This window comes from Nelumbo lutea, chromosome 3, assembly GCF_056320005.1.
Source record: "Nelumbo lutea isolate HS-2025 chromosome 3, American lotus-T2T, whole genome shotgun sequence".
Lineage (NCBI taxonomy): Eukaryota > Viridiplantae > Streptophyta > Magnoliopsida > Proteales > Nelumbonaceae > Nelumbo > Nelumbo lutea.
The window spans coordinates 103,625,896-103,745,301 of NC_142686.1; the positions used below are offsets into that span (position 1 = coordinate 103,625,896).

The 119,406-nt window shown below is 40.4% G+C and overlaps 5 protein-coding genes across 12 annotated transcripts; 4 read left to right on the forward strand and 1 right to left on the reverse strand.

Moving 5' to 3' along the window:
• The first annotated feature begins 42,579 nt into the window (after window positions 1–42,579).
• LOC148867304 (histone H2AX) lies at window positions 42,580–43,308 on the forward strand. The gene is made up of 2 exons (XM_088979127.1): window positions 42,580–42,865; window positions 42,966–43,308. The coding sequence occupies exons 1-2, from the start codon at window positions 42,668–42,670 to the stop codon at window positions 43,185–43,187; spliced, it is 420 nt and encodes a 139-aa protein (XP_088835253.1). The 5' UTR covers window positions 42,580–42,667; the 3' UTR covers window positions 43,188–43,308.
• Window positions 43,309–43,560: 252 nt separating this feature from the next.
• LOC148867305 (uncharacterized) lies at window positions 43,561–62,559 on the reverse strand. 3 transcript variants are annotated; one of them, XM_088979125.1, is made up of 8 exons: window positions 62,442–62,559; window positions 54,959–55,335; window positions 54,107–54,235; window positions 53,515–53,592; window positions 51,342–51,482; window positions 47,394–47,420; window positions 44,089–44,184; window positions 43,561–44,011 (listed from the first exon to the last, which is right to left on the reverse strand). In XM_088979125.1, the coding sequence occupies exons 2-8, from the start codon at window positions 55,274–55,276 to the stop codon at window positions 43,811–43,813; spliced, it is 990 nt and encodes a 329-aa protein (XP_088835251.1). In that variant the 5' UTR covers window positions 55,277–55,335; window positions 62,442–62,559; the 3' UTR covers window positions 43,561–43,810. The 3 variants fall into 3 exon arrangements, with proteins under 3 accessions (XP_088835251.1, XP_088835250.1, XP_088835252.1); XM_088979124.1 differs by lacking the exon at window positions 62,442–62,559 and having other exon boundaries at window positions 54,959–55,485; XM_088979126.1 differs by lacking the exons at window positions 51,342–51,482; window positions 62,442–62,559 and having other exon boundaries at window positions 54,959–55,400.
• Window positions 62,560–75,313: 12,754 nt separating this feature from the next.
• LOC148867306 (SWI/SNF complex component SNF12 homolog) lies at window positions 75,314–78,049 on the forward strand. 2 transcript variants are annotated; one of them, XM_088980130.1, is made up of 3 exons: window positions 75,317–75,500; window positions 75,622–77,388; window positions 77,721–78,049. In XM_088980130.1, exons 2-3 carry the CDS (start codon window positions 75,815–75,817, stop codon window positions 77,791–77,793), a joined length of 1,647 nt encoding a protein of 548 aa, XP_088836256.1. In that variant the 5' UTR covers window positions 75,317–75,500; window positions 75,622–75,814; the 3' UTR covers window positions 77,794–78,049. The 2 variants fall into 2 exon arrangements, with proteins under 2 accessions (XP_088836255.1, XP_088836256.1); XM_088980129.1 differs by having other exon boundaries at window positions 75,314–77,388.
• An 11,981-nt stretch (window positions 78,050–90,030) lies between these two features.
• Window positions 90,031–90,828, forward strand: LOC148867307 (histone H2AX-like). Its single transcript, XM_088981543.1, has 2 exons — window positions 90,031–90,318; window positions 90,426–90,828. The coding sequence occupies exons 1-2, from the start codon at window positions 90,121–90,123 to the stop codon at window positions 90,645–90,647; spliced, it is 420 nt and encodes a 139-aa protein (XP_088837669.1). The 5' UTR covers window positions 90,031–90,120; the 3' UTR covers window positions 90,648–90,828.
• A 267-nt stretch (window positions 90,829–91,095) lies between these two features.
• LOC148867308 (stress regulated protein) lies at window positions 91,096–100,538 on the forward strand. Of its 5 annotated transcripts, none has more exons than XM_088981549.1 (8): window positions 91,117–92,409; window positions 92,687–92,905; window positions 95,112–95,173; window positions 95,947–96,033; window positions 96,688–96,834; window positions 99,064–99,090; window positions 99,545–99,640; window positions 100,036–100,538. In XM_088981549.1, exons 2-8 carry the CDS (start codon window positions 92,827–92,829, stop codon window positions 100,234–100,236), a joined length of 699 nt encoding a protein of 232 aa, XP_088837675.1. In that variant the 5' UTR covers window positions 91,117–92,409; window positions 92,687–92,826; the 3' UTR covers window positions 100,237–100,538. The 5 variants fall into 5 exon arrangements, with proteins under 5 accessions (XP_088837670.1, XP_088837675.1, XP_088837674.1 ...); XM_088981548.1 differs by having other exon boundaries at window positions 91,117–91,358; XM_088981544.1 differs by lacking the exon at window positions 95,112–95,173 and having other exon boundaries at window positions 91,096–91,358.
• Window positions 100,539–119,406: the final 18,868 nt, after the last annotated feature.

The window sequence follows — 119,406 nt, forward strand, 5'->3', positions numbered from 1 at the left end:
CTATCTCACTAGCGAAGAAGCTTTGTTACACTGTCACTGAAAAAGGGGGGAAAACTCTAGCGAGCTTATACAACAATAAAACTTAACGCACTCGGGTTGGGCTCAGTATGGGACTATGGGTCGAGTTTGACCCCGATGAACCCCATCCAGTTTGGGCTGGTTTTGGTTTAGTACCTAGTAGCGATAGGTCAATTTCAATTCCTGATCTTTTGTCCTGATTATTATCGATTCAAAAACCTATACTACCCAGTCTCGAACCAATTCATGCCTGACCCGATTGTATGAGAATCGATCAATTCAGTTTTAGGTCTAAAATTATAAGCCTTATAAGCTCTGGTTCAGTTTTGGTTAATATTTCTTGTTGAGTTGATTATGGTTTTACCCAAACCTGACCCGTTGATAGCCCTAAGGCTTGAGCTTAAGGCAGGCTCATGTTGGTCAATTAGCCCATACTAAAAACTGATAATTTGTATGTGTGTGTGTATGATACACACACAAAACCGAGTTTGGACTTCATAAGGGATAGGCCCGAGCCCAACTCGAAAAATTTTGGACCCGGGTCAATCCAAAGACCAAGAATCTAAACCTAACCCATATAAAATTGCAAATTGGGCCAGTCTAAACTTATGCTGAATACACCCACCTCCATCACTTATCGCCATAAAAAAAGAAAAAAAAAAACTAAAAGATATTATGGGTTCTAATATTAGAGAATAAATCAACAAAATAGTTATGATTTATCTTCATATTCCCTAGTTAAGATTGAAGGCTTTAAAGAAGAGAAACAAAAATTACAAATAAAAACATGGATCAAGAGTAATTTGGCAATTTAAAAACTTTAATAAGACGAATAAAAATCTTTTTCAAGGTTAAGTTGAAGAAACCTATGAAAGGGGTATTTGTCATGGCCCCCCAATAATTTACACAAAATGCAAATAAATCCATGTCTAAATCATCAAATAAAGAGTCAAGTGCACGTTCCTACTAGTCACTAGTCATTACATGTCAAGATAGTAACAATGTAGGTATCATAGACCTTTATTATATTAAACAATAGGAATTGTGATGAGATGCACATGGTATGGTTGATAAAGCCAGCCGGCCAACCTCACCCACTATCCAACGCTAATATCTTAATGGCGTACTTGTGGTCACCACACGCCTCTTGTATATTTTTTTCCCAAACTAGCTTTATTGCCACCCACCTTCAATGCTTCTATGCCTCTTGTATACTATATGATGTCAATGCTTGTATTGGCTTAATATGAGACTAACATGTGAATAATAATAATAATAATAATAATAGATAAATCTATGACCAATCACACCTTCTTATGAATTTGATGAAAACCTATCTGATTGGTTAATACTTTCATGTTGTTGGTTGACTGGTTGTAAGGGTCTGTTAGGTTTGCAGTCGGAATAGGAATTGAAATCCTTTAGAATTGAAACTGGAATGGTCTATTTGCATGGTTTGTTTGGTTCAGATAGGAATGGAAATTGAAATCAATAGGAATGAGATTTCATTCCCAAGGGAGGGACAAGGAACTCAAATGGGGGAATAATGTCCTATTCCACCCAATCAAATAGTTCAAATCAAAATAGCTCATTCCAATTTCAATTCCATACCCCTATTCCTGCAAACCAATTTGGGACCTAATTTCTTTCTATATCATGTCTTTTTGGCATCATAGTTGAACCCATAATAATAATAATAATAATAATAATAATAATAATAATAATAATAATGTTCCCAATTTATTTTTCACTTTTAGGCTCAGTTTGAAAAGAACACAAATACAAAAATGTGGAGTGCAAAACCTTGTATTTTGTATTATTTCATATGTATTTGCACTTTACATATTTGTATTTATATCCTTTCCGAAGCGAGCCTTACACTCTATTCATTTCTTAGTTGGTTGATTTTTACTACCGTGGATCCCTCCACCCATAGAAGGGCCATGTTAATGTCTTACTTTTTCTGTTATTTATTTTGAGGTTTTAAACTTTAGTTGTTGATTAAGTATTACATTTTTCCAATTCATGGGTTTTTTTTTTTAATTTAGCACTCCATACCCCCGACTTTTTTAAGGATGTAAATGAATATCTATTTGGTGATTGAAATTTCAAACGATAAGTGATTATGGCCATAGTTCGCAATATTGATATGGATGTACATATTGCATTTTTGGTATTGTCATTATGGCTCAATTTGGAAGGAGTACAAATACAAATATATATGTACATTGCAAATACATATAAACTAATACGAAATACAAGGTTATACATTCTATATATTTGTATTTGATAGGCTCAGTTTGGAAGGATTACAAATGCAAATATATAGAGTTCAAAACATTATAACTTGTATTATTTTGTATGTATTTGTACCATACATATTTGCATTTGTACTCTTTCCAAACTGAGCCTATGGTGCAAATACATACAAAATAATACAAAATATAAGGTTTCACTCTACATACTTGTATTTGTACTCCTTCCAAGTTGAACCTATATTTCTTGTGTTTTTTGTTTCTTTAATTTCCATTTTGATAGATTGAGAATTCACTTTTGTAGTTGCATTCATTTTTTTTCCCATTTGAAATATATTAAGGCCTTGTTTGGTTCGCGGGAATAGGGGTCTGGAATCAGAATCGGAATGGGCTATTCCAATTCCAACTGTTTGGTTGGGCGGAATCAGAATCCTATTCCCATTCCTGCTGGAATGGCATTCCTCCATTTAAGAGAATGGCCATTCCCTGCATCTCCCTTGGGAATGAGATCCCATTCCTACTGATTTTAATTCTCATTCCCTCTTCTGTTTGAACCAAACAAACTATGGGAATGGACCATTCTGATTCCGATTATGAAGAATTTCGGCTCCAATTCCAAATCTAATTCTAACTGCAAACCGAATGGATCCTAACTTGCAAATGAAATTATCCAAATAATGAACCAATCACTTAATCACCAAATCCCCATTGTTTCTTTTGTGGAGAAGATTTTTAAGATTGTATAGTCATTTAATAAAATAACAAGAAAAAATACAATTATTTTAAAAAACAAAACTCTAAATGTATAACATATCAATTAAATCCAAAATATCAATAACAAATCAATATATATTTGAGATATTATGAACAAAAAAAAGGTTCCTAAATAATTTTGTATTTCCAATAGAAAAAATCAAAATTTTCAAAGAAATTTCACCAAATATCATCAATATTATGGACCATGAATATAACCAATCAAGAGAGTCATGCGTTCATATCTAATTATGTAATAGTGTTTTGTGTTCAACATAAGTGTTACATTCAACAACTCATGGACATATATTTTGGTTTGGTTGTTGCAAATAAACTACAACTAGGGTGAGCAAATGGGTGGGTTTTACCCATAATTGAATGGAACCGACCTTGAATTAACCCTACCCAATCTATTATTGGGTAGGATCCAGTTCCAAATTCTTGGAATCAACCCGCACATAGGCTAGCTCCAAGTACAAGTGGAAACAAACAAGCTTTTTAAGAACAATTTGAGCTTGGCTCATGAAAAGTTTGATCGACTTGGTTTAAACCAAGCTTCAAGCTGAACTTGAACCCAATATATAGGCTTGTTTGCTAAACGAGTCGTGCTTGAGCCCAATGAAGCTCTGTTCATGAGGCTTGTGAGCCTAATATATACCTACATATATAATAAAGATTTTTTTATTATATGTGTTCTTTTTATTTTTATGTATATAATAAATAATTTTTGTAATTCTTAATTTTTTGTATGTAAGATAAAAAATTGTTTCTATAATTTTTATTTTTATAGGAAGCTTGGCTCATAGTCGAGCTCGAACAAACGAGCTTTTGAACCGAGTTGGATCCAAGCTTAAGTCTCTAGCTTAAATCAGGCTCAAGCTTGAGCCTAACATTATTTTGGCAAACTGAGTTCGAATCGCCAGATATTCAGGCTCAACTCGAATCCACCCCTAGCTCCATGGTCTTGGTTGACCTTAGTGGAACTCACTTTGGAACCAAAGTTGCCTTCAAATAAATCACAAAATACTTTGAAGATGTTAAGATTTGAACCCATGCACTCAAGGTTACAAAAAGGCCATGGTCTCACTTAACAATTGAATGACTTAAGTGATTTGATATTTTTTCTTCAATTTAATATTTGAATATCTATAATGACCAATCCAATAGGTAATGTTTATGGAATGTAAATTACAAATGATAAGTTTTGAACCATATTGTTCTTGTTGTTGTTATTGTTTAAAATCAAGTTTTTTAAAGAACACTAGTAAGTGCACGTGTGCTTTGTGCATGACAATTTTTTATGATGATGATGCTAATATTAAAAAATATGTTTCCAATTTTTTATATTTCTATGTCCATTAAAAAATATGTGCTTAAATGTTTTATTCTTTTTTCTATTTTTATATCTTTTTTTTTTGTATTTTCAGCTTTTATTTTTTTTATTTAATTATGGCATCAATGATTGACGCATTTGACCAAGAAGGTTGAATTGTTAACTTGCCACCAAATAGGAAAACAACTATATTCTTGGGTTGGTTTTAACTTTGTATTTTATTTCTATCATCAATAAAGCAACTATTCTATATCACACATTCTTTAATGTGATTAATTAATGTAAAATACTACAAGTATGTCCAAATGATTTCCATATACTTTATATATCCTTTTGTATATTTTATGTGTTTTTTATTTTTAGTATTTAATTATGACTTTACAGGTTGATACATTTGTCTTAGATAATTAAATTGTTGATTTACCACTAAACAAGAAAACAATTTTATTTTTGCGCTAGTTTTTTATTTTATATTTTATTTCTAATATTATGAATAAAAACAACTATGGTTATCACACTTATTTTTTATTATGATTAATAAAAAATATTAAATAAGTGCCTAAATGTTTTTCACATTTTTATCAATAAATGTTTTTTTACAAATTTTTTGGATTATTAAATAATATTTTTGTGCTTTTATCTTCTTTTCTTTTATTTGTTTCTAATATCAAGGGCTAACACGTTTGACTCAAAATATTGAATTGTTGACCCACCACCGCAATAATAAGTTTTATTTTTTGGGTTGGTTTTAGATTTATAATTTATTACAACATCGATAAGAATAATTATCATTTATCATACTTATTTTTATTTAATATGATTAATATAAAACATAAGAAATGTGCCCAATTTTCTATGTTTTTATTTAATTACAACATTATGGACTAACCCATTTGACCCAAATGGTTGAATTGCTTACCACCAAGATGGAAGAATGGTTCCATTTTTTGTTTAATTTTAGATATCATGTATTTTATACATTTAAAAGTATTGAAAATAAATTTAATTGATATAATTTATTGGTGAGCAAAATAACTTAAATATAGGATTCAATGAGAGAATAGAAGTTAATACCATAAATATAAAGACTTGATGAGAGGGAATTGAATGCTGAGAAAAATGTAGTAGTCCAAATTACATTTTGTGCCCTCACAAATAAACTTGGACCAAATTCAAAGAAAGGATTTAATGAATGCTAATGGGAATTAATACCTTAGATACAAAACTTATTGAGAGGGAATTAGAGGAAGAGAAAAGTGGTTTTTTAAATTATACTTTTGTCCTTACAATTAAAGATTGACCAAATTCAAAAAACTGGGGTGTGTTAGTGAAACAAAAGTTTCGCATTTTTAATAGTAGTAAGGATGTTCCGTTTTTTTTGGGGGTGTAAAGAAATAACATGTCCCACATGTAGACCTTGGAACTACTAAGGTCAAAACCGAACCTAAAACCAATCTTGGCAATTTAGGTTATTATTCCAAAAACCATGGAACCAACCTTTATATAGGTTCAGAGTTATGCCTTGTAACCAAACAGACCCATTCTCTCCCTAACTATTACAATTGTTGATTACGTATTTCATGTTTGGCATACCACGAATCACATACCTTGGTTTAATTTTATGTCACCATTTTGACATAATTAGTCAACCATCATTCATGCCAAGTGTTGCAATTGTTGGAAATTGTGTCTGCTATTCTTTCCATATAAATCCAGTAAGATCTATCATATGCTTTCCAATATCACTTGGTTTAACATAAATCTTTACTAAATGCTTGCTATCTACCCTCTACTACATTGAAGTCGAGTTTTGAGAATAACATTTGTCTATTATACATTGTAGATAGAAAAGGAACAATAAATCGTTCTTTCTTCACTTTTACTAAGTGAAAAACCTTTAGGTTCAGTTTGGAAAGAGTACAAATACACAAATATGCAGAGTATAAAACCTTATATTTTGTATTATTTTTCATGTGTTTGCATTGTGTATATTTGTATTTCTACTATTTCTAGAATAAGCTTTGAGAATAGTACAAATATAAAATTGTATGGTGCAAAAACTTAAATACAAAATACAAGGTTTTGTTCTCTACACATTTGTTGTTGGAATATATGAATACAAAACAAAACATACAAAGAACAAGAGACTTTGATGCACCCAAGATACATCATGCTGGAGTTATCAAGGAAGTTTCGATATAAATACTTGTACCATCGCAGCAGTCGAACCTTGTGGAATGAATGAGTTACCCTATCAACTGGTGTGGTTTTCCTCAATTAAATCCTTCTTTACTTTAGGTTTTCTTTTGACTCTCTATTTCTGATGGGGAGAAATAGGGGGCGGTTGAATGATTTAACATCTTGGGAACCATAACCTAGGAGTCCTTATATTTTGACCTAATAGGATCCCATTAAGCCTATATGGTCAAAATGTGGTATCCGCTCATTAAACCCCATACTTTCTTATTAAAGTATATGGGCCTTACATAATTGAATCACTTAATTAAGCCCACTTATAAAATAGCCCATCAATGCAATTGTTTCACTGAATATGTAAGCCCACAAAATAGAGATTAAAACCTAACATTTGCATCTATACTCCTTCCAAACTAAGCCTAAATGTTTATTTAAATATTTATCTTTTCGTTTACCTTCACCAATTGTTACACATATAGGTGTCTCTTTGTCTCTTTGGTTGTTGCTATTATTGGATTTTCTTTGTTGCTTTGAGTGAAGTTTTTTCCATTTGTATCAAGCGAAGTCTTATTGCCCAAAAAAATACTACACTTTTAAGATTGCTTACGCTTTTGATTTTTGTCATTTATATTTGGGTCTTGTCTAAATTAGACCCAAATAGTCCAACTAGCTACTACATACTTGTAGGATCTACTCCAAGACTGAGTATGCATATTTTCTTATAAGCCCAAGAGAGGGTACACCATGTTTCGTATTAGACTTGACCCATTGACAACTCAATACAAACATTGTGAATGGTATAATCCAATGTTCAAAGTATCAATATGATACATCCAATGCGTGTTGCATTATATGAATATGAATTCGATCATATTTTTGTCGAATTCAAATAGCTCTCTATCATACTTTTTTATTGGATACTCGGATTCAATTGAAAATCATAATATATATATATATATATATATATATATATATATATATATATATATATATATGTATGTATGTATGTATGTATGCATGTATGTTTGTATGTATATTTATAAGCACATATACTTATAAAAAGATATGTATATATTAATATATTTATTTGTAAATATGTTTATATTGCACTTTTTGTATTTTTTTTATAAAAAGACATGTATGTGATGAAAAATAATTGAAAATTACTTACATTTTTCCTTTATATAAACCTTTATATTTTTTAATAAATTATTAATTTTTTCATAATTCAAAATGGACCATATCAAACTCAAACTCAAATCACCATTTGCGAGATCCAATCAGATCTTGGATTCTGCTATAGGATCATATTCAGATGTACCTGATTCAAATATGTTCTATTCGTTTGCATTCCTAATTTCCACACTATCCAGTGGGACCCATCGTGGCAAGTTTTTCTTTTTATTAAAAAAATAGATTTTGGGATTTTACAACCTATACAAGTAGGGTTAGGGTATGATGTTTGGCTGAACCTAACCCACACCAACTCGTATATTGAATTTATTGAAATAACATAATGATTATAATTAAAATACCAATATACCAAGGGATGCATACACATTTTAAATTGGAAACCTTAAGCCTTCCACACCCAATAATCGGCAACCTTCGCTCATTACCCAATATCCCATTTCATGACCTTAGCAACTAGCAGTTTGAACTTATGCATTATATGCCTCGGATTTTATGCAATATGATCTTAAGCATTACTTAGTGGATGTTGACTTTTTTGCCTTCAAACATGTGGACTTATGTATTATGTATTGAATTTAGTATTTTTTTGAATCTTATGTGAAAGATAATTGTTAGTTTATATGCTTTCTATATGTTTCAATCAAATAATTGGAAACTTTGATGTTTTATGTTATTTTGCATGTCCTTTGATTATATAACATGAAATTAGATGTGGGTTTTAGACCCAACCAACTCCACCTTTTCAATTGTGGGGAGGGTTTTACATTTTTCATGTGAAGGGTTTGGTTTGATAATGAAAACCCAACATACAACATGTTTTAGGGAGGGTAAGGGTTGGGAAGTGCATAGGATTTACAATTTAAAAACCCTCTTTAAACCTACCTCATTGTCATCCCTAAGTATAACTTTATAGGTTGTCAACTATCAATGAGGTGCAATTACTTCAAATGCACAAAGATAGATAACCTTTAGAGGCAAATCACATTCCAAAATAAATTAAAGCTCATTTGCGTGGAAATAATCCATGAAATGAAAAAGAAGGACAAGGTGGTGAAAGAAAAAGTATACGCGTATAGATTTTGTTGATTCAAATGCATATAGATCTTTAAATTACATGCATAAAAAAGGTACATAATATGCTTATTAGTTATTTTAATTTGTAAAATGGAGCAAAATGAAGCCAGAAATAAAAGAACAAGTATGGAATATAATAACTAGTTAAGTTACAATATGTATGCATGATTTTTTGGTAATCATTTATATGTGTGCAAAAAAATGCATATATATACATGCATTATGAATTAGTGTTTTGCGATGAGGAAAGGTTCTCACCTTTCAACAGTGCGATCAACCTTTCTCTATCATCGGCTTCTAGTTTGGTAGATATGTACAATGGCCTCTTTTCTTCTCCCTCCATGGCCATGCTGATCTCTTCCAAAGGTTCTTCCACCATATCGATGGAACCGGTCATACACTTGAGAGGTGCTTGGATTTCATCACAATATTCTAGGGTTCCCCTCTTTTGTTCTTGTTATTGGGGGTAGTATTTAGTGTTTTTTTTCGGTTTCGTTATTAATTGCGAATACACTGTGTTCATGGTCGTACCTCTAGTGATTGTGATACCTTTTCGGGTTGCAATACATCTTTCTACGATGAGACTACAACAACGTCCCCCCGCGAGAATGGCTTAGTAAAATAGTTTTGGTTGAAGCATTACTCATAGTTTTATTAGGAGTAATCTTACGATAGTCTTGCTTATAATATCTTCATGGTATACACACGTTTAAAGAAGAAAAGTATATGCAAATTGCATATTGATGGAGCGTGATCCGGCTGGTCTTAGCTGTCCGCTGCCTTGCTTCTGAATTCGGAGTAGCAGGGGACCTGAAACGAAAGAGATGGGAAAGCTCCGGGGGGAACCCGGTGTAGAGGCTCCGAAGCTCAAGTTAGAATCCTTCAAAAGCAAGGTAATACCAGATAGCGCAAAGTTTGTATACCTCCGTTGTCGGGGGGCAGGGGGCTCTTATAGTCACTTCGTGTACTCATCCCGAGGCCCTTGTCAGATCGGGTATGATTACCCTTGCGCTTGTCAACTCGGCCGTCGTCCCTTCTGTTGAGACAGAACCGTCTAACTGGAGATGGCGGCGTCAGTGGCGGTGGCAGGTGACCGTTTAGAGTGCTGCTGCCAAACGTCAGATCCCAAGTCAGTCAGGCGTGGCATCCTTGGGCACGGACTTCCCTGGTGTCAGGCATGGTACGACTTGTTTGGCTTTGGCGCCTAGAAGATGATGCGAAGTGCTGAGCGAGGCGGTCTTGTATCCCGGACTGTTAAAAGGTGGGTCAGTTCGGCAAAGTGTCTCGAGCTGTTACAAGGTGGGTCAATTCGGCGAAGTGTCCCGAGCTGTTACAAGGTCAGTTCGGTGAAGTGTCCCGAGCTGTTACAAGGTGGGTCAGTTCGGCGAAGTGTCCCGAGCTGTTACAAGGGTCAGTTCGGTGAAGTCTATCCCGAGCTGTTACAAGGTCAATTCGGCGAAGTCTATCCCGAGCTGTTACAAGGTGGGTCAGTTCGGCGGTGTGTCCCCTTGTCCCCGCCTAGGCTTGGCCCCTTCTGCCGAGCTGTCGTTTCTACCACGTGTCACATAATGAAGAGGTCGGGCCAAATCTTCCTTCATCAATTGCCCCCCACTCCTTGCGCCGAGGGTCTTGCCATGGTGCGGAGAGTTTTCACGAGGTAGTTGGTGGATTTGTCTCGTCCTTCAAACCTTTACTGTACGAGACGCTTTTGCTAGGGTTTTTTCGGTTTCCGAGGAGGCTGGGAACGTGCTTACTCAAGAACGCTGGTGGTTGTGACCGCACGTTTTAAATTTCAAACCAACTCGCGCAGCTGGGGCGTGACAACGGGTCATTTCAAAAAGGCACGCCACTGCTGTACGTGCGCCGTCGACTGTTAGGGAGACGTGCGGCTCGTCAGCTTCGAAAAGATGTGTGTCAAAGCGACGTCGGTTTCAAAAAGGACGTGCTGACATTTCGCTTTTTTCGGAAAGACGTGCGCCAATCACGTCTCAACTTTAAGGGTTGTGCGGTCGGTAAGAACGTGGGCCGTCGGATCATCTTCAGTCTCCACGGTCGATTCTTGGTTACTGTAGCTATAAATAGTGGGGGACCCCGGTTGGTTTGTCACTTCTGCGGTTTGTCTACTGAGTTCGCGTCCAACCTTTTAGCTCGCGTCCAAATCTTTTCCAGCTCGCGTCAAGGCTGGTTATAGTCTTCACGGTTCTTTGGCTTGTTCTTCAAACTTTCCGGTGAGTACTTTTTTGAATCTATCTTTCCCCCAATGTCTAGCTTTGATAGCTCAGACGATTCTTCGAGTAGGGCCGACGTAGGTTCCACCAACAGAGCCGTGTCCCCAGACTGCCTCAGTGATCCTGAGGTGGAGCTTGAAGACTATGAACCAGTGGGCCGAGTTGCTTCGGGCAGTTTGGCGTCTACCTCCCGCCGAGGTCGGATGCTAGACAGGTTTGGTCCTTCGACCATGACGCCTGAGGGGATTCAATCCATACTTCTGTCCTACAATCTTCCTGGGGGTACACATATTTCATTCCTTCGGGTAGCTTTCCTTAGGAACACGGTCCCGACGAGATCGTGATTTTTCGAGAGCAGCTCGCTGCAGGGTTGCGACTTCCTTTCCATCCCCTTTTCGTCGAAGTCATAAACCACTTCGGTGTCACCATTGGCCAGCTTCATCCGAACTCTATTCGGAACCTAGTAGGGACAATATCCCTTTTTTGCGAGCAGAACTTCCCCTTGGACTTAGAGATATTCTCCTCTACCTTGATGCTCAAGAGACAGGCAGGTCCTCTTCCTGGGGGGAGGCGGGCGTATTACCTTACTCCTCGCCAGGGTTTTAAGCTTCTGCACGATCTTCCTAACAAGGTCCCGGCGTGGAAGCGGGACTACTTCGGTGTGCGAAGTGCACAAGGATGGCCCTTTCAGACCGAGTGGGGTGAGGCCGCTCCCGACTTGGGCATAACTCTTGATAAAGAGACGATGAAGGGTCTCCGGCAGTGGGCACGGCAAGGCTTAAAGTGCCACCACTACTTAATGGAGGCTAAGCTTTTTGCAGCCGGCCTGAGTTCGGGTAGGTTTCTGGCTATGCGGCTTTTTTTTTTTTTTTGATGTTGAACTCGTTTCTGTAGGTGTGATGGATGCGGAGAGAACTCGCGGCGGGTTTTTGTTCCAAGGTATGAGGAGGAAGCGGGTCGCCAAGCGAACTCGTAACGAGCTGCCCCTGGATGAGGAGCCCCAAGCCCCAGACCATACGACAGAGGATCTGCCCAGAGAGCCCGAAGTGACTCCACCGGTGCACAAGACTGCCGGGGCGCCGTTCGCTAAAACCACTCATACGGGCGCTCCTGCGTACTCAAGTGCTCCTCACTCCGGGTCTGCTCATACGTGGGCTGGGCCCTCAAGCTCGGGAGCTCAAGGGGAGTTTAGGAGCATGTTGATGCCGAACTACGCTCTTCAGAAGAGTAGGGACGCTACTTTCCCCGAGGAGGTCGCGGCGTGGATCAATCTTCCCTTGAATCAGGTCGCTTGCCGCGCCGTAACACATGCCATGGTGGTAAGTAAGATTCTGTCTTATTTAATTCCGTTGCTTCTGTTGTCTTTTTGCTCACTTGTTTCTTTTGGTAGGTGAATTCTTTGATTCATGCCTTGGCGGCCCAAGTGGAGAGGAGCTCGCGAAAGGTGCGAGCTGCTGAGGCTGCTGCTCATGCTGCTGAAGAAGCCTTCCGTGCTGCAGAGACAAATACCCAGGCTGCTGAGGCGGCTGCTTATGCTGCTGAAAAGGCTGCTCGTGTCGTGATGGCCAGACAGGCGAGGTCTCAGCGTGACGCCGAGGCCATGGGGGTAGTTGTCAAGCACATGGCGGACTTGAAGTTGGATTTGCAGCATCAAGTCGAGTATCTTCAGGAGGACATTAGAGAGAGAACACTGATTTTTTTCTCAAGGCATTGAAGACGCCAAAAAGAAGGCAGTTGAAGACTACATTGCCTCCCCGCGTTTTGACGATCTGATGGTGGACTCTTACAAGAGGGGGTTCAAGTTGAGCCGGTGGATGATCCGGAATACATACCCCGACCTCGATGTAAGTGCCATAACCACTTCGCGCATAACTCAGGAGATGGCCAATGCTGCCGATGGCGAGCCGGACTCTGAAGGAGAGGCAGGGCCTTCGGGTGTTGTTGAAGTGCCTTTCGATGGCGAAGAAGTGGCTCCGGGCATGTAATTTTTTTTTTGCCAGTGTACTGTTCCTTGCAATGGAGTCTTTTTCCCCTTGCTCATCTTCCCCGAGTTGTTTCTTTGCCGGGTTTTTAAATTTTTGTGGCCTTTTATGCCGCGAACTGATTTTTGCCGAGCTGATAATGTGCTGAAGTTCCTCGGCTTGCCTTGTGGCACATGGCCTGATTTCGTCCACTTCGCTAGGTGGTTTATAGGTAGTATCGCCTCAAGTTCACAATGTTCCACGTTCGGGGTACTCGTTTGCCTTCCAAGGTTTCGAGTTTGTATGCGCCCCCGAGCGCTGTTTTTACTTTATAGGACCCTTCCCAATTAGGTCCAAGCTTGGCGACGCCGGGTTCGGGTACCATAATCTTCCGGAGGACCAGGTCGCCGACTCGGAAGCTTCGTCGCTTTACTCCGCTATTGTTGTAGCGAGCTACCTGCTGCTGGTATGCCGCTGTTCGGATGTGCGAGAGGTCCCTTACCTCGTCCAGTAGGTCGAGGCTGGTGCGTAACTCGTCTCCGTTCATCCGATCGTCGTATGTTTCTAATCGCAACGTTGGTATTTCGATTTCCGTCGGGATCACCGCTTCAGTGCCGTAGGTGAGGTTGAAGGGGGTTTCTCCCGTGGCTGCTTTTTCGGTCGTTCGGTGAGCACATAAGACACTTGGTAGCTCTTCGGCCCACAATCCCTTGGCTCGATCCAGACGTGCTTTCAGTCCGCGCAGGATGGCTCTGTTCATTACTTCCGTCTGACCGTTTGCCTGTGGGTGCGCGACTGACGTGAAATTTTGCCGAATCCCCATGTCCTGGCACCACTCTTGGAACTTGATATCCTCGAACTATTTGCCATTGTCGAAAATTAGAACCTGAGGTAATCCGAACTGACATACTATGTTCTTCCAAAAGAAGTTCTGTATGTTTCGGGCCATAACAGTTGCCAGAGGTTCGGCTTCTATCCACTTCGTAAAATAATCTACCGCAACAACTAAGAATTTTCTTCCGCCTGTTGCTGGTGGGAATGGCCCAAGGAGGTCGATGCCCCATTGTGCAAAGGGCCACGGGTTGGCGAGGTATTTGAGGTCGGAGGCAGGTTGATGGTGGATGTTAGCGTGCTTCTGACACTTGTCGCATTTTCTGATGAGCTCGACAACTTCTGCCTTCATCGTTGGCCAGTAGTATCCTTGTCGAAGTGCCTTTTGGGTGAGTGCTCTGCCCCTAAGTGTCCGCCGCACAGGCCTTCATGAGTGTCGCGGAGTACAAACTCGGCTTCGGTAGGTCGCAGGCACGGCAAATAGGGGAGCGTGTACGACCGTCGGTATAACCGTTCGTCTATTATGACGTATTTGGCCGCCTGGCGCTGCACCCTCTTGGCGGCATTGCGTTCTACAGGGAGGATTCTGTCTATCAGGAAGCTCGCGAGTGGATCAATCCAGCTCGGCTTTGCTTCTAAGATGGGAGCGACCTCCTCTGTCCCCCCGAGAATACTAGGCCGAGGTAAGTCCTCTATGTACACAGTTCTCATATTGTTGTGACTCGTGCTGGCTAACCGGGACAGGGCATCGGCCTCAGTGTTTTCGGACCTCGGGATTTGCCTGATGATGTGTGACCGGAAGTTGAGCAGGGCTTCTTCTACTTTGGCCAAATATGCGATCATGGAGAGATCGCGTGCTTCGTATTCGCCGGTAACTTGGTTTACCACGAGCTGAGAATCGCTGCAGATGACCAAGTGTTTTGCCTTAACCTTTCGCGCTAGGTCCAGCCCGGTGATTAGCGCTTCGTACTCTGCCTCGTTGTTGGATGCCGCGAACTCAAAGCGTAGCGCGTACTCTACTTTTGTGCCGCTCGGGCCGCACAAGACTATTCCAGCTCCGCTGCCTTGCCAGTTCGAGGAACCATCCACATGAAGGATCCAGGGCTCCTTATCCCAATTCGCTCTTCGCCTGATCAGGAGAGAGGCCACACTAGGTGCTACTTCACGGGGTTCAAACTCTATGGGCTCAGGAGCTCCGGGTTCGCCGCAAATGGGGACCTCGGGCTCGACCTGTGGAGCTTCGTGGCTGAAAGTGCACTCGGCGATAAAATCTGCTAAAGCTTGGGCCTTGATAGCGGTTCTCGGTTTGTACTGGAGGTCGTACTTGCTGAGTTCGATGGCCCATTTCGTCAGTCGACCGGAGACTTCGGGTTTGAGTAAAACTTGTCGAAGAGGTTTGTCAGTTAGGATGATGACGGTGTGAGCCTGGAAGTACGGGCGGAGTTTCCGAGCTGCTATTACTAGGGCGTATGCTAGTTTTCTATCTCCGGGTACCTTGCCTCTGCTCCCTGCAAAATTTAACTGACATAATATATGGGTCATTGGACCCGGTCTGTTTCCTTTATTAGTACCGAACTGACTGCCTCGTCGCTCGCCGAGAGGTACAGTTGTAAGACCTCGCCCACCTCGGGCCGGGCTAAGGTTGGTATACTTGCGAGGTAACCTTTTAGTTCGTCGAACGTGAACTGGCAGTCCTGGGTCCATTCGAACCCTTTGCCTTTGACTGCCTTGAAGAAGGGTAGGCAGCGGTCTGCTGACTTAGATAAGAAGCGGCCGTTTAGCCTCTGAACCTCTTTTACTTTCCGAGGTGGTTTCATATCTAGAATGGCTTTTATTTTGTCCGGGTTGGCCTCAATACCGCGCCGATTGACAATGTAGCCTAGGAACTTGCCCGAGGAGACGCCGATGACACACTTGTTGGGATTCAACTTCATGCTAAAGTGACGCAGGATTTGGAAAACAGAATCCAAGTCTTGTATTAACTCTTGTGAAAACTGAGTCTTGACGACCATGTCGTCTACATAGCATTCTATCTTCGTACCAATCAGGGGCCGAAATAGCTTATTTACAAGTCTTTGGAAAGTTGCCTTGGCATTTTTTAGTCCGAAGGGCATGACTTTGTAGCAATACAGGCCGAACTCGGTTATGAAGCTGGTTTTTTCCTCATCGGATGGGTCCATCCTAACTTGGTTGTAGCCCGACTAGGTGTCCAGGAAGCTTAGCAACTCATTTCCCGAGGTCGCATCCACTAGGCGGTCAATTCTGGGGAGGGGGAAGCAATCTTTCGGGCAGGCTCGGTTCAGGTCGGTATAGTCGACGCACATGCGCCACTTGCCGCTTGCCTTTTTTACCAACACCGGGTTGGCCACCCAGCTCGGGTAGTGGACTTCCCTTATGAAGTTTTCTGCGAGGAGCTTCTCAACCTCCTCGTCGACCGCTCTCCAGCGTTCTGGGGCTAAGTTGCGTTTCTTCTGTCTAACGGGTCTGACTACAGGATCAGTATTAAGTTTGTGAGTTATCAGTCCGGGGCTAATGCCGGGCATGTCGGCCGCGGACCATGCAAAAATATCTAAATTTTGAAGTAAAAAACATACCAGTTTGGCTCGTAGGGGGTATTCGATGGAAGCTCCGATGCTTAGTGTGCGAGCTGGGTCCGTAGCTGAAGTCTGGATTGCGACTGTTTCCTCCGTTGGCGAAGCTCGCTCCTCACCTTGCTCCGCCGGCCGCTCCAACTCGAGGTCGTCGGCCGCCTTGGTTTTTCCCTTTAGGGCGGCAACGTAGCATTTGTGGGACTCGAGCTGGTGCCCCGCGCTACACCTATACCGAAGTCCATAGGGAACTTCATGGTCAAATAGTAGGTGGAGACCGCCGCCCGTAGGACATGCGTGATCGGCCGCCCTATTATGGCATTGTATGGGGAGGGGGTCGTGACTACCAGGAAATCATGGTTGAGTCTGACCGCACAAGGCCATGTGCCGACTTCCACAGGGACAATTATTTTCCCGAGGGGCCTAACTTCCTCTCCGCTGAAACCTACCAAGGGAGTGTTCGCGGGCTTCAGCTCGCTCCTCTTTAACTACAGCTGGTCAAATGCCGATTTGAAGAGGATGTCTGCTGAGCTGCCTGAATCTACGAGTACGCGCCTGACCTCGAAATCGCTGATCCTTAGCTTAATGACAAGCGCGTCATCATGGGGGTAGTGGACTCCTCGCGCGTCGTCCTCCGTGAAAAAGATTGGCTCTTCGGTCTTTGGCCTCTTTGGGGGGTTCCTTTCTTCGAGGGCCGCTTCACGAACTGAAGTCCGGGCTGCTGCCGAGGTACACCCCGCTACCACCGATCGTCCCACTATTACATGGATGGTTCCCCGAACTGGTCTCTCTTCCGGAGGCTGCTTCTGCAATGGTTCGGCAGGTCTGTTGCTAGACTCGAGTGCTTCCTTTTCTTGCTCCCCTTGCCGACCTGCTTTATTGTTATTGTTGTGTTGTACAAAATTTCTCAAGTATCCGCGACGGATGAGTCCCTTTATCTCGTCTCGGAGGTTATTACACTGTTCGGTGCTATGACCATGGTCTCTATGGAAACTACAATACAAACTCTTGTTTCTATCATTCGGATTTCCCTTCAGGCGAGGTGGCCACTTAACATACGGAGCGTCTTTGATCGTCATTAAGATCTCTGTCCGCCTCATGTTCAACGGCGTGTAGTCCGTCCGAACTGCTAGGGGGGCCCGGAAGGACTGGTTCGGCTTCAGCTCCCGGGTCGGGTTTTTTCTACTCACCGGGTTGGAGGGCTCGCCTTCTCTCTTTCTTTTCTCGTTCCCACCTTCGGTTCGTTGGTTGATCTCTTCCTCTATCCTCATGAACTTATCCGCGAGTTTGAGGAATTCGGCAACGGTCGCGGGCTGGTTGGCCACCATGTGCCATTTGAATTCTTTGTGCGTCACCCCTCTTTTGGCCGTCGCGAGCTGCACTGCAGGGTCCAACCACGTTATTTGCAAGCATGCCTCGTTGAACCGCTTGATGTAGCCCCGAATAGATTCTCCTTCTCTTTGGACCACTCCGAAGATGCTTTCCTCTATTCTGGGGCACCGTCGGCTGGTGACGAAGTTTGTGGTGAAGACTTGCACGAACTGGGCCCAGCACTTTATCGACCCGGGGGCCAGGTTCCTGTACCAAGTGCGGGCTACCCCCCTAAGGGTGGTGGTAAAGGCCACGCACATGCACGATTCGCTAGCCCTGGCGAGGTGCATTTGCGACTGAAAGGCGTCGACGTGGTCGTTGGGGTCGAAGGACCCATCGTACTTGTCCAGAGGTGGGAGTTTGAAGTCTCTGGGTAAGGGGACCACCAGAAGTTCCGATGCGAGGGGGGAAGGAACGGAGAGAGCCGGGGTAGCCCCTACCTCGTCCGAGCTCGTGGCTTTGCCTCTGAGTTCCGACAAGGCGCGGGTGGCGGTTTGGCGACTTCGCCGGCACCTTCGCCGTTGAGCGGGCCTTGTGCTGGCGCTGCTGGCCTCCGTGTTACCGAGCTCGAAGGGCCCAGAATGCTGGTAGTCCGCCGCCAGGGCGCTGAATCGATTTTCGGTGAGCAGGAGCTCGGGCTTGGAGCGCCGGGGTGCCGACCTCGCGGGCGAGGTTCCCGACCCAGCCGCAGGTTGTGAGGCAGGGATGACATTTTTCTCTCTTCGGCCTGGGGATGAGGCCTGGCTGTTGGGGTGGTTTTGGGGCCGGGAGGCCTTCGCCTGGCGGGGGTGCCCATCCTACGGGGAGGCCTTGACCGGCCTCGGAGCGGGGTGGCGAGGTGGAAGTAGTGGTTGGTTCAGTGGCAGTTGGGGGAACTGCTGTTGATAGTGATACTGGGAGATGTTGTGCAGCACTTGGTGCTGGTGAAGCTGGTGTTGCTGGAACTGTTGCATTTGGGCTTGCATTGCCCGCATGCACTACATCAGGTCCTCCAATCGGTCTTGGCTAGCTGCCAGGGGGATGGCAGTTGGTTCAGTGAAAGTTGTCTCAATGGGGAGGGGAAAGGGGACGTTTGTGGTAGGTCAATTCGGCGAAGTGTCCCGAGTTGTTACAAGGTCAGTTCGGTGAAGTGTCCCGAGCTGTTACAAGGTCAGTTCGGCGAAGTGTCCCGAGCTGTTACAAGGTGGGTCAGTTCGGCGAAGTGTCCCGAGCTGTTACAAGGGTCAGTTCGGCGAAGTCTATCCCGAGCTGTTACAAGGTCAATTCGGCGAAGTCTATCCCGAGCTGTTACAAGGTGGGTCAGTTCGGCGGTGTGTCCCCTTGTCCCCGCCTAGGCTTGGCCCCTTCTGCCGAGCTGTCATTTCTGCCACGTGTCACATAATGAAGAGGTCGGGCCAAATCTTCCTTCATCAATTGCCCCCCACTCCTTGCGCCGAGGGTCTTGCCATGGTGCGGAGAGTTTTCGCGAGGTAGTTGGTGGATTTGTCTCGTCCTTCAAACCTTTACTGTACGAGACGCTTTTGCTAGGGTTCTTTCGGTTTCCGAGGAGGCTGGGAACGTGCTTACTCAAGAACGCTGGTGGTTGTGACCGCACGTTTTAAATTTCAAACCAACTGCGTAGGCCTTGTTTCTACAAACTGTCCAGGCATCAGTTGGGACTGGGTTGTGGCGCTCCTAACTGTGCATGTTGTTCTTTCTGTGCACTGCCACAGTTGGCTGAACGCCTCCACTTCGAAATTCTCGACACCTATTCTATAGGCAACTTGCATTCATTGGATACATTTTTCGGCCAACCCTTTTTCCGTGGCATGTTCGTCGAAAACTGAGTGGGTCAACTTTTGACACCTCATGACATACGCCAAGAGGTCCTTTCTTGGATGTTGTTCCGTGTTCCTTAGGATGGCCATAGTTAGTTTCCTCTCCAGGGTAAACCATTTGGACAAAAACCTTTTGGTCAATTCATCCCACGAGTCTATGCTTCCGACGGTAAGGTTGATTAACCATGTATATGCTGGCCCCATTAAAGATTTCGAGAACTGATGAACTTTCAAGTCACCATCAAGGGCAAACAACCATAGAGCATCTTCGAATTTACTAATGTGCTCTTGCGGGCTTCCCCTCTGTCCATCGTATTGGGGCCACTATTGGGGAGGGGTGTATCCAACCGGATAGGGCTTGTATAGGATTCTATGAGAGTAGGGTTTTTCTAGGACGATTGAATCTTGGGCTTGATTGCGACTCTCCACTACTAGCCCCTCGACATACTCTCTTAGCTCATCCCGACTGAGTGGAGCCTCTGTCACTGGGTCAGTTTGGGGAGAGATTCTGGGTTGGCCAAGGGAGTGTTGCCCTGTCTACATGGACGCAGGGTTGGCCTTGCTGGGTTGTTTTGGTGTAGGAGGTATTGGATTGGAGGCATGATGGTTGGCGGGGATGTCGATGGAAGCAGCGGTCGGAGTGAAGGGAGACTGTTCGGCTTGAGATGATCGCTGGAGGAGGACCTGGAGGGCATTCCTTGTTTCTTCTTGCATCCAGTCAAGCTTTTCGAATCAGCCTCAGAGAGGGCCTCGAACTCGTATACCTTATTTGAGAGTATTTCGATATCAATTTTATTGGTTGCCTTTGCTTCTAATTGATTCTCCATCCTTGGGTTGGTATTCTTAGGGATGTTGTCATGCTCCTCAGTGATTGGTGTAAGGTTGATCCTACAAGAATGGTTCCATTTTTTGGTTAGTTAGAAAAAAAACTATATTTTAAATCTTTAAAGGTATTGTATGTATATCTAATTGATATAATTTATTGGTGAAAACCATGTCTTAAATATAGAATTCAATGAGAGAATGGGAGTTAATCCACCGCTATACTATATTTCCATCAGTTGTCTTCGTTGCATATGTTTTGATAAATGAACTAAAATCATCATTATCATCGTCATCTGAAATTTCCACACGCATGTGCACATTTACTAGTCAAAAAATGCACATTATTCAAATTGTTAAGGTGGTGACTAAGGATTCAATCAATGTTAACCTAAGCCCAATTCATTCACAAGCCAGGGTTGAGCACAGAAAATTAGGTTGGGCTTAGCTCAAATTACAAATATAGGGCTCAATCAATGTTGCAAATGTGCAAATTTGGTGAGCACATTGCTTACTCACCACCACATGCATGTGCACATTCACAAGCCAAGATTCAATCAACGTTGCAAATGTTGGGCTCAACTCCAATTGCAAATATAGGACTCAAGGAGACCACAACTAATTGATTGATGACAATAAGATTGACATCGTTTTAGCATGTTTGTAAGCCTACAACAATTTGATTTTATTATATGAATTTTGATGGTGGGAAAAAGAGTCCTTCCAAACTCTATATAAAAAATCAATTAATTTCCAAATTAACTGGCAAGGAGCCAGCGTGCAACTTGAAAGATTCCAACCCAATTGTTGTTGGGGGAACAACTTTGTAGGCCTGGGCCTATTTAATCAGGATCATACTGCTAGCACCCAATTTTTGCTTGGTCCATTTACCCTACCTCTTTATACCCCCCACTTGGACCCCCAAAACTTAGAAACATAACTAGATCAACTTGAAACTTTTCAAAACCCAAAATGCCCTCATTTAACACAATCCACAAGACAAAAACAACATTGAGATTAACATCAACATCCGATCAAACATCATTCCTACACTCAGAAAACTACAACTTAGTTGCACATCAATTTTCATGACTAAACTCCAAAGATCCACTATTCATCATGCCAACTTCCTTTATAATGGCCCTGATCTATGTGATATTTAAATTCCAACTCCTCCAAAATCAAATCCAACATTTCCACCACCCCAAGATCACTAGGAAATAATTAACTAGCAAATCCCACCACAAATCTATGATGATCAACTACAAAAATATAAAGATCACATTGTAATGGCCTTGAATGCTTACCAAGATCAACCATATATTTCTCATATCATAATCATCCACTTGACTCCTCACCCTAATCCATGTTTACTTACCAAATTATAGCTCAAAATTGCCTCGTCTGACCTCCCATCAAGCTTATATCATATTTTAACAAATCTCATTAATTAGAGCTTACCATCCATTATCCCAACTTTATATGACCAATCAAACCTCATCACTATGTTCAGAGACCTAAAAAACCCTACCATGTCAAATTGCACGACCAAACACCTCCATTTGACCGTTAAAAAAGCAAGATTCCATTTTAGGCACTCTCGTTGATTGAAAAACCATAAGCTAAGACCATGATCTAAACTTAAACACTCAATCTACACCTTTGATCAAATATTCATTGCTTCCATTAGATTCAAGATGTTCAAAAGTGCCAATCCACCAAATTTCATCACAAAATTCTCCCGTTTGACTCTTCATCAAACAAAGATTTTATCTCAGCAAATCTTGTTAATCCAAACTTGTCAGCCATGGATCACAATCATCTCGGCCCTATTTGTCCGATCAGACCTCACCACTATGTTTAGAGATCCGAAAAACCCCAGCACGCCAAATTTCATGACCAGATTCATCTGTTCGACCATTAAACTAGAAAGATATCATTTTGATGCATCAAATTGAACTGCCACATCAGTTGTCCAACCTATAATCTTAAGAGGGTGGGGAATAACATCATCTCCTTATTTGACCCCATTAAAACACCTGAACCAATGAATTTAAGCCTAATAGGCTTAAAAAGCTCAAAAATACCAAATAGACCCTACTTAAAGATAAGAAAAGGCAAAACCACTTTAAAAAGTTCATCAAATTTTCGTTTTTTGCCATTGTCAGCTCCAAATACGTGGCTACAGTGTCCGAAACGCCCTAAGCTCTCATTGGATGCACAAACCCCATAAAAACCACTCCCAAATCAAAGAAAATGTTTCACTAAACAATAAAGCTTGACCAGACACCTATTTCTTTGAAGAATCTTTATCTATTTGTAAGAAAAATCTCTGTGAATTCTCAAGCACTATAGCTAAACGAATTCAGACTTAACTCCCCTCCCATTCTCTATAAATACTAAAAGAATGGGGGACTAAAGGGAGGAAACCTAAGAGAGGTCCATAAAGAAAGAAAGAGATAAGGAGGAAGGCATTTTTCCCAACTTCTGTGATACACCCATCTTACTTGAAATCCTGAAATCTCTGAAACCAAGCTCAAGCCTCATCCCCTGTTTCCCAGAGTTAACACTATAAATACTTAGCCAGCTCCTTTTAGTTGTTGGAAAGTTTATTTCAAGGTCATAAGAGAGGAAAGCCTTTCATCCCACAATTTATTTGTTTTTAGCTTAATCTCAAATTGCTTAAAGCCCTAGAATCCTAGGGAACTTGCACTCCCTACTTCCTCCAGATTTAGAAAAAGAGGTAGAGAGGCGAGGGTCTTAGGGAAACCAATACCTAGGATCCGATAACATCACCTCAAATCAATTTTGGATGAAGTTGGGAACGTTTATGCCAGATTTCAAGAGCTTTGAGCAATCCCATTAATTGGTTTTTTTCCAGAATTTTAGTTTAGACTTCTCCCGTTTTGGGCTGCTATAGCAGTTTGGAGAGAAGGGTGCCTAATACCTTCCCTTTTCCAATCATTGGAACCTAAAATCTTTCGATTGTATGCCTTTCCCATGGAGTTTTTTAAATCTGAAAATGATGGCCCATCTCCTCTAAAAAATAGGTGGCAACTCCATCTCTTTGAACTGGCCATGAGCTTCTCGGATCTCAAACATACCCAAACCTAGTTCAAGTTGGGCTTTTGTTAATTTTTTTAGGTAAGCTAACCCTTGATTTGCCCAAATCTAAACCCATACTAATTTTTTATATATCTACATAATATGTACTGGTTTGGCTTGTTACAAATTTTCTATATTCTATAATTATATATGCATACATGTTTATATGTCATACCAACTAAGGGGAAGCCCAATTGGTACGTTGGATGAATTGTCCCAGCAGTGGTGCGGTTTTAAGTCCTACTATTATTTTCTTTGTAAGAAAAGAATTGTGTGATTACTCAAGTTATTGCTGTGATGTTGTACCGTTCATTTAAAAATTAGGGTGTGTCAAGTGTTTCTTATTACCAAAAAAAATGTTTATATGTGATGATATACATACTCTGTGTGATATTTATCCCTAGCATGTCTACAAGTATATATACAATATATATATAAGCATATAAATGATTTTTCATTCTTATGTTATTTAAATTCAAATTTGATGATTGTGTGGCCTAAAAATAGTAAACCCGATGTGATAATAAAGCACTCAAATTGAATAACTCCAAGCTCAACTTGAGTTATTTTAGAGAACACAATTTACCTCAGACTTGGTTGGTCTTTTTTATGAGACCAAAGTCTTTTGGACTAGGTTTTATTTATTTCTAAAACCATCCAAGTTACATTCCTCTAAATAGTAATTTTGTTGCCAAATAAATGTATAAATAATACATTGTAATAGTGTGCTAAAAAAAGGTCACTTAGACCAATAAAACATCCAATGCCCGTTTGAGAGTGCTGAGGATTTTGTTGAGCTATTTTCTCTAAGCTGATTAGTAAAAGCTCGTAAAAGAAGTTGTAGTGGAAAGCCATATTTTGCGATTTCTTGGGTTTTCATCAAACATGGCTTATGGGCTATTAAGATGGAATCCATCTTGCAAAGCCATGAGCTACTAAATGAAAGCTCTCTAGTCCAAACAAGCACTTGGTGCTTGCTAGTGAGAGTTTTTGAGTCTGGATCACCTTCAACAAAACACATTCCAAGCCTAGCTACCAACATAATCTCACACCTTGCATCTCATACATGGAGGGTCCAACTTTTGTGGTGGGTTCCAGTCTCATAGTGAGATATGTGGTGTTAGATAAAGTTGGTAGAGGGTTGGAACGTGTTTCATTGGTAGAAGACCGCAACTCAAAGTTTTAATATTGCGGATTTTAGCTTTGGGTGGCAAGTCCTATTTGGAAAGCTTGTAAGTAAGGGTGGATTTGAGTCGAGATGAATTGAATATCTAGCTATTCGAGCTCGACTCGCTTATAAACTATCAAGTTTGAGTTTGAGCTCAACTTAGCTCAAGTCAAAAGCTCAGAAGTTTGAGTTAGGATGCCTTTGGTTGTAGGTTTCCTTCAGCAATTGAGGTGTCAAGCCGAGGTCTCCCTCAATAGTTGAGGTGTTGAGTCGAGGCCTCCCTCAATTGCCTAGGTGCCTAGTCGAGGTCTCCCTCACCTGCCAAGGTGCCTAGCTGTGGCCTCCCTCAACTGCCTATGTGCCGAGCCAAGCCGAGTTCTCCCTCATATGGTGAGGTTTTAAGCTAAGGTCTCCCTCAACAACCAAGGTGACACCCTATGTACATGTATACATTAAGGCTTGTGAGCCTCATGAGCCAAGTATGGCTACCTGACCCAGAGGGAGGACAGTTGTGGAGTGGAGAGGATGGAGTTACCACTTAAATTATTGGGAAATGGGAATTTAAGAAAACTCGGGAATTTTCAAGAAAAACATTTTGATTTCTTGGTTACTCGTTGCTTAATGGGTATGAGGCACTTTTGGTTTATAAACGAAGGTACGATGCGGGAAGGTGTAAGGCACCCCGCACGTGCCTAGTTAAATCATACTCTACTTTACCAATGCTTCATGATTTTAACAATTTTGGGCTTGAATTATTTACCAAAATTAACACTCTCCCACTAAACATGATAAATATAGGACAAATACAAGATTAAACACAAATGAACAATAATATAACATAAAAAAAAAAACCCTAGAGAATTAATATACTAAGTGATGAACTGAACTACAACAAAAGGAGTCAAGATTCTAACTATACAAATTAACTACTGAACATCCAGCATTCTTTTTAATGAACTAGATGACTAAAATGAACCATTCCATTAATGCACCAAGAACTCAAAAAACATTAAAACAAAAACTGAAGTAGATATTTATGAAAAAAGTGTAAGTTAATGGAGACTATAAGTTGGATTGATACATCTAAAATAACATGAGAGTGTTAACGGAGGATTTGAGTAGCACCCTAGTTTCTAATGCAAGGAAATGAAGATAAAATACTTATTCGAATGTCTAATGAGAACTTGGAACGAAACTAGTAAAACATACAAAACAATCCTGATAAAGATGGTCGAAATGTTGAGCAACGAAGCACGTTACCCAGAGGCTCGGACTTAGGAGATTTGTAAATCTCATTTCTATTCCTCTTGAATGAAACATGTAATACATGTTTATGTAAATGTAGCATGAATCAAGTGGGAACAGTTTGTCTTACTTATCTAATCAAAAAAAAAAAAAATCGAGGGATTGAATCTAATGATTTAACTAAGGACTGATATGCGATTCATGCTAATGCTAAACAAAGGAAATTGGTAAACTACATGAATTAAATCGGATTGAAAGAATGGCATACACTATTCTAAAATTTAAAGCAGGAAGGGTGAAATGGGATTTTGGTTAAGGCATATTCAATGCTACTACAGTAGAAGAGAGTGAATGTAAATGCTGAATGGGACAATGCTGATGCCAAGTGTAGATATGTCAAAATTCTTAATTGGATTAAATGATTAAATAAAATGAATGCATGGACACAAAACCATTTAATTTGAAATTTGATAAATAGCTATAAGGCAAAGCATAACCTAAAAGTTGATTCATGGGATTTTAAATTCTTGAAAGAAAAGGAAAAAAAAAACAAAAAAAAACAAAAAGTGTGAGGGAAATGATCAAATGTGTGCAAGAGATGTTCATCTTTGGATGATTAGTAGGCTGATCATACTAAACTACTTTTAAAATGAAAATTGAGAAATCATCTAAAAAACAACTAATGTAACAAAGGACAGAAGAAGAACTCGATGCCCATTGCTTAGTCCAACAGCTTTGATCCTTAACGTGCATTAGCTTATACCTTCAATCAAGCATGCTTCGGCTTCCTTCCTTGATAGTTTGTGAAACTTGGGTGTTTTTTGGACTAATTCGAATATAGGTGGAGGTAAGATCAAGATTTCCAAAGATGTTTGCTACAGTATTCTCTACTCAGTCGGCGAAACCAAAAATGGTGTAGTGGAGGCATTTAAACAATCAAAAACGAATGAGTGGCAGAGAGAGAATGAAAGGGAATAATGAGTGAGAGAGAGAGAGAGAGAAAGAGGAGGGAAGTTAGAGAAAGAGGGGATGCATTCGATGCATTCCATTATGCACAGGAGGAGAAAAAGAAAAAGAAGAAAAATGAGGAAGAAGTGGAGGAAAGAATAATGAGAGAGAAAGGGGGCTAGAAGTGGGGTCGCACTCTGTTTGGTGTTGCCATGGGAAAGATGATGAACGGTGAAAGCTTGGGGTCCTTTATGTGTTTTTTTACTCTTATGCATGAACTATAACCCCAAAAATATATCTTTAGATACCTTTTATAACCGGAAAATCGAGTGTTTTAGAGATGAGAAACCTGGCCGTTGAATATTAATCGTGGAGAATAACGTAAGGCGGATAGATCTGTGTGCAATTACTCGAATTGGGGTCATAGTCCATGCATCTAGGATGAACATCTGGGTCGTGAATCCAACTACATTTTGGGCTTCTATAGCCTGCAATCTTTGCTGATGGAGTGCAATCTAGATACTCCTAACTGGACAATGATTTGAATTCCAATTGTGCGGTGAGTTGGACCAAGCTGCAAAATAATAGATCAAAGAACCCGGAGGGGGGGGGTAATCCAATGAGGTCGCTCCGATCCTGAAGTCAGTTATCTACTATGTATGCGAGCTGAATACTTGAATTCTTGAGTGCTAGTGAGTAAATAATCACGCGTACCTTCGCCTTGGGGTTTGATGTCCTTATATAGCGGAGTAGTCGTGGACCTTACCAAAGGCTGTGCGGATTAGATCTGTTCCAATTTTGAAAGAGAGCAATGTGTTAGTTGATAATGTTTATCGCTTTCCTTCGATTCAAGTGGAGCTAGGATGAGTCTCGTCGTGATCCCGAGAAATTCGGGGTCTGTTGGAGAGGGCTTTGGAGTAGATTACGTGGTGTTTCGGCTCTTTACCTCCAAACTGGTACTTCGGTTCTTTAGTCTCGAACTGGATTGGGTGTCCAGATGTCTCTATGCCGATGTGGTTTTTGGGCCGAGTTGACCAAATACCGAAGCTCTGATTGTTGCGGACTGGGTTCCTTTGTGTGAGTTGTCACCTCTCGAGCAGATAACGTCTACATGACCCCTTTTAATTAAGTCGTGCCAAATCACCTTTCATCAATTGCCCTCCACTCTTCGTGCCAGGTGTCCTGACCCGGTGCGGGGAGTGCATATCGAGTCCAAGTGGATTTGGCAAGAAGTCTATGCGACTTAGAGGGCAGACCGTTCGTCGGACCCGTTCAATCATCTAGCTTGACCATGAAATGACCCAGATCGAGTCTCGATCACGTGCGGACATCACATTGTTTATAAATTCTATGGACGCCAAAGGGCACGCTCAATCGGTTTTGTCCTTGGGTAGCGTGCCACCGGTTTTCATGGGAGCCATCAGATCGCACAGATCTCAACCGTCGATTGTCGGATGTGGTGGACTATAAATAGGGGCCAAAGGGCCCACTATCCTCACCATAAATCGTGTAACTGAGCTTTCTTGAGATTGCGTTGGAGTCCTTTAGCCCGCCATTCTCTCCCTTGTGTCTGAGGTCATCATCACCTTCTTTAGTGAGTTCGTCTTCTTTCACTAGCTGTTCCCTTTTCCTTTTCCTGTCCAATATGTCTAGTGCTAGCATAGATAGGTTACTTAGTGATTTTAGCAAGCTCGGGGTGCCAAGGTGTGGCCCTCAGCTCCCGTCGTTGAGACCAACCCTTTGCTAGAGAGCTCCTCTTTAAACCTTTTAGGAGAAATGCTTGACATTGGGCCATCTCGGCTTGAGGGACCCAAACCTCAGGTAGAACGGCTGACCTCCAGAGAGGAGGTCTCGTCTTCTACTCGAGGTTGGGATTCGGACAACTTCGGCCCTTCCACGATGACCTCGGACAGGTTGTTGCCATTGATAGCTCGTTATTGTATCCCCGACACTCTTGTCTTCAACATTCCTTTAGGTCAGTACCCATGGGTCCACGACCATTATGAGCTCGTGGCCTTTAAGGAGCAGCTCGTAGCTGGGCTACGCTTCTCGCTCCATCCCTTCATCATAGAAATCATTAAGTTTTTTAACGTCACTATTGATCAGCTACACCCAAACTCCATCTGTACTATTGTTGGTAGGATCTCACTCTTCCAAGGTTATAACCGACCTCTCACCCTAGACATCTTTAGCTCAATTTGTTCCATTAAGAAAAAATCTTCTTGCCTACACGGGGACACCCGACAGAGCTACTATATCTCACCTCATCCCAGGTTCAAGGTCTTGTTCGATAACCCAAACAAGGTATCGACCTAAAAGAGAAGGTACATCTTTGTCCGGAACCCTAAAGGATGGCCATTCCCGAATCACTGACGAGTGGCCATTAAGGACCCCGGGGTGAGGCTGGATGCAGAGACCAGGGTGGTCACCCATTCTTGGAGGGACCTCGGCCTTGAGATGGAAGATTTCCTGGCCGAGGAGAAGCTTGTACGAGCTGGGTTGAGTACTCCTGGTAGGCCTCTACCTCGCACACACATTACTTCTTTTTTCTTCTTGCACTTACTTCAATTCGCAACTAACTCTTTTTTCTTCTCTTTTGCATAAGCTATGACGAGTGCGATGCCACTAACCTCTTAAAGAGTGCCCAGAAGGGGAAGAAGAGAAAGGCCTTAAAGAGGTCTCATTGAGAGGAGGCCACCTCTTCGGTTCCTTCCGAACCCGAGGTCGCAGCGCCAGAGCCACCCTCTGCCGAGCTCCCAAGGGAGGAGGTTTGCCCCCAACCTCTGGTTGTTGACCTGGACGAGGATCAGGATGAGGAAACCCCACCTTGTGAGCCTAAAGGTACTTCGGTGCCTGAGCCTCACCCCCCCTCAGCGAAGGAGAGCATAATGACTCTAAGGCTTGGGCTTCTTAAGAGCAAAGATGTCATGTTTCTTGTGGAGGTCGCAGAGTGGGCTGACATGCCAACAAGTCAGCTCAGAGTGAGAGCAGCTAGTTAATGTATGGTGGTAAGTAACCTGTCCCTTCGTTTACTTTTCTTATTCTTTTGTCAATGATACTTACGCTTGATTTCTGTTTTTAGATGAACTCCACTATCCACTCGTTAGTCTATCAATCTGAGATCCGCTTGAAGCGAACTCAGGAGGCCGAAGAGAATGCTTGGAAGCTTTACCGCTAGTTGGACTTAGCTCGGAGTTAAATTCTTAGAGCCAAGAAGGGAGCTCGAAGCTAAGAGGAGCTGATCCTAGTGGTGACGGAGGAAAAGAAGAAGCTCAAGGGGGAGAAGGAAGCTCTCCTCCGGGAGAATGAAAACCTTGAGGCAATGATCAAGGAGCGCACTGAAATCTTTGATACCGCCATACAAGAGGCGAGGATTCAGGAGAGAGATCGTGCCATCAAGGAGTTCAAAGAGTCCTCAGAGTTTCACAACCTCTAGGTCGAGTATGGTTCTAGTTCGTACCAATTGGGCTTCAAGCTCTGCAAGTGGTTGATGCGGCAGAAGTTCCCCGAGCTCGATCTTAGATCCATCTCCATGTCTACCATTACTCCGGAGATGGAGAGGGAGGCTGATGAGGAACCTAACTCCTCCGAAGGAGAAAGCGATGATGAACTTCTCGAGGTGAGACCGACAAGGGAGGCAAGTCGAGATGTCATGGAGGAGGACCACATGGAGACCAACCAACCTGCTGGAGGAGATTCTGGGAGATCTTATGTTTAAACATGCCTATTTTCTTGGACCCCCCCCCCCATATAGTGTATGTCTCGAGCCTCTGACCCCGATTATAGTAACCATGTACTTGGTACTTTTTTGTTAATGAAGTATAATGATTCAAAAAGTCTTATGTGTGCAGAAATCTTGTGCAAAAATCTTTCTAAGTAAAAATTATTCTAAGTTGTAGGTAATCCCGAAGTGTTAGACTAGCGAGCTAGGCTCCTGGTGGGAATAACCTTGTGTTGTTGTATGCCGAGGTGGATGGACACTATAGTGTATATACCTGACCTGTCTATGCACGGACTACTTACTTGCCGAAGAAGCGATTGGTTATCCCAAAGTGCCAGACTAGCGAACTGGACTCCAAGTAGGGATAACCTTGTATTGTTGTATGCCGAGGTGGATAGACACTGTAAGGTATATACCCGACCTGTCTATGCACGGGCTACTTACTTGCCCAAGCCGAAGAGGCGATTGGGAATCGCTATGCCTATGCCGAGGAGGTGACTAACACTTATCTGCCTGTGCCGGAGAGGCGACTAGGACTTATTGTAGTGCCGAGGTCTTTTTGTCAGCTCGACACCGTAGCCCTTAGGATTCTAGGAGTGACTCATAGTCCTCTCTCTAGTCGGTCGTCTTTTTTGACCAGTTTGGTGGTCACGTAGACTTAGATAAATTTTGCCTTGGAATCACTGGCTCATAAGTAGTACCTTCTTAGGTTATCGACGTTGCATGCTCGAGGTACCTGCTTCCCTTCCAAAGTCTCAAACTCATATGTGCCTTCCCCGAACACCCGCTTTACACGGTACGGACCTTTCCAATTTGGTCCGACCTTACCCACGCCGGGCTCAGGTACCATAACTTTCTAAAGAATTAGGTCTCCGGTACAGAACTGCCATTTTTGACCCGGATGTTATAATACCGAGCTACTCTTTACTGGTAGGCCGCGATCCGAATGTAGGTCAGGTCTCGCACCTCCTCTACTATGTCTAGGTTGGTATGAAGCTCCTCTAATCGTAATGTGGGTACTTAGATCTTTGCCAGGATCACCGCCACTGTATCATACGTGAGTTTGAAGGGGGTCTCACCTGTCCCGGTCTTAATAGTAATTCGATAGGCCCAAAGGACAATAGGCAGTTCGCCCACCCATAGTCCCTTGGCTCGAGCTAAGTGAGCTTTCAATCCACAAATTATCGCCCTGTTAGTTACTTTTGTTTGTCCATTCAGTTGGGGTTGTGCAATTGAGGTAAAGTTTTGTTGAATCTCCATCTCGCCATACTAGTTTTGAAACTTCGAATTGCTTCCCATTATCGAATATCAGCACCCGAAGTAGTTTGAAATGCCATACTATGTTTTTCCAAAAAAAATCTGTATGTTACAAGCTGTGATTGTTACCAAGGGTTCGACTTTCACCCATTTCATAAAATATACTGCTACAAACAAGAACCTCCTTTGCCCTGTTGCTAGCGGGAAAGGACCAAGGATGTCGATTCCCCATTGCATACGAAGGAACACGGACTCGAGTGCATATGCCTTCATTGTGGGATAATAATAGCCTTCCCTTAACACTTTCTATGTGAGGGCTCTGCCCCCTAAGTGTCCACCACACAAGCCTTCATGGTGTCGCGAAATACGTGCTTAGCTTCTGAGGGTCGCTTGCAGTGCAAATAAGGGAGTGCAAAGGATTTTTTGTACAATTGTCCGTCTATGAGGACGTACTTGGCTGACTTATGCTCTACCCTCCGAGTTGTATTGCATTCTATAGGTAGGGACCCGTGGAGCAGATGGGTTCCGCTTGCGACATGGGAGTGACCTCTTCTACCTCCCCCCCGTGAGAATGTTGGGCTGAGGTAAGTCCTCTATGTACATAGTTCGCTTAGTGTTGTTGCTTGTGCTCACTAAATGTGACAAGACATCGGCTTCAACGTTCTCGGGCCTCAAAATTTGCCTGACAAAATAGGAGGTGAAGCTATGCAGGATCTCCGTGACTTTGGCCAAGTAAGCCACCATAGTTAGGTCACGGGCTTCATACTCGCCAGTAACTTGGTTGACCACTAGTTGTGAGTCACTGCATACAATTAGGTGCTTTGCTTTCATTTCCGTTGCTAAGGTTAACCCGATGATCAATGCTTCATATTCTCCCTCGTTATTCAATGCTTCAAATCCGAACCGAAGAACATACTTCAGCTTCACCCCGCTTGGGCCGTACAGTATCAGTCCTATACTGCTTTCCTACTAGTTGGATGAGCCGTCGATGTGGAGGATCTAGGGCTCCTCGTCCTAGGTCGGTACCACTCTAACTGGGGCTGGTGTCGTACTGGTTGATGCTCCTAACGTGTGAGTGAGCTCAATCAAAGTCATTGCACCGAACATGCACTCTACTATGAAGTCTACCAAGACCCGAACTTTGACTGCTGGTCGTGGCTCATACCGGATGTCATATTCACTCAGCTCGATGGACCACTTCGTTAATCTTCCAGATACCTTGGGCTTGATTGAATCTGCCTCAGGGGTTTGTTGGTGATAACAACGATAGTGTGGGCTTGGAAGTATGGGCGAAGTTTCCGAGCTGCTACGTCCAATGCGTATGCTAGTCTTTCAATCTCCGGATACCTAGTCTTTGCATCCTACAAATTTTTACTAACATAGTAGATGGGTTGTTGAGCCCGATCTACTTCTTTGATCAGTACCGAACTAACCAATTCATCGTTTGTAGAGAGGTATAGCTTTAACACGTTCCCTTCTTAAGTACATTTTCAGCTCATGGAAAGCGAGTTGGCACTCTTCAATCCATTTGAAGTTCTTACTCTTTTTTATAGCTTTAAAAAAGGGTAGGCACCGATCTGACGATTTAGACATAGAGCAGCTCAGGGCGGCTATCCGGCCTGTCAGCCTCTGGACTTATTTTTGAAAGAATGGTAGGATCCATCTAATGGACGCCATGAAGGGTGCGGAATGGGTGGGCAAATTTCAAAAATTTTCCTACCTACTTTCAACTGGGAATCATATTCCCTAAATTTAGAATACAATATTCAGGGATTCTACTTGAACCATAATCAAACCAGATCTGAACCAAAAGGAAACAAGAATGATTATACCTGATCCGGAGAAACAATATCTCCCAAAGTTGGTGTTCACACCCAAAAAAGAAACCAAGATCCGCTCCTGCTGAAGATGACACTGTTGTGGATGGAACGGAACCAGCAGGGTGCGTCCTACACACTAGATCCTTCGCAAGAATCCTCTGGAAACTTTGAACACCGAATCTTTTTGGTCTTTCTTGCAAGACTGTTGTCAAGAACTGATTTCTTGACTTCCTATTGCTGCAAAGATCCAATCTTGCAACAGGGAATGGCAGCTGCTGGAGGAGAAATCCAGGGACGAAGAGGGTTGAACTGTGTCTCTTCTCTCTAGCGTTTGTGTGAAATCAAATCTCAATTCGCATGAGGTATCTCTTGCATACCAACCCTAGTTCAAAATCTGATATTTCTGTTAGAGTTTCTCCTCTTTCTTCTTGATTAAGAAAACTCCTAAATTTTGGGAGTTATCCTAATCAAAATCAGTATTTGGATAGGGGATAATCTTAATCCTATCTACAGATTAAGTTAGCTGACTCCTGATCTTATCAGGAGGTTACTAGATTCAAATATAATTTGAATTTGTTCTCTTAGAGTGGATAAGGTTAAGGATCCAATCCTTTTACTAACATTAATCTCAGATTCGCACCATGAATAGGTGATCATATCAGCCCAGTTCGAAATGGGCTTTTGGCCCATTAAGTGTTTAATGTTTAACTAGTTTCCAATCTGCTACCTAGTTGGGCTTCTTTATATGGTGTGGGACCCAAGCACTGATCTACACACCAACTACATGGGTTCGGCCCAACCTTTATGACAAGGCCCAGCCAAATTCATTGAAAAACTCAGTGACCCCCTTGAGCCCATCACATGGACCCTATGGGCCCAACACTTACATTAAGTGGTCCCTGGGCCAAGCCATCTTATAAAAACCCAGTGACTGTGGGCAGGTGCAAGATTACCCCATCATGTATTATCCTAAATGGTCTTACACTTAACCTCTCAGCCCTTAATGATCAAGCACTGCCCGACAAGAGAAGACCTCTCCCTCGGCTGCAAGGAACAGTGCCGCACTCTCTACTCACATGGATCCCGGGAATTAAAACCTTTTGCAAATATTTTGAAACCGTACATATATATATATATATTAATTTTGCAAAACAAAATTCCAACGATTGAAATCAACTGCCGGCAGTTTGGTTTCCATCAGAGAGAGTGCATTCTCGATCATTACCATTATCCGACAAAGGGGTTGATCCTGTCACTATGATCACTCACTCAGAAGAATTCTCAGACTGCCCCAACATGTCCAGGTTTTGACCCCCACTAAGGATCTCACTAATTGACATATCAAAGACTGCCCGATCTGATACGTAGTGATGTGTCATAATCGAGTTCAGGGGTTAGGTGTAACTTTCCAGTTTTGCCCATCTATCTCCAAGGTCTATGGCAATACTGGAAATCTGGTCCAGTTCAAGGGTTCAAGCAATCCCATACTGCATGTGCCTTGGGTCTTACCCTGATGACTGAAACAAGCCATCCCAACACTTGGTGGCACATCAGTATCAGCCTTGATAGAATAAATCTCCCCAGACTTATCCAATGGCTGTGAACATTTAAAACTAACACAAGTTACACAGAACTATACCAAACGACATGAATCAAACATGTACTTTATTAATTTACACTAAATGTCAAAAGTATATAAAAATGGATTGAAGTTAAGGGCATACAAAACTATCTAACAAATTTATTTTTCGGGGTGGTCTCATATCTAGGATCACATTTATTTTGTTTGGGTTGGCCTTCATGCCACGTCGGTTGACTATATAGCCTATGAATTTACCCAAAGTGACTCCAAAGATGCATTTTTTCGTATTTAATTTCATGTTATATCTTCTTAAAATTTGAAAAATGTCTTTTAAATCATCGAATAAAAAATTTGAAAACTATGTCTTCATGACCATGTCATCAACATAACAATCTACTTTACTGTCGATCAATGGCTCTTAATATTTGTTTACAAAGCGCTGGAATGTTGCCCCAGCATTTTTCAATCCGAATGGCATGACCTTGTAACAATATAACCCGAGCTCAATTATGAAAGCAGACTTGTCTTCATCAACGGGATCCATCCTAATCCGATTGTAACCGGAATAGGCATCCCGGAAGCTCAGCAACTCTGGCCCTGAGGTCGCATCCACTCGGCAGTCGATCTTGGGCAGCAGAAAGCAGTCTTTTCGGGCAAGCTATGTTTAGGTCAGTGTAGTTGACGCACATGCGCTACTTACCATTGGCCTTCTTCACCAGAACCAGGTTGGCCACCCATCTCGGGTAATGGACTTCCTTGATGAAGTCTGCCGCGAGGAGCTTCCCGACCTCCTCATTGACTACCCTCTAACATTCCGGGGCGAGGTTGCGTTTTTTTTGTCTTACTGGCTTGACTAAAGGGTCGGTATTAAGTTTGTGAGTTATAATTTTTGGACCAATCCCGGGCATCTTTGCCGCGGACCAAGCAAAAATACCTAAATTTTCAAGTAAGAAACTTATTAGCTGGGTTCCAAGTGGTTCACTGATCGAGGCACCGATATGAAGATTTTTGGCTGATTTAGCGGCATAGACTGGTATGTGAACTATTTCCTCTTTTGAGGTAGCTCGCTCGTCAATATACTCCATCGGTTGCTTAAGTTCAACATCCTTTACCAGTTTTGCTTTTCCTTTTAAGACAGCCATGTAGCACTTGCGGGATTCGAGCTGGTCACCTCGCACGACTTCCACTCCGTAGTCAGTTGGGAATTTCATTGCTAAGTAGTAAGTAGACTCTATCGCACGTTAAACATGTGTAATAGGCCGACCTACTATCATGTTGTAGGGGGAGGGGGTCATGACTACCAAGAACGTATGCTCAAATCGCACAATGTTTGGCCACGTGTCGGCTTCCACAGCTACTATGATTCGACCAAGAGGTCTGACCTCATCGTCACTGAACACTATCAAAGGCGTATCTACCGGTTTTAGGTCACTCTGTTGTAGTTGTAATTTGTCAAAGGTCTCCTTGAAGAGTATCTTTGCTAAGCTGCTTGAGTCTACTAAGATGTGTTTCACCTTGAAGTCGTTGATCCTTAGCTTCACTACTAAAGCATCATTGTGCGGGTACTGGATACCACGTGCATCATCCTCTGTGAAGTAGATCTGTTCTTCGAGTCGAGGTCACTTTGTCGGGTTTTTGCCTTCGTTCTCCAATTCGTGGACTGAGGTCCTCCCAGCTGTTGATGTACATTCAGTAATGATGGACCCGCCAGTGATCATATTGATCATCCTACGGACTGGTTTTTCTTTCGGTAGTTGTTGAGGTGGTTGTTCATTCTATCTGCTGGCCTCGGTTACATTCCTCCTCTAGTCCCCCTATCGATCTGCCTATCGGTCTACTTGTCCCATCTTTTCTCGTAATATGTAATTCTTCCGGTACCCGTGGCGGATAAGTTCCTTAATCTCGTTGTGGAGATTCTTGCAAATTTTCACGTCGTGTCATTGATCTCAGTGGAAATAGAAGTAGACATTCGAGTTTCTTGTTGTCGGGTCTCCCCTTAACTTGGGAGGCCATTTGGCTAAGGAGGAATCCTTAATAGCCATTAAGATTTCTCCTCTTTTAGCATTCAAAGGCGTATAGTTTGTTCTCTCCACGGGTGGGGTCCTGGAGTGCCGACTTGGCTTGTGCCCGTGCGAAGGGGACCGACTTCTCGACTTGCTTCTTCCCCTACTTGGGGACTTGCTCTTCTTTCTTTTCTTCCCACCATTGCTCGCCCCTTCATTCTCTCTCTACCTCTTTTCAACGGTGGATTGTCAATCTTTTGGTTGATTTCCTCCTCGGTACCGACGAAGTAATCTGCCAACTTGAGGAACCCGGTGATATCTTTTGGTTTGTTAGCTACCACGTGCCACTTGAACTTTTTATGGGTGATTCCTTTCTTTTCCATAGTGAGTCGCATCACTAGATCGAGGTCCAGTATCTGCAAGAAAGTATCGTTGAAGTGCTTTATGTTTGTTCTGATTGATTCTCCTTCCCTCTGAACTACGTTCAAAAGGCTTTCTTGCTAGTTCGGGCACTTTTTGCTAGTAATGAAATGTGCAGTAAACAGGTCAGCAAATTGAGACTATCTTTTGATGGAGCCCGGCATGAGGTTCTGATATCAAGTTGGACTATCCCCCTAAATGTAGTAGAGAAGGCCACACATCCAGGATTTGCAGCCCCACCTAGGTGCATCTGAGACTAGAAGGAATCCACATGATCGTTGGGGTCAAACGTTCCATCATACTTATCTAATGGGGGCACATTGAAGTCATTCAGCGTCGGAGTTTCTAGCAGCTCTGGAGACAAGGGAGATGACCGACAAAGCAATGGAAGTGCAGTCTTTGTCACCATCAAGCTCACTTCTTTCTTTTCTTTAGCTTGCTCTGCTTGCGGGCTTAGCTTCGTTGGCGGACTATTTCTAGCCAAGAAGCGACGTGTCTTGCGACTTCACCACTGCTGCTGCTTCACCGGATCAATGTTGGTGTTGCTAATTTCGGCCTGATCTGGTATCTCAACATCACTACGGACATTATTGTGAGGTGGATCCTGGTTCCTTCTTGTCGGGTTCTCTTGGTTGTGGAGTTTGCACCGGCTATCATGAGGGACGGAGGGGTCCTGCCTCAAGTTTGCACCTCGAACTCTGGGCTGGTTGTTATCTCCTTGTGAGCCGTTATTTTCCTGGTGGGAGTGCCAAGCGGATTGGCCCAGTTGAGCTGACTATCCCTAGGCCTATTTCTAAAATTTCCTTGCGAGACTAGAGGAGTGTGCTGACCGTCTCTCCTCCCACGGGGCAAAACTTGACCCTTGGGAGGAACTGGCACCCACGAGGTCCCCTTACCCTAATGGGGGGATCGATTAATGTTTTGGCTAGTTCCAGGCCGATTCGGGTTCTGGCCCTAATGCAACCCTGGGTGCAGGGGTGGAATTGGATGCTTGTTCGGCTGCAGTGGTGGGAACTGCTGTTGATACTACTGGTACAGATAGTACTGCTGATACTATTGGAACTGTTGGACCTATTGCATCTAGATTTGTATTGCCCGGATGCATTGAACGAGGTCATGGAATTGGGAGTGCTCGATTCCAGGAGGGACCATAGATGGCTCGGAGAAATTTACGCCCACTAGAGGAAGCGGCACGATCACTTGCATAGTGCCCTACGGTACGGACAGTGACGAGACCCTTGAAGCTGTAAGGGGAATAGTAAACTGGCTGATACATACCGTGGGACCTTGGGGGAAGGTTGATTGTTGATATTGCCCTCGGTGACGTTCCTCTCGATGCTTTTCCCGGTGTTGCTAGAAGAATCCATTGGGATAAATCGAAATCTAAAACTACAATTGAAATTGGGATGACCTTTCAATCGTGTTCCCACAGCCGACCAATTGATGGAGTGCAATCTAGATACTCCCTACTGTAAGATGATCCAAACTCCAGTTGCATGATGATCTAGACCAAGCTACAAAATAGTAGATCAGAGAACCTAAGGGGGCTAACCCGGTGAGGTTACTCCGATGCTTAAGTTAGTTTTTTACTGTGGATGCGAGTTGAATACATGAATGATTGAGTGCTAGTGAGTAAATAATCACGCGTACCTTCGCCTTGGGGTTTGATGTCCTTATATAGTGGAGTAGTCGTGGACCTTACGAAAGAGCTTTGGGGTCTCCAGGTTTGTGTGGATAAGATTTGTTCTGAATTTGAAGGAGAGCAATGCGTTAGTTGATAAGGTTTATCATTTTTCTTTGATTCAGGCGGAGCTAGGATGAGTCTTGTCGTGATCCCAATAAATTCAGGGTCCGTTAGGGAGGCCTTTGGAGTCGATTACATGGCGTTTTGGCTCTTTAGCTCCGAACTGGTACTTTGGTTCTTTAGTCCCAAACTGGATTGGGTGTTGAGATGTCTCAACGCCGAGGTGGTTTTTGGGCCGAGGTGACTGAATACCTGAGCTTTGATTGTTGCGGACTGGGTTCCTTTGGGTGAATTGTCACCTCTCGAGCAGATTGCGTCTACGTGACCCCTTCTTACTAGGTCGTGCCAAATCACCCTTCATCATTTGCTATGGGGGATGATTTAGGGATGAAAACTGGGTTAGTTGTGATATTTTAAAATGGGAAAATACAATTATCATAGATGTAGCGATGGGTACAATGGAACTAGACAAGATTACTACCTGTGTCCATGATAAAGGGGATTGCCCGAGGGGGACTAGCAAAGCTGAGCGGATTAGAGTAGCTTCCATAACTACCGGAGGGGGAATAGGGGTTTTGGTGGGATGGCTTTTCAGGGGATTTTTTATATGTTTGGCTCTGGTTAAAGTGGTGGAAATGAGATGGATGAGCTCGTGAAATGGATTTGGAGATGGCTTGTTCTTCAATTGTGAGAGATGGTAGGAAACGAGAGGATGGGGAGAATGCGCAATATGTTTTTTGACTTATGTTAAATGAGAAAGAGACCAAGGGCAAAATGGACATTTCATCCTTTTTGTTATGAATTATCGACGATGGCAATTGTCAGAAGCAATAGGGCTGGTTTAGGACAATAGTTAAACAATGAGGGTACAATTTGTCGAATAACTAAACAATAGGAATAGTTTGAGAAATTTACGTATGTATGCAATAAGATCATTTGCACACAAATAATCTTTTGGCTGGCATAATCAATGCTTGAGAGGGTGTTAAAATTTGTTGCTTTCCCATTCTTTTCATGTCATTGTGTTTCAATGGGCTAGGGACTATATTCCCCATCCTTAACCTTAACTTTTAAATTAATCCATGTCCCTAATAGAGACATGTGGATTGGAATCCCTACTTTTTTTAATTAAAACTTTATATTTGAATGAAGACATTTAAAATGAAGGGGTGGTGCAGGGGTTTCACTCCCTATCCTTGCCGTCATCCACAATCGAGTATTCCTATTAATCACCATTCCCATCACTTCCAAGACAATCTCCATCCATGTCTCCCTTGGTCTTGGAAGGCCAAATACCTAGCAAGATATGGGAAATTGCCATCATTACATTAGTGAAATGAATTATGATCAAAATAGGGTTAACTAAACACAATAGCTGTTTATCAAGTTGTGGAACCAATGATAAATCCCCACACCAGTCTAGAAATACATAGGATCCACAATCATTCATGGTTCAACTTCTCACTATGTACCCTTGTATTTTCTTAACTAACATGTGATATTATCATTGATTATGCAACATACTACATAACCATTGGTTCAACTCAACCTAATTGCAACAAAAATTATACCAACATGGTTTCAAATTCAACTCGACATGTGTCCGCATATCTCACCATGAGACTGGGGCCCATCATACCTATGATCTGAGGACACATATCATGTTGGAACTGTGTTGGTACTTTTTTTTGTGGCTAAATTGGGCCTAAACGAAATTAATTCATTTGTTGATGCTCCTTTATAAAAAAAGTAGGGACATTTATTAAAACACCCCCTGTTGTTTTATGAAATTAATAAAACCTATCCCATAGTTTGTATTTTACTAAATCATCCCCTAAAGTTTGTAATCAATTTTTACTTAATTGACCTTCCATTTGATGAAAATGGAAAATGAAAGTTTTAACACTAACATCCATTCAAATAAATTTTATTAAAAGAAAGTAAAAACAAAAATATCATTTTTGTCCCTAGTAAAACACAAAGAACAACTTTATTTTTTTTTTCTCTATTTGGTCAAATTTGTTTTAAATAGAAGTGTTAGGGGTACTTTTGGAATAAATAACCATTGATCCATACCCTTAACATTTTCTACTTAGTTTAGGCCTTTAGGGGCACCTTTGCAATGAACAACTGTGGGTCCATGCCCTTAAACATTTTCCACTTAGTTTAGGTGATCATGTTACTATTTTCATATGGCAAAACAAATAGCTCTTAATGAAAGGTCGATTAAGTAAATAGGTTGCAAATTATGGCAATGTTTGTCATAAATGTTGTTTTCTAAGAAAACGACACCACATAGGCACCACATAAGAGGAATCGATGATTCAAACATTATCCTTTTATTTGGCACAATTTTTTTTAGAAAAAACATTTTCCAAATCACACATTGGAAATTGGAAAAGTGTGGTATGAAGCAACACCAAATTCAATGTTTTATGGAAAAATGGTGTATTACTGCCAATGATGCAATGACGTAGCATCATTTTTGGCGTTGAATAGTATAAATCAATGTTAAAAATGTTGCTATTAGCACTAGTAACAAACCAAACTAGTGTTATTTTTTCAAAAAACAACCATGTGGCAGTAGTTGTTCCAAACAAAAAATAAGCACCAATTTCTCACTCGACATGCATAACAACGTTCTTCTCAAAATAACGATGTGATGTTACTAGCACCGATGCCAAAAACCTACTATGAAAGATGTTTCAATAAAATGCAAATTACAGGGTAGAGTAGATTTAAGTAAATGTGGTCTGGTAAATGTAAAAAGAATTCGGCCCAGAGGTTAATGAATAATGAAATGGGAGGCTTCAAAGGGAACACGAGTAGTCAGCAGAGGCAATCACGTGGATGTTTTCGTCGATGTAAAATAATATCGGGACACTTTCGTAATTTGATATTGTTCTTTCGTACTTTCCTTCCAGCTACACGAATTCCGTATCATCCCCAAAATTTCAAAACAAACAACCGCGAAAGTGACCAAAAATCGAATATTTTGCTTTTCTTCGCGCGACCCCAAAGTGCTTTGCCACGTTGGCGATCCGCGTGAAGCCGAATCGACCACTCAACAACGAGAACCTTCTACACAACGCACTATATAAACCTATGCCCCTTTCAAAACAAGTCTGAAAGAGTTTCTCGGTCGTTAGGGCTAGGGTGACGGTGACGGACGTAGTATCGTAAATCCATCGATCAGAACTGAATTCGAGAGAGATGAGTTCCTCAGCTTCAACAAAGGGCGGCAGGGGAAAGCCAAAGGCTTCCAAATCGGTTTCCAGGTCTCAGAAGGCCGGTCTGCAGTTCCCCGTGGGGAGGATCGCCAGGTTTCTCAAAGCCGGCAAGTATGCCGAGCGTGTCGGTGCCGGTGCTCCGGTCTATCTATCTGCCGTTCTGGAATACCTCGCCGCTGAGGTTTGTGATCATTTTGATTTGTCTCACATGTCTGGTATTTTATGTGTTTTGATTTCGATTCCGGAAACTTGATGTTCTGATGGTTCTGTGTTGTTTTCAGGTTCTTGAATTGGCTGGAAATGCTGCAAGGGACAACAAGAAGAATCGTATTGTGCCGAGGCACATACAGCTTGCGGTGAGGAATGACGAGGAATTGAGCAAGCTATTGGGATCCGTTACGATCGCCAACGGTGGGGTTTTGCCCAATATTCATCAGACTCTCTTGCCGAAGAAGATTGGGAAAGGGAAGGGCGAGATCGGATCTGCCTCACAGGAGTTCTAGATTCTTTTATGTCATTCTCGCCCCTTTGTTTTTGGATCCTGGATGTATATTATTTAGTTATTAGCCCTTTTTGTTACTATCCCTTTCTTCTAAATCAATCGAAAGTGCTTGTTTTTAGAAACAATCAGGCTAATTTCTATCAAATGTTATTTTTCTTTCAATATTATAAAAGTCGCAGATTTGACAACAGGCACCAATTTTTCTTCGTTAATATCCGGTAATATAACCGGCACAATTCTAGTAAGCACATCTGATGTAGTTGGGAATCAGAAGGATAGGGAAAGGAACCTCTGTTCTCGTTTTTAACTACCAATCCGTGAAATAGTTCCTGCCGTGGTAAATTTAATTCTCTGAAGGCGTTCTGAATGCAAAATGCGTGAAATAGTTCCTGCCGTGGCCTACATATCTATTAATCATTCAAATGTGGGTATTTCTGCAAAAAATTGACTGTGATGGAAGGCTTTTACATATCTATTAGTAGGGTTCGCGTGAATTATATGAACCATTAACTTTACATTGGGAAAGGTTGGAAGGCTTGTGGCGCAAGCGCAATGGCACGTTTGTGTCAACAAAATGCAGGAAACTGCCAACAATTATGGGTACCAGAAATCCTTACTTTGCCTCTAAATGCATCCTCCGTTTATAGAGTTTTCTATTGTATTGATGCAGAAGCCTACGGATTTTCCCAGCCCCATGGCTTCTGCAAGTTTTGATCTAGCTTCACGGTGACGAAGTAGAAGTATTACAGTGTTCAGTAGTGCCCATTTCACCTGAGAATCTGCTTCACTCTCTGTAAAGCCCAAGCATTTGAATATTCTGTTCAACTGTTCCACCATAAGAAAGCAGTTAGTAATGGTGTACCATAATAGAAGATTGTTTGTTATTGAAGACATTATCCAACCTTTTCAATGTCAGAGTAGCTTCCTTCAGAGAACCCAAACACAAGATATTCTGATACTAGACCTGCTAATGTTATGCAGGAGAATCTGTTCAAATTCTGCCAGAAAAACATAATCATCAATATAATTTAACATACACCAAGTACAGAACAATTTTTAAGAAGATCTGCAATAAAGAATGGGTAAATTATATCATAAGGCTGCTGAGAGTCTGAGACCATAAAATTTTTCCCTTCCTATGCCTTACGCATCTAACAACTCAACTAATTGATTCAACTGATCCACCTCTTATGGATCCCGAAAGCACCTCCAAGTAGGCCCCAAATTCCCCAAAGATCAACCGTCAAACATAAGTTCGATTACTTCTTGAGAGGGAGAGACCAGGGTTGAGGGCTGATGACATTGGAAACTGAACCCATAAAACCATCTTTACATCATTTGTAGATAAGTCTCTGATCTCTCTTGCCTGTACACAATGTGCCAACCACTCAATGTGAGTGGAAAAGAATATGGCACAAGGTGGTTCATGACTGCTATTCATGTACAATTTCCTTCTTCCTTGATTGAAATGTTAGATTTGTATTGATCAACAACAGTTAAAAGAATGGGATGCGGGCCAATATCATGTTGACGTTGGGATGTTCTAATTAGTAATTACCTTAAACTGTGTTGTAAGATTATTTCCCTTTGATGAGAAATAATACGCAAATAGATGCCATGGCATTTCAGAGTTAGTATAGGCATTCTTATCAACAAATCACTTTAGTTATAGTACTTAGATGTTTTGAATACACATTAAATGGAATATATTTCACTTAAATTTTGCTTAATATTTGCATGCATGGGTCAATAATCTAAGATTAGCTCTGTACTTAATCATGATGTCAATAGAACTTAGCAATCAATCTTCCAAAAAGGGGACTTATTTGGGCACATCCCTGTTTATATTTATGTTGAAAAACTTCATCAGGTATTTCTGTTTTTCAAAACATGTAGTTTTCATTAATGATTCGGAGCTTGTCATTGCATAAAAAATAGGATGTGCCAAATCACTCCTAAAAATTTTTTTTGCCAAAAAGAGAACAATTTTAGAATGTCCATCAACCATTCAGTAAAAAAATTTGGACAATTATTTGGAAATTGCACAGTAAGGCACTTCAATTGAGTGAAATCCATAGAAACATTTAAAAATGGAATGCCTAACAATGAGTCAGAAAATAGACACATCTGTTTGGAAATTGAACAATAACAGTAAGGCACTTAAAGTAACTGAAATCAATAGATGCGCATTCCTTCCAGGATTAGATTGTATGTGAAATTACCAGATTCTCTTTGAAGTAAATAACTGACTATTTGCACTCTATCATTCTTTCCAATAGTAGGAGTGCCAATCCTGTAGGTGTCATAAAAAATTTGGTTCTATATTGTAGGTGGAGTACCCAAGCTTGTATGCTGGTAAAGTTTGGGGGAGGGCTACCCCCTGTTGTGTAGCCCATTACCAAAAAGCATTAGCAAAATAAAAGAAAAAGTACCCAAGCTAATTGGTGTAAGGTGGTAAAAAGGCATGCAACTATTGCATGGTGAAGAGGATTACTTGTCATTGACCTTGAAGGTTAAACCATCAGAATAGAGAGACAAGACCTTTCAAGTTCTAATTAATTCCCTATTTGTTTGGGTTTTTCAATCTCTTAATTCCTTAGTCAATTTGTTGTCTAGCTGAGTGGTTGTGATTGGTTGATGTGGCAGAATATCCAAAGGCAGTACAAGCATCAAATTTCCAGCTTGTCTTAATGGTTCTTGGACAGAAAGTTAAGAGAACAAAGAAGAAAAAAGAAAGACAGAAGAGTGAAGGGTATAGTTGCACTGCCTAACTTACTTGGGGAATGGCATCTCACTAACCAAGCTAAGGGTGAGTCTCACCACCAACAAGATAATCTGTCAGATTACATTAAGTCATTAATCGTCGAGAAAAGTATGAATACTCCATTAAATTGGAAAAAAAAAAAGAAATACAATGCCTTGGAAGGGTAGATGGGTCTACCTTCTGGTGTAAAACTCTAACCTCTAAAGCAGGAAAAGCATCTAGAGATTTTTTTTTGAGTGAGCTACAAGAGTGGACTCTGAAAGCATGTCAGTGGGGCCACAGCTTTACACCTAGATAGGACCAATGGACTTGGATCAACAGGTCTGGTGCTTTTCTTAACATTAAAAGAAAATATTAGAATAAAGAGAGAAATTACAAGAGATGTGAGTACCAAGGGAACATGAGAAGTGTGTTGCAAAAAGTTCCTTCACTTCAAAGATATATTCTGCTTTGGGACCTTTTTTCTTGCTCTTTTTTTGGTTGAGTTACCTTTTCTTTTTCTTGCTGGGAAAGAGTTCATTTAGGTATATTTTGTACAGGGGTAGCACCTTTCAAGGGACGTGGATTTTCATGGCTGCCTCTTACTCAACATGTACAGTCTGTTTTGACAATTAACAAAATTTGACCTTACCAAAAAAGTAAATTAGTAGTCTGCTACTCTTTTCAATTTGTAGTGCACAGTTGCATACTAGTTAAATTTACAAGTTTATTTTGACAGGAAGAAGATATCAAGCAAGGAATGAATAAACAAAAGTATGCCAGGGAATGGAAGTTTATTACTTATTATGTATAGATTTTGCCTGCTTACCAACATCAGTCAATTGGCACTTTAGATGCTTTGTGAGAATGAGAATGACTATATACTATATACTAGAACAGTAGAACTTAGCCACAAAATTTTACTGCATTATCTAGCAACCACAACACACAGGTATGGACACTTAAAAAAGAGTAAAGAATAAGAAAGGAAAAGGAAGTTACTTCACCAAATTCTGTTCCACCTTTAAAGGATTCAAATATATATTTTTTATTGTTAAGAATTAATTTTATTGCATGATGAAAGGATGATAATACAAATACCCAACGCTTGGGAGGTAGGTAACTCAACTATATGCCAAACACAGCTGACGGCTAACCAAAAATAGCTTACTAACACCTCAGATTCCAAAACATGAAAAGCATCATGCTCTACAGAATAGAACAAGATAAGGTTATTTTCTTAACAGAAAGGTTGACATATGTTTGAATTCTAGTAATCTATGAAAGATTTGATTTCTTTAACTCAACTGTGTGCCTGTTCACATTAATTACTTAAAACTGCTAGATATCAATAATTTCAGGACCATAAGACTAGAAGAAACCCTAAAATGTTTCAAGTAAAAATTGTGCATGTAAAATAAGAAGATATTCTGTCAACTAATAAGAAAGAGCATATGACATTACCTTTGATGAAAAATTTCCTCTGTTCACCTGCAAAAAGAGGAAAGATATCAAAGTAAAATTCAATACCAACAACAATGCAATAATACTTGTTAACCAGCAACATACATCATCTTCCAAATTATAGCATGTACATAAACAGTAAGAAATGGATAAATCCTTCCTGCAAGGTTTGTGAACTTTGAGCTCATTGCCTGAAATGATAACTAACCTCACACTTCCAAGAATACGGATAATGATAAAATGATCAACGGTTTAGTTTGTCGACTAAATGTCTTTTCATCAAGTGAGGGTCCTGGATGGAATGGATTGGAGGAACAGAATTTGTACATCCAACCACACTCAGGTAGGGTAAACTCAAAGATGATTATCTGCCAGGCAAGGTAACTTCTTTTCAACCAAAACCAAAAACATACATGAATGTTAGGTTTTTCTAAATAAAATTACAGGAACTCCTTTATCTTCTTGGTTGGGTAGTGATGGATGATAAGTACTTCCTATGCTAGACCTACTTGTGTTGCCTTTACTACCCATTTCTGATACAAATCTATTTACTTGAAACAAAGTTTGCTTTCAGTTATCCTGGTATTACTATTAAGTATTAACTTTAATTGGGATAGAGTATGAAAGATATGACATCTAAACTGGCCTCCAAAGTAGTTTAGCGTGGAAAGACACTGTCAAGGGACTAGAGATGCTACTAACAGAAATTGCTCATAAAATACAAAACATCTGAAACTAGAGTACAAAATAAATACCACTATTGAGGCATGTAAAGGTTCAAAATATTGCAACATATCAGGGTGTATCAGGTGTATTGTATCGTTCTGGTAGTGCCTAATATGCTAAATAACAGGTAATTTGGGATAAACCCACTTTCAGGGAGTAGCCAGGCCTAACACCGACCCCCTATAAATTTTTGAAAAAAAAGAGGGTTGTGCCTTTGAACATCCAATATGCAAGTTTGTGCATACCGGGTATCTTGTTACTTTGAACCTTGAGGTATGCATAAATATAAATTGAGAAAGAAAAAAAGCCCGATATGCAAGTGTGGCTAACTTTTTGTCAGAGGCAATCCATGTTAGAAGGAAAAGAAAACTCACTTTGGCATATGCATTTCCATAATTGACCTTTTAATCTGCATATAGGAACTTTCCAATGTTAATCTGCATATAGGAACAATAATAGCAGGGGCCATTGCTAGGTGTAATGGTAAAATATAGGGCCAACAAGTGTGAGAATGTATGTTTGAAACAGCTGTAGCGCCAAAATTGAAGCAAGGTTCAAAAGATCACAATGTATCAGGGTGCATTGGGCTTATTGTATCATTCCAGTAGTGCCCTGATATGCTAAATAACAGGTATTTTGAGTCACCCACTTTCAGGGGGTAGCCTGGCCTAAGACCGACCCCCTGCAAAATTTTGAAAAAAAAAAACCGAAAAAAAGAGGAGTGTGCATTGGAAACACCTGATATGCAAGTTTGTGTGTATTGGGTGTCTTGATACTTTGAACCTTGAACAGGGGAACATAAAATAGGGACTCACTCCAGAGGACTCAGAACTCTGTAAAATTCAAACTGCCCATACTAGAATTATCACAAGGGTAGGGTTTACCTAAGTACTACTTTCCAGTCTCCTTCGACTTCCATACCTTTTCTTTCTTGAAAGGTAAGTAAAATGATTGTATTAATGAAGAAAGGGGAAATCCCCACTAATTACGAGGCAAGTCCCTTTGAAATAAACGAGCTCTCAGTATACACTATGCACACCATCTACAGTCAAGAAGAATGACTGGCATAACCTACCAAGCAATAATTTGACCCCACTGATCACAAAAAACTGGAAATGATAGACCAATGAAATTCTTCTTAAGGCATGACTAATTAATTAGGAGCCTCTCCACTCTGCCTACTATTGATTCCACTTGAGATGCTGTGCCCCTAAAAATCTGATTGTTTCCTTCTCCCGACAAAACCCAACAAATATCCATAGGGGCAGAACATCACAATGGCTGCTTTTTATTGTTGAAGCTACAGGCCATGCAAAAAACATACCACAGATGTCATTATGGGGCACCCATGACTTACCAAAAAGTCTGACGACGTGGACCCATACAGAACAAATATGGATAATGTAGTTGCAGATGGTTAACAGATTCCCAATCACCTTTGCATAAAGAGCAACAACTCACCAAAACCATCCCTCTGGCCATAAGGTTATCAATGGTTTGGTTTTTGTTCAAGATAGCAGCCCAATTGAAAACAACAACAACAACAACTTTGGATGGGGCACCTGATCTCCAGATCCACTTTCATGGCACTTCATTTGAGTTATGGACTGATGTTAATAAAAATCCAAAACTCTGTTTTTCTTTGATTTTTGAGAAAAATCTCTGAGTTCACTTCCTAGGCACCAGAAAATCAAATCAGTCTCGAAAAATCATTTTCCAAATAACATTGGTCAATCTTCTCAAATCAAAATCTCATACAGTCTACTGATCCTAGATCTGCATGGGTTTCACCAACTGACCAAAGGAACTACTCAAGGTACAAATATATAAATTTGCCTTGAATCAAATGGAAAAAAGACACAAAAGATTATAATATGTGTAGCTATAACTAAATGAGAAATTGAGAAGAAGCAAGAGAGGAAAGGAAGAAAGAAAAGAGAGAGAATAATTGGGAAAAGAGCAATCTTGGGTTACATGTGTAACATGTAAAACACTTTCCTATTTGTATATGGAGTATAACATGGTAGAAATAGACAAATATGCCCCTAACTAACAACAGGATATAGAGGAAAAGAATATAATACACAAAAGGACTATTAACTACACCAAGTATAAACATGTCAACACTTGGGATCCAAGAAAATGTGATGTTCAACCTTGGAGCTCAAGATTTAGCCTCTCTAGGCTCATATGAAAGCCTCCAAGGGCCCCTAAGATCATCACATATCCATCTAGTGAAATTATACGGACCTGCTTCTATTTCAACATCATGGCCAAGGTAATGAATGAGCCTAGGTCCGTTGTGACAATGTTGATGCTTCTGTTCATATAGAGTCTCTCTCCCCCCACAAAATCAAAGAACACTATTGTACCTTACTAGGCAGAGAATGGGTAAGGAGGGAGAGCCATACTGAGGCTTCTCTTGAGACTTATTCCAAGGAGCCAATTGTATTGGGATGAGAGAGTGAGCATGCTCAATTCTCTTGTTCTATTATTTTTGGAGCCTTATGTACACTATTTTTTGCTTTGATGAAGTTTCTAATTCATATTAGAAACTTCTGAAAGGTTATATCAATATGTATATTTGAAAGATTATGATCAAAAGTATTTCATTAACTAACTGGGGACAATTACAAAATAGAATAGAGATGTACTAGATGGACATCAAAAGAATAAAAATGAGTCCATCACAAAGATGTACAAGCACACCACCACACAAGCTTTCTAGTGTAATGACATCTCACTTAACATTATACCCCAGTTCATTCCCAATCTTATTAAGTTGTCTGCCACATGATTTAGCTCCTTTGGGATCCATATCAAAATGATAGGGCAGGAAGTGGAATAGAAATTCCATCATCCTCTTCCAACAAATTTACTCCATTTGATTTGCATTAGAAGAGTTTCCTACCATAAAGAGACAAGTTTCTTTGTTGAGTGAAACAGAAAAAGAAAAACGTTTTCTTTTTCAGATCTGTACTATATAATGCCATTACTAGCCACTAGAGTATTTTAATAGCACCGTATCATATATAATGCTTACAGTAGGAAAAGTGTCATAATCTAAATGTCCCTTCATCTTTTTAGTTTTTGCTTTTTACCCTTTTATCTTTACTTGGAAATGTGCATAGCATATCCCTTACAGTAGAGATGACATAATAGCATAGATTTATTAATAGAAAGAGAAAACTTAGATATGAAACCTAAAAAAAATCAACTCACTTCTTTAAGAAACTCAAAACCTACAAACTCTACTTTTCCCACTATGAATTTGTCCTTCCAGAAGGCTTCTATACTTGGTACCGCATATCCTCTTGGAAGAATCCCAAGCAAGTAGGCAATTAGAAAATGACCAGCTTCATGCTGCACAACCATATCCAGATAGTTTACAATTTTACATCAATCACATGATGAAGGTATCTCATACCATATGACTATTGAATGCAAAAGAAGACTAGTTGTGGTGCAAGGAAATACATATACATGTTTAATGAACTAAACGTCACATTGCAAATATATTAGGTCAATTCATAGGATAACCACAAAATCCTAGCCTGGCCAAGGATCACTAAATACCATTCAGCAGTGAAGTAGAGGGCATGATGGACATACAAAAAACCGAATGTAGAAGTGGTGCTCAACAGCACAAACCATCTAAAAGGAACTTGGATCAAAAACTATCTTGAGAACAGTGAATTGCAACACGTCAAAATGGAAATAATTGAAGTACATGGCTTACATGATCCTTAGTTATCTTCAAGAACTATCTTGAGACAGGTTTTATTTGCCTTGTGTTGGCCTTTGCGGCATACTAAGATACATAGGCATGCTATTCTAGAGAAATACAATCTGCTACCTTTTTAACCTGGAACAGTCTAGGACTCTAGGGTCCTGAATTGGACTCTTTTCTTAATTAATAAAACAACTACCTCCTGCTAGTGTTGTTAGAAAAGATTTATGTTGGTAAAAAGAAAGGTTTGAGCAAATCCAAGGAGAGAGGAGAGGTTGACATATGATGCCTGATGCTAGTGTTGGTATGGAGTGGACAATCAAGATAGAATGAGATCAGCTGGAATCAGAGGGGAGGTTGGTAAAAAAGGGTGAAGGGTTGATTGTAAACAAAATCTTTAAAAAGAATGTAGTTTTGTAGTTAGAAAGGATTAGTGAGAAATCCAAGGATCAGAAGGTTCATATAAGAAGCCTAATGCAGTTAGACGCTTTGGAATACAGAAATTCAACTGGATGGTTTAGGTGTCAAAAGTTTTTGACAGCTTAAAGGGATGGGGATTTATTTGAGATCAAACCTATAAAGAAATTTAATAAAACAAATAGTTGTAATAGGAGAAGTAAATAAACCCCTGCTTTACACACTAGAGAAAAGGAGTAATTGCAAAGGTGCAGGGCTTTGTATTGTGTGGAATGAGATGATCATTTTTGATAGGGTTGTGTCAGTTTTTTGGGAGAGGCTGTGATTGTTGGGTTGGGTGGTGCAGGAAGACTCTATTGTGAGTTGTAGGTTTGAGCTTAAATTCAGTAGTTTTATTATCTAAAGTAATAGTGTCTGTCAAACAGACAATGAATATTGAGCAAAAAAATGGAGAAAAAGGACAATGGTCATGAATAACACTGGTCATCTCCCAAGTTCCAATAAGTATGAATTATGAAAGTGGTGTTAACAGTCATGTCACAAGAAGAGCAAGGTGATAGAGCATTCTTAATTAAGGGAAACAGCAGCAGAGAATTAGCCTTAAAGCTGATATATTTCCTTATGAAACAGAGGAGAAAATAACTAAAACGAGGCATGTTTACTCAAGCATTTGGAAAACTACGACTTTATAATCTATCTAGCAACATGATTTATAGTAAACGAGGCATGTTTACTATCACTGTGCTCAATTTGTTTTATGTAACGCTGTATGACATCGGGTCAACCAAATTGCAAGATTTTTTACCAGATAAATTTGATTACAGAGGCAATACAAGTATGGGGTTTTAACCAAGAAATTTATTATTCAAATCAAGAACTGTGATGTATAAAAGATTCTCTTATAATAAAATGAATTAAAAAAGCTCATTATTGCATTGAGCTATACACTTTATGCCAAAAAGCAACCCATTGTAAATAAGTAATAAGAAATTGGCACAGAAGGGGGTACCTAAACACTCCCCCCACTGACCACCCACAAACAGATCTTAGCTCCATTTTGAAAAACCGGCAACATAGCTTGGCCAAATTTCTTGATAAACATGTAAGTATGTAACTGTTCAATATACTATGACAGTAGAAGTTTCATATGGGTCACAATATCATTCGTCCTGTGCAAAAGTTCAATTTTAGGAAAAAAATTGTGTGCGGAAAGAATGATAAGGTTGACAAAAGAAAGGCATGTCTTACTTGCATGCACATTAGATGTTTTTCTTCACAAAGAGAATCTGTGTCAAGTATTGAACTCTCCAGTTCATTAAAAGAGATCTGCACCACAACAAATTTAATGAGTTGTCTAGAATTTGTTGAATTTACCAAACCATCATGAAAAACTTGAAATGGGTAAACCAATCCCCAGGAGGACCTGCAATTGGGCAGGGCAGTAACAGTAGTCTGGGACTGGCTATCAACCATGAAAGCAAAAACATCCACAACTTATAAGCAATAAACGATGAAAGATCTATTTGATATAAGGCTTTGTGTTTATGTATCATCTATCAAGTACCAGTATAGGGGGTATTCAGTTATTTGAGCATATTTATAGAATATTCTGAGTAGGTTGACATGTATTGTTTAATTGTCTCTCTTTTATCCTTGATTCTTCCTTCTTCCCTTTCTTTTCTTATTCTGCTAATGCCTAATGCTAATCTAACATGATGTCAGAGCCAGGTTGATCTAATTGATTTGACATTTTGACCTATTCCTTCCATCCACTTTCAATTTCTCTATCCACTTAGTCATTTAGTATAAAGTAGAGAAATTCTATGTAAGAAAAACTCACTGACTCGAGTGTGGCAATTTTAAGACTTCTGTCCACTAACTCCAGTAATGGATCCACCAGTGGCAGTAAAGGTAATATATCCGGTCGAATCAGCTTCAATTCATCTAATGTATTAACACTTCGAGGTACCTGAATAGAACATGGTCATATTAATACAGGTTGAAAGATGAAAAATTTCACGATCTCTCTTGCGGAAAAATGAAACAAAAGATACAGTGCTAAAGAGTGCGATGGCAAAGCAGGATTGGTATGGGCCAACTCAGTTGGACTGAGACCAAGTTTAGTTTTGAGTGGAGTAACATGGCAATACACTACAATAAATACGTCTAAAAGAAAGAAGGAAGAGCACTGAAAAACTGTAAGAAAATAATCAAACCAATAAAAAAAAAAGTTTTGGAAGACTATGGATACTAGCCAAACTCACCATGTATATTCAAGACAAATGGATTTAGTGTTAGTGATGGATTTCTAATTCTAACTGATAAACAATAATAATCCTTGCAGCATGAAATCCTTATTAATTCTTTCAATCAAGAATTAGTAAAGTTCCCTAACTCTTCCCCATAAACAGTTTTATCTCGCAAATATTCGAGATGAATCATCTTTCTTGAAAACCCTGTGGCTGTTTGAATAATCTGAATCCCAGTTATTGGGTGTTTGTCTGCCACAATTATGCAATTCTTATTTTTGTTGATACATGGACCAGAGAAATTTTCGTATTGCCTAGGAAATAGATGCCTGCTTTACAGAAGTTCTGGTTGTACTTGCAGAAACTATAGTCTATAGAATTGTCTGCAAATTAACGAGAACCTTAGGAAATCGCATCAGAAACAAGAGTGAATAGTTCAAAACCTGCAGCTTTGCAGCTCCAAAACCATAGAGACCCCCAGGCTTCTCCTGCAACTGCTTAACGATTGAAAGCGCAGTCTTGAAATTTCCCCTCGACAGCTCCCTATCAACTCTTTGGAGACCATGACGACGCAAGGAGAGTTGTTCCTTGCGTCCAGTCAAAACTATCATGTTTCTAGTCATTTGAAATTCTGGGCGATGGCGAGAAGACATTCCAATTCCATTGGGACGTACTGTAAAGACAATGCTGTTGGTGTTGGGAAAGAAGTCTTCATTAACCGCACGGGCGGCCATCCACCGAACCTGATGACAGAGCACCATTCAATTATCCAAGCAGCTTCCTACATGGATTGCACTTCAATCGCCCAAATTTTCTTCTTCTGCTTCAGTCACACTAATACAAGGTCAGGTGTATTACTGTGTAATTTATCTTTCTTGATTGGACAAGAAAAGTTTTCATCTTTTTTGATAAAATATATGATGTCGGAATACCGTAAAGGTTTTCATCATTCACAACCCAGTGATTTTGCGTTTATTGATATTATTTTTAAAAAGTTAAATTATTTTTGAAAATTTTTTAAAAATATTACTTTTATGCTATTACTCCTTTTTTTTTTAAGTTATAAGGCGAATTGTCTGGTAAAATACAAAAACTTTCCTGAAGTTTCTGATAATTATAAAAACCTCTCCCATAGTTTTATTTTAACAAATACCTCCCCTGAAATTTTAACAAACTCAATAAAAACTTCACTCTTGTCACTTTTATGCTATTACTCTTGATGCACCAGTTCTTTTCCAAATATCCATTCTACCTTTTTATAAATTATTTTGCATACAAAATTACTGAGATAATCCCATTTTAACTCAACAAAAAAATATATTTCAGTAATTTTGTATGTAAAATTACTGAAATGATTGTTAAAAGAGGTTTTTGTTGAGTTAAAATGGGGTTATTTCAGTAATTTTGTATGTAAAATAATTTATTAAAGGGTAGAATGGGTATTTGAAAAAAAACTGGTGCATCAATCTAATGTTTTCTGTCCGAACAGTGGTGGAAGGAAGGTTTTTATTGAGTTTCTCAAAAGTTCAGGGGAAATATTTGTTAAAATGAAACTATAGAGGAGGTTTTATGATTGTTAGAAACTTTAGGGGAGGTTTTATGATTTTACCCTTTTTTTATGAGAATAAAAGGCGAATTGATGAGGTGCTCAAAGAAGTGAATCTGAATAACCTCCCAACAAAATTCATCCCAACAACATACAAACATGATATCACTTGCATGACGGGTCCTACTTTTATGGTGGGCTCCAGTCTCATAGTGAAATGTGTGGTGTTAGATCAAATTGGTAGGGGTTGGAACATGTTTTGTTGGCAGATCAAAGAAATATACAATTCTCCATGAAATACAGAATTGTAGACCTAAGTGTACAGCCAACAATTTTGTGTGCAAGGAATTTTGATAAAAAAATCACATGGTTAGTTACATAATAATTTTCATGTATCACAGTTTGCAATAAATGCCCCCTTGAACTTTTACTTTGCAATACATTTTCGCCATAAAAAATCAATGATGAATACCTCTTGAATTTTCGCTTCGCAATAAATGTACTTCATTAGATTTCTATTGGTTAATTTCAAAAAAGATTATCGTTCAACTGTTTATTTTTTTTTTAAATCCCCATATTATTGTTTTATTATTTATTTGAACAATTTATGATTTATTTTAATTATAATTTTAAAATCTTCTCCATTGCTCTGATAGATCATTGCAGATTTAAAGCTAGATTTAATATTCATATGAAATGGTAGAGGATTCTTTTTGATAGATATAGATTTGAAGTTTTGTTTGGTTTTTCTTGATTTATTAGAGAAAGGAGTGAGTAATTTTTGTATTTTAAGATAAAGAGAAGCATTCGTGTTAGTGAAATGAAACAAGAATTTAAAAAAAACTTGTTTTTCTATGCCAATGAAATGCTTTCTGTCATTTTAGTTAAAATTGAGGTATTTTTAGATCAATTAGGCCTTAAGAGAAAAGGGCAAGGAAAAGAAAATAAGAAAAATTTAGGTGGATATTTTGGTAATTTAACACATTTCAGAGTATGACTTAACAAATAGGGGTATTTGCTGCTAAGTGAAAGTTTAGAGGGTCTTTGTTGCAAATGAAAGTTTAAGGGGGTAATTGTCATTGGCCTCATGGTACAGGGGGTCTTTTTAATTTACCCTTTCAAATATAACTTTTCTTATTAAGAATGTGTCTATCCATTCTCATAAAAAGTGAGTAATTAATTAAAGTCTTAGTAACATTACAGGATAAGTAGTGAATATTATATAAAATAATATTATTAAAAAGATAAAAAATGATATATAGGTATAGTTGCCTCGTATTTAGTACGGAGTCATTCTCTACTTTCATAGGATGATAAATTTTGAAGCTTTATTAGGGATTCTACTATGATACCATATGAATGTGATATTCGAAAAGAAAATAACCAATCAACCAGTATCACAAAAGTGGTAGCCAATCAGGTGGCATTCATCAAGATTCACAATGTATAGAATTTAAGCATCTCTGTTATTATTAAGTTTCATGCAAGGCCTTGATTTTAACATGTTAATGCAAATTAAAGTATATGGACCGGGGTCTACTTGGAATGTTTGCAATTCCGATTTCATCCTTACAAAACTGTCCTCACAACCCCTTGCAACAATGCATTAGAAATATCTCCCAATGAATAAAAATATACAAAAAGGTTACAAGGATGGCTTTATGAGGACAAAATCTGAATCCAAATGTTTGGGCCAGAAAGTAAAGGAAAGACAAGGAAACAAATACAATGGTGTAAAGGTTTCCCTACCTTTCCCTTTCTTTCCCTACATTTTCTTTCAAACCAAACATAGCCTTAATTCCTCAAATGTATGTGAAATTCCTCAAGACTTTGCAAACCTCTTACTTTGTCAATAAATGGATAATTAAAAGCCTGCTCATTCATTATCTGTATGTTTTCTAATTTTTATCACATTGTCCATATGTTAAGAATCTAAAGTGTAGTATGCAAAAGGAAAAAATCCCGATTAGTATCCTGTACATTGGACATAGTGTCATTTTGGTCCCCAAACTTTAAAATGCAATAATTCAGTACCTAAACTTTTAAAACGCGACAATCCAGTACCTACCGTTAAGTACCTGCTAACTGGTCATTAAGTGGCATTTGAAAAATGCACAACTGTCCTTTAAGTGTTATTTAATTTTCTTTATCAGCCATCTAAACATTGACAATGTGACCCTAACTTTCTTGAATGGAAAAGGCAAGGATTTGACATTGTTAATTTTTTTGTCAATGTTTGGATGGTTGGTAAAAAAAATTAGATGACACTTGAAGAGCATTTATGTCTTTTTCAAATGTCACGTAATGGCTGGTTAACAGCTAGTTAACGATAGGCACTAGATTGTTATATTTTGAAAGTTTAAGTACTAAATTGTTGCTTTTAAAAGTTCAAGTACTAAATTGTCATTTTAAAATTTGAAGACTAAAATGGCATTAGGCCCAAAGTACAATATACAAAATGAAGTACAATTAGGCTAAATTTGGTAAGACTTGCACATACAAATATGCACACTACAAAGTCTTGTATATAGTATTTACAAATCTTATATTTGCACGTCATAATCTTAACCATCCAAACACTTCCGCTAATATTTCATCTAATATGGCCATCCAAATTATGCATTCAACCATCCCAAATATCTAGACCATCAACATGGTCTCTTAAGATTGGGTGAATTAATCTCAACCATTCAAGTAATGTACACATATTTCAATTAATCTTAACCATAAAAGTAATGCGAGAAAATATCTAAAATTTAATGCTCTTGAGGTTTGGACCATAAAATATGCCTCATAAAATTAGGTAATGAATCCCAACCATCTAAACGGTGCATCAAAATATCATCAAATATAACATGTCTAAATAATGTACCAAGATTTTCATTTAATCTCAACCATACAAGTAGCGCATGGTACTCTCTTAAAAGCCTAGGCTATGTGAAGTATTTTATGAAGTAAAACCTAAGACCTTGGCCCTAAAAGACCTCTCAAAATTAATTAATAATATCGATCATCCAAATAGTGTATCGAATTTCATCTAATCTTAACCATTTAATTATTGTACCAAGCTTTCATTTAATCCGGTCCATCCAAACGATGTACCAAATCAAATCAATCCAAACATCCAGGATATAAAAGTGGCTTCTCAACCATTTTCTCAGAAGGTTAAACCTTGAGGTGGGAAGGATAAGCCTTGAGGTATAGGCATACACATTTTTCCTCAATGTGAGGGCTAAAGCCTCAAATATCAATGATAAAATGTAGAAAATATATATTTTATGCATTTCTAAAATTCAAAATATATGAAAATATCACTTCAACAATTATGGGCCAAATAAAAAGGATTAAAAATGAAAAATCAAGTGAAGTTCTTTTGCATAAATTAAATCAATTAAGTTTTTTTTTTCTTCAAAGCTTTTGGATGGCTATAAATCTAATGTCAATTATATCAATGATTCTTATTGATTAAAAGCTATGACTTATTACTTATAGTCTTCTATTTATGGATAGCTTGGTATATCATATGTTATTTTTATCATTTTGTTATCATCATCCATGCCTTATCCCAACTATATGGGATCTACAAGAAAAGTCTGGTACATTATATCCTTTTAGCCTTTTAAAGTATTGTTCTTAATATTAGTGAATTAATCTTGACCATCCAAGTAATAAATATACCAACACTTAAGCAAATAAAGGTTGTCCAAAAATTGTACCAAATCAACACATTCCACGATTAAAGGTTGTCCAAAAAACCGTTTAATTTCAAAATGCATGTAACAAGAGTTAGACCCTATGCTTGTTATTTTTCGTATTACTTAATTAATATTAGTCAACATCATTATCCATCTTAATTAATGACTCTCTATTGTATATATTATTTTATTGCACATGTATTTTAAAGAAAATATAAACTAAGAAACAAGAAGTTCGGAATCCTAGCCATTTGCTTTAAAAATTAAGAAACTTGTCATATATCAATCATATTTTATTATGTTAAAATTTGTAAGATATATTATATTGTATTTATATGATCCCATATTATATATACAAATATGCCATGTCATCATGGTTCAATCCCAGTTGAACCTATTACACCTTGGTCAGTAGGTCGCTGGCCAATTGAACAATTCTTGGGGAAATAATGAGTTAGAGCTGAAGCAGAATGAATACCCTGACTAGTTTTGGGGCTGAACGGCTTGAGATTAATGGAATAAGGTCAATATGCGGCAGACATACACTTGTATTAGATGGCAGATATTAAAACTGTGTTTGATTTGAAGGAAAAGGTAGGAAAAAGGTAAGAAAACATATATAAACTGGCTCTTATTTTCAGTTCCAAAACAATTCAAAACCATTTGGTTTAAAAACAAACTGGCTCTTAAAACATAGAAAGCTTGTTATTGGTTGTATATCTATTTATTTTGTTTACAAAAGTGATAAAAAAAAAAGAGTCCAGATTAGTACAACGTGATGATTGTGTTAGGGGAGATCAAATCAGCCCCCACAGCGTCCCTCGCCACATCCCAGTCGTGTATTGGGAACACCTCCCAATGATAATGATAATACAAGAAATGATGAGGCATCATTGGGAGATGTTCCCAATGATGATAGTACAAGAAATGTGCTCTGGGATGTTGTGGGACACCTCCTTGCGAAATTGTGTTAGGGGCATTGTAATTAACTAATAATAAAACCTCACATTAGCCATAAATTGTATATTGCCCTACATCTAATCAATTTATCACTTTGCATGTATGATTGGTGTGGAGTGCTATTAGAGGTGTAAAATGGGTTGTGTCGTGCCAGCACACATGATTTTATGGGCCACTTGTGCCAACATGCAGGCCCAAAGCCCTTTAAAGGTCAGCTTAAGTGGGGCCAGGCCGTGAGAAGCATATTTAAAAAATGAAAAAATAAAAAAAAATTAAAATAAATTAACAAAATAGACAATAAATTGAAAAAAAAAATCTTCAAACTTTGTTCTATATGAATTTTGATACATAAACTATATATGAAATAATAAAATGAAATTAAAAGAATTACAATACAATTAGAATAAAATAGTATATATGAATCGTATCAGACCACGGGACTTGAATTCTGATTTAAATGATATATTATATTTGCATCTAGTAATTTGATATTGTGTTTCATCATCATATAACGTCTCTACTTCAAATTTTGTGTTTGTTTTATTTGATAGTCTGGAAAATAAATTAAAACAAAAATTGTCTTTGCTTCATATATCAGAAACATAGTTTAAAAACATGATTTATTTATTCCCATCGTGGCAATTTCAAAGCCAAATATAATTGATTCCAAATTAATCTCTAAGACTGTTTGGTTTGATGAATAGAAAAGAAGTAGAAGGTTAAGAAAAATGTTATTAAAGAATTTTTTTAAAATTTGTTAAGAACCTTTCTTCAGCATTCTATTATTTTCTATCAAACCAAACATAGACTAAGTTTGAAATCACATCTTACTGTAATATGGTAGCAGCAAATGTGAATCCCCTCATTTTATGCCTTCCACCGTCTTTCTTCATGGATTTTTCCAAAAACATACAAAACAACAATCTTCAATCTCAACAGCCAAAGTTAACCCGGATAGAAATGCTTTTTGGAAGATAGATCTTAGAAGAAACGAAAATAGGAAACTAGTTGACGATTTAATTGTTTTTTGCTTTTCAAAAGCACTTTTTATTATTAAAAAATTGTTATGTGATCTGACAGTAAGATCTAAGGTAAAGAAGACGTTTTTTAATTTCTAACTTTTTGATCCAATTATATACTGAAAATAACTTACAATTAATCAATCCAAGTCACAAAAGAAGTAACCAAAAATTCACAGAGACTATGATTAATCAAAGTCCATGTCTTTTGTGCGTCACACATGAGTCCTGATCTCCTGCCCACAATTATCATAAATTTTCCCTTTTAAAACATTCTTTCTCAGTCTCCAAGAAAGCACTTTATAAGGAAAACCGAACAAAGCTCCAAAGCTTTTCCAAAGATATAGGAACTGAGGGCGCTATTACACCAATCCGATCTAGATCTACCACCCACAATAACCCATCAAAATGAGCAAGGTTTCTTCAACTAATCCGAATTCGGGGGAATTCCAAGGGATCAAATTCCCGTGTTCTTTGAAATCAAAGCCAGATCAATTGAAAGTCCAGTTCCCTTCTTTTTCCATTTGGCATCAAAATTATATTTTCAGCGCTCTACTTGATCAGAAATATAGAATAACTTGGCATGGAAACATAATTTTGATCAGACAGAGGAACAATCAAGCGCATGTCGACAGAAAACAAAAAAAAAAAAAAGAAAAAACATAAAAAATTGGAGAAAAAGAGAAGGGATCAGGACCAGAATTACCTTATTTGATGAGGGAGCGGAGATTTTCTGATTTGCATATATAATTCATACCATAACTTTCCCAGATCTTGAGAAGATGATGAAGATGAAATGGAGGATGGAAGGCGAGGAAGGAGAAATTTATCAACTTTTGACTTTTCTTCTCCTAATACTACATTCACAAATATTAGATATAAATAAAATTTCAAGAATGAAATCAAACGGATAGAAACAGAGACACGATCTATATTCGATAGACGAAGAACTGCTCAGAGAAAAATGATGGACCCTTTTCCTCAGCTCAGGTTGTCCTTTCGCGCGCGATCCCTCGTGCTTTTCCACTATACCAAAAAATAAAAAGAGGAAAGAGGCGGGGAAAAATCGGCTTGAAGACCCGACCCGAACTGTTTTTACGGGTTCGGACCTAAAACCAATAAACACAGAGATTTATGAGAATAGATCATGATTCCGAATTGAAGGAATTTTGGATTCTGATTCCAATTTGATTCAGACTGCATACCGAATGGAACCTAATTTATCAGAAGTTCAAATTAATAAGCTTACATACAGAAAGAAGAAAACAAGACAAGAATTATCTTAGATTATATATGATAAACACCAATTTATCACGACCATTGCAGCTTCTGTTTCGAACTTCCCGTCAAAGACCTGAAAGGGGAGAGCAGGAGATGTGTGATATATATGAAGTTCCCTTGAAACAGGGGATCATGCATGTTCTAAATTCTAGTAAACAACGAGTAAATTACCTTGATCAGATAGATTGGTAGGAATGCAACAAGTGATATCGTAGGCGCACAGCAAGAGCAGAAGAGCGAAGAAGATCCAAAAGACAACTATCTGGAGTGTTGTACACCAGCTGTAGATTAACTCCATCAAGATGATCGCTACAGAAAGCAAAGCTATAGCCTTCCCGATACTAATTATTATTGTAGCAGGAACCCCGTTGTCGTGCTTGTGTACCCACAGTATAAATAAGCAAGTGAAATGAGCAATCATCAACACCCAGATAAGCCTTCCCGGCATTGTTTCCGACTTGGCGAAGTAAAGTCCAACTATCGTGAGTATGTGCGGGAAAATTGTTTTGGCGATGTCAAATGCATCGCCAGTGTTCTCACGTTGTGCGGTTATTCCCTTCTTCACTTGATCCAACCACCGGCACCGAGGTAGCCAGTCTCGACAATAAGCGAGCGTCTTCTCTAACACCATTCTCTTCTGTATTTATATACATGTTCAAGCCCGTCCGAGGGTCGGGCCGGTCCGAGCCAGTTCGTCGGGCCACCCGGCCCATGAATAGGTCTAATACTGTGCGATCAAAGCCTCTTTCCACACGACGTTGGTGTCATACATTCTAATATAAATATAATTCGAATTGACTAATCCGGTATATTTTCCACATTCACAGGAGTGCATCTATGTTTCTGCTTCACGAATATGATATTTTCTGGGCATTTCTAATAATATCAAGTGTTATTCCTATTTTCATCAGTCAGAAGAGCGGCGCAACTCCATGAGCGCTGACGCGCGAAAGCCGTTGCGCTAACTAAAGCCAACGAGATGATGAAAAACTACTGCTAAAGCTAGCGCGCGCATCCAGCAAACCCGGAGTTCATTCTCCGGGGAACTCCGTTTAAATCATTCCGGTGGATTCCTTCCAATCTCCTTATTTGAGAATTTCATAAAAAAAATGAATATAAATGAAATATTTATTTTATTAATAGAATAGAGATAGATTTAGATAATTTTTAGATAATTTGGATAATATAATATTAATTAATATAAATATAAATATATAATTTAATTAATATAAATAGAAGTAGTAATGGTTGAATCAACTGAGTATTCAACTTTCTTAGAATCCCGTACAGGGAACTGAATTTTAGATGTATACATAGGGAAAGCCGCCCTATGTATAGTGTGTTATTTCACACTATACATAGGGCGGCATTCTACTTCTATTTAGGGTTCCTCGTACAGAATGGGTCCTACTTAAAACTAATTTATATTTCCAGTGGAACCGGATATGGTGATATCACCTACGCTTCCGTTTGATACCATCACCTGTTCGTCATTTTAGCATCAAATATTAGACGTCATTTTACGTTGACTTTCAAGGTTCCAGAACCCTACGCTTCCGTGTGAGGTCGTACTTTTCGTGAAATCGTCTTTATGGCGAATACTATAGGTGACGAAATGTTTTGGCCGTACGTATGATAGAATATATAGATAGAATATATAGGCGAATACTAGATAGAATATGTAGATAAAATATATAGGTCGTACGTGTGAGGTCGTACTTTTCGTGAAATCGTCTTTATGGCTAATACTAACTAACTGATTTAGTGATAGAGCGTGATTTGGCCGGACCTCATAATAATTAGAAATGTGGACATAATTCGATATAAGTGATAATTCAATGAGACCAGTTCGCTACAAAGTGACACCCTAATACTCTGAGCTAAGGCTCCCTCGAGTTAAGACCACCTCGAGCTAAGGGTACTTCGGTACCAGGTTGCAACACCGATACTTGATCCTGTTTGAGGTATGAGTGTCAGCTCGTGAATATTAGTTCAGGTAAACCAGCTCGGGTATACTGAACGTGCCCCAAATCATGGCACTACTGAACGCTCCCCTCCCCTCCACGGTAGGTGGAACCTTTGCCGAACCATCTGTTGTTCCCCCGGTGGTCAGACAAAACCAACTCGAAGACCCGGTACACTGCAACGAGCTATGCAAGCTCAAATGCAGCAGGTCCAACAATTCCAACTGTATCAGCATCAAGTACTACAACAGGTTTATCAGCATCAGTACTAGTAGCAGTTTCCACCGTTGCCTCAGAACCAGCAGCCGGTTCCACCTCGGCGTCCGGCCACAAAACAAGCTAAACCTCGCCGTCAGAACCCTCTTGGGAGTCAGGTCTCGTCTCGCAGCAGGAGGGAGAGACAGGTCACTCCTCCCACCTCGCAGCCCGTGAATAGGTCGGGAGACTCAGCCTACCAGACCCGCATCACCTCGGCCTTCGCAGTTCGAGGTCTCGCTCGCAGAAAACCAGTTTGGGGTTTTGGTTGCGGACTCTTGACATGACCCCTCAATCCACAACAATCGCCGCCAGCAGTCCGAGCCACTCCCTGCAGGAACTGTGCTTGACAACACAGAAGCCAATAGCACTAATGCGGAGCCGATAAAGAAGCAGCAAAGGCGACGTCGCAGAGCTCACCGAACTGCAGCCCAAATTTTACCTAAGCTACCCAAGGGAAAGGAAGAGGTGAGCTCGGGGACCGTGAAGACCACTCCGCTCCTTTCTGTGCCATCTCCTCTATCTCCCGAACTACTGGCCACCCCAATGCCAAAGGATTTCAAGGCACCTCCCCTGGACAAGTATGATGGTCATTCGATCCGAATGACCACGTAGATTCCTTTCAATCACAAATGCACTTGACTGGGGCAGATGAATCCTACATGTGTGTTGCTTTCTCCACAACTTTTAAGGGAGTAGCTCGCACATGGTATAGAAACCTCGTGCCCGGGATAATCAAGAGTTGGGTGCAGTTCATGCAGATCTTCACCTCGCACTTCATCACTAGCAAGAGGTGCCCGAGGTCCCAAGAAAGTCTTCTCGGCATAGTCCAGAGGGAAGGAGAATCTATCCGGAGCTACTTTAAGAGATTCAATGATGCATGCTTGCAAATTCCTGATCTAGACCCCACTGTGAGGCTCACGACAGTCAAAAGAGGCATCACCCACAAAGAATTCAAGTGGCACGTGGTCACCAATAAGCCCAAAGACGTTACTGAATTCCTCAAGCTCGCGGACCAGTTCATCGGAACAGAGGAAGAGATGAACCAGAAGAGCGAGAACCCACCAGAGAAGAGGAAAAGAGAAGGTGAGATCTCAACTAACGGGGACAACAAGAGGAAGAAGGATGAGCCAGTTCGAGGAGGAAAAACCGGACCAGCCTTTCCGAGCTCCTCCAGCTGAAAGAACAAATTGCATGCCCTTGAACGCGAAGCGAGCATAAATCCTCATGGTGATCAAGGACGCTGCTTACGTGAAGTGGCCACCTCAGATGAGAGGAGACCCTAATACAAGAAATAGAAATGTGTATTGCCATTTTCACAGAAATCACGGTCATAGCACCGAAAATTGTAAGAACCTATGCGATGAGATAGAAGAACTCATCCGTCGCGGATATCTCAAAATTTTTGTACTAAGTGATAGTAAAAGCCAAACAAGTCGGCAAGGGGAGCAAGGTAGAGATACTCCCGAGCCCAGCAATTGGCAAAATGAGCAGCCGCAGAGACAATTGCCCGAAGAGAGGCCAGTTCGAGGAGTAATACAGATGATCACCGGCGGGTCGATTGTCGCGGGCTGCACTTCAGCCGCGGCAAAGACATTAGCTCGCGAAATAGAAAGAGAAGAACAAAATCCTCCGAAGCGGCCGAGATTAGAAGAGCCTATTTTCTTCACCGAAGATAACGCGCGCAAAGTCTAGTATCCCCACGATGACGCACTCGTCGTAAAAATAAGAATTAACGATTTCGAGGTGAAGCACGTCCTGGTCGATTTCGGCAGTTCGGCGGATATACACTTCAAGGATGTGTTTGACAAGCTCCAGCTCCCGGAGAGCGACATCAAGCCCGCAAACACTCCCTTAGTAGGTTTCAGCGGAGAGGAAGTCAGGCCTCTAGGAAGAGTTATAGTACCTGTAGAGGTCGGTACCTGGTCTAGCATTGTGAGATTCGGCCACACTTTCTTAGTGGTCGTGACTCCCTCCCCGTACAATGCCATAATAGGTCGGCCTATCACCCACGCTCTACGCGCAGAGGTGTCCACCTATTACTTGGCTATGAAGTTCCCTACGGATTTCGAAGTTGGGGTAGCGCGAGGTGACCAACTCGAGTCTCGCAAATGCTACATCGCCACCCTCAAGGGGAAAGCCAAGGCAGCAGACGACCTTGAGTTGAAACGACTTACTGAGTACCATGAGGAGCGAGCTTCACCAATAGAAGAGACGGTCTCTGTACCTACTTCAACAGAGGATTCAACCCAGACTCTCTAGATCGGCACTTCGATTGAGGAGCCTTGGCGATCTCAGCTGGTAAGCTTCCTACTTCAAAACTTTGAAGTTTTTGCATGGTCCGTGGCAGAGATGCCCGGCATAGACCCTAGAATAATTACTCACAAACTGAACACAGATCCTGTAGTTAGGCCCGTTAGACAGAAGAAACGCAACTTAGCCACAGAGCGCTGGAGAATAGTTGACGAGGAGGTCGGGAAACTCCTTGCAACCGATTTTATCAGGGAGGTCCATTACTCGAGCTAGGTAGCTAACCCCGTTCTGGTAAAGAAGGCCAACGGTAAGTGGCGCATGTGCGTCGATTATACTGAGCTGAATTGAGCTTTCCCAAAGGACTGCTTCCCGCTTCCCAAAATCGACCGTTTGGTGGACACGACCTCAGGGCACGAGTTGCTGAGCTTCTTGGATGCTTATTCGGGCTACAACCATATCAGGATGGACCCTGCCGATGAGGAAAAAATGACCTTCATAACCGAGCTAGGCCTGTACTATTACAAGGTCATGCCCTTCGGATTGAAAAATGCTGGGGCAACATTCCAAAGACTTATAAACCGATTGTGTGAGCCGTTGATCGGCAAAAAAGTAGAGTGTTATGTAGACGGCATGGTCGTCAAATCTCAATTTTCAAGTGATTTAATAAAAAAATTGCATTCTGTTTTCAAAATTTTACGCAATTTTAATATGAAATTAAACCCTAATAAGTGCGTCTTCGGTGTCACCTCGGGTAAGTTCCTGGGTTACATCGTTAATCGATGTGGTATCAAGGCCAACCCCGATAAAATCAAGGTCATCCTAGATATGAGACCGCCCCAAAAATTGAAGGAGGTTCAGAGATTGAACGGCCGCATAGCCGCTCTGAGCCACTTCATGTCTAAATCGGCAAATAGCTACTTGCCTTTCTTCAAGGCAATAAAAAGAAGCAAAAACTTTGAATGGACCGAAGAGTGTCAGCTCACTTTTGACGAGCTCAAAACATACCTCGCCAGCATACCGGTTTTGACCCGACCCGAGGAGGGAGATATTTTGAAGTTGTACCTCTCCGTGAATGATGAGGTAGTCAGCTCGGTACTGATAAAAGAGGTAGATCGGGTTCAACGACACATCTACTATATTAGAAAGGTGTTGCAGGACGCAGAAACACGGTATCCAGAGATCGAAAAATTGCCATACGCGCTAGTCATTGCAACTTAGAAACTTCAACCTTACTTCCAAGCTCATACCATCGTTGCCCTCACCTACAAGCCTTTGAGGCAATTTTTGCTGAAGCTCGAGGTCTCTTGTAGATTGGTGAAGTGGGCCATCGAACTCACCGAGTACGACATTCAGTATGAGCCCCGAACTGCTATCAAGGCCCAAGCCTTAGCTGACTTTTTCGTAGAATGTACCTTCAGCACTGAAGTCCCTGAGTTGATCAAGCCTGAGCACAGTGAGGAAGCTTCAACCAGCGCGACACCTCTCCCGGTTAGAGCGAAGTCAACTTGGGATGAGGAGACACGTGGACATGACTCGACATAAGTGACAACTCAGCGTGACTAGCTCACTACAAAGTGACTAGCTCGCTACAAAGTGACACTCTAATACTCCGAGCTAAGACTCCCTCGAGTTAAGACCACCCCGAAGGGTACTTCGGTACCAGGTTGCGACACCGGTACTTCATCCTGTTTGAGGTATGAGTGTCAGCTCGGGAATATTAGTTCGGGTATACCGATCTGCCCTCCTAAGATAATTCCGAAAGTTACTCCAACGGTTCCCGAGATCGAGGTTCCCACGCTATGTCTAGAGGTGTATGATGACAAGGCAAATGAAGACGAGCTATGCATCAACCTCTACCTACTTGACGAGGTACAGGACCTCGCATATATTAGGACCGCAGCCTACCAGCAGAGAGTGACTCGGTACTATAACGTCAGGGTCAAGAAGCGGAACCTCCGTGTCGGAGACCTGGTTCTTCGTAAAGTTATAGTGCCTGAGCCCGGTGTTGGTAAGCTCAGGCCAAATTGGGAAGTACCTTACCGAGTAAAGCGAGTGCTCGGGGAAGGAACATATGAGTTCGAGACCCTGGAAGGGAAACAAGTGCCTCGAGCATGGAATATTGTCAACTTAAGGCAGTATTATCCGTGATCACCGAGTTGAGTGGACTACAAGTTGCTCTCCGAGCCTAAAGGCCAAAAACACCGAGCTGAGTGGACTACAAGTCGCTCCCAGAGCCTAAGTGCTAAGATGCCGAGCTAACGAAGACCCCGACACTATAAAACCCAGTTGCCTCTATGGCATGGGCGAACTCTAGATGGGGGTGGACTATAGACGCTCCTAGAGCCTAAGGGCCAAAATACCGAGCTAACGAAGACCTCGACACTATAAGACCCAGTCACCTCTATGGCATGGGCGAACTCTAGGAGTGGACTATAAGTCACTCCCCCAGCCTAAGGGCTAAAATGCCGAGTTAACGAGGACCTCGGCACCAAATAAAACCTAGTCACCTCATCAGCATAGGCTAAGTATTAGTATCGAAGGCACAAGCAGCTCGGGTATGAACCCTTTGATGTGTAGCTCGCCTCAGTACACAAGTTGAACCTCAGTTCAGGGTGACAATGACCGAGAAACCCCACTTCGGGTATTTAGCTCTAATAGTTCGAGTGATAAAGTCACTTCGGGAAAAAAGTGAAGAGCACACAACACTTAGCAGAAGAAAAGAAACATTCCATTACTAGTTTTTATAAAAAAAAAACAATAAAGAAAAAACTGGGCCTAACAGCCCGAGAGAGTTCATCAAGAAGAAGGATAATACATAAAATCGGGTTCAAACACCCGAGAGAGTTCATCCAGAATCCAGTCAAGAGAGAAAAATAAGAGCAACCGACCTCAGGTTCCACCGCCTCTATGTCTTCGTCATCCTCCACAGAGTCGGGCTCCTCCTCCTCCACCGCATTTGTTGTCGCTGGGGCCAGCCCCTTCATTGTTATGCCATCAAGGTTGAGCCCGGAGAACTTCTTCCGGACCAGCCACCGGTAGAGCTTGAACCCTGAACGGTAAGACCTCGAGCCATACTCGACTTGGCGGTCCTGGAACTGCGGGGACTCCTTGAAGTCCTCCACCGCCTTAGCCCACTCTTCCTCCACCATGGCGTCGAAGTTTTGGGTTCGACCATGGAGCGTGGACTCCAAGCTCTGGACCTGCTAGCGAAGCAGCTCCCCCTCTGTCGCCGCCCTTGAAGACTCCTCCCTATAGCGAGCGCTCTCCTCAGACAGTCGGGTGATCCGCGCCTCCTGGTCCTTGACGAGCAACTCTTGGGCCTCGCTTCCCTTTTGAGCCTGGAAGACCTCGCTCCGGGCCCGGTCGTGCTCGCGTCGGAGCTTCTGCACCTCGATCTTCTGGTTAGTAGCATCCTGGGAGTGGACAGCAGTCTGACAGGCCATGGTGTGGACGACGGAGTTTAGCTGCCAATAATAAAGCCGAGGTGAGCAAAAAAATATAAAAATAAAGAAAGGGGAGAGAGGAGAAAGAGAAAAAGGCATTTACCACCATGCAGTACGATGAAATCATCCGGAAAAGCTGCCGAGGGTGCTTCCCAGACCAGCTCGCGACCTCATCATTAGAGACCGCCTGCCGGCTCCTCTGCGAGGCCACAAGAAAATTGGTGATGCTCTCGTCCCTCCCCACGGTAGGGAACCACGGGAAGACAATGGGGTCACGTCGTGTGCCCGGAGTAGCCTCATCCAGAGGTGGAACCTCTTCTTCGCCGCCTTCTGCGGCTACCCCCCTCAAACTGCATGGGTGGAACCTCTGGTTGCGGAACAAAGGCAGGATTCGCAACAGCTTCGAACTCAGTGCCTCCAGAGGTGGACGCTCGAGCAGGGCGATGAGGGCACGACCTCTTCACCCTGCTTTTCTGGTTGCTCGATAGAAGGCGACGTGCATCCACACCAGACATGTTGGCTTCCAAAAATCACAAGGCACTAGTCCAACTCAAAAAAAAAAAAAAAAGAGGAGCGCGACCTATATTCAACCTACCGAGGCTCAGGCCGGCCTGCGGGAGCTTGTCCTCGGCCAAGTAGTCTGAGCAAAGGAAGCCGATTGTTGCCTACGATTGCAGTGTCTCCCGAACCTTTGGATCCAAGTCAACACCCGAATCGTGAATGGTGCCCCTCCAGTGGGTTGGGAAGGGCCACCCCTCGGGGTTGCGTACTACAAACTAATACCGCTTCTAGGCCGGGATCCTGTTCGGCAGCTCGTGGAGGAGCTTGAAACCGGGACGAGGGGAGAAATAATAAGAATGCCTTTTTGGAGGCGCTTCAAGGGAGGCATTATTGATAGACAGAGTGGAGGAGAAGGTGGTGAGGTCGAGAGGAAGACAATACTCAGAAAACAAAGAAATTGTCCCAACCACATTTCGGATTGAGTTGGGGTGAAACTGGTCTATAGTGACATTAAAGTGGTTTAAAACCTCCACTATCAAAGGATGTAGAGGGAGACGGAGGCCAGCAATGGGTTGTTCTTGGAAGATCACGATCTCGTCGTGATCGTGTTCCCAGGGATAGTCGCCGGATGGGAGATTGTAGATGAGATTCCTGGGAAGGTGAAACTGAAGGATTAAGGTCCTGAGTCTCTCCATCAACATGGAGGAAGGACCAAAGCTGTCAGGCTCCCTACCTTGGGAAGTGGAAGCCGTATCACCAGAGGCCTCCCGAGCCTTCGGAGCCTACCCTCGGGGAAACCCCAGACTCCCCCCGAGCTCGAAGGGACATCACCCTGATGACCACCCCGAGAAAAGACATTGTTGATAAACAAGAGGACTCACCAGGAAAAAGCTGAACCGGAAGGACGATGTGAACAGGAGAAGAGCTCGAGCAACTAGACAAAGGTGCGACCTCAAATCCGAAATCAAGGCAAGTTGGCGTAAAAGAAATGAGGCCTGGGGCCCTCCTATTTATAGCCATTGTGCCCACAAACCGATGGCTCAGATTAAGGCGAATCTGGCGGTTCTTAATCAAACTAACCGCACGTCTTCTGAGACTGAAATATGACTAGCTCACGTCTTCTAGGATTAAGGTAATGATGGCTGCACATCTTCCGAAACCGAAAGCCGTTTTGGTGTGCTTTTTGGCGCCTGAAAAGTCCAGAAATCGCCTGACATCCGCGTGTGTATTTAATGCGATCAGTCAATCCAGTTTGAATTTCGGGTCAAATCCACCCGTCACACTCCATGAACTCTCCGCACTAGAGCAGGACCCTTAGCTCGAGGAGTGGGGGGAAATTGATGGAGGGTGATTTGACCCGACCTCCTAAGCAGGCAACACGTGGACATGACTCGACATAAGTGACAACTCAGCGTGACAGCTTGGCTACAACTTGGTGTAACGAGCTCGCTAAAGCCCTTGTAGGTCAACTCGCTACATGACAGCTCGCCACGAAACAAGCTCGCTACAGCGCGAGCTCAAGGACCCCGATATGCTGAATGGGAACACTCTAAGCTAAGTCTATCCCAATTCACTAGCTCGGACAATCAGCTCGCTCCAATCCTTAGGCAAGAGGACCGCCTCAAAGGCAACCTCAGGCGGAATCACCTCGGGACACTTCCAGAAGCTTGCTACAAGGCAGCTCGCTATTGAGCGACGTGGCGTTTTCAGGAAGCTTCTTATCTGGCAGGACCGTACCCGTCAGACTGCACCATGTCTCCTGACTAACGGCACAGTCCTTGCCAGCCCAACAGACTGCACCCACGTCTCTCGACAGGTGGCGGCGTGTCTGTCATTTCCAGGTCGTGTCTCTCATCTGATTGGGTAGTACCCTACAGCGGATACCTGCGCAGCCATGGCAAATAACGGCTGCGATAGAGGGCCAGAGGCGGTTATGCTCGACTTGACAGGATATTAGTATTTAAAGGCCCTGATTTCCAAGGGGTAGAGGTAACTTGAATTGAATTGATCTTGCGCTATCTGCACTCTTAGCTCTCTCTACATTTTCTATAGCTCTCTTAGAATTCTAACTTAAGCATCAGAGTATTTCTATCGGGCGAGCTCCCCGGGAATCCTTCACTTTCTTCTCCCTCTTAGGTGCTATTTGTTGCTAGCTAGGAGCGAAGCCCCTGCAAGCTAGGAGTGACCGGAGTGCGCTACATCATATACGAATCTATATAATGAATTCAATATGTATATTTACATTAACTTATTATGTATAAAAGTTAACAAGTTTAACTTTTTTTTTTGTACTTAGAAAAACTAAAGTGGTGTTGGATCAAATCTTCCGTTAGGATTGAATTCGAATCCGAGGTCTTTAAATCCGGTTGAATTTCAAATTGAATTTAGATGCATGCTTTCCTTAATCGTATTGAAGTTGGATTTTGTTGTATCCAATCCAGTTACAGCCCTAGCCTTTAGCCTCTTGATGTTTAGCGGTGTAATGCAGACACTTCAAAAGAAAAAGTGGTCGAAGCCATTGACTTAAAATCCCATGTCAAGATTTTTATGGGTAATTTTGAAATTGGGAAAATTCCTAAATAATACCTCGAACTTTGTTTGTGTGCTTGTTAAGGTGCATTCATTTGATCTCTTATTTTTTTTAACTTCTAATAGTTTAAATTTTGTATTGTGAAATATTATTAAATAAATATTCTTACATATTAGTTACTAATCAGTTTATAATTAGAGTATTGTTTTTAGAGTGCTTAGATTTTAGGAAAACAATGCTGATAAGATTTGATAAATTATTGGTCATTGGTGATTCGACCATTAATATACAAGCTAAGCCATAAATAATTATATGAAACTTAATTGTTTGCTTTATTGTTTTTGTTGTTTATGAAACTTCAATTACTCACCTCTTCGAGGTGACGGGATCTCTTTCTCACAACCGGGCGTCTCACATGTACGTTCACCCTATATTGGGAATATTTTCTCTGAATAATAATTAATAAGTACGGGAGATGTTCCAAATGCATGATAAGATGATAGGATGTGTGTGAGGCATCTGTGAGGCGCCAAGTGTGAGGAGTAGATCCGGTCTCCTCTTCGAGACCCAATCGCCTTACTTTCGTCTTTAACTTTTCAAAACATTGTTTTTAATTGAGCCATTATTAGTTTTATTATTTTAATTAATTTTTATAATATCTATATGGAATACAAATGATTTATTTTATTACTTTCAATAATTTTTTTTACTTTTTATTAGTAATTATAATTATAATTAATTTGGTACGCCTATGGTACCAAACACAACCATAAATGTGTCGATTTTGTATCAGTCTGTCAGGTCGGATTGCCCAATTCCCCCACTCTATTTCTCTAATCCAAACACTACAGAAAAACTACTATACTACACATCAACATTAGACATGTTCATGGGTCGGGTAGCCTGATGGTCTGGATCGGCCCGGCCCGCACCCCGATCGGGCTTGGTCATGTAATTAGGCCCGCGGGCCTGACCTCGGGCCTAACACAGTAAGTCCGACTGTGTTACGGGTCGGGCTTGGGATTTGTCAAAGAAGCCCGACCCGAGCCCGGCCTAGCCTGACTCAGCATTATATATTTTATAAAATACATAATATATATTTTATATATTATATAAAATATATAAATAATATAATATTCATTGAAATATATATTTATAATTTAATATATACATTTTTTTATTTTATTCTTTATAATTTCTCTCTCACTCTCTCTCTATTCAGCCACTTCAGCAGTAGTAATAATATGGGCTAAATATCGGGCTCGGGCCCAGGCCCGGGCTTCGAACTTTTTACGAGGGCCGGGCTCGGGATTGGGCGTTAGAAAAATCTGTTAATAGAGAGTGAAAGCCCGGCCCGGCCCGGCCCATGAACAGCTCTAATCATCATCAAAGGCATTTTGATGGTTGTTTTGCCCAATTTCCAGGCAAATATGCTGTTATTTGCGTGAAGATCGACGCGTAGGCGGTTCTCGGTTGAAGCCTTTCGCTCAATCGCCGGGACTCGGGAGGCAACAACGAAATCGTCCCTCATGTTTTCGGTAAATGTCCTTTGTCTTCTCTCCTCTTCTCGTTTCATATCTAACAATGGTTCCCAGGATCGATCGAAAGGAGAGCAGTTGACTTCAATATCTTTTCTCCTTGATTTTTTTTTGTTTTAAGGTCTCGTTTCATTTGGGATATCTGTAATGATCCGTGGATAATTATACACGACCGAGGAATTAGGGTTTTGGGAGGCTCGAGGGTTATATTCGACGGTTTCTCTCTGTAAAATATTTCAAGGTTTTGCAGCTCTAGGGTTTTGCCCTTGCCATGCCTACTCGAAAGATCGAAGAGGCTGGCCTGTAAGACAACAATGTCCGCGAACAGCAATAGCCCAGCGAAGAGTGTTGGGGCTCAGTCCCCTTTTGGTAGTGCCGGGATGGTATCTCCATCTATGCCGTTGAACCACCCTTCCCATCTACATCCTCAGTCACAATCTCACACACAACCTGTCTCACACTTTCAATTCCAGTCACCTCTTCAGTCCCAAGCACAAGCTTTGGCCCAGGCTCAAGCCCAAGCCCAAGCTCGTGCTCAAGCTCAAGCTCAGGCAGCTCATGCCCAATTTCAGGCTCAGCTTCAAGCTCAATCACAGTCTCTTACCCAGACACAATCCCCTGGGGTTGGGCTTGTAGGTGCATCGTCTCCCTCCCTTTCAACACCCGGCACGGCGACTGCCAAGCGGGTTGTCCAGAAACCTCCGGCACGGCCTCCGGCTCCTGCCACTCCCAGCACGGCCTCGCCATTTAAAACCATGGAGCTAACCCCTGCTGCTCGTAGAAAGAAGAGGAAACTTCCAGACAAGCAGCTACCGGACAGAGTTGCCGCCCTTTTGCCCGAGTCTGCCCTGTATACCCAGCTTCTTGAGTTTGAGGCACGGGTTGATGCTGCTCTTGCAAGAAAGAAGATTGACATCCAGGAATCCCTTAAGAACCCTCCTTGCATTCAGAAGACTCTTCGAGTTTATATCTTCAACACTTTTTCTAATCAGACCCGAACTATCCCGGAGAAGCAGAATTCAGAGCCCCCTTCTTGGTCACTTAAGATAATCGGGAGGATCTTGGAAGATGGAGTGGATCCAGACCCTACCGGTGTAATCCAGAAATCAAGTTCATCATACCCAAAGTTCTCTTCTTTTTTCAAGAGAATTACTATCAACTTGGACCCCAGTCTTTATCCTAACAACTCTACCATTGTATGGGAAAGTTCTCGATCGCCTGCACCTCATGAGGGCTTTGAAGTAAAAAGGAGAGGGGATAAGGAATTTACAGTGAATATACGACTAGAGATGAATTACATGCCCGAGAAATTTAAGCTCTCACCGGCTTTAATGGAACTTCTTGGTATTGAGGTTGATACCCGTCCAAGGATTATAGCTGCAATATGGCATTATGTTAAGGCTAGGAAGCTGCAGAATCCAAACGATCCTTCTTTCTTTGCTTGCGATCCACCTCTCCGCAAAGTATTTGGGGAAGAGAAGATGAAATTTGCAATGGTTTCACAGAAGATATCACAGCATTTATCTCTGCCTCAGCCTATACATTTGGAGCATAAGATCAAGCTTTCTGGGAACAGCCCAGCTGGAAATGCTTGCTATGATGTATTAGTTGATGTTCCTTTTCCAATACAGAAGGAAATGTCAGCTTTCTTGGCCAACACAGAGAAGCACAAAGAGATTGATGCGTGTGATGAAGCAATTTGTGCTGCCATAAAGAAGATTCACGAGCATCGTAGGAGGAGAGCATTCTTTCTTGGCTTCAGTCAATCACCTGTGGAGTTTATCAATGCTTTGATTGCTTCTCAAAGCAGGGACCTGAAGCTTGTTGCAGGGGAAGCTAGTCGTAATGCTGAAAAAGAGCGGCGTTCGGACTTCTACAATCAACCATGGTAAGCTCCTTTATTGGTTTATTTCTTATCCTTATTTTCATTAGTTGCATCTCGTTTCCTCTTTGTGTGTGTGGGGGGTTGGGGGGGGGGCACATATCTCTGTTTCCGGGTTGGTGTTTTTACTGGCCATTATGCAAGCAGTGTGCATGCATATGGTGATTTCATTAGTGCTGTTTTTGTATTTAAGATTTTCAAATTTCAATTTTAAGGAAGCCCTCTATGTGCATGCATATGCTTCAATAGCTAATAGAATGGTAGATCAAAGTCGTCGACCCCTTTACCCTCTCACATTTGCATTTTATAACTGATTTTTCTTTTGGAAACTTTTATAGGGTTGAAGATGCTGTCATACGATATTTGAACCGCAAGACTGCTGGAGGAAGTGATGCTCCGGCAAGCACATGAAAGGGAATTGTTAATCAACAGATGGGCTATATTTTCTATTTTTTACCCCTGCTTCTCACCCTTAGGTTTTTTGGATGATCTTTCTCACTACAGAAAGTGATGTTTCCAACTTTACCATGTTGGATGTGGGGCATTTATGAACTGTAAAATCTTATTAGCCCATTTCTTACCAATCTTTTTCTACTACCAAGCTTCTCAAGGTTATAAACTTTATGAAATGCATGGTTTCATTAGTTTGTATTTTCTTTTTTTAAAATTCTCTCTCTCTCTCTTACATATATATGCATTACCAAGTGCTTAATGGTGAGATAACGAATTTCTTGCTGCCTTTGAGCTTCCAGTTTATGCCTACTTTGAAATCTTGAAAATCCACATGACAGACTTCTGCATGGTGTTTAAATGACTTTTATGGAAGTCCAAAAAAGTGCATGTTTTACTTTGGATCTTGATATTTTTGCAGTCTTTCTGACCAATTATATGTGATCCTTAATGCTCTGTCTATTCATAATCACATAATTCTAGAAATGAATGCGACCTTTCCATTTTGATTTTGATATAAATGCCAAACATGCGTTCATCAGACTATTTAACTTTCTGGTGCTGCTAAAGCAGAGTGATATTTTTGTAGGAAAGTTATAAAAACAGTTTGCATATTGTTGGGGAAGAAACTGGTTTATGTGATTGGATGGACAAAATAAAAAACTCACTGGTGGTTAATCATATTGGCATGATGAACTTCTGTCGTGGGGTTCAGTGCCAAATGCCAAATGCCAAATGCTTAGACTTGGATTCAACTGCAGGTCTCAAAAATAAGAATGGGCCTTCACATTGTTTTTTTTTTTTTTTGTTTGTGCGGGCATGTGAGCGCGACTCTAAACCATTGACCAACAAGATGGAGAGGTAGCTCATTTGGTGCACCATATTCTAAATGATTTTGATGAGCTGAAAGCTGATTGTTTTAGTAATCAGTGGCGAAGATCATTCTTTATTCTTTCTATTTTTCCATGAAGGACTTAGTTTCCATGTATACCCATATACCTATACTCTTTGTTTCTTCATGTATGACTTTGTATCTAATAGATTGCCCCTCTTTTCACGGTTATCTAATAATCTCACCGCATTACTTTTAAAAGAAGAGAGATTTTCAGAAAAATATTGGGGACTCATCTATTTGGTTCCATAACCAAACCAATCATATCTTAAGTATGTTATAAGGTGATAAATATTTAATTAATAAATTCATTGCATGTATTATAAATTGATTATTCATCGAAGGGAATTGGACTTTTGTTGACAAGGTGGAATAGAGGATTCTGTCAAATGCATATTCACAGATTATTTTTAGATGCAAGAAATGGTAGGCAGGGTGCCAATTGTCTATACTTAGCCAAGTATATGGTGATTGATGATATTATAAGGACAGCAAATGTGTAGCAGCCCATATAACATACACTCCATGTGGCCATTCTTTATGTTGTTTTGCTTTCATAACCTTTTCCTTATTTGTTTAGCTGCTTTTGATAGTAAAACAAGAAAACTTCCCTCTTCAATGTTATGGACCGTAAGTTATTCATGTAATAATTCCTTATTTTATTTTGCTTTCAGAAGCTTTTCCTTCTTTGTTTTGCTACATTGGTAGTAAGAAAACTTCTCCTTGAATGCTATGATGTTTTCCTTCTTTGTTTTGCTACAAAGAGGGAAACAAAAGGGACCTGTTAGGTGCTTATGTGATGTCAAAAAAGAAATGTTATTATTATTGCCATTTTTTGAGTGGAAACTACGAATTAGTGAAACAAAATCTCTGTCCTCGTATGTTTTATTTAACCCATAGAGAGGAGGTAGGAAACTACGAATTAGTGAAAAGAGAAATTTGAGAGATACATATAGAAGGAAACAGAAACAGATCTCAAATTGTTGAGAAAAGTTATCCTGTCTAACTCTCTTCTTCCTTCTTGTATGATTGTATCCTCCTTTCTCTTCATCAGAATCATCAATTTTAGGTCATGTGGTTATACTTCTTGCCTTTACCCTATTACCATTTTGTTATGGACGCATTCCTCGGGAAGAAGTATAATCGCCGCCGACAGCAGCAACAGTGATTCAATGTTCTCATCCTACTTAGATCGGCAATAACAGTCTTATCTAGATTAGATTAGACTATCCTACTTGTTCTTATCTTATCTTATTAGTTGATTAGATTATCTTATCTTATCAGATTAAGATTAAGAGAGACTTATCTTACCTTATCAGTATCAAGATAGAGTAAGAGGTCTCCCTATTCAGCAAAGAGTCTCCCTAGGATCAAGACTCTTGTAATCTCCTATTTAAGGAGACACCATTATTGAATGAAGATATCGAATATTCAGTAAAGAAGTGAGTTAGGAGAGTTGGTGATCTCTTGGACAAATCACCAAGGCGCCAAGATAGGTTCATCAAGAGCAGGAAGGAACAAGGAAAAACAACAGGTTTTCCCCATGGACCAACCCGTGATGAGATCCTATTCGCGGGCCTTCAACAACTTGGTATCAGAGCAAGGCGTCATGGGAGATCTGGTGCAGCTATCGTCCAGGGTCCACGACCTCGAGCACCAACTCGTGCAGACCAGTTCAGAAGTACGTGAGATCAAGGACGAAGTCAGGGAGCTACGACGTCTGATGGAGTTATTCCTTTCTAGCAAGGAAAGGAACACTGAAGGGGGGACAACCACTAGCGGCCGCCGACCAGATCTGTCGGAGTCTTCCGGCGAACAACAGTTCGTTAGCCAGGGGGCCGTAGTCATTCCCAAGTACAACAAGTTAGAATTACCGTCGTATAACAGCAACAGAGACCCCTTGGGCTGGTTGTACCGATGCGAGCAGTTTTTTAGAAATCAACGGACATACGACCGGGATAAGGTAAGCCTAGTCGCCTTTCACTTAATAGAGGAAGCACGACTTTGGTTCTATCGGTTAGAACAAGAAGAACCCGGGCTTAGTTGGCCCCAGTTCAAGTCCTACTACCTTCTTAGGTTCGGACCCCCACTGACAAGCAACCCCCTAGGCGAGCTGATTAACCTTAAACAGACCGGCACGGTGGCAGAATACCAGCGCCAGTTCCAAATCCTCCTCGCGAGAGCATCCTCAGTGCGATCGGACCAGCAAATGGACATGTTCACGGCAGGGTTAGCAGAACCCCTGTGGGTGGATGTAGAGATGCAGAACCCCCCAAACCTGGTTACAACCATGAACTTAGCCCGCGCGTTCAAGCGCAAGCTGCAACTCAGTCGTGGGACCTACAATATGGGACATCCGCCAAACTCATGGGCACCCCCGAAATCAGCAACAACTACCCCTTCTTCTGCAACAAGCCAGGAACTGATAGCAGGTAATTCGGTGCGCATACTCGTCGATTCAGGGAGCACCCACAACTTCATAAGTGAACATGCCGCCCTTCAGTTAAAACTACTAATGGAACTCCGGCCACAACTGTAGGTAGCCATCGCAAACGGTGAAAGAGCTCACAGTCCAGGAATCTGTAAGGACGTCCAGATATAGGTCAACTCTGAACTATTCTTTGCTGATTTATTCGTACTCTCCTTGGATGGGTTCAATATTGTTCTTGGGGTCAAATGGTTGATTACCCTTGGTCTAATTTTATGGGACTTCAGCGCACTCACAATGACATTCCACTTAAATGGGAAGCAAGTTTCTTGGCACGGTTGCAGGGTTAAGGAGATGACACCACAAGTCCATGCACTTCAGACAGAACCGGCAGCCATGGAAAGACTCCTCGCTGAGTTTTTAGATGTATTCCAAGAACCCAAGGGACTCTCTCCTCCCCGAGCATGCGACCATCGAGTCCCTCTGGTGGCAGGTTCAGAACTAGTCATTGTTCGGCCTTATCGCTACCCTCACCTACAGAAGGACGAAATAGAAAGACAATGTGCAGAGATGCTGAAACAAGGGATTATACGCAAGAGCCACTCCCCCTTTTCTTCGTCGGTTCTGTTGGTGGCGAAACAGGATGGAACTTGGAGGTTCTGTGTTGACTACAAAGAGCTCAATGGTCGAACGATCAAAGATAATTTCCCTATTCCCGTTGTGGACAAACTGTTGGACGAGCTGCATGGTGCTCAGTACTTCTCCAAGTTGGATCTCAGGTTCGGGTATTTTCAGGTCCGCATGGCTACCGGTGACATGAAGAAAACTGCCTTTCGAACCCACCATGGTCACTTTGAATTTTTAGTCATGCCATTGGGTCTCACCAACGCCCCCTCCACATTCCAATCATTGATGAACGAGGTATTTCAGTCCCATCTGCGCAAATTTGTTTTACTATTCTTTGATGGCATCCTTGTTTATAGCAAATCATGGGTAGAGCATGTGCACCATCTGCGGACCATTTTCGAGCTCCTACGCCAACACAAACTCTTCCTAAAACGGTCCAAGTGCTCCTTCGGGGAGCGATAGGTTCTTTATCTAGGCCACGTCATCCACGGGCAAGGTGTGACGGTTGACAGTTCCAAAATTCAGGCTATCAAGGAATGGCCCAAGCCTCAATCCGCCAAGGCCTTACGCGGGTTCTTTGGATTAACAGGTTACTATCGCAAATTTGTACAGAATTATGGACTGTTGGCTGCCCCGTTAACCAACCTGTTAAAGAAAATTCCTTCCGGTGGGACGACATAGCCGATGCAACTTTTCTGACACTAAGAGATGCCCTGTCTTCCACCCTAGTCCTGCAATTACCAAATTTCGCTCTCGAATTTACAATCAAGTACGATGCCTCTAGAATGGGTATCGGGGCCATGTTATAGCAACAAGGGCACCCGATTGCCTTCTTTAGCCGCAGGCTGGCCGACTGACATCTGAAACTTCCAGCCTATGAGTGCAACTAATCGACCTAGCTAGAGCCGTCCAACACTGGAGGCCGTACTTGTGGGGGCGGTCGTTCGTCATCAAAACCGATCATTACAGCCTCAAATACTTGTTGGAACAACGTCTCACCACTTCCCCTTAGCAACATTGGGTTAGCAAACTGCTCGGATTCGATTTCAGGGTGGAATACAAGGTGAGAACCTCAAATCGCGCAGCTGATGCCTTGTCTAGGCGCGGTGAAGACGCGATGTCTCTGTGTGGAATTTCCCAACCCCGGATCTCTCTGTTAGACGACATCAAGAAGGCAACGCCATAGTCTCCAGAATGGTCGCTCCTGGTCCAGAAGATCCAATCCAGCGCTGCCGACTCCAATTGGTCCCTTCAGGATGGGTTGGTACTGTATAAAGGTCGGGTACATCTTCTGCCAAACTCCCCATTGATTCCCACCATCATCGCCAGCATCCATAACTCCACCCATGAGGGCATTCAGAAAACGTTGTACTCCATTCGGGCTGATTTCCATTAGCAAGGTATGAAGACTTCTATTCGGGATTTTGTCCAAAATTGCTCCACATGGCAACAACATAAATGGGAAAACCTGCACCCGGCATGTCTCCTTCTGCCCCTTTCGATCCCGATGCAGATCTAGGCCAACATCTCCATGGCCTTCATCGAGGGGCTCCCCAAGGTAGGCGGCAAGTCAATCCTCTTCGTGGTGGTAGATCACTTCTCTAAATTTGCCCACTTCATTCCTCTATCACATCCGTACAGTGCCACTTCAGTTGCCCTCGCCTTTTTTACGCATGTTTTTCGCTTACATGTGTTACCAAAATCCATCATCAGCGATAGGGACCTGGTTTTCACTAGTGCCTTCTGGAAGGAATTATTTCGGCTACACGGCACCACCCTGGCCTTCTCCTCAGCATACCATCCACAGACCGATGGCCAAACGGAGGTGGTAAATTGCACAATCGAGATGTATCTCCGTTGCTTCGTCGAGGATCAACCTAGACGGTGGGTGGATTGGCTTCCTTGGGCCGAGTATTGTTACAACACGGCCTACCATTCTTCCCTTAGCATGACCCCTTTTCGCATCGTTTACGGCCGAGACCCTCCTCGCTTGCTGTTCTATGAACCCAGTTCTACTCGTTTGGAGGAAATTGATCGCTCCTTACAAGAACGCGACGCCCTCCTAGCTGACGTACACCTTCGCTTACAGCAGGCCCAGCTCCGCATGAAACTCACCTATGACAAGCACCATCAGGAATTGTGGTTCGAACCAGGACAATTTGTTTCGTTAAAACTCCAGTCCTACCGGCAACGCTCATTGCGCCATAGGGCTGCCCCGAAACTAGCCCCTAAGTTCTATGGCCCCTTCAAGGTTCTGTGGCGGATTGGCAGTGTGGCATACCAGCCAGAATTACCAGAGAACAGCAAGATTCATGATGTTTTCCACATCTCCTTGCTGAAACCATTTACGGGTGTTCCTCCGGACCAAGTCCCCTCCCTGCCACCCTTGAAAGAAGGCAAACTTGTTCCCCAGCCTAGAGCTCTCATCCGCTCTCGTATCAATCGAGGTATTCTTGAAGTTTTGGTGGAATGTGACAGTTTACCACCGGCCGAAGCCACTTGGATTCCCTTAGCGGAGTTCCAAGCCACGTACCCGGAGTTCGAGCTTGAGGACAAGCTCTTAGTCCAGGAGGGGAGTAATGTTATGGACACATTCCTCGGGAAGAAGTATCATCGCCGCCGACAGCAGCAACAGTGATTCAATGTTCTCATCCTACTCAGATCGACAACAACAGTCTTATCCATATTAGATTAGACTATCCTACTTGTTATTATCTTATCTTATTAGTTGATTGGATTATCTTATCTTATCAGATTAGGATTAAGAGAGACTTATCTTACCTTATCAGTATTGAGATAGAGTAGGAGGTTTCCCTATTCAGCAAGGAGTCTCCCTAGGATCAAGACTCTTGTAATCTCCTATTTAAGGAGACACCATTATTGAATGAAGATATCGAATATTCAGTAAAGAAGTGAGTTAGGAGAGTTGGTGATCTCTTGGACAAATCACCAAGGCGCCAAGATAGGTTCATCAAGAGCAGGAAGGAACAAGGGAAAACAACAGGTTTTCCCCGTGGACCGACCCATGACGAGATCCTATTTGCGGGCCCTCAACACATTTACCACATCACAATGCTTTTCTTGTTGCATTGGATTGCCTCTCCAAGGATTCTTGTATGACCTCACTTGATTGCCAGAGTTCCTACAACAGTCCTTTGATGGATTTGCCTCTGGCCAGTAGATTCCAGCCTGAAGCAGCTGCAAATTGACTTCAGAAAATTAAACAAAAGAAGCAACATAATGTTGAGTATGGGACGATGGCATTGCTTTTCTAGGAAGGAAATACTAAGGAGAGAAAGCTGAGGTTTTCAGTTTTTGATCTGGCATATGTAGATGCATTCTTGATGCTGATCTTCTGTCACAACTCACAAGTTCATTCCACATAGACATAACGTGGTCTCATTAAGGAGACTGATCAGTAATTGCAGGTATAATAAAAGAACTACAAAATAATTAAATGAGAAATTTTCCTACAAACAGCTATTGTCGTTCCCCAGTAACTCCTCCAAACGACCAGATTCAATCCTCATAAATAAAAAAAAAAAAAAAATCTTCATGCCCTCCTTCCTCACTCCAAATCTCTCCCCCTTCCCCTAGTGGTTTTCTTAAGGTTCTCTTCCTTCTCTCAAATTCTTGAAAAGCTCTTCTAGCAAAAGTCTCTCCTCCCAAAGAGAACACAAAGATTTGCCAACCTCGACCTTCCTGTTGAGAAAAAGGTAAGGTAATTTCATTAATGTATTTGGTAAGCATGTACAAGTATGCTCCATGTACAGAAGTCAGTGAGTAGCTTGAAATATTGAATGTTCAAAATACTCATGGCCGAAAAATCCTTTAAACAGCTCATGGGCTGAGAACCATGAGTGCAATGTTGCAGCAGCCCACCTAATCATTTCAGACAGGTTTATCTCTCTTATCAAATATTCTGCGCTGGGATAGCACAAGTAGCAGCAGCTCGCCAGGCTGCAAACGAAGTCCAGAATGCTTATAGCAAAGTTGCAGCCAATGAATAGGTCGTCAGCAGACACGATGTGGGAACCACAAAGAATTACTTCAAGGAGTTGAGGTTAACCCCCCTATGCATTGAAGATTCCTTTAAAGTCTGATACGCCCTGTCCGGCATATCGGACCTTATTGATACTTTAAACCTTGCAAGCATCCATATGGCATATTACTAGTGCCAGGATACCTGTTGAGCTTGCTGGCCCCAAACTTCTCTGCAATTATTTTCTTCCACAAGCCATGTGGGAAGGCATTAAATAGCCAATGCCACTGACCCAGCATAGCAGTATTGAAGTGTTGAAACCTCCTAGTACCCAGGCCCCGAACCTCTTTTTTTTTTTTGGGGGGGGGGGGGTGTGCTACATTACCAGTGTCCAGACCATCTGGTGAATTTTTTGCTTACCTTCATTTTGTCAGTGAACTTCAAGTAGCGTTATGATGCATATTACTATATTAGGATCCTTGAGATAGAGATCTGAAAGTAGGTGAAATTATCAACTTCGTTGAAGTTGTGGAACAATCTAATTTGATCAACATAGGAGATGGTGAAAGTAACTTTGAATTGTTCAATGATAGAGAGTTCATATTTTAACTGTGCATATCAATCATAGTGTGGGGTAATTAAAAGAGTGGAAGGCACGTTATTGTCAATAGCAACTCAGATGGAATCCAAATGGAAAAGGCCCAACAAAAATGATTTTAGGATTGGGAGTCTGTTAGGTTTATTTATGTATATGAGGAAACATATTTAGGAGAAAAACAAATAAGAGAAAGGATGGGAAGGCTTATCTTTAGGTTGTGGAAATTAGGCATAAGTTTGTAGGTTGGAAGAATTTAGGGTTTTAGGTTTAAAAGAATGCCAAGGAAATAAATTTGGAGTTAAAAAGACCATTTGGGGGGGGGTCGTGCACAGATATCTCTGTTTTCAGACTGGTGTTTGTAATAGCCATTTTGCAAGCAATGTTTGTTTAATCGTTCCTTTTGGAGACCTCTCACATATTAATGTTAGAAGCGCTTTTTTTTTTTTTTTTGTATTCCAATTTTGAGGAAGCCATTGGGCCTCTATGTGCATACATGTGCTTCAGTGGCTAATAGAATGGTAGATCAAAGTAATTGACCCCTTTACCCTCTCACAATTGGTGCATTTTATAACTGGATTTTCTTTTGGAAACTTTTATAGGGTTGAAGATGCTGTCATTTGATCTGAACCGCAAACCCACCAGCCAGCACTTTGGGCTGCATTTGGAAACGATGCAAATAGAGTGTAAATCCCGGTTCAGGGTAAATTTGCACTCTGGTTCTCTTTTGCCTGTGGCAATATTACATTTATGCATTGACAAATGATGAATAAATGCATATTTAAATTGATAACAGGATGTAAAAGTACATCAATAAAAAGGAAGTAAATTTGCATTCAAGTGAGCTTTTGATAAAAAAGGACATGTTTTATTGAAATTTTTGTTTATTACAGCTAAAAACTTGATTGGTAAGAAGATAAATTTGTCGGAGCAAAATTAATCAAACTTTACAATTTATATAGACCATTTTACACTATATATTTTCATTCACACTTACTTGCATCATTTCCAAACGCCCCCTTGGGAAAAAGGGGGTGGGGGAAGTTATTGATGATGGATAGCACCAATCGCAAAGCTGCTGGACGAAGTGATGCTCCGGCCAGCACATGAAGGGGAACTGTTAATTTACAGCTATACTTGCTATTTTTTATCCTTGCTTTTCACTACAGCAAGCGATGTATTTTGTACTTTAAAAAATACCCAAGTACAAAATACATAAAATATTTTTATTTTGGTATTTTTTTGTTTGGCAAAAGCATGTTCATTCGTGCTTTCGGTGTGGTTTGGTGGTTTGAGATTGGTGTGGCGGTTTGACTCCAATAATGACAAGTAGAGGTAGAGGAGTAAAATGGGTCGTGCCAGGAACAATCATGGGTCTGCAAAGCATAAAACAACACGATCCATATATATATTATAATTATATAATAATGTATAATATATAATATATTATTAAATAAACAATTGTTTTCAATCTTATTATACTATTTTATTTAATTATTATATATATAAACAATTGTATCATTAAAGTTTATATAAAATAAAAATTTTAAGACTTTTTAATTTTTAAATAAACCTTTCATAGCTTTGGCCTTGTTCATGACACAACACGGGCCTAGGTGAGCTTGGGCCGTGGCTCAGGCCAACCCCCCCAAATATCCTAGGGGAGAGAGACACAACCCAGTATGGCCTACAAGCTTGGCATGGCATTTGCATAGCCTGCACTTTGCACGGGCTGCACACGGGTCATACCATGCTGGTCATAGTATTGACATGTATTGGTCGATACATATCATTTTGGGAGCTCCCCGATATGCCCCTTCAAAGGGTGTATTGGGGTTCTGACCAATTCAGGGGGTGGGGGAGCCTTAAACTAGCCCCCTTGAACTAGTTTTGAAAAAAATAAAAAATATATATCAATATAGCCCGATACGCCCCTATCAGCGATACAGAGACGTATTGAACCTGCGTATCGCACAAAAAAGTGCTTTATAGCCTTCAATAGAAAAAACGGTTTTAGGATGATTCAATCCCTGAAACCCCGAGTCGCGCAACGTCCAAGACCACAAGAATCTTAACCATCAAACCATCTTCCATTTCGTGATAACAAATGAAATAAATTATCTTTTATTAAAATTAATTATTACATTTAATATAAACAAATAAGTATATTCAACAACTTCAAGTACAAATTAACAAGAATAATATTAAAAATTATTATTTTATAAACCAATAAAATAAATAATTTTTTCAAATCCACATATATATAAATGATTTTAATTTCAATATATTTATACAAATCAAAATATTATTAGTAGAATAATTATTTCAATACTTAGAATTATTTATGTAGACTTGATAAAATATAATAATTTTTTTATAAATTATTAATTAATATTTTAATTTACATTAAATAAAAATGTATTTATTATTACAAAGATAAAATATTGTTTATAAAATATTTGAGAATATAATGTAAATTGAATATATCAAATCCACTAATCTACATTCAAATAAAAATAAAAATTTTATTTTAAAAAATCATAAAAATAAAAATATTGATAATGAATAATTATTTTAGTAATTAAAACTTATAAATTTTCATATGATATGCATCTTCAAAATTTCATTTACATTTTATATAAACATATTTATTGTTTACAAAAGTGAAAGTACTATTTACTGAACATTTTCATATTAATTTTTAGTTATTTTTTTATTGATGTTAAAAATTGAAATAGTAAAATAAAAATAATTGATATAATAATTCAAATATAATGGTTGCATATTTTTTGTGCCTTGGATTTCAATAAAAATAAAATTTGATGCATTATCAATAAAATTGTATAATATCTATATATCCCGTTATATCAATAATAATATATTTATTCGGATATACCATTAAAATATACAATTCCTATGTATTTATACGTTATTTTGACATTAAACTTTGAGTTATTAATATAATTATTGAATTTATATGCATTCCCTTAGCATATCCAATCATTTTTATATTTTTAACCCGTATCCATGCGTTTTTCAAGCGAACCCGTATCCATATCCAAGTTGTCTATATATGTTGTTTTATATTATATAATGTGCAAAACATATTTTATACACATTATGTGACATATATGATATAAAATATTATATATATTTACGTAACACTATATACATAAACCCAGAACCAGGTCCATTCCCATCCCGATCCTTCTAGGCCTAGGCCCAGGATCATGTTTCAGGCGCAGAATCCAGGCCGGGCCGGGTATGGGCTATTTCCCGTATCACAGGTGCAATGCCGGGCCGGCCTGGCCCATGATCACCCTGAGTCCCTGACTCATCCGGGTATGGGTTCTTCAGACTTTCACCGAACACTAACCGAACCCGAATGGTTCATGCAATAAACCGGTGAAAGTTGGGCCGTTAGGGTGAGGCCGTGAGGGTCGAGATTTTCTTATCAGAAAGTGTCAGACAAAAATGGTTTAGAAATCGGATGGCCGTCCATCACTCCAAAGTACAAAACAAAACGAAAAGAATAATTTTCTCTACTATTTTTTTCCAAAAATTCCACGCTGGCAATCCGTGTGCTCTCCCATCGACGAATAAGGAAGCAAACCCAGTCCTACACTCGCTTTCGCGCTCCTATATAAACAAATTCGTTTCCTTCGAAACAAATTGTACCGAAGTTCAACTTGAAAAGCAAAAACCATTTCCAGTTTTCCTTCGTTGCTATTCAGATAGGTTTTGTGTCCTTCCGGAAACCAGAGATGAGTTCATCGGGTTCGACGAAGGGTGGTAGGGGAAAACCCAAAGCCTCAAAATCTGTCTCCAGATCTCAGAAGGCCGGTTTGCAGTTTCCCGTCGGAAGAATCGCCAGATTCCTCAAGGCGGGAAAGTATGCTGAGCGTGTTGGTGCCGGTGCTCCGGTCTATCTATCCGCTGTGCTTGAATATCTTGCGGCCGAGGTTTGTGTGAATTCATCTGTTTTTTCTTTCTTTTTTGCTGATTTTGTGCATCCGCAAAACGATCTCACGTTTGATTTATTTTTATTTTTATTTTTTATTTTTGATAGGTTCTCGAGCTTGCTGGAAATGCGGCAAGAGATAACAAGAAGAATCGTATTGTGCCGAGGCATATACAGCTTGCAGTGAGGAATGATGAAGAGTTGAGCAAGCTTCTGGGGACTGTTACAATCGCTAATGGGGGTGTTTTGCCCAACATTCATCAAACTCTCTTGCCGAAGAAGATAGGAAAGGGAAAAGGCGAGCTTGGTTCCGCATCGCAAGAGTTTTAGGGTTTTTTTGTTCTTTTTTTCTCTTGTTTTAATTTAAAAGATAAAAGAAAGGTCATCATCACTGCTTGATACTGTTTGTAATGGGGAATTCTCTTGTATCGCTGTTGAATTTGTAATCATAGAGAACCCCATTTTTTCTCTTTATTTTTGCGAAATATAAAGACAAAATAATTTCTGATAATTGTGTGTACAGTGGTTTTGCTTCGTTCATTCTGTTAAATGCGATGGAAAATTGATGGAGCTTTTGTTCACTTTTCCCAGTTTTCTTTGAAAAATTCCGAACTTTATTTTTCCCTGGTTGATCTCCCTTGATCACCAATATAGTTCTGCCCTTCTATCTTATTAAAATAACTCTTTTTTTGTGGTTGTCTTTTATTTATATATATTTATTTTTTTCGTGGTTGTGAGTGACGGGAAGCCGAAGTCACCCGTCGAGGCTATATCTGTTAGGACATTAGTATGCGTTTCTGAAGTTGGTTGCCAGAGATGGGCTCCATGGTGTATTATGGTTTCGGGTTGTCGTTGCGGCCACGTTTGAAGCTTCGCATGGTTAGAGCTCTATGTTCCATTGAACCTGGTGGTTCACGATTGCAGATTTTGGAACAAGTAGATAAGGAACTAGCAAGCGGGAATGATGGGGCGGCACTGTCTCTTGCTAGGGATTTACAGGGAAAGCCTGGGGGTCTCCGCTGCTTTGGCGCAGTAAGGCAGGTTGTCCTGTGCCTCCATTACCCTTTTTCTGTAGCAGAAGGCATTAATGCCATTTGGTTGTTTCTGCAGTGGTGCCATGCATGTAGATTATATCTTCATCACCCATGTCTGCATTCTCATTCGCTGACTTCTGGGGCCCTAATTGTTTAACATATAGCAATAGCATATTTGTTATGGTATGAAGGAATCCACTCGTTATCTATGCATGTGGGTGCATGTAGATGGATGCAAACCTGCATCTTCTTTTGATTGTTGGTAAATTGCTTGTAGAATTGTGCAGCTGTGCAATGAGAGTGATCATGGTCTGTGCTTTGGTGTCTGCTTCCCTCTGGTAACTTGGTAGGCTGAGGGCAGCAGTTGTTTGCAGTGATTTTCTTATGGGATATATAATCATTCACCGTGGCTGCATATATCTTCCGGGGTTTAAGCTGTGGGGAATGTCTAAAATATTGTTGTTGATTTGTATTTTACTTATAAGGCAACACCGTCTACGTGCTTCTTTTGCTCTTATATTGAAGTTTGAAGTGGAGAAATCTTTGTTGTTTGTGCAAGAGCTTGTGTGAGGATGCCCTTGGGGAATTTCCAGCATATGCAATTTGGCACAGTGGAACCCCCTCCAAAGCTTTTTTTTTTTTTTTTGGACTTCGCTTTTGTGAAGTGTTTAATCCGAGATACTCTTAAGTAGGGGGATGGTGTTGGATCAATGGGGATACGTTTTGTGCCCTGAAGAAGTGGAAACAGCTAATCTTTTATGTCTGCGCTGTCCTTTCTATACTAAGTTGTGTAGTTCCGGACACCTTCGGCTTGGCTGGGTGTTTCCTCCTGTCCGTTCAGTCTTTTTTGTTGAGTTGGAACTTGGAAGATTCAAGGTTAAGTAAAAGACTAGTAGTGTGGAGTTTGGTGCCAATAGCTGTATTTTGGTCAATTTGAAGAGAAAGGAATGCTTGGATCTTTGAGAACTTCTCTTCAAGCGATCCATACTTGTTTAGCAAATTCAAAGGGATGGATGTTCTGTTCATGGTTATTGGCTCATAAAGTGCAGATAATAGAGGTAGTCAGATTTTTTGATATTCCCATGTTAATACCTTGCTAACAATTATATAGTCCTATATACAAATACAATTGGGTGTAAATGGTCTGAGATGTGATCTTTTTTTATTTATTTATTTATTTATATATATATATTCCCTACCTTTCAAAGAAAGTCAATATATGAGTAGCAGTATATGGTCTAACAATTTTTTTTTTTTTTTTTTATATATTCCCTACCTTTCAAAGAATGAGTAGCAGTATATGGTCTAACAATTTTTGCAAAATAAATGGTGCAGATCCCCCAAAGGCTCTATACTTTGGATGAACTGAAGTTGAACAATATAGATACTTTATCTATTCTATCACCGGTAGATGCAACACTTGGTTCAATAGAAAGAAATCTGCAGGTTGCTGCTGTTCTGGCAGGGATTTCTGCATGGGTTGCTTTTGGACTTACACAACAACAAATCCTACTTTTATCCCTTGGATTGTTATTTCTGTGGTCATTGGACTTGGTAAGTTGTATTTAAAAATTTGAATTCATAATCCATGCTTGTCAGTTTACCTACTTTTGTCACTTAATTGTTTCTGGGGTTGATTAGTGCTTGCATTGGCCTTTTCTCTATGACCTCAAAATCAGTCTAGCATTGATATCCTTATTTAGTTTTTTTTTGATGATTTGTATAGTTTTTTGCAATGGAAAAAGGAAAAAATGAGAAAAAGAAATCTACTTGGCCTCATTAATGTCGTTGCTTGAAGTGTCTGTACTGTAGACGAGTGGGAATTTCCTTATATTTTTGTTTTTGAGAGAAACTGTGGTTTGCTTCTTCTTTAATAATGATTTAGGTGGCATTTAGTGCTGTGTTATTTTCATGTTTCATCTGGTTCCAGAAGACACCATGGTGCCTGGGTGTTTTTTTAAGCTGTTTTTCATTCTGGCCAGCAATATGTGGTTTCAGAATTCAAAATATCATAAGTATTTGAACATACTTATTTCTCATGTTCACAGCCACACTCACTCTTCTGGATTTATTCAGCACTGATTCAGTACATCTAGCCTTACAACCAACACTTTTCAAATCCTAATATTCTAGAACGCACCACACAACAACAGAACACTACCAAGGGTTTGGTGAGTTCCAGAACCCATGGTTTCAAGCACAGCATGGCAGGGCCTAGTGATTTGAAGCACACAACCCCTATTTAAAACCACAGCATAGAACACCTCCTTAGTGCCCCTAGAAAGCAATTGATTTTCATCATGAAACAGAAAGAGTTACTGTCTGGCTTATTTATGCTTCTCCACCAAGTTCTTACATCAAATATTTGATCTTTGGTTTCTAATGCTGACCATTTATTGGTGAGTAAGGGGTTTTGAATGCTTGGTATTGTAACAATCTGGTTGGCTATCTTTACAGGATGAGCTAATAGTACTTGAAGGTATTGTTATTCTTATATTTTGGCTGAACTTTAGCTGTTCTAGTACAAATAGTTCTTTCCCCCGATGTGAAGCCCTTGTAGAAGATAGAGTATATGTGTAGAACTATAATTAAATGGTTATATAAACAATTTGATAATCTGCTTTCTTCTCCAGAAATTTTCATCCACTTTAGAACTTAGAAGTAATGATGGTTATACTAGCAATATTTGTACAGGAAGTCTTCAGAAATAGATGAGTGTTTGTAAAACATTTTAGTGGGTGCTATTCCACACCGAGCTCTGTTAATACTTCATTGGTGGTAAGATGATGATTAATTCATACAAATATGGTTGTTGTATGAAAACACCCTCCAAATCTATAACAAGTTTCTTTCATCCTTGTGATGCCCAATACTCAAGACACAAAACAAATACGGAAAACAGGATGGGCTCTTAATTTCCCAAGATCTCTGAAGATGGATACAGGTATGAGCGTTGCATTTAATATACTTGTATGATTCTTTTGTATCTTGTTTTTGAAGCTGTGTCATTTCTCAATATCAAAGTGTCAACTAGTCAGTTGAGGGCCAGACTAGCTGCACACCAATTAGTTGGTCAATACTCATGTTGCAATTGCCTAGGACAACTAAGCATTGACTAGGGTTGACTTGTTGATTAATGACTAGTCATCCTAGTTAACCACAAAATCATTTGAAAGCTTTATTTGTTTGTTTGTATTTCTATTTATTTGAAACAATATAGAATTATGTTTGTATTTTGTTATATTTATACTGTTGCTTTAAACATTTTCGGTGGAACACGATTGATTGATAAAAAATGTCATTACTCAATGTTGGTCCCAGCTATTTGGAGTCTTGGGAAGGATGTGGCCAATCTCAGATTTGAATCCGCATTCTCACGTTTGTCAGCCTGAGAATTTACCATTACACCAAGCAATGCCCCTATGATTGACTGATAGTATATAAAATAGAAAAAAAAAATACAAACAAAAGAAGACAATGGAGGGGTTGTTTCAATTTTTTTTAATCAGTGATATGGTACTACAGGGTTGCCACAAATAAGGGGCTTATTAAAAAGTAAAGCTTGCACTCTTTCTTTGGGAAAAAAGGCTTTAACTCCTTATCCTAGCCTATCTAGCCATACTTTTTGATGTTTGCAAAACGAATACTACTAAAGGTTACATATCATTCTTTTCTTGCATAGTTTTAGTCTAAACCTATTTACAGGATTGCATCAATATCTCAAATTTGGAACATGTTTTTGTTTTTTTTCATCAACTAGGCGCTGGCCAGTCATTGCATCGACTAGAAGCCACAGCGACCAGTCATGGTTGGTCTGAAGTGGTAAAATTTCTGCAGTAACCAGAGAATCTAGCCTTGTTATTCCAATTACAAGCAAAACCTGTATCATTCCTTTTAAGCCATATGCGATGCATTTGTCTTTGCTAATTGGGTGCTTGCTGATCCACTTTTTTCTGCTTGTAGCTTATGTTGGTAGGGACACGTTTTAATCTTTGTTCATTACCCCCTTTTTTATGTCCTTTGGCCTTTCCCTTGTCATTTTGGAGCCTGTAAGTGCTCCTTAAAAGCATAGACTGTATGCATTGGGATTTTTTTCAATTATTTTTTTTCTTTTTATAAAGGGCAAATTTGATTTTGTTTGCCAACTCTATCATTCTCATCCCATCTAATCCATAAATTTCTATTCTTCTCTCTCTCTCTCTCTCTCTCTGCTTACAACCACTATTTGTATGGAAATTCAATGTGAGCAATTTTCTTTCGAGGACTGGGGAAATTATTCCCTCTCCCCCAATTTCAATCACATTATAATTTGGTGTTTCATTCATGCTAGTTTAGAGGGCGCAGAGAGCATAATTGTACTTGTATCTCTTACTTTTTGTTTTCATTTATTATTAATTTTTATTTATTAGTGGGTGGCTTAGGGTGGAGGGGAATTCTTATAGACTTACAGCAAAACTAATGTTTTACGATTCTGAAAAGTTTGTGCTTTCAAAATTCTGGAGTGTTTTAAACCTCAAGGTTTTCTTAATGCATTGCAAATTGTTGGATTGCATGCTCAGATTATCCAAATGGCTCACCAACTTGTCATTTTGTAGGTTTTGGTAAATGGAGGAGTTGGCAGTTTGGTTCTTGATACAATTGGTCATACTGTTAGTCAAAAATACCACAATAGGGTCATTCAAGTAAGCTGGACATCATGTGCCTCTTATATATAGACATACTTCCCTCACTCAGAATCTTCTTCTACACTCATTGTTTTTGTAAATAATAAAGAGCTCTTGGATTGGTTTGAATCCAATGATGAAACATATTTTATTGGATAGTCTGCAAGTAATGTATGGTATACACTGCTAAGCAGATCTTTCTGGATAAAGGTTGAGACAACCTAATGGTGTTGATTTAGGTTCAGAAATGAAACATATCCTATTAGACTGACTATCTGCAAGTCATGTATGGGATTAACCTGAGAATCTAATGGTCTTGTTCCTTCTACTATGAACTTTTCAAAGCTTGTTGTCTTTTAAATTTTCACTTGGAACTTTTAAGTGATATACATTTGAGAAATATTTCCAAGGTCCACATCCATTGAATATCTGTGGTCCATGATGATGTGGCAATTAAGTAATTTGGATGTCTCACATATATTATTTATCATATGTTTAATGAAATTTAAGCCAATTTTCTGTCTCAAATGCTAAAATTCATTTCAGCTTGAATAATATCTAATATTTTGATATTTAGACTGCATATTTTTCCCTTTTCAACTGTAACTTTATTTTTAATGGGTTTAATGTTTGAACTTCAGGAAATAACAATCTTCTGGTTCCTTTGTGCAGCATGAAGCTGGGCATTTCATAATAGCCTACTTGCTTGGAATTCTTCCCAAGGCTTATACACTGTCAAGTTTGGAAGCTCTGAGAAAGGAAGGATCCCTCAATGTTCAAGCAGGGACAGCTTTTGTGGATTTTGAGTTTGTTGAAGAAGTAAGTTTTATTTTGTTCTGTTTAGGCCAACATTTTTTTTTTCATAGCAAAATAAAAATTTCATTGAAGGAAAAAGTGAAAAAAGATACAAACCCAGGTGATAAAAATATCACTGATACAAGTGAAAAGGGAAAAGAACCCAACACAACCCCTTCAAAGAACATCTCTAAATAACTAGTATGATATTTTTTTGTTCCAATGAACTCAGGGTATGCGACCTGCCAGGCAGGTGAAAGTAGTCTTTGAATCCAACCCTTTCCAATACGCCTCATATACTTTGGACTTGGTCCATTTGGTTCTCAGAAACAAGGGTTTTAATAGGAGGTGGAGGAAATGGATAAGGGGCACCTCAATCAACTGCTTTTTGGTGCTTATTAAAGTAGTTCAGGAAAAAGGATATTTTAAGTCTTATAGTAGGCTTTGTCAAGGAATCCCTCTTCTGTCTTTTCTTTTTCTCCTCTTTTTCCTATGCATTCTTGTAGGTAAGCAACCTATAGAATAGGCGAATTTAGATTCAAATTGATGACTTTAGTGGCTTTTGGTGCAGTGAGGAGGTAATCCAATTACGGCCTTAATTCATGTGTGACTTGAACCCAAATTGGATGCACTAAAGTTTAGTAGCAGTCATTTTCAAGTGCTTTGATTATCTTGGGGTGTGGATCGAATGTTGAAGAATGTCCTTTAGTGAGGATTTTTTTAAGGACATGGAGGATGGAAATGGTTATCAATGTTTTGAGAAGTAAAAATGGGAAATTTAATACATTATCTTCTGAAATCCATGTCATTATGCAATATACACTCAGTTAAAAAGATGGAGAAGTTTGCTTTAACTGGGAAAAGAAATTTATATGGTTGGTTGGATCTATGAATGCTCCCCGCTAGTCAAGTTCACCTTATCCAACCTTTTTGGTATATTAGTCATTATCTTCCAAGGAGGTGATGATAGAGCTTATCGTTATTAAAGTAATGCACTGGATTAAAATATGGAGCTTGTTCAATCCTTTTTGACAGATAACATAGTGAGGGGGTGGCAAATGGTGGCATTATCTTCATCTACAGGTGGAAGGAGGATGATACATTGGATACTGACAGATGTGAACCAAATCAAACAAAACTCTGATGGGTGCAGTATGGGCAACCTAGAAGAATCAGTGGTTGTTTGGAGTATTTTGAAATCATTTGGGGCACATGATGGCACTCTATTCCAGTGTTTTAAAAACCAACACGGAGGCTGATCCATTTTCCCTCAGGGTGGTGGGCCAGTGGCTCAACACTGACCAGCTCAAGTGGGTCGATGATTTAACTGCTTGGGTTGGCAGGTCACTGACCAAGTCAATGTTTTTCAAATAATGGCAGGTTTACAACCTGAAACAGAATCATGACTACATGATGGGTTGAATGGTCCAATTGGCTGGGTCAACAATGGGTTGAAAACACTACTCCATTCAACACCTATAGGGTTTGGAGACATGATCCATACAGGACTGTTGGCAGTACTAGGCTTGAGGTTGGGAAAAGCTGAAAGCGACAAATACATAATGGCAGTAGGGGACTCTAGAACTACAAGAGTGGCTCAAAAACAGTGATTTGGACACATGGCAGTATAGATACAAAATTGTTAAGAAGCCTTACGAGGTGGAGGATTGGCCAAGTGGGTGAAGAGAACAGTGAACAGTGTGGCAGATGCAATTGCGAGACAAGGAGTTGAAAGAAATCAGCTGTATTGAGGAAACATAAATCAACGGGCTGTTACACTTGTAAATATGGCTTGGGGTTCTGGGCACTATCCTTTTGTATATATAACATTATTTTACCTAAATGAATAAATCAAAATGTTACTAATTAAAAAAAATAAAAGAAGTTGAATTAGGAAAATTGAGAATTGAAGGGCTTTCACGTATTGTGGGGTGGCTTTACCTTGTAGTAGTTGTTATCTTTTTCATTTTTCTTGCTAGGAGGATATGAATTTCTATTGCACCAAGCTCGGCATTGTCATTCAAACTTTTCCACAAATTTGGTTAATAAATCACTGTTAATGTTGGATGTGTCAACGCTACTACTGGTATATAATTTGAGTTGGCAAATTTAATCTTTGGGTTGGATCAGAAAACAGTTTGTGCTTGTTGTGTTGTTTGACTTGGTTTCAATTATTAGATTTTTCTTTTCTTTTGGGACATCATATCAATGACTTCTAAACTACACTTTTTTTACTGTGCCTGTACTATGCAGGTAAATAAAGGGAAAGTTTCTGCTCAGGTGAGATTTTTTTCCTTTCTTGGAATTTGTGCACAAGAAGTTGGGATGACATTGTAGTGCGCATACGGTGCTTTGGAGCCAAATTCTTAATTCATTTTGAATGTTTCTTGCCATGGATGGTTCTTGTGTAAGCTTACAATTATGTCTGGAAATCCCTGTGATCATAAAAGGATTTGGTTTTGTATTCAATCTGGTTTGCATGATATGCAATTGTAGGATTAATATACAGGATGGCCCAACTTTGTGAGGATAGTGCTTTTTGCAAGTATGAAAAATGTTTTTACATCTTGAGATTAGAATGCTGCATTCTTGCATTTATCTGCTTTGTTGTGGTGTTTACGTGTGTGTGCTGCTTTTGATTTTGTTGTTCTTGGTAGTTTTTTTATTCTTTTTTGAATAAGTATAGGTGCGCCTGTACCAAAAAAAACTATAGGTGGGTATGTTCTTGATGCAGATGCTGAATAGGTTTTCATGCATAGCACTGGCTGGTGTGGCAACGGAATATCTTTTATTTGGATGTGCTGAGGGAGGTCTTGCTGATATTGACAAGGTTGGTGTGATTTTTAAATATAGTCACAGGGTGCCTGGTTAGCTGAACATGCAAATTTACAAGGAGTAAAATTAACCATAGAGTGGATTACCAAGATAATATAGAACTGTATCTTGGTGACCTTGAACAGGTCAGAAAAACAATGCTAACAGTCAAGACTCAAGATAGTATAGAACACTAGGATCATAACAGTTGATTCTTTTTTATTGATTTGTTGATACAATGATACTGGGAAAAGGCCAAATAATGGGTCATACATACTTCATGCATAAAATGATTTGTCCATTTCCTGGCATATGATACATGTATTGATATGCCATGTAGACCTGACCCTACTAAAGCGGAGATGAAATCTTAAAAGGTCACTAACTGCTATTTTCTTGGTTATGGAGCAGTTGGACAGATTACTGCAAGGCTTGGGCTTTACACAGAAGAAAGCAGATTCTCAGGTGAGATGGGCAGTATTAAACACTGTTCTACTTCTACGTCGTCATGAAGGAGCTAGATCAAAACTTGCAGAGGCCATGTCCATGGGAAGGTCTGTTGGCTTCTGTATTGATACCATAGAGAAAGCTATAGACGATGTAGAAATCTAGAAACCATTCAATAACACGATGCCTTCATGCAATGTCTTGGAAACAATTAAATTTGGTGATAATGTCTTGCATTGTCTATGATTTTTAACGGGCTCCTTGGGTTCATTTGTATCGTGCTGGTAGGAAATGCAATTCATATCTGGCAGTTTATTTCAATCTTAATGAATTGAAAAAGGGACTAGAGAACTAGAGAAGCTTTTGTGTATCAAGTGTTCTCTCAAATATATTATACATATCACATATGCATGCTCTCCTTATAATACTCAATACTGTAAATTTTAAGGATGATGCAGGAACCAAAATGTGTTTTTTTTTTTGTATGATACTGGAATGATGCTTGAGTGTTTTATGCATGTCATACTTGTGGTGTTTAATCCTTGTAAACCCAAAAAATGACCTGGGACCGGAACCATTCTGGCCACCGGTTTTTGGGTCAATAGTTCAACCATCCGGTTCAAATGGATGGCCCATTCTGACAAAAAAAGAAAAAAATGATTGAAATAATAAACAGCCAAAAACCATTGAATGGGTTGACGATTTGGCTGCCTGGGTCAATGGGTCATTGATTAATTTAACTAAGGTTTGGGGTAAAGCAGATTCGGTTTTTATTGATTTATTTATTAAAAGATTCAATTCAATATCCATATCCCTAGAGATCTGAACTGATCAAGTCTATTGAAATTCATTTTTTTATGGTTGGTAAATTTTCCCAGTTTTGTACTACACTGTCTATTCCATGTTGATCCTGGATTTTGGACAACCCATGTAGATTTTCATTAGCTTTATACTAATACATCTCAAAACCCTACTTAAAATTCAAAATTCTAAAATATTTTATTTTCCCATATTTAAAATTCTTCACAGTTGGGGGACATTTGCAATTGCTGCAATCAAGCCCCAGAATCCTTTACCCAAAAATAAAATAAAGAAAGAAAGAAAAGAGCCCAAGATCCCTTCTAACCTCACCATTTTATTGTCTTGAAATCATTCTTTACCTATCCTAATCTTTCTAGACTCATCCTTAGGTTATTTTAGTGTACCAAATTTGGTGATCTTACTCACATTAAATGGCATTAGAACATGCCTTGTCCCGACATTTATGTATATGTGCGTAAGTGCATTTACCAAAAAAGTTACAAGTACGTTGTGACATTTTGAACTTGATGACCAATCAAAACCTCTCTGATGCCAGTTGATTGGTTACCACTTTTATTATGTTGGTTTGATTGGCTATGAAGGTCGTTCATGATGTCGGTTTGATTGGTTATGAGGGTCTGTTCCGTTTGTGGAAATAGGGGTTAGGAGTGGGAATGGTCCCAACTGTTTAGTTGGGTGTTGGGTGGAGCCATAGAATTGGAATTCCATTCTCATTCTTGGCGGAATCTATACCAAGCCAATTATGATTTTGATTCCAATTTTAGTCAGATCAAATAGGGAGAGGGGAATAGACTATTTTGATTCTGATTCTAACTATGAATCAAACGAACTAAAGATTTTTGAGGTATCATGTCTTTTTGATATTGATGGTGTGCAATTGATGCTCCCTGTTGGCAGATAGATTGGACGCTGGACTAGGTAGGTTGCCTGGTCAAGTTATAAAGAAAGAGAAAAAAGATCAGAATACTTGAGCTTATTTATCCAGTGTGAGCACTCCGATGTTTAAGTTAGCAAATTGGAGTTTTCAGAGAGAGAGAGAGAGAGTGTGTGTGTGTGTGTGCTAAATTGCACGTATGTTATGAGGTTGGAGGTGAGACCCTTATATAGGTGAGCTGCCATGAACTGCCATGAACCTTACAAAACATATCCGAAATCTCCGATCCATCTAGTTTAGAGGTGGTTTCATGCATGGAGGTGGACTCCGTGTTTGGCGTAATTTTGGGCAATAAGTTGGGTTGTTAAATTTGAAGAATTTCAACTATCTTAGGCATGTGTTGGGGTTCAAGCCCATTGAAAATTTATTGAACTCCCAACATAACCCAAGTTGCACCTTTATTTGGGTAACAAATTTGAGTTTTGACGTCACTTTGGTTTTGGTTTGGCCTTTTACCTACTCCGATCTATCAAACTTTATACTCCTACCTTATTAGAGAGAGAGAGAGAGAGAGAGAGAGAGAGAGAGAGAGGATTAAGGCCCTGTTTGGTTTGCGGGATTAGGGGTCTGGAATCGGAATCGGAATGGGCTATTCCAATTCCAACTGTTTGGTTGGGCAATATAGGAATTCCATTCCCTCATTCCCTACCCCTCCCTTGGGAATGAAATCCCGTTCTTGCTAATTCCAATTCTCATTCCCATTCTTGTTTGAATCAAACAAACTATGGGAATAGACCATTCTAATTCCAAAGGATTGCAATTCCATTCCAACTGCAAGCCAAACAGACCCTAAAAGAGTTGGAGAGATATAAGTTAAAATTAGGGATTTAATAGGGGAGGGAAGATGTTACAAACATTGACTATTGAGAGGTTGAGAGAGATATTATTGGAGATAGTAATAATAGATTTTATTAGAAACAATTGCGACCTGAGAGGGTTTTATTTCAGTAACCATGAATTTTATTAGAAACAATTAAAACCTGAGAGTTTGAGTGATGATATATTTTATTATGGACAATTATGACCTAAGAGGGTTTTAATTTTGATGTCTTGTTCTTTTTTTATAATTTAATTTAAAAATAACTAACCACATGTGTGAGAGAAGGAGGAGAACCCTCTGGCCAAAGAGGCTCTCCCTTCTTGCTTGGCTGATTCGAGGGGAGCTTGGGCAAGTCGGGTGTAAATTTTTCTTTTCCTTTTTTGTGAATAAATTTAGTTTTCCTGTTCAAAAAAATAGTTTTTTTTTAATAATGTTCAATTTTGTATTTGGTTTTTTTACGCCCAATTTTGTATTTGGGTTGAATCAACCTAATAGTGACATATTGCATTCATTATATGAGAAATATTAAGGGTCTGTTTGATTTAATGAAATAGGGGTTTGGAATTAGAATTAGAATGGACCATTCCGGTTCCAGCCATTTAGTTGGGCGGAATGAGATTCCATTTCCCATTCTTGGTGGAATGACATTCCCCCATTTGAGGGAATAGCCATTCCGACCTCACTACTTGGGAATGGGAATCTCATCTGACAAAAAAAAAAAAAAAGGAACAAAAGAGATAAGTAACTTAAAAACCTTCAAACCATATTTCTCTTTATATGATGCCAACCCTTTTTAGGCTTATAGAATCGAATTCCGATCAAGGTTCAAATTATCAATACGTATCGGCCGATATGGGCCGATACGTATCATTTTGGGACCTCCCCAATACGCCCCTATAATGGGTGTATCAGGGTTCTGAACGGTTCAGGGGGTGGAGGAGCCTTAAATCGGCCCCCCTTGAACTGGTTTTAGAAAAAAATAAAAAAAAGGTAAAGAAAATAGTATTGATATCGTCCGATACGCCCCTACCAACGTATCGGATATATCGATATTTTGAACCTTGATTCCTGATGGTGCACAATCCGGTTACTCCTAGCTGGCACTTGCGTGGCTCCTAAAAGGTACCTGAGATGGAGAAGATGAAGAATCCCCGGGGGCTTGCCCGGTGGGAACACTCCGACACTTAAGTTAGAGTTTTGCAAAAGATGCAAGAAGAGAGGAAGAAGGCTAAGAGTGCAGATAGCACGAGAATGTAGAAGTTACCTCTGTCCTTTGGGATTGGGCTGCTTATAACAGAACTCTGTCGAATCAGGCCCACCTGCCTCTGACAGTGCAGGTATAACCGCCACTGTCATCCTGCTGCAACCGTTACAGCCAGGGTTGAGATGGCACGTGCGGGGCTGTCCTTGTAGGGTACATACCTGTCAGGTGTAAGACACCTTCTAAAGGTGGCGGGCACGACATTGTATGGCGAGAGACGTGCGTGCAGTCTCCAAGTTTGTCGGGTACGTTGGTCGGGTAGGAGGCCTTCCCGAGCTACCATCTACCGCGCTACCCTGCAAGTGGCAAGCTGCCTATACCCGAACTGCTCTCAGCTCGGTGAGCCCTTCCCCCCAAGTTGCGGTTGCGCTTCTTGTGCTATCACATTGAGTCAGCGCTTGAGCAAGGTCACGCCCACGTATACCCGTGCTACGAGGTCGGGCCAAATCACCCTCCATAAATTGCCCCCCACTTCCTATGCTGGCGGTGTTGACCTAGCGCGGGGAGTTCATGACGTGCCGGGTGGATTTGGCTTTGGTACTCATGCTACTCCGTTGTGCACTTCGCCTAGTTGGACCGGTCCAGTGCCCGACTCGATCAAAAGAAACCCGAGTCGCGTTCGGTTTACGTGCGGACGTCACGCGATTTGGACTTCACGGACGTCAAAAAACGCGCTAAACTAATTTCACCTCGAGGAACCCGTAGCCGGTTTCTTTGAGAGTCGTTGGATCATCTCAATCTTGACCGTTAGCGCCCGAATGCAGTGGCTATAAATAGTGGGGACCCTTGGTCATTTCTTCGCCACAAAGCCTTCAGCTTCAGTATTGAGCTCGCGTCTGAGGTCCCTAGTTTGGGTTTTCTAGCTCGGTTATTCCTTTAGTTCGGTTCGTGTTTCCTACAGTGAGTCCCCGAGCTTCATTTTCTTTTCTGAACATTCTTTCCTTTCTGTGTTATCATGTCGTCTAGCGTAGATAGCCTTATTGACGAGCCCGAGGTGGGTACCTCGGCTCAGGGTGGCTCTTCCGCCGCCCAACCGTTCGACGTACGGGCGACTTCGAGTCATCTGGCATCCACCTCCCATCGAGGTCGGGTGCCAGATCAGTTCGACCCTTCCACCATGACTCCGGAGTGACTCCAGGACCTCATTCAGAGGTTCCACCTTCCTGGGGAATACTCCTACAGTCTTCCTACCGGTAGCTTTCTATGGGAGCACGGTCCTGATGAGATCGTGGTCTTCAGGGAGCAACTGGTCGCCGGGCTCCGTCTTCCTCTTCACCCTCTGATTGTTGAGATGCTGGTGCACTTTAACATTACCTTGGACCAACTTCACCCGAATTCCATATGAAATGTGGTTGGGACCATTTCCCTCTGCTTCGATCGCTCCTTCCCCATTGACTTAGATATCCTCAGTACCATCTTGGCAATAAAGAAGAGCGCTTCGGGCACTCTCCCCGGGCATAGGCGGGCTTATTATCTGTCTCCCCGCCCGGGTTTTAAATTAATGCATAATCTCCCGAGTAAAGTCCTGGCCTGGAAGCGGGACTACTTCGTAGTTCAGAGCAGCACGGTGTGGCCCTTCCCTACTGACTGGAGGGTGGCCGTTCAAGACCCCGGTGTTATTCTCGATGGGAAGACTAAGAAGTCACTTCAGTCATGGGCTTAGCTCGGGTTGAATTACAAGAACTTCACGGCCGAGGAGAAGCTCATCCAGGCCGGCTTGAGCCTGGGTAGGTTTTATCTTTACTTCGGCCTTTTTTGTTCGCATACTTGTTTCAGGGTTACTAACGCCGAGCTTTGTTGCTGGTCCCATGGAGGCGGAAAGGATAGACGGTCAGAGACTCTTCCGCTAGATGAAGAGAAAGAAGCGCGTAGCCAAGAAGGCACTCGTCGAGTCTCTGTAGGCCTCTACCGAGGTTCAGCCTCCACAGGACCCGACTCCGGAGCCCGAGCTCCTCGGTGCTCCACCTGTCATCGATTTGGAGGGGGATGTGGTGCCTCAGGGGCCCGAGATGACGGCAGAGCCCGCCACCGAGCCTGTCAAGACTGTTGCTAGGGATGCCACTAAAGTTGTTGCCAAGGCTCGCCCTATAGAGGCTACAACCGGAGCTCGTCCTGTGGATGTCGCCGCTGAAGATTCCGAGGAGTCCACCCATGCAGCAGAGATGTTAGTATCCAGCTCGGGGAGTTAGGAGGGTCAAATCATTCTGAACCCCCATTGCAGCCTTCAGAAGAGTAAGGAGGCGGCGTACCCGGAGGAGGTCGCAGAATGGGCCGATCTCACTCCTGGTCAGCTCGGTGCCCGAGCTGCTTCTCATACCATGGTGGTGAGTTCCCTGTGAAAAATTCTCTTTCTTTTTTTCTCTTCTCTCTCTCTTTTTTTTTTCTTTTTTTTTTGACTGGTCTACTTTTTGTAGGTGAACTCAGCTGTGCGTGCCTTGACCTTTCAATATGATTGGCATCTCAAACAGGCTTTGGAGGCTGAGAAGTCATCCCGCCTACAAAATGATGCCTCAGCTCAGAAGTGCTTCATCGAGGTGCTGTTGGCGGAGAAGAGCGAGTTGGCCCGAGACAAAGACAGATTAAGGGTCGAGGTGAACGGGTTTGAGGTTGGCCAAGAGGCCTTGAGGCTCGAGGCGGACAGTCTCAAGGAAGACCGGGATGCCCTGAAGCTCGAGGTGCAGGGCCTCAAGGAAGCAAAAGAGAAGTTGGAGCACGAGGTGGAGTACCTCCAAGGCGACATCAAAGAGAAGACCGAAATCTTTGAGGATGCCCTCAAGGAGACCAAGGTTCAGGCTGTCATTGACTATGTCAAATCTTTGAGGTTCGACGATGTGATGAACGAGGCCTACCACAAGGGTTTCAAGCTCAGCTGGTGGTTAATCAGGCACATCTACCCTGGTCTTGATACAAGCGCCATCACTACTTTGCGGATCACTGATGACATAGTGCGTCAGTCAGCGGATAATCCGGACTCCGAGGATGAAGGCGCCAATGATGATGCAGAGGCCACTGACCCCGTTAATGCCCCTGAGGAGGTCCCTAGTAAAGGTGATGAGCCTCCGAAGTAGTTCAGCCCCTGTACTTGCGAGCTTGATCTTTTATTTTTTCTTCTCTTGTAACAAACCTTTTGTAATGAAATATGTGCAATGAAAATACACTTTGCTAATTGCTGTGCAATTTTACTTTATTTGCTGAAGTGATTATTTTACCCCAAACTGTTAAGCTATCGAGCTAAGTTCCCGAAGTGGGGGTTTCTCAACTGTCATCACCCCGAACTGTCTTCCAGGACTTAGTAGGGGTAACCCCGTGTGCACCAAGGTGAGTAACATAGTAGGGTATATGCCGACCTGTCTTCACCTGGGTTAAGTTGACATCAGTTGTCCCTAACAGGTTCAACCTGTTGTATGTCAGGGCGGGCTATTCATCACGAGGTTCGTACCCGAGTTGCCTGCGCCTTAGGCATTACAAGTATTTAGCCTATGCTGGTGAGGCGGCTAGGTCTTATATTGTGCTGAATCTTTCATTAGCTCGACGTTTTAGCCCTTAGGCTGGGGAGGCTTATAGTCCGCTCTCCTGGAGTTCACCCGTGCTGAAGAGGCGACAGGGTCTTATAGCGTCGAGGTCATGTTAGCTCGGCATTTTGGCCCATAGGCTCTAGGAGTGACTCGTAGTTTACTCAGTTGTTACAGGTAATACTATCTTAAGTTGACAATATTCCATGCCCGAGGTACCTGTCTCCCTTCGAGGGTTTCGAGCTCATATGTTCCTTCCCCAAGCACTCGTTTCACTCGGTAAGGTCCTTCCCAGTTGGACTCGAGCTTGCCAGCGCCGGACTCAGGTACCATAACTTTACGAAGGACTAGTTCACCGACGCGGAGGTTCCGCTTCTTGACCTTGGCATTGTAGTACCGAGCTACTCTTTGGTGGTAAGCTGTAGTCCTGATGTATGTGAGGTCCCTTATTTCGTCGAGTAGGTCGAGGTTGGTACGTAGTTCAACTTCATTTGTCTTGTCATTATATGCTTCCAGTCGCAGCGTAGGCACTTCGATCTCTGCTGGGATGACTGCTTCGATGCTGTAGGTGAGGTTGAAGGTAGTCTCTCCTGTGGCGGTTTTCTCCGTGGTTCGGTAAGCCCATAGAACATTGGGTAGCTCGTCTGCCCACAATCCTTTAGCTCGGTCCAAACGTGCCTTCAGTCCGCAGAGGATGACTCTATTTGTGACTTCTGCTTGACCGTTTGCTTGAGGGTGTGCAACTGAAGTGAAATTCTGTCGGATCCCCATGTCTTGGCACCAGTTCTGGAATTTGATGTCCTCGAACTGCTTTATGTTGTTAGAAATTAGTACCCGAGATAGCCCGAAGAGGCACACAATGTTCTTCCAAAAGAAGTTTTGGACGTTCCAGGCTGTGATCGTTACAAGAGGTTCAGCTTCTAACCACTTGGTGAAGTAATCCATTGCTACTACTAAGAACTTCCTCTGGCCTGCTGCTGGCAGGAATGGTCCAAGTATGTTGATGTCCCATTGTGCGAAAGGCCACGGGCTGGTAAGATACTTGAGATCGGTAGCAGGTTGATGGTGAATATTGGCGTGCTTCTGGCATTTGTCACATTTTCTGATGAGCTCGATGGCATCTGCCTTCATTGTTGGTCAATAATACCCCTGTCGTAGTGCTTTATGGGCGAGGGCCCTGCCCCCCAAGTGTCCGCCACGCAGACCCTCATGAGTGTCGCGGAGTACGAGCTCGGCTTCGGTAGGTCGCAAGCAACGTAGGTTGGGGAGCGTGTAGGATCTCTGGTACAACCGTTCATCTATTATGATGTATTTGGTTGCCTGGCGCTCTACCCTCCTGGCCACATTGCGATCTACGAGGAGGGTCCCGTGTAGCAAGAAGCTCGCGAGCGGGTCAATCCAGCTCGGCTCTGCTTGAGCGACGAGAGCGACCTCCTCTACCCCCCGAGAATGCTAGGCCGAGGCAGGTCCTCTACATACACTGTTCTCATAGTGATATCGCTAGTGCTGGTTAATCGGGACAGAGTGCCGGCCTCAGCGTTCTCCGACCTCAAGATTTGCCTGATGAAGTGTGACTGGAAGTTGAGCAGAGCCTCTCTTACTTTGGCTAAGTAAGCAACCATGGTTGGTTCGTGACTGGTGGATGGATTGGTCTTCAATGCATTTAACCCAATCCAATTCATACATTTTGTCACTCCTAGTTGCATCCATTAAATTGAATAAAAAATATACCCACATCCAAATTTGGTTTGTCAATATTCATAATTGAGTTAGATCGTATCCATCATATTCCATTTGGTCTCCCATCAAGTAATGGGTTTATTATTTCAATTTATGAATAATTTGAAATTTTATATCATAAAGGTAACTTTTAGGTAATTTTATGGTTTGACTCCTTTATAAATTTTTATTGGTTCTTTTGGTTTTATTTTCCCAAACCCCCATTTGTGCTATAATACCTTCTTTTATTTTGATAGATTTCCCCATCTATCACTCTTATCATCTATATAAATCTATAAAATTTATGAGGTGGAGGAATTAATAAAAACCACTAATTTAGATGAGACATGAAATTATGACTAGGGCACAAGGAGTCTAAGACTACAGCCCTTGGCCTTTCACATGTTAACAAATGCTCAATCCTGGCCTGTCAAATTGCATCCTTGAACATGTAACGTTCAAATCAAATTTACTAATATACTAGCAAGAAAATACATGCAAATGCATGGATTGAATAGAAATCTCGTTAGGTTTGGATTGGCAAATTTAGGTTTTGACATCAATTTGATTTCATGCCACGGTCTATGTCCAAAGTTGGTCTATGGTTGGCTCTTAACCCCATTCAGCCCTTCTAATTTATACCCATAAACCATGTTTTATTAAAGAGGATGAAAAGAGTTTCAAAGATATTTATTTGGAAATAAAGGATTCAATGGGAGGATGGGAGATGCTACAAACATCTAACATATAATAGAAAGAAGAAAGAGGAGAGGTGGGAGGTCTTCTCACCATCACACATGCCTCTCATCCTCTTCTTTATCACACACGGGTATATTTATTTTTAAATTAAATCATTAAAATACAAGTCAAAATTAAAACCCTCATGCATCTTCATTGTTTCTCATATAATCCATATCCACTAAATAGCGGCTTGGCCTGGTTTAGCAGTCTAATATATTTTAAACCGAAACCGGTTTCATTAATAATGATACTTATTAATTCAGACTCATAATTAATTACTGATAACTACTAAACCACTGGGGTGGCTTCCCTTGGGGAGTCCCCCATCTCCCTTTTCTTTTCCTCTGCCATCGGTCCATTGTTTCACCCTTCTTCCATCCCCTGTCGCTTTTCCCTCTCAAATGTCTTTCTTCTTTGCTCTTTGTTATTTTCTTTGCTTTTATTGTGCTGGTACATGGGGTGAACTCTTCAGGGTGGTGGTCACGTTCGCTGCTTTGGTTTGCCATTCATGGCTATTTCCCTACTAATTTCATCGTCGGTTGTAGTTCACCAATAGGTTTCGTTGTTGGTAATGGATGTAGTTATTTAGGGATTTGTCGTCTGTTGTGGCTTTCTCCGTTTGTGCTATTTCTATTACTTCGTCCTTTTCTTTGAGCGTCCCTCCTGTCATTTTTTCTCAGTTTTGGTGGATGGAGCTTCATTGGATTGTTGCTTCTTCTGTTGGTGATTCTTAACTCACCATTTGTCAATTGTAGAAGTTCTTTTCTTCTCTTTTATCCATTAGATATGTATATTTTGTTCTTTCTAAGAAATTTGGGCTTTCTAGCTCCATTCTGTTACCAATTTTGTGTATTCATACAAGTTTCTTGATTGAATAAAATATGTTTTCAGTGAGCCTTTTTATTTTCTATGTTTATTGTTGACTATATTTTAGCACATTACCCAGAATAATTAATAATAATAATAATATTATTATTATTATTATTAATTAATTAATTAAAAGATATGAGGAAGAAACATTTTGACAAAGCAATACAATCCAATCCAAGGCGGAAAAGATAGAAGGCTTGTTAGGTGTCGTAGAATTGTACAAACTGGGTCTGGATTTGCTCCTCACAGTGCGTGCCCCACATCGAACTTACAGCATCTTCTAGCCATATATCGGGAACATTTTCTGTCATTGAATTTATTATTCATGAGCAGATGTTCCCAATATAGGGTGGGATGTGACTGTGAAGTTGGTGTGAGACTTGCTATGTAAGTAGCAGATCCCAATATGTACAAATTTTCCTATTCTCTACTACTCCGATCTCCCCACCATATACCAAAATGCCAATCCACTACTCCGTCTAGGGGCAGACACCAGTCAAGGTTCAAAATATCGTTATATATTGGCCTGTATTGGCTAATATGTATCGTTTCGGGACCCTTTCAATATGCCCCTACAATGGGTGTATCGGGGGTCTGATTGGCTCAGGGGATGAAGGGTCTTAAACTGGTTCCCTGAACCAGTTTTGAAAAAAAAAAAGAAAAAGTAAAAAAAACAAGTATTAAAATGCCCGATATGCCTCTATCGCCATATTGAGCGTTTCAATATTTTGAACCTTGGAATCAACCATAACAGGCTGCCTGCTTTCAGCAAAATAAAGATCGACCCAACACTGTAGTTCGGCCCATTGCTCACCACCTTTCGGTCTTGCTTTCCTCAGATGCAAGATCAATAACGGTTTGGATCTTTAACACAAATTCTGATTGAGCCCATTAGCACTGAAGGACCAAATCTGATCATTGATTAACCTGAAAAATCATCAACCTGTTAGTTAGTTAAAAAAAAAAAAAATCAGTGAATCCATTGCTCTATCCAAACCAGGAGTACTTGAATAAAAAACTGTCAAAGGTGTAGGTTTCATTAAAATAGGTTGTCAATTATAAATTAAACGTTAAATGACAAACTCAAATAAGATATTCCAAATAAATAGCAAATGTCAAATAAAATTATATTTGGGTGTAGTGGCCATGTACTTATTACAGTGTGTCAGACAAAACTATCAGAATAATATGAATACAAAATATTAAAATACTAGCCTCGTACTTAATTAGTAGGGGTCATTCTCTAGTTTAGGAGGAAGGAATCAAGAATGATTTTAATAAAAAAATATCAACACATAATATGGTTTTTATGAGGAGATATATTTGTACATGAGATTTATAAACTTTATGATAAGGATTAAGATAGTTTAAAACTTTTATTTTTATTTTGATAAATTCTTTATTTTTAATATTCCACGTGTGAAGAAGGATAGAGAAGGGGAGACACCATGGTGAGAAACTCCTCAAGTCGAATGTATAAAAGTATCACCCCACAAGGGAGCGCCTCACAACATCCCACAGTGCATCCCCGCCATGTACTACGAAGTGGGAACATCTCCCGATGATGTACCAAAAATGATGATGATCATCAGAAGATGTTCACAATACACTGTGGGAATGTGCTGTGGGGCATAGATCTGAATTCCTACTTGAGAGTGGAAATAACTATTCTTTTGATTAAAAAAAAGATGCTACTTGTTAAAAAGAATATCCAATGATAAGATCTTATTCGATTCCCAAACATCAATGAATCAAATTTGGGTCTGCCTTATCATCCATCTGCAGCCCTACCCCAAATAATATCTTCTTCATGTTTCCATCAATACCCCATGCACATAACATGATGTAAAATGTGGCGTGCCTATATCAAATTAAAAAATATGCCCATATCAAAGAAAATTGGCTAGATGTGGTGTATCCAAATTATTTTTGTGGCAAAAGTAAAATCATTTTTATGACATTTTGCATGGAATCATAACATCATAACATAAAGTAAAATCAATGGGCAATATATAAATTATTGGTTTAATAATCAGTATTTATTATCATAACTAATAATTGTTATACCGCCCTCTGTTGTATTATAAATTAACCATTCAATTTATGGTGGACCATCCATTTTGTTTACTTTATCAAATATTAAAAGCCTTTTTTAGGCTGTAAATATCTTACTTATTATGGTCAATATGCAAGATTCTTTATGCACTTTTCATTTCAATCTTAACCGTCCTCTCAATGTTTCTTACTTAACCCATACATGTTACAACTATTACCATAATGCTTTCTAGACTTCGATAAGAAATTGCCAATAAAGTAAGAACTTGGGTACGTAGAACTTTTCTAGGTTAAGGATTTGTCAGAAAGCACGATGGCTAATAAAACTTCTCTTCGATTTGTGAGCACCCAAATAAGGGTGGTGTCAATGAACCGGTTTTGAACCAATCCTGTCCGGTTCAAAATCAATTTGGGCGGATTGGACGGATTAAAAAAGCATAGTGGATTGGACCAATCCGGTCTAAAATATTTATTAAATTAGGCTGGACCTGGATAACAAATTTATATTGGGTTTGGTTGGACTAAGCCAATAATTTAGGATATATTTGGAAGTAAGTGGTTGGTGGAATAAATATTTGTTAGTGTTTGGGAGGTCTTTTCTCAAACTACTTGTACTTTAACATGGGTACTTATATTTGTATTGAAGTGTATGGGACGTCTTTATCCCATGAATACTTATTTTACAAAAATGACAATTATAGCCTTCAACTTACCATTACACACAAACATTTTTATAGAATAACAAGTACAATGAAGGGATATTTCAAGAGGAACTCTTTGTTTCTTGTTTTCTTTCTTATTTCTCATTTGAATACATTTCAAATAGAAACGAAAAAAGTTAAATAATGCTATATAATCACAACAGGGCGTTACAACAAAAAAAAAAAAAAAATCAAGGGAAGATAGGAAGGAGTTGGGGAAATAATGAAAAATGAAGAAAAAAATGAAAAAGCAAGGTTAAAATAAAAAAAAAATGAAAAAGCAAGGTTAAAAGTGGGGTTTCACGAACTTGATGTTGATATCCCATTTTATAGTTGTTGCCACTACAAGTTTTTTAAGATGGGAGCAATACCTGGAAAATGAACAAAAGATTAGGGACAGGATTGTCCCCCACCCCAAAAAAAGAAAGAAGTGATTATTTGCCTATTGAATAAGCAATTAAAAAAGCCACCCAACTTTGAAATTAATCCTTATTTTGGGCTTTGTCAAACATGAATAAGTACTTATTCCTCACTTTTTGTGTGGTCCTAGCACTTAAAATAAATACTTATTTTAAATGCTCTCAAATACTAGCTTAATGCTACTAGGGATTAGGGAAGATGTTATAAAAGAGTCTAGATCTCCTGCTCACAAGAATTCCACCCATGTCTACCCACATAACACCGCAGCAACACATGGAAGATGTTCCCAATGTCCAGATCTCCTACATAATATTATACATGGGGAGATGTTCCCAATGCATGAGATAGTGTGTTGTGGATAGAGTTCTTGTGGGCAGAAGATCTGGTCTGATTATAAATATTGATCATTGAGGAGAGAGAGAGAGAGAGAGAGAGAGAGAGAGAGATTTTATTGGTGAGAGTAGTAACGGATTTGATTAGAAACAATTAAGATCTAAGACGGTTTTTATTTGAGTAATGTATGGATTTTATTACAGACAATCAAGTTTGGAGACGCTTTTTTATATTGGCTTATTATATTTTTATGATTTAATTTAAAAATAGGTAACCATATGGTGTGAGAAATGAGAGAAGGTCTATATGAGCTTTGTGGTGAGAGGACCCCTCACCTCCCACCTTTCCTCTTTCTAATATATGTATAGATAAAAATTAGCTTTATATAGATATATGCATAAAACTAAATATTAGAACATTAACAATGTCGATCAACTTAGTGGGCAAATTCAAAAATGAAATGGGAGGAATGGAAACCATTATAGTCATTTTCAACAGCCCTACACAAACAACTTGGGTCTTTTGTCACACATCCCATCCCTTTAAGCAGTCACACAAATCCCTCTGTGGGAATTTCAAGAGTTGCGTAAGTTTATTTTTGTAAAAGTCATCCAATATCAATTCATATTATAGGGTTCAACATTGGAAAGCCATCATATTCGAAAAACTTGTGACCAATCTCATGGTATCATAAACTTGTTAACCAATCAGATGATATTTATCAAAAATTAGGGTCGGGCTTTGATCGGTGAAAGCTCTTCTGGTGCCATGTTTTTCTGGCATCGTAGATTTTTCATAATCATTATTATAATAGCAATTTGAATTTATTTTGTGAAAGGGGATGTTGCTCAAATGGTAGAGTGCTTGCTTTGCAAGTTATATTTAATGACCATACCACCCTCCAAATTCAAATATTGGATGTACAATTATTGTTGGGGATGTAGCTCAAATGGTAGAGCGCTCGCTTTGCATGTGAGAGGTACAGGGTTTGATCCCCAGCATCTCCATTCATTTTTTTTTTCAGTTCTTAGGATCCGTTTGGTTCTTAGGAATAGGGTTTGGAACGTTTGGTTCGATCCTCTGCATCTGCATTATATGGTCTGATTTGTGGGATTGGGAATTTGAAGCCACTCCAACTCCAAAAGTTTTATTGGAATTTGGTGGGATGGCATTCTAGCCAATTCTAATTCTGATTCCAATTCTAGTTTGAGCAAAGCAAGTATTTAAATTTTTAGGGTTGGTTGGAATTAGATTCTCATTCCTATTCTTGGTGAAATGGCATTCACCATACGAAGGAATGACATTCTCCTTGGGAATGAGAATCCATTCCAGCCTATTCCTATTCCTAGGGGTGAGCAAGAAAAAACCGAAAGATCAAATTGAGGTGGCATTTGATAAATTTGAAATTTAAAGTCTGAAAAGTTAAAAAGATATTAAAAGTATTTGAAATCTAAAAAGAGGTATGATGCTTTTTCTACTTTTTAGAGGCTTTGAATGTATAAGGTTGTTTGCAAGGATTAAAGTATTGATATCGGGTATTGTATCAGAGTTTGGATATGATTTGGAAAAACATGGATACGGACGAAAAATATGAAAACAGATGAATACATTAGGGAAATAATATAAATTTCACAAATACATTAATAACACTAAATTTAAGACCAAAATAGTCACAAATAGTATATAAATACATAAAAATGTATATTTTAATGGTGTATATGAAAAAATATATTACAATTAATATATTGGGATGTCTAGATATCATATAATTTTATTTATAATGCATCAATCATGAGTCCAAGACACTAAATGTGTATATTATATTTTAATTATTATATCACTTTTTTTTTTGTTTTACTTTTTTAATTTTTTAATAATAACAAAAATCAACTAAATATTAAATTCTCAAATGCAAATTAAAATATAAATTAATAATTCACAAAAATATAATATTAACTTAAAGTATATCAAATTTGTTAAAATTTCTTAGATACATATCCTATACAAATTCATAATTTTTAATTACTAAACTAGTTATTCCATTGTTAATATTTTTATTTTTATAAATTAAAATGGTTTAAACATTGAATTGGACTGAAACATTGAATTAGACCAGTCCAAAATGGTCCAAATTATTTATTGGATTGGATTGGACCTGGTCATTTTGTAATGGACTCACATTGGACTGAATCGAGTTGGACCAAATCCAGTCCAATTGACACCCCTACACCCAAGATTGCCACATATTAGTAAATTACATTTCATGAGCACCTAAGACTATTTTGGTTATTATAACCGTCGGTGTTTATAGCATTTATAAAAAAAAAAAACTCAAAAAACAAATAGAAAAAATAAAAAGGACTATGCTTGGACAACTTTATTTTAATATTTAGATATAGATTTGGGATTTTGGATATATTTGAAAAATAAGTGGTTGGTGGAATAAGTATTTATTAATGTTTGGGAAGTCTTTTCACAAACCACTTATATTTGTACCGTGGCTTTTAAAACTGACTCGGTTATCGAACCAGTCAGGGGTCCAGTTACCGATTTGAAGGTCCAACCGTTCGACCCGAACTGTCAGCCCATTCTAACGAAAAAATTAAAAAATTAAAAAAAATTGAAAAACGGTCAAAACTATTTGAACGATTCAAACGATTAACTGGCCGATTCAGCGGTTTACTGACCAAAATCAACGGTTTTGGGGAAAAACGGAACCAGCCAGGCGACTAGTTCCCAATTTTTACGGCCCGACCGTCCGGTCTGTTTTTGAAAACCATGAGTTGTATTGAAGTTTGGCGATGCCTTTATCCCATAAAGGCTTTAACTTACCATTACATAAAAACATCTTTATAGAATAACAAGTACAAGGAAGGGGTATTTCAAGAGGAACTCGTTGTTTCTTGTTTTCTTTCTTATTTGTCATTTGAATACATTTCAAATAGAAACCCAAAAAAGTTAAATAATGCTATATAATCACAACAGGGCGTTACAATAAAAAAAAAATCAAAGGAAGATAGAAAGGGGTTGGGAAATAATGAAAATGAAGAATAAAAATGAAAAAAGCAGGGTTAAAAGTGAAGTTTCACGAACTTGATGTTGATATCCCATTTTATAGTTGTTGCTACTGCAAGTTTAAAGTTCGATGGGGAGAAACAATGGTGTTCTTTCGTGTTTTTTTTTTTTTTTTTTTTTTTTTTTTTTTTTTTTTTTTTTTTTAAGATGGGAGCAATACATGGAAAATGAATAAAAGATTAGGGACAAGATTGTCCCCCACCCAAAAAAGGAAGAAGTGATTATTTGCTTATTGAATAAGCAATTAAGAAAGCCACCCAATTTTGAAATTAATCATTATTTTGGGCTTTGCCAAACATGAATAACTACTTATTCCTCACTTTTCATGTGGTCCTAGCACTTAAAATAATTACTTATTTTAAATGCTCCCAAATACTAGTTTAATGGTATTAGGGAAGATGTTACAAACAAGTCCAGAACTCTTGCCCACAAAAACTCTACCCACATAATATTGTAGCCATACATGGAGAAATGTTCCCAATGTCCGGATCTCCTACATAGTATTATGCACCGGGGTAGTGTGTTGTGGGTAGACGTGGGTAAAATTTCTTGTGGGCAGGAAATCTGGTCAGGCTACAAACATTGAGCATTGGAGAGAAAGAGAGAGAGAGAGATTGGTGAGAGTAATAATGGATTTGATTAGAAACGATTAAGATATAAGGCAGTTGTTATTTGAGTAAATGACAAGGACCCCCTGTACTATGGGGTCAGTGACAAAGATCCCCTGTACTTTTTTTGTGACAAAGGCCCCCTAAACTCTAGCCGTTAGACAAAGACCCCCTTCCATTAGTATTCCGTCAGTTAACTTTGAAAAAGATTTTTGTCCAACTATTTTAAATTTTTAAATGCCCAAACTATCATTTTCTTTAATTTATGAAATCACTTAACTTTTTAGGCTGCGTTTGGAAACGATGTAAATGGAGTGTAAATCCCGGTTCAAGGTAAATTTGCACTCTGGTTCATATTTGCCTATGCTTGGAAACATTACATTTTTGCATTGACAAATGACAGACCAATGCATATTTACATTGATAATAAGATATAAAAGTACATCAATAAAAAAAATAAATTTGCATTCAAGTGGGCTTTTGATTAAAAAAAAAAACATATGCTTTATTGGAATTCGAATTTTCATCCATTATAGCTAAAAGTCTATTTGGTAAGAAGTAAATTTTTAAATGCAAAATTAACCCAACTTTCCCCTGTTCCTTCATCTTCATGCCATGACAGACTCTCCATTTGATAGTAAGACTAAATTTTTGGTAAGCTAACCCAGACCACAAATGGACTGGACCCTGAGAACCCAAAATGACTCTTGAAAAGCTAACCCAGACTAATTTGTAAATGGACTCGAAATTACAAGAGGCACCATCGCCCCCAAATTACATGAGACCCTGAGAACCCAAAATGACTACTCGAAAGCCAAAAATATGGTTTTTCGTTGAAGCAGATGGCCCGTAGACAGTCCAGAAAATGGCTGAGTGCCAATTTGATTTGGGCTCTCTAGAATTTTCACCATAGCTAAGAGTCTGTCCATATAGAACCCACCTTGGAAAGTTAAAAGCCATTGCACTTTAGTCCTCCCAAACATTATGGTTTCTCCAAAACAGCTCAACCAATGTGATGTTTTCAGCCGATAGTGAACAGGGACGGAGACTGGAGAGGCTCTGTAATTGCTGCAACTACATCTTTTGCTTTACTTTTTTTTAATCTGGACATCAGAAACTATTGATCGCAGCCAAAACTGTATCTTCATGTCAGTATGTTCCAAATAAAGATACTTACCTAATAACCAATTCTGGTGATCAAACTTGTGCTTTGTGGGATGTTACCACAGGCCAGAGGCTTTCTGTGTTCAGAGGTGAATGAATTTCCATCAAGGCACATAGCTGATGTACTAAGGTGTGTATAAAGATCATGTCCATGAATTCTGATTTGAAGAATTGCGAATGACTTCTGATGAAGGAAAATTTGACCCGACCTCTTTATTATGAGACACGTGGCAGAAACGATAGCTCGGCAAAAGGGGTCAAGCCTAGGCGGCAAGAGCACACTCCGCCGAACTAACCCAC

Excerpts from the sequence above, each read along its gene's own strand:
- LOC148867304 (XM_088979127.1), top strand. The coding sequence starts at position 42,668 with ATGAGTTCCTCAGCTTCAACAAAGGGCGGCAGGGGAAAGCCAAAGGCT. Across the intron at positions 42,866-42,965 it reads TGGAATACCTCGCCGCTGAG|GTTCTTGAATTGGCTGGAAA; the intron begins GTTTGTGATCAT and ends TGTTGTTTTCAG.
- LOC148867305 (XM_088979125.1), bottom strand. The coding sequence starts at position 55,276 with ATGGTGCTCTGTCATCAGGTTCGGTGGATGGCCGCCCGTGCGGTTAAT. Across the intron at positions 53,593-54,106 it reads AAATTGCCACACTCGAGTCA|ATCTCTTTTAATGAACTGGA; the intron begins GTGAGTTTTTCT and ends GTTGTGGTGCAG. Across the intron at positions 47,421-51,341 it reads GTTTTGAGTTTCTTAAAGAA|GTGAACAGAGGAAATTTTTC; the intron begins GTGAGTTGATTT and ends CTCTTTTTGCAG.
- LOC148867306 (XM_088980129.1), top strand. The coding sequence starts at position 75,815 with ATGTCCGCGAACAGCAATAGCCCAGCGAAGAGTGTTGGGGCTCAGTCC. Across the intron at positions 77,389-77,720 it reads GACTTCTACAATCAACCATG|GGTTGAAGATGCTGTCATAC; the intron begins GTAAGCTCCTTT and ends AAACTTTTATAG.
- LOC148867307 (XM_088981543.1), top strand. The coding sequence starts at position 90,121 with ATGAGTTCATCGGGTTCGACGAAGGGTGGTAGGGGAAAACCCAAAGCC. Across the intron at positions 90,319-90,425 it reads TTGAATATCTTGCGGCCGAG|GTTCTCGAGCTTGCTGGAAA; the intron begins GTTTGTGTGAAT and ends TATTTTTGATAG.
- LOC148867308 (XM_088981544.1), top strand. The coding sequence starts at position 91,134 with ATGGGCTCCATGGTGTATTATGGTTTCGGGTTGTCGTTGCGGCCACGT. Across the intron at positions 96,034-96,687 it reads ACCACAATAGGGTCATTCAA|CATGAAGCTGGGCATTTCAT; the intron begins GTAAGCTGGACA and ends TCCTTTGTGCAG. Across the intron at positions 99,091-99,544 it reads AAGGGAAAGTTTCTGCTCAG|ATGCTGAATAGGTTTTCATG; the intron begins GTGAGATTTTTT and ends TTCTTGATGCAG.